This window comes from Dermacentor albipictus, chromosome 1 (assembly GCF_038994185.2).
Source record: "Dermacentor albipictus isolate Rhodes 1998 colony chromosome 1, USDA_Dalb.pri_finalv2, whole genome shotgun sequence".
Taxonomy (NCBI): Eukaryota; Metazoa; Arthropoda; class Arachnida; order Ixodida; family Ixodidae; genus Dermacentor; species Dermacentor albipictus.
The window spans coordinates 79,783,702-79,927,880 of record NC_091821.1 but is presented as its reverse complement, the minus strand read 5'-3'; the positions used below and the strand labels follow the sequence as shown (position 1 = coordinate 79,927,880).

At 45.7% G+C, this 144,179-nt stretch overlaps 1 protein-coding gene across 2 annotated transcripts; it reads left to right on the top strand.

The window, feature by feature from the left end:
• The first annotated feature begins 29,953 nt into the window (after positions 1-29,953).
• Positions 29,954-103,917, top strand: LOC135915096 (dopamine beta-hydroxylase-like). 2 transcript variants are annotated; one of them, XM_070532795.1, is made up of 14 exons: positions 29,954-30,072; positions 33,019-33,076; positions 33,620-33,784; positions 51,075-51,436; positions 66,676-66,822; positions 67,568-67,741; positions 74,505-74,591; positions 75,561-75,740; positions 76,539-76,808; positions 78,938-79,120; positions 79,691-79,750; positions 81,329-81,456; positions 88,362-88,515; positions 102,585-103,917. In XM_070532795.1, the coding sequence occupies exons 3-14, from the start codon at positions 33,721-33,723 to the stop codon at positions 102,687-102,689; spliced, it is 1,914 nt and encodes a 637-aa protein (XP_070388896.1). In that variant the 5' UTR covers positions 29,954-30,072; positions 33,019-33,076; positions 33,620-33,720; the 3' UTR covers positions 102,690-103,917. The 2 variants fall into 2 exon arrangements, with proteins under 2 accessions (XP_070388896.1, XP_065304164.1); XM_065448092.1 differs by lacking the exons at positions 29,954-30,072; positions 33,019-33,076; positions 33,620-33,784 and adding an exon at positions 43,139-43,792.
• The last annotated feature ends 40,262 nt before the right edge of the window (positions 103,918-144,179 follow it).

Genomic DNA, 144,179 nt, shown 5'->3' with positions numbered 1-144,179 from the left:
CGAACAGGTCTAACACTTGACGAACAGAGGCTGCTACACAGCTCTCCTCACAATTAAAGAGAACCAAGAAATCGTCGACATAGCGAAAGGCTTTTTTGATTTTTATATAGCGCGCTCCCGCATTAGCATGTTCCCTCGTTAGGTCAGCCGAGCACGTTCCCGCATTAGGTCAGCCGAGAATGTTCCCTCGTTAGGTCAGCCCAGCACTTCAGATAGCCGAGTACGTTCTCATAATAGGTCAGCTGAGCACGTTCCTGCATTAGATCAACCGAGCATGTTCCCGCGTTAGGTGAGCTCAGCACTTAAGATAGCCGAGTACGTTCTCATAATAGGTCAGCTGAGCACGTTCCTGCATTAGATCAACCGAGCATGTTCCCTCGTTAGGTGAGCTCAGCACTTAAGATAGCCGAATACGTTCCCTCGTTAGGTCAGCCGAGCACGTTCCTACGATGGGTAAGACCAGTACGTTCCCACGTTAGATTAACTGAGCACGTTCCCACAAAAAAATTAACCGAGCACATGCTTACAATAGGTTAGCCGAAGACTTTCCCACTTTAGGTTAGCAGATCGCGCAAACCAAGTTTCCTGCTCCGAGCATAAGGTTGCGATAAGCCCACTTAGGTTAGCCGCGGCCACTTGGAGTTGGTTGTGCTTGGCGCATGTTGCTGTGAGCTCAAAGTGCTTTAGGGGCCATTTTACAAGTCCTGGTGGGGCGCGTTTGCTTTTCTATTTTGTGGGGTTCATGGAAAATTTATATCTACCTATATAGACATCGCACTCAGGCTACAGCAAGAATCACTCTTTGCTATCTGTGAGCCAACAATACCTATTTCCTGGTTTAGGACAGATAAAATCTTTTCACGCAACACCTGTATCCCTACAGCTAAGAAGCAAACATAACTCTTAAGACGAATCACAATACACCGTTACCTAACTAGCAACACTTCGCAAATAAAATAGGCTCAATAATCAAATTTAGGCAAGTATTTTATGTGCTACTAAATGCAAGCTCCAACTTCAAGGTTCAAAGGCTCTAAACTGACAGCACTTCATCATCGTAAAACCGTAAATAAAATTTTTAGAGCGAGACAACAACGATACTCCAAAATAAACTTTCTTTGTCGTATTTTTATTTTACTTTACAGCAATATTTGTGCATTATTCGTTGGATATGTTGAGAAGTTCTATATTCAAATTATATATATTCGAAATTTCACATGTTCAATATTATTCATTGCATATATTCAGAACTTCTATTTACCTACTGCCTGCGAAACTTTGTCGTGTATTTTTTATCCCTCCCTCTGTACGATTCCTGGGGCTCTATAACATTAAACTATTCTAGTTTATTTTTATTATAATCTTCTGGCGTCAAACTTATGTAACCGCCGACGCAAACATCGCCCCACAACTTTGTTTGACCCACCCAATCAGACTCTCTTCTCGTTAATATGAGGTCACTTTCGTTCGTTTTCAAAGCGAATAGCATTGTCAATTACGATTGTTTTTCAAATCTAATTGGCTGAAAATATGCGGAGGGGCGAGCAGAACGCAAAAGTGGAGAGGGTTTCAATGTTGCCAAACTAGAACAGTGAAACAAGACGACCGGATGAAGGGGGCGGTGCCGGCGTCTAGGGTTGGCCCTCTTCACTTTCCTTGGTTTGTGGTTGCTGGTCGAAAATCACGGCGCTGTGCAAGGGAAGGTTAAAGACTGCGCGAAAAAGGATCGTCAACGCAGTAGAGCTGCCAGAGTAATGCTGTACAGGTTGCCAAAGGGGCTCGTAAACCTTATACTGCTAGGTAAGTAAAATTAAGAGCCATTCCACTCTGTGAAGGCGCAATTTAGCACATGCGAAGCTGTTTAGCACATGACACAGAGGCGACAGAATTTTTAACAAAGGTACGAGCATATGTATTGTCCTGATCGGTGGTAATCATGACGATAGGTACACACACACATTCTCGTGCCACCTATGTTACTAAATGCGTCCGTCACGTAAGATAATAAATGGCTCATACCCCCTTAAGCAATGGGTAATACCACAGGAAATAAAAAATATAACGAGGCCTTCTCCTTACGACGACAGAAGACAAATAAAATTCGATGCTCTGAGGATGAGCGGCAACAAAGCCAGCTGTAGAAGAAGACGACGATGCTCAAGTCATTGCTGATGACGATAGTTGATAATAATGATAATGATGACGATAATAATTACGCTAGTTTCCTCTTTCCAACGAATGGCTAATACCCCTTTAAGCAATGAGCAGCTGTGGAAAGAGACGACGACGACTAACGCTTGAGCACAAGGGCGTTCGAGCGGTTGCGCCGAGATGCCCCAACAGCAATAACCGTTGGACAAATAAAGTTTATTCCTATCCTATCGTATATAGTAATAAAACCGCGTGGAATCAGAAAGTAAGATACCTACAAGGTCCAGCACACTTTACTGTCGCACTGCCCAAGATTCGCTGCGCCTAAGCCAAATACGGGCGCAATTTGTGTCCGTGTTGACAAAGTGGTTTTTCTAAAGTTCTTTTTCGCAGACTAGAAAATCGTAGACGAGAGAGCAAGAAACGGTCTGTTTTCACCTTCATCGTAAACAGAGCAATATGTTAATAGCGCAAGACTCTCCTCGCATAAATAAAAATTTTAAATGGTACAAAACAGCAAACTAGAGGTTACAAGTTCTTGTTCTTATTTTCTAGTGAAGTATCGACCAACCAACTTCACCTTCTTCCTCGGAAAGGGTAAAGCCCCAACGTAATGACAAAGAAGATAATGAAGAAGACACGCGCTCGCATGGCAGCACGTCCACGCGGCGAACGTCCGAGCTCCGCTGACAGCTCATTGCGAGGTCGTCGACGCAAAGCCGCAAGAACCATGGCCCTACGCTCGGGAAGACGCCACAAGCAGAGTGGAAGCGTCGTTCACGCCGAACCTCCGCGTGTGGAAACCTATGTTCCGCCAAGGAAAGGACGAACCACCACCGCCCCGCTGTCTGCCGAAGACCAAGCGCGACATCCTGGACATCTACGCCCAGCCGGTCCTGTAAGTCATCATTGCTCTGGGCAAAAACGATGTCACTCGCATCCGCGCCCTTCTGCTAGGACCGTCCTGCACCCCTTACGATGGTGGCGTCTTCCGGTTCCTGCTCAAGCGTCCCACGGCCATTCCCACCAAATCCCCTCGCGTCAGGCTTATGACCACCGACGCCGAAACCTGAATGCGGACGGCGTGGTCTGCCTGAGCCTGCTGGGGACGTGGCCCGGACTGGTTCGGAAGTCGTCGGTGCACAGCACGTGGACGGTGCTCAGAGCCGTCCACTCGCTGATGACCGATAAACGTTTACACGACAAACCAGCGAGACACTCAGAGCCACCATGTGCGATGAGGACGAGGCCTGCCTGGACGCCTACTCCTGGTCAGAGCTGAGAAAAGTCCTTCTCCAGACCTTCCCGGAGCTCCGCGACTCGCATGTCTCAGGGTCTAGCTGAGGCGAACGGGCTGATGGCGCGACAGCAGTGCTGATACGAGCGGGTCATGAAGGCCACCGAAGGTGGCTTCTCTGACGGAAAGCCTGACTGTCTTGCCTTGTCTCGCCCGCCGCACTCGTGCGTTGAATAAATATGATAGTTTCGTATTCCTCACATCGACTTGTTCACTTAGTCCTGGCATAGTTATCAGAAATTTTCCCCTGTTTGATCATAAACTAATAATCTCTCTTCTAACGAAGGAAAATTAAACCTATCGGTCTATGCTGATCTTTAATATTTCCAAAGGATGAGATTTATATTTCTTGTCTTTACCTACCGCACTACTTTGACGCGGATAGTAGTTGTGCCTGTATTTCTACGCCTGTTTGAATATCGCCGTAGCCACTATGACATGTCCTGAAGTAGGCTTTCCCTTGAATCGTACACGTCGAACTCGAGAACAAAAAAAAATATGGGGTTTCACGCACCAAAACCACTTTCTCATAATGAGACACGCCGTAGTGGAGGACACCGGAAATTTCGACCAGCTGGGGGTTCTTTAACGTGCACCAAAATCTAAGAACCATAGGTGTTTGCGCATTTCGCCCCCATCGAAATGCGGCCGCCGTGGCTGGGATTCGATTTCGCGACCTCGTGCTCAGCAGCCTAACACCATGCGTTCGTGGTCGCAATAATAGCGACCACGAACGCGGCCACAATGTACTCAGAGACGGGAAACAGCAATCACACTACATTCTGTCAAATTGTTCTTGTTGACAGTAAGTGTGATAGTAAGGAAAATAATACCGGTACAGTGGGCAAGCCGACCACACGCGCTAAGTCCACGAAGCTCCCAGAACAGATCCAGGAGAAGCTCGTCCAGGCCGGGTGGACTTCTAGGTCAGTTGCCGTTGTCCAAATGCAGAATTCCGGACGCGTCTACTGCAAGTGCGCACATAGGAGTTCTAAAACATCAAACCCGTTTTCACCAATGATTTCGGCGCAGCATGGGATTTTGCTTTACGTCGAGAGTTTTCGCGCATCATAATGAAACATCAGTTTGCTTACTGATCAGTCGAAACAGAGTCAGTTGCATGCGTCAAATTACAAGTTGAGCAATGATCCTCGTGTTTTACAAGCTTTTGATTGAGTGAGAGTGTGACCAGCTCAGCGCCAGTACATTTCCCCCGAGTTGTCCTTCCTTCTAAAGCCTTCTATATTGACCAAGTATCCTTGTATGTTATTCTTCCTGGTGCTGTTTTTTTGTAAAAGCTTGCAAATTTCACCGTTTCAAGTCATTTCTCCTGACTAGCATAAAGACACCCCCATATTCGACGACTGCTGATTTAGCGTGAATATGGAGTTCTGCGTCCGAGCACCGCGACTATCGTTCTGACACCACTTCCAAGATGTACGTTTGTGTAACGGGAGGTGGAAAAGTTGGTATTCAACGCTCTATAGTACCTTTGGACTTCGTGTAACATACCTTAAAAAACGTTTCCTGTGTTAAACGAAGTGCAACGTTATAGTAGGCGGAACATGAATTTGTTTCGCTGCATACATCCGGGACGAATGTCTACAAAAGTCTGTACTAGAGGTAGCCCCGCTATTTCCATTCACTGGTCATACTCTGAGCACTCACCTGTTCTAAGCCGCTCTACTGCACAATTTTCCGCAGGATGGTTATATGTAAAAGCTAACTGTTGAAAATAAATAAATGATTAACTTATTACCACTTGACCAGATGGATGGACAGATGGATGGTATGAGCGGCCCCTGTGAAACGGGGTGATGGGTTGTGCAACCAAGCGCTTGTTCTTACTTTGCCTAATGCCCTGCCTATCATTTAAACACACACACGCATAAAGGATTCCCAGCCTCAAACTTTCTGTATAACTATTGGGACCTTCGTTTTTGTACCATTATTTGTGGTCTCCCTATTTCTCCACCACCAAACCTCCAATCGCCTTTCACGAATTTCTATTGCGGGCATGTTTACTTTCTATTCTAAAAAAAATACATTCCAATAAAATATGTTCCATCGTTTCCCAAGCGTTACCTCATCATGGGCATGGTTCTTTTTCTTTGGGGTGCTTCATGTTATATCTATGCGTTTTAAAACATCTTGATCTCTCTAGGAAAAGTAAAGAGCTTCCCTTTGAATTATCATGAATTGTTCCTTTACTGATATCGCTTTTACCTCTTTGTTAGAACGTTCACAAGCTCCGAAAAATTCCCAATTCCTGAATTTCGATGCCTCAAGCTCTGTAAGCTCTGGGCTCTTTATTAAAAAAAGGCGGAAAAGCTTCTAGTTCCCTGCTCTAATATTCAAACTACACTGCATTCGCTTAAATCGGTACCGTGCAGCAATGCGACGATTCAGACGTGTCTTGACACATGAACGGATGACACGCGGACACCCTACTCTTAGACATGAATACCAAGAAAAGACGGGATTTTTTTTTTCTATTTTCGTTGCACGGTGGGTGTGCGTCACATGAAACCCTACTACGCGGCTTTGCAAGCGTGGTTTCGTCTGCATGGAAGCACAAGTATGCCTTGTTGCGCGCTCGGCTACTCGCCGGAAAAATGTTGCCCCCACTCTCATCCGCTGTCCTTAGTGAGAGACTTAAAGCGCTTTTTTTTTTTTTACTGAGTCACCTGATTACCTGCCCTTTAATGGTGCAGACTGTTCTTTCTGCGGAATTTGCCTTCAATGGAAATAAAGGTTTCAAAAGGGGTTCTTTCTAAAAGAATATAGACGTTTCGCTTTTGTCACTGGCGTGAAATATGTTTTGAATGCATTCCGGGCAGAAATTTTACTTAGCTTTAAATTTCTTGACGTGCGGCGTATAAATAAGCGCGAACTTAAAGAAAAATAAATGGATAGTGGTGCGTTCTTGTCTAAATATTTTTCCCCTTTTTTTAATGAAGTACCACGCATTTCCTACCAAACTGCTCTTCAGGCAGCTCTGTAACATCTCTTTTATCCGCTTCCCGCATTTGAGTCCTTCGTGCACACATCTGCGCCACTGTCCAAGTGAGAGATAGAGAAATTCTAGTGAAAGCGAAAACCATGGTGATTAGCCGGAGGGGCATCTGGCTGCCTGAACGTTACTTTATTCGGAAAAGGGTATATGAATTCAGAAGTAAGGCACGTGAAAATAAGGCCGAGGAAGCGGGCGACAACCTTGTAATGAGTTGTGATCGAGTTGTCATCGAGCAGCAACGCGTTTAAATCCGTCCATGCAGATGTCGGCTTGGACAAGTGTCTCAAAATCATTTCTTTTCACAACGAGCCATCGTTCAGCCTCTTTCAGCTCCTTTGAATGCTTTATATCGGGTCACATAGATACAACACACTCGATGAGCGCGGACAATCGCTGTCAATACGCCGGTCTGAGCAAGCACGCCAAAAGCAGCGAGCAAAATGACCTTAGCGCGGTCTATCGCTTCAACGCAAAAGCGGCGAGAACATAATGCGCACAAAGGCATGAACCATCTCCAGAGCACTTTCAGGATACGATGCCTGTGGCAGCGCGCGGCCGTACAAAGTACGCACTTGGTGGAGCCGAAGCCACCCCCCTCTCCCTGCCGCCCAGCCTACTCGCTTGCCTACATGTATGGCGCGTGAGATTGAGCTGCGATCGTCAATTCCCTTAGCGCTCGGTTCGAAATTGCGCAGTTGCTGCCGGAGCACAACGCCTCCTCCCTCCCTCCCATCCCCCTGCGGCCTTTCGCGCGACAGAAAACGGCGCGTTTGATCTCTGCTTTCTTCGTTCGCACGCGAAAGAATTAGCCGCGATCGTCGGCTTCTCTCGCGTGCTTTACCTCGCACATACAGCATGCGACGCGTGGTGACTGTGATATCACACGTGTGCTCTATACGGAACATCACGACGACGGCGAGAAAAGCTGTTGGAGTGTCCATATAATTGAAATCGCAATAAAAATGAATGTAAAGTAGGAAAATAAATAATAAAACCGGCGAAGCGACTCGTATGCACCCGCGTTAAGTAAACGAAGTTCATCTCTACTGTGCAATAAGAACACTACGCCATACACACGCATATCATCTTTCAGCTAGTACTGAAATCAAACACCTAAACTACACAGAGTTCACATGAACCTACAAGTCAAATGAATGATATGGCTCTTTAGAAGGAACTGCTGTAGGGCTGTCCAAGCGCAATGGTTTGTAGCAGGGCATGACCATAAACTAATTATTGTTGTAATAAAATATTCACCCCGGTCCTGATATCATCGGCCTTCCTGTACACTATAACTGCTTTAACTGTGCTCTTCCGACATCTATAAAAAGTTTCGCGAACTGCACCTGTTCTTTCTCTCCCTCTCTTCTTATGCTTTTTTCCTTTCATCTCACAAGAACCACTTCTCTCCGCGTATACATTTCTGAGCCATTACAAAGAATCATTTCACCAAAGACCGGCTTATATCACAAAATATAATGCGCCGGATCGCTCCCAAAATCAAAGAACTAACTTTCTTGCGCAGAGGTGGTTTCTTTCCTATAAACATAATTGTCTTTCAACCAACTCTTCCGTTCGCAGCTGGCATACGTGTGATGTGAATCAATGGCACCGTCTTCTCTATGGTCGTCTTGTTACTTCGCATGGCATTGTGATGACCATGTCGTTAACTGCCTCTCTATAGACGAATTATTAAAAATATTCCTTTTCGGATCTTGCTTGTTATTTAGTAGTCAACAGGGGACGCTAGTGTAGTACGAATTTCATTCCTAATTCCGAGTAGGAATGTAATAGTCTTGATTACTCCGATTCTTACCCCCGTACTCTCATGCCACCTTCGAATCGAGGTTCTTCCTCCACTAAACCCATTTGAGCGCAACGCCAACCCTCAACTGAAGAAGACGCTATGATTGTCAAGAATTGCTGGTGTATGTCAATGAACCGCAGTGAACATTTCTGTCGTTAGCCGGGGCTGTCATTCACTTTCTTTCAATGTTCCTGTATATGCTCCTAAAATGACGTCAAATTTTCCACCCCACTGCAGAGAAACCTAATTCACAGAGGCGATGCCGACATTTAATTCCTTCAATGCCAGCAGCATCGCAATCCGCCGCTTCCGTAACATGCATGACATGAATGACATGGCTAGACTAACGGGCATTCACGACATGCATGCATGGCGTACATGACATGAATGGCATGGCATATATGTGATGGCATGACAAGCATGACATGACATGAATGCCATGTAGTGATATGAATGATGGATGTCCGCGAGCGCATACCTAGTGGATCAACCTAAGACATGTCATGAATACAGTGATTGAAAAAATGTAACAGTGTCGAGGGATCTGAATGAGCACGATCGTCTTCTTCAAGGTCACCTTGTTTGAAAAAATGTAACAGTGTCGAGTGATCTGAATGAGCGCGATCATCTTCTTCAAGGTCACCTTGTTTCTCCGCGTGATAATGTGATGATGCTGGCGTTAACTCTCTGTAGCAGAATTATTAAATATATTCCTTTTCATATCTTGCTTATTATTTGCTTATTATAGATCTTGCTTATACGCTTTTAAGTGTGTGAAGAGTAGATCATGAGCGCGTGAGAGGTGTCTTTACCGCATAGCTCTTAAACAAAATGGCGGATCTTTGAGCAACTCTGCTGCCTTTGGGATCGAACACAAGCACACTAATTTATTCAGTGAAGATGGAGTGTTGACTGGAGAGACATTCCAGAATACGAGGTTGCTCGCTTCTGATTCCACGCATATTTCTTTCTTGCCCCATTCAGCACTGTATGTACGTATATATACTTATATTCAGCAAAATCATATATTTTTCATCTCGAACCATCAGCTGAACTGTTCAAAATGTTGGTACTGCGTTATTCCAGACCGTTACTTAGGGCAATAGTCTTTTAAACACTCACTGCCATATTACCTTATCTACGCCGCGTAGCCTACCCACCGTGCCTATATCTTGCGTATTCTAACAATGGATCACAAGGAATCCATGTTAAAATGTGGAGCGCTGTGAAGACAAATTTTAATGACAGATGGAGAATTAAAAATGAGATTGTGGTTTGTTACGTGCCAAAGCCACGATCTGAGTATGAGGCACACCGGGGGGGGGGGGGGAGGAGGGGGAAGTAGGATGACAAAAGTGGAAATGTGGAAATGCCAAGATGTTTAGTTGCGTTAACTACGGAAAAATTGGGGGAGGGGGGGTGGAGCTGATTGATCCAAGTGGTTGTAAAAATACGACATAGCAAAGAATGTTTAAGCATGAGCAGTTCCTGACAATCCCCAGGAAATAATTTTTGCTGAAAACAGGAAGATAAGTTATGCTGTTTTCACGGTTAACACCAGAGCTAAAAATAATTGGCAAGAAGTACTGCGCAGAAAGTGAGTTGTATCAATATAGCTAAATTCTAACTAATTGCTTTCATTTTACATTGGTCTTCTTGTTCAACACGCCCAGCTTAGTACGAAGCCTCGGTTCCTAGGCGCGGCAGCTGCGTTCCGATGGAGAGTTAAGGCAAAAAGTACTGTGAACCGTCCTTCTGGTGCGAAGTTAGGAACACTAGGTGGCTAAAATAAATCCAGAACCCTCCCCTACGGTCTCTCGCATCGTCCACTTTTCAGCTTCTAGACGTAAACTCTACAATTGATTACAACCGAACACTTTCCACGCTGCTCTGCGCTGGAAGAACTCCACAGCGTTAAGCAAATTTATGGCATCAAGGATAACAGAAAAGATATTGTGTGAATGATCCGTTCATTTTGCGTTGACACGTACATATAGCAAGCACAAACGTAGTATACAGAGTGAAATTAAATTTCCTCCTTCTTGCATTGAAAGGTTGTAAGGTAAGTTAACAGAAGGTAAGGTAACAGAAGGCACATAAGGTCAATAAATATCCACAGTCACAGCAGACTGCTGAGAGGACATAACTTTCGTCTGACTCTGCGAATTTCATTTTACAAGCATCAGCTTACCATAAGCGTTCATTCTCGCCTATATTTAAGCCACAATTACAATTATTTCAATACGTTAAAAAAACTGACTTCATATCAGGGATTGCTTAGGTGGAAAAATACACTATCGGAACAAATTTGGCCTTAGATACATTTAGATGTACAGAGATAATGCAGGCAAAATTTATAAAAGCTTGACACACACGCGGGTTTCCTTCGTAAGAGCACTTATTTCGTCTCTCATGAATTGCTCCACGCCGTCGGCGTAACCATGCAGGGCTAGCTGTGTTTTTGCGACGTTTCAACGGTAACAATAATTTTTCGAGTTTCATGCAGAGCGGATGGTGTGCATGTCCTTCGACACAAAGCCCTTGCGCCAACCCGTCGCCGTAAAGTTTACACGAGCAGTCCGGCACGCGCCGAAAGTCGTGCCTCCACAGGGCTGGAAACTGACGAGGACCACGCGCTGAACCCCCGGCAGCATTATTATTTTGCTAAGGTATCGCCCGCGACTAGAGCCGCAGTGACCATGCGCGGCGCTGTGGTTGCCTATATGTCAGCCGAGCACCATAGGTCACTTGAGTACATTCTCACATTAGATTAGCTGAGCATATTCCCACATTATGACAGCCAAGCACGGTCCGACGTTAGATCAGCCGAGCATGTCCCCTCGTTAGGTGAGCCCAGCACTTAGGATAGCCGAGTACGTTCCCACAATAGGTCAGCCGAGCACGTTCCCACGTTAGGTCTGCCGAGCAAGTTCCTACGATGGGTAAGACAAGCACGTTCCCACGTTAGATTAACCGAGCACGTCCCCACAAAAAATTAACCGAGCACATGCTTACATTAGGTTAGCTGAAGACTTTTCCACATTAGGTTAGCAGATCGCGCAAACCAAGTTTCCTGCTCCGAGCATAACGTTGCGATAAGCCCACTTAGGTTAGCCGCGGCCACTTGGAGTTGGTTGTGCTTAGCGCATGTTGCTGTGAGCTCAAAGTGCTTTAGGGACCAGTTTACAAGTCCTGGTGGGGCGTGTTTGCTTTTCTATTTTGTGTGGTTCATGGAAAATTTATATCTACCTATATAGACATCGCACTCAGGCTACAGCAAGAATCACTCTTTGCTATCTGTGAGCCAACAATACCTATTTCCTGGTTTAGGACAGATAAAATCTTTTCACGCAACACCTGTATCCCTACAGCTAAGAAGCAAACATAACTCTTAAGACGAATCACAATACACCGTTACTTAACTAGCAACACTTCGCAAACAAAATAGGCTCAATAATCAAATTTAGGCAAGTATTTTGTGCTACTAAATGCAAGCTCCAACTTCAAGGCTCAAAGGCTCTAAACTGACAGCACTTCATCATCGTAAAACCATAAATGGAATTTTTAGAGCGAGACAACAACGATACTTCATAATAAGCTTTCTTTGTGGTATTTTTATTGTACTTTACAACAATACTTGTGCATTATTCGTTGCATATATTGAGAAGTTCTATATTCAAATTATATATATTCGAAATTTCACATGTTCAATATTATTCATTGCATATATTCAGAACTTCTATTTACCTACTGCCTGCGAAACTTTGTCGTGTATTTTTTATCCCTCCCTCTGTACGGTTCCTGGGGCTCTATAACGTTAAACTATTCTAGTTTATTTTTATTATAATCTTCTGGCGTCAAACTTATATAACCGCCAACGCAAACATCGCCCCACAACTTTGTTTGACCCACCCAATCAGACGCTCTTCTCGTTAATATGAGGTCACTTTCGTTCGTTTTCAAAGTGAATAGCATTGTCAATTACGATTGTTTTTTCAAATCTAATTGGCTGAAAATATGCGGAGGGGCGAGCAGAACGCAAAAGTGGAGAGGGTTTCAATGGGGCCAAACTAGAACAGTGAAAGAAGACAACCGGATGAAGAGGGCGGTGCCGGCGTCTAGGGTTGGCCCTCTTCACTGTCCTTAGTTTGTGATTGCTGGTCGAAAATCACGGCGGTGTGCAAGGGAAGGTTAAAGATTGCGCGAAAAAGGATCCTCAACGTAGTAGAGCTGCCAGAGTAATGCTGTACAGGTTGCCAAAGGGGCTCGTAAACCTTATACTGCTAGGTAAGTAAAATTACGAGCTATTCCACTTTGTGAAGGCGCAATTTAGCACATGCGAAGCTGTTTAGCACATGACACAGAGGCGACATAATTTTTAACAAAGGTACGAGCATATGTGAGGAGATTTTTTTCGAAATGAGCCAAATCCACAAACCGAAACTAGGTCAGATAAAACGGTAATGACAAGAAAAACCAGGCAACTTTCTCATAGAAAACCCGTTGCAACGAAATGGGTCAAATAACGCCAGGCGAGCGTGTTCGCAGATCGTATTTCGTATCGAAATTGAGCCAGATCCAGCTGTTGCACGGATCAAAATGATCCAAATCCATTTGCCCAATAGGAGAGCGCTTTTGGCGTGACGTCATGTAGCCATGGCAGCCTCCTGCCATGGCTAGGAGTTGGTTCCCGTCTGACAGCTCGGAGTGTTTCGTTCGTGTTTTCGCGAGTTCCTCGATTTTCTGATATTGTTGTTCATGGATTCGGATGGCAATGAAGAGATGGGCGAAAATCTATCCCTAGACGTCGACGACGAAGTGAAAAGAAGCCGCATCACCTTCGTAAAAGCAAGAATGCGCCGTTGCCAAAATGCAAAATGCAGTGCCCTGCTGCCAATGTTATTATAGCTTTTCTGTCAAGATTACATGATGCCATTCTCGAAAGCCAATTTTAATAAAGTTTTCATAGCAATACCGCCCAAACTCCAGTGTTTCAATTCAATACGAGCCAAATCTAATGTTCTCACCCTAATATTGGGCATATTTGCCGCATAATTTTTCATTACTTGTGGTCGTAAACTTGCCCTAGCTGACATGTAAAGCATATCATATAATAGCTTTGATAGCGTTGCATTTAGGTCCGGTAACAATTTTTTGCTTTTTTCTCAACTTCTGTTTACGTGGATTTGACCCATTTCGAAAAAAAACTCCTCGTGTATTGTCCTGATCGGTGGTAATCATGACGATAGGTACGCACACACATTCTCGTGCCACCTATGTTACTAAATGCGTCCGTCACGTAAGATAATAAATGGCTCATACCCCCTTAAGCAATGGGTAATACCACAAGAAATAAAAAATATAACGAGGCCTTCTCCTTACGACGACAGAAGACAAATAAAATTCGACGCTCTGATGATGAGCGGCAACAAAGCCAGCTGTAGAAGAAGACGACGATGCTCAAGTCATTGCAGATGACGATAGTTGATAATAATGATAATGATGACGCTAATAATTGCGCTAGTTTCCTCTTTCCAACGAATGGCTAATACCCCTTTAAGCAATGAGCAGCTGTGGAAGGAGACGACGACGACTAACGCTTGAGCACAAGGGCGTTCGAGCGGTTGCGCCGAGATGCCCCAACAGCAATAACCGTTGGACAAATAAAGTTTATTCCTATCCTATCGTATATAGTAATAAAACCGCGTGGAATCAGAAAGTAAGATACCTACAAGGTCCAGCACACTTTACTGTCGCACTGCCCAAGATTCGCTGCGCCTAAGCCAAATACGGGCGCAATTTGTGTCCGTGATGACAAAGTGGTTTTTCTAAAGTTCTTTTTCGCAGACTAGAAAATCGTAGACGAGAGAGCAAGAAACGGTCTGTTTTCATCTTCATCGTAAACAGAGCAATATGTTAATAGCGCAAGACTCTCCTCGCATAAATGAAAATTTTAAATGGTACAAAACAGCAAACTAGAGGTTACAAGTTCTTGTTCTTATTTTCTAGTGAAGTATCGACCAACCAACTTCACCTTCTTCCTCGGAAAGGGTAAAGCCCCAACGTAATGACAAAGAAGATAATGAAGAAGACACGCGCTCGCATGGCAGCACGTCCACGCGGCGAACGTCCGAGCTCCGCTGACAGCTCATTGCGAGGTCGTCGACGCAAAGCCGCAAGAACCATGGCCCTACGCTCGGGAAGACGCCGCAAGCAGAGTGGAAGCGTCGTTCACGCCGAACCTCCGCGTGTGGAAACCGACGTTCCGCGAAGGAAAGGACGAACCGCCACCGCCCCGCTGTCTGCCGAAGACCAAGCGCGACATCCTGGACATCTACGCCCAGCCGGTCCTGTAAGTCATCATTGCTCTGGGCAAAAACGATGTCACTCGCATCCGCGCCCTTCTGCTAGGACCGTCCTGCACCCCTTACGATGGTGGCGTCTTCCGGTTCCTGCTCAAGCGTCCCACGGCCATTCCCACCAAATCCCCTCGCGTCAGGCTTATGACCACCGACGCCGAAACCTGAATGCGGACGGCGTGGTCTGCCTGAGCCTGCTGGGGACGTGGCCCGGACTGGTTTGGAAGTCGTCGGTGCACAGCATGTGGACGGTGCTCAGAGCCGTCCAGTCGCTGATCACCGATAAACGTTTGCACGAAAAACTAGCGAGACACTCAGAGCCACCATGTGCGATGAGGACGAGGCCTGCCTGGACGCCTACTCCTCGTCAGAGCTGAAAAAAGTCCTTCTCGAGACCTTCCCGGAGCTCCGCGACTCGCATGTCTTAGGGTCTAGCTGGGGCGAACGGGCTGATGGCGCGACTCGTGCTGATACGAGCGTGTCATGAAGGCCACCGAAGGTGGCTTCTCTTACGGAAAGCCTGACTGTCTTGCCTTGTCTCGCAGGCCGCACTCGTGCGTTGAATAAATATGATAGTTTCGTATTCCTCACATCGACTTCTTCACTTGGTCCTGGCATAGTTATCAGAAATTTTCCCCTGTTCGATCATAAACTAATGATCTCTCTTCTCACGAAGGGAACTTATACCTATCGGCCTGTGCGGATCTTTAATATTCCAAAGGAGGACATATTTCTTGCCTTTACCTACACCACTACTTTGACGCGGATTGCAGTTGTGCCTGTATTTCTGCGCCTGTTTGAATATCGCCGTAGCCACTTTGACATGTGCTGAAGTACGCTTTCCCTTGAATCGGGCACGACGAACTCAACACACCGAGCTTGCTTCGGGCGTGTCATGGTTGAGAGGGAATTCGTCCTTTTGTGCAAGGAGATACCGAGGGTCTTGTTTACGGTTTACATTCCATAGCGTTGTTGAAATGCGCGAGGGCTTTGCAAAACCCTTCCTTAGTTAATTAGTTTCAGTGTCACCGGCGAGAGCGTCTTGCCCAATCTCTCTGCAGCACACTCAGCTTCAACTTTAAAAATTATTGTGTTTTACGTGCCAAAACCACTTTCTGATTATGAGACATGCCGTAGGGGGGAACTCCGGAAATTCCGACCACCTGGGATTCTTTAACGTGCACCTAAATCTAAGTACACGGGTGTTTTCGCCTTTCGCCCCCATCGAGATGCGGCCGCAGTGGCCCAGCTTCTACTTTGCCGGCATGCTGCCACTGTCATAGCGTCCTGGTTCGTCGCAGTCTGCGCCGTCGAAGCAGAAGTTCAAGAAGAGGACTGCGAAGAGCTTGGTGAGGGAAGCTCGCTTCAGAGAAGCCGCCCAAGCGCCCAAGCCTACAAAGGATCGGTGCTTCGTAGCTTCCAACGCATGCCGAGAAGAAGCGAGAGGGGATGGAGCATTCTCCTCACTCCATCCCCCTTGCCCCCTCAGGAACCCTCTCTAAGCATGGAGATTTGTCACGCCATCATAAGCGTGGGAACATGGGTCCTTGTCACTGAAAGGTATCTGTATAACGCAACAAAACAAGGTCGCAAGAAGAAACGAAGACGAAGATCGTCTTCCTCTTCGTTTCTTCTTGTGTGCTTGTTTCGTTGCGCTATGCAGATACCATTTAGTGATGACCGACCAACAAGTCCATATCGCTACCCTCGTCCTTATCACGTCTGCGAAGCGTGAAGATGGGTTGCTGATGCCTCTTAGCAGGCGTAATCGGTAAGCGTGGAGAAATATCACGCTTTGATTAAGCGTGTAAAAAAAACTTAAAACGCACACTTACAGAAAAGCGCGGATTTTTTTAGAGTATACTAAGTAAAATGTAGCCCACGAGATACGCAGCTATCTGCCCGGGGTGCGGTCAAAAGCCCACCTTTTATCACGATTCAAGTGAATGTCAACTTTTAACAGCAGTCCCCAAAATCATACATCCAAGTGCGGAGCAGTGGGACGCACTGCTGGTCAGTGACCACTGCGGTAACCAAATTGGTCTCGTGCAGCGATAACGTAGCAGGCAGCTCAGGCCTTTGGGGTTCAGGACAAAGGGCCCCACCCCTGTTGAACCCAGTGAAGAACGTCCAAGAACACTCTGACTACTACAAAAGGCCCTACAGAGACCAATAAATATTTTTTACAATGATGATGATGATTGCCCTGGTCGGTGATTTTTTTTAGCGTGCGAAAAAGAACTTTCGAAAAGCCATCATCACGGACCCAAATTTCACTCGTATTTTGCTTGGGCACCGTGAATCCTATACACAGCGATGGTAAAGTGTGCTAGACCTTGCAGGTATTTTCCCTTTCAGATTACACACGGTTTTATTGCTAAATCGACAACGTATACAGTTTGTTCGCTACTGAAATATTTTTAGGACTAATCTAAATATTCAAACTGATTACTCTGCGCTCCACCACTTTTCTTTCTTCATTTTAACCACCCTTCATTCAACTTCTGTTCTCACTTCCTTCTCCAATATTTATATTTGTTCTACCTGAACCTTGGTCCAACCCCTTCAAGTGGACAAGGGCCACTCATGCGAAGGACTAGCACGACTAATGAAATGGCGCAACTCACTTTGGTGGATCAGCCAGGGGCGCTGTAATGTAATGCTATTCCAAGCTGTTGCTATTGCATTTCTGAATCAGCCTTCCAGGTTTGGGCAAACATCCTTCGGCTACCACCGCCCCGCCTGTCTTTCACGCGTCGTCCCGAAAATAATGAAAGCTACCCATCTAATATGACGTGTGCACACTGATTATGCATGATTAGACCAAACAAAAGAAAAATAACTATTTCTGATTCCACACATTTTTCACCATCAGCACTCCGCTATAGGTCAAAAGCTTTCTGGCTGCGCCCACTTCGACTTTCTGTCACGCGACGTCACAAAGCCGCGAGAACTAGCTGTAGACTGCCCCGTTCCTAAACGAATAGAAGAATGTCTGACCACTGATCGCTCTGGCACTGACTACTCGAAGCTGCCGGGAAGAACGGATTTCCTTGCGTATAATGAACATTTTTACGTATGCAGTATAAGGTTTTCGAGCCACTTTCGAGCCTGCGCAGCATCACTGTTGCAGTTATTTTTGGTTGAGGATCCTTTCTCGCGGCATTTTTAACCTTCCCTTGCACGCCACCGTGATTTTCTGCCAGCAACCACAAACTAAGTTAGGGGAAGCGGGCCAACTCTAGACGCCGGCACCGCACTCCTCATCCAGTTATCTTACACTGCGCTAGTTTGGCCCTACTGAAACACTCTCCATTGCTTCGTTCTGCTCGCTTCGTCGCTCATTTTCATACCATTAGATGAAACAATCAAAATTTGCAATGCTATTCGCTTTGAAAGCAAACGAAAGCGAGCTTATATAAACGGGAAGAGCGTCTGATTTGGTCGTTCAAACTAAGTTGCGGGGTGATGTTTGCGTCGGCGGTTACGGAAGTTTGACGTCATAAAATTAGAATAAAAATAAACTGGAACAGTTTAATGTTATAGGGTCCCAGGAATCGTACAGTGGGAGGGGTAAAAGATACATTACAAAGTTTCGCAGGCAGTAGGTAAATAGAAATTCTCAGTGTATGCATTGAATAATTTTGAATATATACAGTTAGAATAAAGAAGTTTCGAATATATGCAATGAAAATGCACAAATATTACTGTAAAGCTAATGACGCTAACTGCGGTATCAGATTTTCTGGACGCCGCCACGAAGTTCAGGCCAGTGGGTCTGCAGGTCACGAGCCAGCGTCGGTTCTATTACGGTCGGCAGTAACCCACGCGATACCTGGACGGGGAACAAGAAAGGATTAGTGAGCTGCATCTGGACGCAGCTGCCGTGCCCGCTGTCAGAGTAGACGATCGGTGCCTTGGTTCGTGCGGCCAAATGTTGGTGCCACTGGCGATGCATTTCCTGGTTCCGACAGAGTACCGGCGACGACCACAACACCGTAGAAATTCTGATCAAATGATCCTAGATGCGGTGTCATGTTCCTGGACGCCGCCCCAAAGTTGAAAGGTTGAAACCAGCGCTTCTTCACGAGCTAGCGTCGCTCTTGTCAAGGTCGGCATCAGCCCAAGCTATAGCGTTTCCTACAATAATTACTAGAGGGAACTCTGGCGCTGCAATCGTTCAGCCACCATGGGAGTGATCGGGAGTAGATGGATTTGTCTTAACTTTGTGGATTAAGACTTTCTTGTGGCTTTGTTTGTTTCGCGCTATATGTCTTCATTGTCGTAAATTTCAGAGCAACACATATACTTTTCTAAGTGCAGAAGACGCTGCGAACACGCACAATCGCTAGTAATTGCAACGGTTCAGCTTGTCGAGGTGGCCAAATCGAAACGCGCCAAGCGCCTGAAGGCACTGGCTCGCCCGCAATAAATTTATAAGGGCGTTTTATGTCGCTTGTCGGTGCATACGTCCGGGGCGCAATGGTTTCAATATCGGGCTTCTGTGCTAGAGGTCCTGTGTCCGAATCCTGCCTTCGAACAATTTAATAATGTTTATTTAATTCTTTATTACATAGCACTTTGTCAAAAATGACGCGTTTACAAAGTCACAAAGCAGTTTGAAGCCAGAAGGACGGAGTTTAGGCAAATCCATGTGCTTCCCATTATTCCCACGCTGGGTTAACCGCTCTCATTGCAGCTCCTGTAGACACTATAGCGCCAGAATTCCCTCTAATAATTATTGTAGGAAACTCTATGACCCAAGCATTACCTGGACAAGGAACAAGAGATGGTTGGTGAACTGGATCTTGAGGCAGCTGTACCTTGACGCAATTGTGGTAACCTTGAAAATAGGTCGCCGAAGGGCCGAATATCGTAAGAACATTGAGACAAGCGAGAAGAACGACTAAACAAAGACAAAGGTTAAAAAATAACAAAGGAATGAAGGAGGGAAAATGAGCCGAAGGAATAAAACATCACGTAGTTTGTAGAATATTGCGACGTTGTATAGTGACGGGGAAGAACCTGACACAACTGCGAAGAATGTAAACTAATTCTTTATTTGGAGACCTTGTGTCCATGAAAGCAACTAATAAGTCTGTCAAGCGGGCAAGTATACTTACGGGGAGTGCACATGGGGACATTAAGTGCCACTTTAGGCTACGCTGTGCTGAACGGGAAAACAGAGAGCACTCGCAGTAAAAAAAAAATGGCGATAGACTAAGAGCGCGTTTTTTTGAAGATGTACATTGTTTGACGTTATATTATAAATAAAAACAAACTTAATCTGTTTTTTCTCAACAACAAAATGGAAAGATTTTTTTTCTTATAAGTAGCATGGTAGTCATGGTCTTATAGCAAGTAGCATGGTGAACTGAATGAAAATTGCGGCCCCGCGGTGCCACATCAAGCTCGCGACGCTGGTTGCGTACCCGATAAATTCGTTTCTTTATTGTGCTGTTTCTCTTCTCGCTAAACACAAATTGTTTTGTTAAAAGCGGTTCAACAACTAAAATGAACTTCTGTGTCTTTCGTTTATATATTGTATATTGTACCACTGAAACCGCTAGCGGCGGCTTCGCACTCGGCCAGCAAAGAGCTTTCCGTGAACGCACTCCGACCGGAGTTCATTCTTCTGCGAGTGACAATCCACTTGCGACGTTTAGATTTGGCAATGCGCACCTAAACCAAGTGACACTCTCCGTAAGTGCACTTGCCCGCTTGACAGGGGTTTTACACTCTAGCACAACGAAAGCGCCGGGTAGTCATCGATCATAGAAATCTGATCTACGGTTCAAGCACGTCGGCTATTTATATATGAGTCAACGTACGTTCAAGCGCAATCACTGGTGTTTGAGCACGTTCTACAACATACGCCAATATACGTGTCACGCATGCAATCTGATTACAGACAAGCTTCTTTTGCTGTAGAATTGGCCGCAACATTCGATAAAGTTACGATACATGGAGGCGCGTCTTGCGCTGAGCGATAACTTACATTTCTTAGCCAGTTATAAATGGTCACCTGAAAAAGATCAACAAGTATGCGTGTCAATATATGGCGTCCGCTGTTCATATTTTATGGCGGGCTACGATGTACGACGCGCGTCGTTTCATGCATTACTTGTTTTTATGTGTTCCGGAAGGATCTAAAATAAGGGACATCCTCTTTTCTAAGGCATCGTCAGCTGGTCGGCTTAGAGTGCTTCCAAAGTGCGCCGTGCGTTTACCTCGCCGAGGTAAGGCGCTGTCATTCTGCACACCAGGTCATTTTCCAACGCCCAACTCGGAGGTGCATTCACAATTTCATTGGAGCGTGCTCCAGATCCGCCGAGGAGCGGTCACTTGTTTGGGCCTGCTCGGGACAGCCCGAAGACTCTCAACGCGTGTTATCTGCCTGAAAGGAAATACCTTCGTGCCCTGTTGACTTCCGAAATACCGGCTGCTCCATTGCTAGCCGCTCGATGGCTTATAAGTGCATACTAATTGAAACCTGGAAGAATCAGTAAGAGCGCCACTGTTTAAGATCATGCGCGCGTCTTTGACGGCGTTTTCTTGAGGAAGTTGCCCTTTGGTGACCGTTTCCGGCACTTTCACCACTATGAAAATTCGAGGATAGTCCGAGGGTTCCTTCCGTTTTAGATCGACAGCGGCTTCGAATCTGACTGCCCACAGTCAGACCAGGTTCGACCAGCATAAGATACGAATAGTGATTCCCGATTCAAGATTGCGTGCTGCACTGAGACGATGCTAACATCTTGATTGTATCTATAGAAGCATTGACTGAGCTCAACGTTTTAGAATCGCAGACGCTACGTACGTTATTCGTGCACGTGGTTGGCTTTTATCAATATTTTTAAGACCTGCTAAGTGGATAAGAAGATGGTACAGATTACCCCTTTCTATTTTTGGGTGTGTCCAGTGTATGTGCTCAAAATTAGTTGCTTGCAGAAGTGCCACTAATTCTCTTGTTGCCGACGACGACGTGCGTCCTAGGCGACAAGGGTACGTCGCTTGTAAAGCTGGCATCACATAAGCTGCTTCCACACATTCCTCAATATCGACAGAACCGTCCGTGTAAAGTTAAATACAGTCCATATATTTTTCAAATTGTTGATGTAATGCCAGTTATTTTGCTGGTGATGTCGAAACGTCTCTTTGTGTTTGAAGGCACTCGGTTTGTTTTTTAAAACAAAGCTTTACTCTCCTCCTATTTTCTTCTTCTTTGTTATGCGCGTGTGTGACGCCGCATAGCATGCGTGCCATTCTCGTGCTCACGACTCATCAAGTTCGCTTACTTGAGCAGGCAAACGCTAAAAATATTTTACAGCAGTATTATAACACTTTACTAGCCCTAGTAAAAGTTTGCTCGTCTCCCATTGTTTCTTTTAACACGCTTCTTATTATTTGTTATACAGCCCATTACGGTTCTATTAGCACCACTATTATACTTTATCATGATTGTTACAAAATTAATCAGACGATCTTTCTTTGCCTGTAATCAGAGTACAACGACAAATTGATTTCAGCGCACTTGTTTTCTCTTTTTTTGGTCTCTATTTTTGTCTAAACATACTGTTTTTTATTGATTGCATAAACTCTTGTATATGGGAACTTTTTTACGAGCTCTGAGGTCCCACCCGACTCTATACACATGCGTATAAAGCGCTGCTGGCAGTAAAATTCTGAGCAGAACTGCTATTGGTCGGGGGGTTGGGGATCTGATGGCAGCTCCACGAATGTCAGCAACAGGTTCACGTCCGGTTGTCGGCTGAAGGAATGCGGAGAGGACCAGGGAATGTAAAGTGGATAAGACCGGAGACCGGCGGTACAGGGAAGTATTTGCAGTATAAAATTAGATTCGCACCGACGGCGTGTGCAGAAAACACAGTTGGTTTATTCAAAGGGGCACAAAAAGTTACAGAGAGGAAGACGGAGATAAGTATACAGCAGTCGCAGAAGCTACAGGCACGAGGACTGAGAGCGAAAAAAAGGAATCGACGGTGGGGACCACATGGCGAATCACGAAGAAAGTTCTCGTCATTCGCGAATCCCCCACGGGCTCTACACTTGCGCTCTCCCTTTTTCTAGCGCAACAAGAATACGCGCAAAGAAGTTCATAAGAAATGCGTAAAGAACACGACCCCGAAACACAGCTGGCTTGAGAAGATTTGAGGCGCAGATGGTGCTGTGCGGAAGCAGAATAACAATGCCGAGAAGGCCTGTCGTCTTCAGATGGCGTCTACAGATGCTGCTGCCCTCAGTTTGCCATCGGTGTGAACTGAAAAGTCTCAGATAACCTCGTTATTGTTCCTTGTTTCGTTTAAATGATTTGTTCTCGTTAGCTTTTCGGGGGCTGTTTTTTATTCGCGGAATATTACACTGAATTTTCGTCACCTGCCGTACACAGATTGTGCGTTTCGCTGTATATATTGTATAGATTGGCCTATCAGTTTTGTACTCTTAGCTGTTCGTCTCATCATTGTGTCAATTTTGTTCATACTTTTTAAATAATGCAATTTTGCAGTGTCCAAGGAATTCCTAACATCTCTTTATTGTTTATTTGCTTGCTTGCTTGCTTGCTTGCTTGCTTGCTTGCTTGCTTGCTTGCTTGCTTGCTTGCTTGCTTGCTTGCTTGCTTGCTTGCTTGCTTGCTTGCTTGCTTGCTTGCTTATTTGTTAACTTTCTGTAGCTTTTAAATCTCTTAATGCCAGTGCGTGATAACTTTTTTTTCCTGAAGAGCGAAATGTAGTAGCGGTAATCATGTTGCTTCAAACCTCTCAATCTAATACCACAAATAAACAGACTTAGCTAGCACTTTGAAACGATGATTTGAGTAAGCAACAATAAATGTAGGCTCAACGGTAAGACGCCTGGTGCGTATATTGCACGTTGTTCTCAGTAAATTGCAAGACACATGTTGTTGCGAGGCTTCCTTTTTTTCCACACAATAATCTTTCAGCCACCTGCATGAGCGAAGACATCGCCCTTCGATTGCTTGTTCTATCCGTGCGATGGCATTGGAAATTTTGCTGTCTTGGTCGCCCCCTTTTCCACGCATTTTGACTGTCATGCGAGGAGACAGAAATGGCCCGAAGTGCCAGAAAAGAAACACTTCAGCTTCGGAAACACTGTTCGCGTTTATACTGCGATGTTGCGCATTGTTTTCTAATGCCAACACCTCAGTGCATACGCATTCGTCTTGCCGTGTAGTCTCAATCATAGACAATTGTAGACGGTTGTGCGCTCCAGCCTCAATTCCAAATTCACGTCCTCAGAGTATACATTCGTTGTGGGGACGTTTGACGGCACCAATTCGAAATGCGAGCTCTGTGCTGTCTCGCACCAAGCTTCCATGAAAGTCACCCCTTATGGAAAATGCGAGGCTGCCTCGAACGCCAGAAGAGCCAAGTGCAATGCGCCCCCACTGTGTTAGGCTATCCCCGCCACGGCGGCCGCATGTCGATGGGGGCGAAATGCGAAAACACCCGTGGTACTTGGATTTAGGTGCACGTTAAAGAACCCCAGGTGGTCGAAATTTCAGGAGTCCCCCACAAGGGCGTGCCTCATAATCAGAAAGTGGTTTTGGCACGTAAAACCCTATAATTTTTTTTCTGTTAGGCTATTATGGCACGTTCGCCTGTTAAGTTGCACATAAGCGCCTTTATGCATAATTTGACTCGCTCTGCATGATTCTCTTTCATATATTGGCAGTAATAAAGACGATGAAAATTTCACACATCCACGGTGACATGGTGATCACAGGTGACTGACGTCAGTCTGGCGACCACAACGGCACGTGGCCTGCTTAAAGGACCACTAAAGGAAAATATTAAGTCGAGTTAGAGAACTCGTCTAGAAGTCTATTATCGTTTTCTGTGTGCAATGTATCACTTCCTTGCCTAGAACATGCTGCTAAAGGTTCCGCTGCTACTCCTATAACTGAAGCACCCGCGCCAAAACGAACGAGTTGACGAAATCTCCACGCGACCTCCTTCTATGCCGTTGCTATGTTTTTTTAGAAAGTTTTTGTTGTTTTGCTTGCGTGTTTCGCTGAAGCTATACACGCTTTGCGGCTGATTTTTTCCATGGGTTCAGGTTACCGGATGCGGTCACTTGAGTCTCGGTGGCCGAAGCGGGCGAAGGGGTGCTGACACCTCGGTGGTTCTATAGAAAGAGAAAGAGATAGGACTCACAATGGTGGCCTACAGCAGCCGCGCTTGCTGTGAATCAGCCAGTGCGGACGTCACATGGGGGGCACCACAGAACACAATAGGTGGCGCCACTCCGGTTCTCCATTTTAGTAATCTTCCGGCTCACAGATACTTGGTTTTCGTCACGAACGATGAATTTGTTATTATATGTATAAGCCTCATATTTCAATCTATCCCCACTTAATGTCTTCCTGTAGTGTACTTTCAAATTCCCTTCCCTCTTTACGGTTATACATTCACGGTTGTATAAGACATCACATAAACGCAATGGAAAGCGGAACTGTAATCCAAAAGTAAAGCGTACCTGCCCACAGGCACGTACCCAAGAGGAACCCAGGAGGACCCCCCCCTCCTCCCCCCCCCCGCCGAAATTAAGCGGCATACCATACTCCCTCCCCCCCCCCCATCCGCTCACGCCACCGCTCCTCACACGCATTCCCAAAGCGCCGACAAATCAATCATTGGGCGGTCAACATTTTGCTGCCTTTTACAGTGAAAGCAGTATATGACTAACTTCCGCAGTTTTTGCGGCGTCCATCACCAGAAAAAATTATCATGTGGGCCGATCCTGGTGATAGTGCAAAAAGCATCCAAGCTCAATGGCACATACTCCTGCGGGATCAGGAACATGTAACGCACCCTTTGCAATCTTCGGGAGTGGCCCACGTATGGAGAGTGCTTAACCGCTGCTTCACCTCCGCCGCGGATCGGGCCGGTATTGCACTATCTTCGAGATCGGCATACTTATGGGGAATGCTTAATGCCTATACTTTGCCGGGGGTCAGCCCGGCATTTCAGTAACATCGGGATCGGCCCACGTATGGGCAGCGCTTGACGCGTCCATCACCTCCGCCGGAGTCGGCCCGGTGTTGCACGATTTTCGGGATCGGCCCACGTATGGAGAGTGCTAACGCCTGCTTCACCTTTGCCGCGGGTTGGCCCGGCATAGCACCACCGTCGGGATCGGCCCATGCATGGGGAATGCTTAACGCCTGCTTCACCTCCACCGGGGGTCGGCCCGGTGTTGCGCTATCTTCAGGCCGACCCGCGGCAAAGGTGAAACACTTTGCTTTTCGTTTGAGAGCTCTGACTGTCGTCAGCTTTCGCTGCCATTCTATCTTCACAGAGTGGAATGGCTGTCAATCTTTTTACTCCTTTTGGATGGCGGCAGTCATCAACATCTCCTGGGGTGGGAAGACCAGTTTTTTCATCGATTCGGTGCCAGCGCGATTAACTCAAGATGAGTTCAGTTGTCCCCATTTATTGCAGCAGGCAGAGCGTAGTTTATTGTTTTAATTATAATATTTTATTTTATTTAGAATGCCCAACAATATTTTGATATCACCATCTATTCAACGATCACGTGCATCGCGGTTGCTTCATTAGTTCAACCTTCTTTGTTTATATTCATCCAGGGGCAGGAAAGGGATTCGGTTCGTAGTCAGCTGGTCTGTATGCTCGTGGAACGAGTTGTGGCCGGAGAAAACGCCAGTTGCATTTAAATTTGCCTTTTGCTTTATTATTTCCTCGAGTGACGGCTCGCCGCTACTCTGGCAGATCCTCGGAACCATATTACCGCGATATGGGTTAGAAAAGGTGGAAAATGAGATAATGCGAAACTGCGTCCATCATAAGACCCTGCAATAGCCGTCAAACCCCTTAGCAATATGACTGTCACTCGTTACCTCGTCTGGATTTTGCCTAATTGTACGGCACTTTTCGTGCAAAATTGGCCACTGGAAACAAGAGTCGCAAGGAGTTGAGAAAGCAAGCAATCTACTATGGGAGAGAGCCAAGGCAACAGCCAAACAGGAAGGTAAACCGAAAATTAACTAAATTAACCGTTGTTTGTGAAAATATTTTTCGATCAACATCCTTTTATTTAAAAAGGAAGTAGACAAAACGCCGCCGGAATCAGAGAATGATTCCCTGTGTTTTGAATGACGCTTCTACATTTATCAGTCGAGCCGCCTGACGTAGCCACTTCTCTGCTGTGATAATGTGGGTGTTTTTCTAACCTTCTACGGTGGGCGCAGTACGTTTAGAACCGCTGCGGCCTGTGCTCTACGCGGTTCTACGGGATTGGCGACCATGCATCGTTACGCAACTTCCCAAATAACAACAGGAGTCGGTTTTGGCACTTGGTAGAGCAGTAAATGAGGGATCCAAAACAACTGATTGTTCCGCAAATATATATTTCTCTATAATTATTCCAGAGCTAATTCAGAAAACGCTACTAGAAATATTTATTTTACACTTCCGCTTTTTTGCTTGTTTTTGGCAGTGTTCTTCCTGCGCATCTTTCATGCGCGAGTCCATTTGATGTGGTTTTTTTTTTGCCAAATAAAGGAAAGGTGTATCTCACAGGCGTACCTGTGAGATAGACGTTATTTCAATCCTCTTTTGCGGGTTTACGCGCCAGTATGGCAAGTTGTGGGCATTATTCACATTTGTACTAGTGAAGGTACCTCCCCCCTCATTTACCTGCACCTGGTTTAAAACCTGCGAAGCGCCAAACATCGGCATTGTGGTGTCTCTGGCAACCTCACGTGTGCCTCTCAGTTCTTCGGATTCGTAACAAGGCAGGCTTGTCACCTCTAGCGCCTTGAGCAGTTGTCTCTGCTCCTCCTAAACGAGTGCTAGTTTGACCGCATACAGATTACATTGACGGTTCCACCAATTCCAACAGCTATACCGGAGCACTGGTTGTTCCATCGGACAACCGTCTCTTTGCAGTTTAAATTCTCTCACATTACAACGTTGGCAGCAGCAGCAAAACTTGCGGCTCTTCAAGGTGCAATCAGTTACGTGCTCTGGCAGCCACCAAATCGTTGAGCCATTTCCTGCGGTTCGAAAGCAGCCTTACGAACTCTGGAGAAGTTTTCCCTGCGTCACGGGTTTCACGAGCAGCTAGGGTGTGAAATAAGCCATGCTCATCACCAAGCGCTCGAGGACATACACGACATTCAATTTCAGTGGTTGCCGAGCCACTGCAGAATTGTCAGCAACGACAGTGCAGATGAACACGAGCGCTCAGATCATCAAAAAACATGAGTGGTTGCCGATACCACTTGCGGAATGGACGCTGCGCGGAAAGTTCCAATCACTTGCTCACCCCATCACACTTCTACGATGGAATTCAGTGGGCTTCACCAACTCAACCTTGCACTCTCTCGACGATAACTTGCGAATTGGCCTGCCACCCGGACTCTCCCATCGTGAAACAACTTTAGTGGGTCACATGTGGTTGAACATCGCATTTACTAATGCCAATTCATTCCTAATGCACTCTAAACACAGTAACCTATAATGTAACTTTTGCGCGTGAGTAACTTATGAAGTACAGGTTACAAGTGGTTTGTTTCCTTGTTTCCTATATTTTTCGGTATTCTAAAGGTTGCAAAGTCCAAAATGCAAGCAATCTATAGGTTACCATCACAAATGATGCCATGTAACCTTTGCGCCGTAACATATGAGCAGCGCGGTAACTTATGTTTCTAAAAGCAAGGAGCTGCGCATGTGTAGAGAGGACGTTTGACGCTTGAAGTGTTCAAATATATTTATTTCAGAGGCAACGCGGGTGTGGTTTTGGCCACAGGATAAATGATATTATACTACAAACTCTTTGTGACAGTCTGCCGCACGAGCTCAGTACTGTCGTTTTATATGGCATTTACAAGCAGACTTGCGCGCGATTAAAAGTCTGACTTCTGCGTCGAAAGAAGCTGTGACATGCAATGCAATGGTAATATTTTGCGGCCCAATGTGCTACAGCACAGCTTGATTATTCGGTCCGTAAGTGAGCTGCAAAACGAGGTCCATGTGCTATTTATTCTAAGCCCGCTCTCACTGCTGGGCGTGATGACTTACCTCGCAAATAAATTTCATTTCTGCAGGAAGGAAAACTATCGCACAGGGCAGAGACACAGTTGATACACAAGACGACGAGAAAAACAAACGTCGTCCTGTGTTTTTCTATACTGTGTCTCCATCCTCTGCGCTGGTTTATATTCCTACAAACATGCACCAACTCGTCCAGCTCTCCACTCTCATTGACGTAAAATCGCAATTTATTCAAATAACAGGTAATATCCTGGCATGCTACAACACAGCCTTTGCATCTTCTTCGCCATATAAGCCGAAATGCGTTAAAAACCGTCGCAGTTCACGTTCTAAACGCACGGACGGAGAAGGGCAGCACCTGAGAGGGCGGCAGAAGACGTAACCGGATGTGCGAGGCCGAGTGCGCAACTCAATGGGCTGTTTTTTTTTTACATTTCGCCTGCCCTTCCAATATTTCAGTCGACGTAGCGAGTCGAAATTCAGGTAAAATGAGAACAGCAAGCACGCAAAAAACGGTTAACTGTAAGTAGAGCTGCTCAAAATATCGCACAACGGTCGCTCCGATACGCGGCAGACGCGCATGCGCAAAGAAACCACGGAAGTCTAGATGGCGGGAAGGCACCAGTGCGCACGCGCCGGCCCGCGCTGCTTCATACGCGTCGTTTGAACGGTTCAAACCACACCGCCGCTTTCTAGCGGCGTTTCTTCTCTGCTTTATTCACCATTTTAAAGCGACAGCTTTACTGGCCGTGAACTTGCGATTTCGCCGTGGCCGTGCTCCGAGGAGGCACATGACGTCACACCATGTTCCTCGTCGTTGCGCTCGCCTCCGCTGGTTTTGCCAGCTGCGCCGCATGCCTGATAACATGACGGAGGATTGAAAAGGAGAGCTCGCGTATGCGGCAACCACAATTGAGGCGGCAGTATGGACGGCGACAATTCTGATAAGCAGGATGAGGCCTGGAATTGACATCGGAACGCGATGAAGAGGAAACGAATAGCCCAGGAAACAGATGAACAGCGCGCCGAACGACTGGCTAAACGCCGCAACATAGCTAGCCAACCAGACTAACCTGGACTTGCAATCAAGATTAACCAAGGCCAACCATGCTATGCCTTAGCTTTCGCTACGTATATCCTGGCATAGCCGAGCTAAGCCACTGCCAATTTTGAAGTGTTTTGGTTTGTGTGTGCGCACGACAAAATCTATAACGGCGCTAAGCAGCAGTGACTTGTGGGGTGTACTGCACGGTAGCTGCAACGAACCTTTTGCGACTGTCGGCGGTACATCGTTGTCTCTTCGTCGGACGACTCAGCAGAGAACGGAATCCGTTGCGACTATTGCAACCGTGGTCCGGTTGCCCATGGCAGAATTACGGGCTTGGGTAAGTGTCCTTTGTTTCAGAGCCGCATTTAAGGCGTGCAAGGTCTTCGTCAGCTTAATTATTCTCAAATCGAGTCTATGCGTTGCTTTCAAAAGCGGGCTCCTTTGTAGAGCTCTTTTTGTTGGTGCATTTTGAACATAGATGAGGTTTACTCGGTTTATACGAGTGCATGACGACCTAGCTCGCGACACATTGGGCCGATATATCTGCTTATCTGTGATACACTTCTTTTAGCCAAGTACTGCCTCGGGTGCCTATAGTGTCGTCGCGTGCATTCTCTGAACAGTATCGTGGTAATCCACAGTTATTTATACATTTCCTCTTCACATGTGTGTGCACGTGGTGGTGGTGTGCGAGATTTCGTGTAGTAATAAATGCGCACGCTTGCACTGCACGACTGCGGTACTAGTGTTGTAAACCTGATTTCTATAACTCTGCGCGTAATTTCGTTACTTCTAAATTGGTTTGTGCGCCGGGTACGATTGAAAATATGTGTGACACTACAGAACCATCGTCCAAGCTTTATGCACCACGCAAGCAAACGTGCGTGACTGAGGCTTCTGTGTAACATATATAGACAGCGTGCGGCGAACATGGATAGCCTGACAGAATTTCTCGTTATGCCGTGAATAAATTCCATCGCGTGTTTTATTTTGTATTCTACCCAGGTGGTTCAGAAAAAGAGTGGAGTTGCCGCAGTGCCACATCAGAGTTCTCAGCTTGGCAGCTCGAAAGTTTAGTGGGTTCAGCACACCTGATAATGTCAACTTCTGTGGAAAAAAACACCTTGTACTTTCGTTAAACCGCTGTCCCTCACCTGCCGGTATTGCCTGATTGGTGATGTCTATGCTTTTTTATGTTCATCAATGCGCACGTTTTCAGTGTACGGCTACTGGATTCGTAATATTCGATCTATTTTATAGAACTCTGCACGTATGTTCGCACCTTGTGTATTGCTTTCTGTTCCGTAAGCTTTCAGGGCCACACTCCGGGAACGAGTAAAGATGTTCGTGTGGCTGTATACAATACCAAGTAGACATGGTCCATTCTTTATGCAAAACAAAAGCAAGACTGTTCGACTGAGGCGCCAGTGCCGCATGAACGGCATGACCACGGTGGAAAACGGAAGTTATGCGACGCTGTGCAAGGTGCGGGTGGTTAGTGCGAATTAACGCGTTTACGTCGTGGTGTACGTCACTGTTCCAGTTGGCATCACCAGCGAGTCCGAGGTTGAATCAGAGCGGCAGGAAAAGCTTCAAAATCTCTCAGGAATAAGTGCGTATTTCGGCTCCGGAGAAGCGAAAAAAAAAGCTATGAAAGGCTCAATATGAAATTTTGGTAACGACAAAAATTTGTTATATTGTCCTCAGCGTCCCTTTAAATGCCACGCTATTCCCACAGGGTGGCCGTGCCGTCGTAGCAGCTAACATCTGTTGTTGTTTTACTGTTGTTGTTTACATACATACATGTTTACACAGCTAACAACTGTTGTTGTTTTACATAGGGAATACTGTTGTAAAATGGGGTAGTTCTATATATGTAAAAAAATCGGGAGTTTGTATTGGTTCTAAAGTTGCGCCTGTTTTGAGTGACATTTACCTAAGTCGCGTTAATAGAAAACTACAAAACAATCTTAAGGAATTGGCCGTGCATGTGTTTAGATACGTAGACGACTATCTGGTGTTTTGTTCTCGCGATAACTATACCAAGAAAGCAACGGATATTTTAAAGGTTTTTAGGGAATGTGGTGGGGCCCTAGGTTTCACGCTAGAAATTATCCAGGGCAACAAATTACAATTTCTAGATCTGTGCTTAACGTTCCAGGATGAGCATGTCTGTTGGCATTATTCGCCTAGGGCCAAGAAGCCACTGCTAAAATTTTCTTCTTGCCATTCTAAACTTGTTAAACAGGGGATAGCTTATTCAACTCTTAGGTCTGCCATTACTAAATCATGTCCGCATAATATGCAACAAAGTTTTTCACAGCAGATAGAAAGGCTTGGAAAGGCTAGCTATCCCGTGCATCTATTATCACTAACCAGCGAAAAACATGTAAAATGGATTAAAAGCCCTAGTAAGAAACAAGAAAAACAGAAAAAAGATACAAAGTTTGCTGTAGTACCCTACGTACATAGATTATCCCATGGTTTAAGGAATGTGGCCAATAGATATGACGTCAGTACCGTTTTCTCGGCCCCACGAAAGTTGGCTAACATGTGCCCTTTGATAAATAGGAGACTTGAACAGGAAGGCAAAAAAAGAAAAGATGATTGCGGAGTTAAACATGTGTCCCCTTTAGTGCCTTGCAACACGGGCATAGTTTATCAGATTCCACTCGAATGTGGGAAAGCTTACATTGGACAGAGTGGTAGATGCATTAACATTAGACTAAAAGAACACAAACATTCACTAAACAACCCTAACGCATCACATTTAGCCGCACATTGTTTCGATTGTGGATGCAAACCTTTCTTTAAAGACACAAAAATTTTTTCTAGACATAGATGCCAAACCACGAGGGAAATTATCGAGGCTTTCCACATAAAAAGATTAGGAGACACTTGCGTCAGTCATGCTTCGTTGTCTCTGTTAGATTGCGAATTCCAGTACCTTCGCAATACGTGTACTAATCTGAAATAATTTTTGTTCTTTGACTTCCATACCCACTGACATGTTTAACTGATGCTTTTACTTTGTCATGTTCTGATGCTACGGTTTTTGCAATCACCTATATATATGTTCTTCGTTTCAATAAAAATTTAGTTGAGAGTTAGCGCTCGTCCTGTCTGCTCCTTTCTGTGTCCGTGTTTCACTTCGCGCTAGAAGCCAAAATCATGTTAACATCCTTCCACCGCAGCAGCGACCCTGGATAGCATGGCATAATTTCGCGCTTTGTAATGAAATTACCCCGTTTTTTACACTGTATTCTACCTTGGTCACTCATAGCAAAATACTGGAATGTGCGAAGTACCCCAGCAGAGCCCACAGCCTGGTTGCGCGAGAGGTTAGTGGTCTGAACACTAGTGCAAATTTTGTAAAACTTTTTTTTTTCTGAAACCTCTACTCCTTACTCGCCGATCACTTTGCACGTTTAGTAATGCAGGTTTTTTAGTGATTTCTGAACGCAAACGTACCATAGACACAGAATTTTGGTTTATAGAATGTTTTATTTGCTGTATTGATGTGTAGGACATTCGTACACATAGGTCACTATGTGGTATACAAGAACGATCGGTGCGTAACAAGTGAATTTTTGCCTCAGTATTTCTTGTTGGAAAACATTGTGAGTGCATGTCTATGTCTAAGTGTTAGAATAGCACAAAAACAGAGTCTTGTCTACTTCTCTACTGTAGGGAATGGCAGGTCACTGACATATAAAATTATTAACTGTGGAAAGAATACTCGCCACCAGGTCAACTGTCAGTGAAGTGACTGAAATTAAAATTTATATTGCTTTCAACCCTGTTGGCACGAGGGATATCAGAGGTTTGATTTTGCATTTAATGTTATTGACAACTTTCGCTACATCATACCTACTTTTTTCCAGCTCTGCATCGAAGTCGAACTCAGGTTTAAATGCAAGATTGGTGACCTGTAGGAAAAACTAAAAGCAGTGGCAGAAGCGTTTTCATGCAAAGAGCAACGTGAATGCACATTCACCGACATTGGCAAGCATATACAACGCCATTCAAAGCACGCTTTCATCAACAAGGTTTGTGGGATAACTTTGCATGTATCTATCAGTTGGTATGGCAACAAGCGCTTTGTCACAATTTAAAATTAATTTTCAGTGAATATATGAATGTTCTGAAAGTCGCGCAGCATTTTCTATGACTTTATTTGACACTGGAGAGCATTTTCGCCATAGTTTTTCGATGAATGTTTGCTCATGCCTCTAATGTGATCAGAATGCTCTGCCTAATGAGCTGCAAATCATGGCACCTCATGTGTATGTCTCCTGTGAACACTTGTGTTTATGCTGGAATTGCTGATGAAGTTATATGGATCACAAGTGGAAACATAGAGTGGGTCCTCATTTTCTGCCTGCTTATCTACTACATCAAAAACTTTGAGTACCCACCTGCATTCTGAGCGATGCTTGTGCTGCTCCAAAAGGTTGCCCTGCCGGACACAACAGCGCCTCCTGTACTGCTCACAAACCGCCTGAAGAATCTTCTCATACTCTTGAAAAAGAAGAACTTGTGTTAAGTTCAAGAAACGTGCTGAGACAGCCTACTTAGCCTACTAAGTATGTTCTCAACGGAAGGCTTCAGTCTTTTTCTGAACTTCAGTGTATTTGTTTTATTTGTTGCATTGCGTGTTGTCAAACTTAATACTATTCGAGTTATAAGTTGATCTCATGTTTTGTTGAGTTGATACGAGGTGTTAATTTTACTATGGTATTTAATGTGCAGGTATATATTGGTATACTCTAAGCGATTCTTGCTGTATTTCCTAAACTGATACTCTGGAAACTGCAGGCGCATGGACCTGATATCCATATAGGTTAGCACAATCGATTAAAATCATGGCCCTCTTCCATTTATATTGTATTGGGTTACAAGCTTTGGTCTTTGTGTTTTCTGTGCTTATAGAACCATCTTGAGCTTTCAATATGTGGCTGCTTTAATGCCTCGTCAGAAATGTGATAGGCTATAGTCATAGGCCGGTATTTTGTAGCGATGCCTTTTCCCATTCTATGCTCTTTCACGCTCTTCGCGCTTGGCCAGTGGTCAGAGCGACGGTCTGCCTACATTATCAACGGGATCGGACAGCCGTGTGTGGTGGATGATAGGAATAGCATAGAATAAGGCATAAGGCATCGCTACAAAATAGCGGCCATAGTCATGCAAGAAGTCATACAATAACAATCCCTGGATTACGCGAGAAACTTTGCAATTGCAGCGCAAGCTAAAGCGATTAAAGAAAAGAATAAAAAAATCAAGCTCAGCCTTTTTAGAGGCAAAAATTCATGAAGTTTCAGAGAAATTAAAACAGTGCATTTTGAAAGATAAAGAAAACTACTACAATAAGCAACTCCCGGCTTTTATAAAAACTGCACCTGAAAAGTTTTGGCGGTCAATTGCACCAGTTTCTCGTTCTACCGATGCATTTATTATAAATGGACAACATGTAAGTGACAATGTCGAGGTTTCAGCAGCATTTAATAACACCTTTAAGAAAGTTTTCATGAAAGATGACGGGCGTCTCCCACCCTTTAGCATGTCCCTTCCTTCCATGCCTGATGTTATAATTTCTGAAGAGGGTGTTTTTAATCTATTGTTAAAACTGGATATTAAGAAATCACCTGGACCAGATGAAATACCAAATGCCTTCCTTAAACAGTATGCAGAGTGGTGTTCAAAGTATTTGTGCGTCCTATTCACTCGATAATTGAAAGAAGGTGTTCTACCGTGTGATTCGAAAACTGCTAGAATTAAGCCTTTGCACAAAAGTGGAGAGAAGACGTGTATTGAAAATTATCGCCCTATTTCATTAACTTCAACAACGCGCAAATTATTGGAACACATCATTCATAAGCATCTAACTAATTTCCTCGACGAGCATAACCCGCCGTGGTTGCTCAGTGGCTATGGTGTTCGGCTGCTGAACACGAGGTCGCGGGATCGAATCCCGGCCACGGCGGCCGCATTTCGATGGGGGCGAAATGCGAAAACACCCGTGTGCTTAGATTTAGGTGCACTTTAAAGAACCCCAGGTGGTCAAAATTTCCGGAGTCCTCCTCCACTACGGCGTGCCTCATAATCAGAAAGTGGTTTTCGCACGTAAAACCTCAAATATTATTATTATTCGACGAGCATAATGTACTGACAGCTGTTCAACGCGGTTTCAGACGAGGGTATTCCACATGCACTCAGCTGGTCGAAACAATCCATGATTTTGCGACTGCAATCAACGAAGGAAAACAAACTGATGTTATCTTTATGGACTTTCGAAAAGCTTTCGATAAGGTTTCGCACAAGAAACTGCTTCATAAACTCAGTTTTATTATAACTAATAAACAGATATTAACATGGATACAATCGTACCTATCTGATCGCCGTCAGTTTGTCGAACTGCATAAAACTTGCTCCAATTATGTTCCTGTCGATTCTGGTGTTCCCCAGGGATCCATCCTCGGCCCCCTACTGTTTTTAATGTTTATTAATGATGTTGTTAAAAACCTGTCAGTACGTGTTAAGTTATATGCGGACGACTGCGTGCTGTATGAGAAAATAAGTTCGACTGATGATCAAATTAGGCTGAATAATGATTTTGCAAAAATAGTTTCTTGGTGTGAGAAGTGGCAAATGTCAATTAACTTTGATAAAACCGTATTTATGAGAATAACACTTAAAAAGATCCCTCTTCTATATTACTACACTGCTAATAATAATTTTCTTCATGAAGTCACAGAATATAAGTATCTAGGTCTATGGATCTGTGATAATCTTTCTTGGACCAGGCATGTCGACTATGTTTCAGCAAACGCTCTCCGAAAGCTTTATTTCTTACGACGCTCGCTTAAGCTAGCAACCCCTGGTACACGCCTCCTTGCCTACAACAGTATTATTAGACCAATCTTAGAATATGCAGTCATTATCTGGGACCCTTTTACAAAGGTAAACATAAATAAACTTGAAAGAATCCAAAAGAAAGCAGTAAGGTTTATATATAACACTTACGGGCGAGCATCAGTCAGTGACCTCCTTAAAAAAGTGGTTTACCTTCTATTCCTAACAGAAATCGCATATGTCGCTTAAAGTGTTTCTATGAATTAATAATAATTTCAAAGTTGACACCTCCAATATGCTTATCTATTCCTCGGGGTACCAAACTAGAAATCGCCATTCTCTTTCTATAACACCAATAAATCCGCGAGTTAATTGTTTTAAATATTTCTTTTTTCTAAAGACCATCACTGATTGGAATAACCTCACGGATGATGTTGTCAGACAGACATCATTACATTCATTTCAAGAGCATTTGAATTGATTGTTGTTAATTGACCTTGTCGCTGTATTCTCTTGTTGAATTTCTATGTGCAATTTTGTTCTCTTTGTGTCTGTAATTCTGTATCTTAACACAATGTTTCCCACCTGCTATGATCTTGTGTACAAGATCGCAGTATTCGTAAATTCAAATTCAAATTCACAATATGACATTGCCTCTTTTTATACCAGTTGTATGTTTACTGCGGCTTTCATAAAGAAGTCAAGCTGCCTTAGCACTTCATTTTAAAGTATGGCTTTTGATTTTGTGCATACTTCTGCTTTATAATAGCAGTGTATATTTTATTTATATTGTGAGGGGAGCAATCTGTCGTGGACTTTTTCGAAATTGAGATTTCATGAGACAATTTTGCTTTATTACACGGCGTATTTATCCTGGTTCTTCTTTTCGCACTGTAAACAGTGATATGAGATGAGCTCATACTTACAGTGCATTATATGCAGTACTTATTGTGATACATATTTGCTCTAGTACCTGTTCACTACGTAAGAATACTATTTTACAAATATAGTGCCTTGACCGCATATGCATCACCTATATAACGTAGGTTTTCTTTGATACAGCCTAGACTCAGGAAGTCAGACTACTTTGTGTAATAGTAAGGATCGTTGTGGGAGGTATGCGTTGGTATTGTGGTTAAGGTACACTGTGTATTTATGCCCATCCTCAGTGGTATTAAAGGCGGTGAGCATTTTTTAATATATTTGTCTGTCTTGTCTGTAGACTTTGCTTTTGATGGGTATTATTCATACACGTCAAATCGCAGTCCACGGGAGTTCCGTATTTTGTGACCCTGAACAAACACCAAGGTTATTTTTAATAAGAGATTTTACCATAAGCATTGCGCCGTCCAAAGCTTACACGTGTTCTAGCAAGTAACCTATGTTTTTCTGAAGGTTTTATACGTTCATAAAGGTTACATTCAAAAGAAAGCATGTAACCTGTATAAACAAAAAGTAACCTTTTCATTTGTAATCTATGCAAAGGTTAAAAATGTAAAGAGAACATTGTTGTAACTTTTATGTTAAAGGTGCATAAAAATGTGAAAATGCGCATCTTAGTAAAGGTTATTGCGTTTAGAGTGTAGGAATAGCCAACAGTGCGGCGCGCACTTTGTGCGGGTGCGACGAGATGATGCCACTGTCTATTCTTCGACGCTCAATGATGTTCTCTACACTACAGACTCAGCCAATTGGATAACAGACCGCTCTCGGTGAAAAAGAAGCCTATGCATTCTTGCATTTGCACAAGACCACAAAATCGTTTTTGCACTTGAAGGCGACTGGCCTGTTCAAACGCTTGTGACAGCGGACGCTCCCATGCGAATGTGTTCACAGCGACTAAATCTTTATTATCTTTCTTCTCTTTATACTTCCCCCTTTCCTCTCCCCAAGTGAAGGGTAGCCAACCGGGCACGTGCTCGGTTGACCTCCGTGCCTTTCGCTCTTCGTCTATCTCTCTCTACCCAGTAAGAAGCCAACGAAACTTAGCCAAGTCATCGGTAGATATGTTTACTGTTTAAATTCTTTCCTAAAGCTGACAACACCAATTGCCACGCGATTTTTTTTCCGAGTGGTTCGATCGCTGTCCGTATGGTTGCTTTCTCATTCTCCTTTTTAGTGCTTACAATGTCAGCTGCGGAAGCGCTGCAGTGACCTACGACAGTATGAACGGAGTACACGTACTAATCTCCACAGGATTTGCTATTGCAGTCGTTGCCGCTGTTTTCCCATCGGCCGTTCTACAGACCATCCATGCATTGTTCCGGTGCGGCTTTATCTCAGGACAGGAAGCCTTGCTGATCACGCCACGGCCCTTCCTTCCCGACAATCCCTGGCGACCCTATAGGCTGCCGAGGCAGTGGGCGACCTCGGGCATTATAAATCTTGGCGTTCTTCATATACTCGGTGCTCCACACGGGACCGAGGCTTCCTTGTCCCTGCATAAATCATTCAAACCCTGGACTATCACAACTATAGGATCGGTTGGCAAATAGGAGAAAGAACGGAAGCAGAGACCTTTAGGGGCTTGGTGGCAAGCTTCCCCTTTGCATCCTGCAGTCGCCGACATGCGCCTCTGCAAAGCTTCAAGCAGCGTTGCTGCATTCTCTAGTGAGCAGTTACACTTGTTAAACTAGTCCCATAAGAGTCCTTCGACAGTGTTGAGAGAGAGAGACAAATATAGAGACGAGGCAAGCGGAATTGTGAAACACTTGATTGCAACTAGGCTTAAACAGCGCTGCAATTTTAACCTTAGAAGCGGTTTTTCTCGAGGTCTCCCTCAGACTTCCATTTTACGGAAACTACTGTCATCGTCCAATATAGTGCAACACAGGACAGCATATCGAGGCGGCGCATGTGTATAGCCATTTCTACAAGTCTTGTGGATGTGCCGGTCGCCGACTCTGTTGTCTACGGAAATACGCAACGAAACAACAAACGCTGGCTAAAAATCCTCATCGCAACAAATATACGTCATTAAGATCACAATTCATTTAATAAAGCCAACCTTTGAGTCTATGCCTGCTTTCCTACGGTTTGGGGTTTGGGGCCTCTGCTTGGTCGGCCTTTCGACGAGAAGTGCAGCTTACGGAAGAGGATTAAAAACTGGGCGAGTTGGTATTTATTCATGGCTTGTGTCTACGTCTTCTTTCGTTTTCGTTTCTAGTGAGCATTTGCTTCCTTCGTTTTCGTTTCTAGTGAGCATTTGCTTATTTGCTATGAATGCAGTTTGCAGTTACACTATCTCCAAGGTGGGCCCGCTCTAGTCGACGCGCCGACCCTGCATACCGTGTTATACCAAAGGGGGTCAATCCCGGAAACAGTATAATTCGCGGTCAGGTGAGTCACGTGGTGGGAGTCTCTGCGTCTTACCGTCTTCACTGGCAGGTAGGTAATCGCTGTGGTGCAAAACGCTGCGCAGGATATGATCACCGGCAGGGCATTTATTTACCCGCTTCACGAAAGCTTCGCTTCTCAGATTCACACGCGGGGGTTGTATCTGCGTGATTTTTATTATCTAAGATGGCCCGTTGACGGCAAAAGGCACTTATGAACTAAAAGCTTCGTGAATTACGCTCCCTCCCCTCCCCCTCCGCCCTTTCATTGCTGAGCTTTTTTTTTTTTGACGTACAGTTCGAATTGAAAGTGAACCAGTCATAGTCCGCTTGCGCTAACTGGTCTGAAAACATTGTCACGCCTCATTGGCTCATAAGCTGATGGCGATCAAATAAATGTTGCAAAGATTCGGTCATACCATTGCATGTAAAACTTGGAACAATGAGGTATTTGCAGCACACAGAAGAGTTTTGTTGCCAAAAATAAATTGCACGCTCTAGCTCTGCCAAAAATTGAGAAGTTATGGGGAACGAACATTTGGGCATAACGCCTCGGGGTTGGTACACGTTCTCTCCAGTAATGTGCACTTGACTTGTATGCATCCAACGGAACGCCAAGATATTTTGTTGGTTCATAAGGATATTCAATGTTCGCGAACTGTGTCGGCTCAAACAGTCGCGAGCCAAACCACAGTCCCACACCTTTACCACAGTTCATTCGTGCACCAGAGATGGTGCCGAATCCCTCCATTCACATCCATTCCTATGACAGTCAGCTTTTTGAAACGCCCGCCACGTGCCACTTTCTCTTCTAATTTCATTGTGACAGCTCAAACTGCGCTGTCTCCGGGACCGACCTACTTTCCTGCGTACTTTCCGCGCAGCACGCTACGTGAAAATTGTGCGACGCTATACCGACTTTATGATCGCCCAAGTTCATAATGCTACAACATTTCTTCACTGGAGTACAAATGTCATCGTCCGTTTTAACATACACCACATCACATAGCCACACGTACTACGACTGCATAACACGTAGTCGTTGTTGACTTCACGATCTATGTCCCACTCGCTTACGCTCGTCGACTGCTTATGTAGAAACCAACACTTGCCATGTCGTAAGCTCGCGTCGAATGGCCGGCGTAAAAATTATGCAGTTGCCGCCATACGATGGTCTTCCACGCGGTCGTCATCTTGCTGCCGTCGTCACAGGCATATCTACGCTGGCGCCTTACACACACAAACAACTACTCAGTTTACGCAAACACGTTGTACCACCTGGTATCGCTTTGCGGAACCTCAAACAATGCTAGATAGGAAAGTAGTTTCAAAATGCTTCGCATGACATGATTTCCACAGTGAGTGGGATCGGTTCAATTTTGATATATGCATTATGCAAACATATACTCGCTTCTGTTCTGTTTCGATTAAAATAAGTGAACAGCAAGCAGCTGTTTTCTCAGTCGAAAAACGTGACATTTCAATTAGCACATCCATTTAGTAGAAAACCATTCCATTTATAAGCTGTCTTTTTTTTTACTATTCCATAAGGCAATCCCTCCTCAAAATGAAAAAAAAAATTCTTCTACCACTTTATTGATAAAGAAAGCTAAAAAAACGAGTCATAATTTTATCAGCGCTAACACGCTTATATAGCAAAAGCATCAGGAATATAGTATACAAATGATATAATCATTTCCAGCATTCTTATCACAAGAAAAGCCTTTCATCATTTGCGCATACATAGATAAGCCGCATTAAATTTCTTAATCTGGGTGTTACCAAGTGTTCATATTTCAAAGTGGTCAGCGCGCAACAAAGCATGAACTGAAGGAAGTATACAGGACGAGCGCCACATTTTCATTAAACTTTAATTTAAAATGGGTTGTTCAGCACAAAGTAAAGAAAACGAGGCAAGAAGAGATGAAAAGAACAGGATATAGAACGAAAGCAATGTAATTCGGATTCACGCACTACGCTACAATCATGCCTCGTCACAGGCAGCGAATGACGCAAGATATTGATTGGTGGGATTTGCCATCCTACAGCAAAAAGGTGGGCCACGTGACGCGCCGTTGTTGAGTTCAAGCGTTAACTTGGAGCACTTGGCTTTCTTTAAAGCACGTTTGAAGGCGGGTTATGTCTTGTGCATATGATTAGGCAATAATTTACCTCTAGCGCTCTACTGTGATTTGCATTTAACACCGACGGTTGCGTAGTCTTCCTGATGTGTCTTACTATTTAAAATGTGTTGTCTCTGGTTTGCTTGAATGCTTGCTTGCTTGTATGTTTGTATCTTTGCTTGCTTGCTTGCTTCTTTCTTTCTTTCTTTCTTTCTTTCTTTCTTTCTTTCTTTCTTTCTTTCTTTCTTTCTTTCTTTCTTTCTTTCTTTCCTTCTTTCTTTCTTTCTTTCTTTCCTTCTTTCTTTCTTTCTTTCTTTCTTTCTTTCTTTCTTCGCTTGGTTGCTTGCTTGCTTATTTTTCTGTTCTGTTTCTTCACTTACTAGCCTAATGGCAGTGCATTTCAACAAACTCTAGTTGAGGGTCAGCGCATGTCCAGGTAGCCTAATTTTTCGTCTGTCCGTGTGTTGTTGCCCTGTTGACCCTTTAAAAATAACACGTGCAAATTCACCTACCTTTCGAGGTTTACTGTAACAAAGTGTACTTGCCGAACAACGGGAGTCTACGACAGGAGTCTTCCGGGAGTCTACGACGAACAAAGTCTGTCTCATCCTCTGAGACAATGCTCCTTTCTACGCGACCTTTCACTCGGCAGCCGTGGCATGCGATGCAAAATTTCGAGGGCAAATATTCTGTGCCACCTCAGGCTTGCGGCAGGGAAATTTCCCGACGAGCACCGACGACATTTCGTCAACAAATTATCGCCGGTTTGCGTCATCACAGCACCAAACACCCCAGTTTTTCAACCGAATATGAACTCAATTTGTGTTTAGACTTAAAGAAACAAACTCCGTGGTCATTTCATGCTTCCAAAGCGGCGCCTTATAGTTTATCATGTCCGCTTCTTCTCTTCTACTGCAATATTGCAGCATTTTTCGTTATCTTCTTTTTCTTCTGGCGCCTTCATTTCGCTCCCGCGTGCCCTTAGAGTGTGGGACGACAAAGGAATTCAACCAGGCCTCATATGGGGGAACTACGTCGAGGCGGTTCATATTGCGCGCTGCAGGCGCATTCATAAGGTGCGGGAGGAATTGGAGGAAAACGGGAAGAGGGCAGCCTAGAATCAGACGGGGTCATTCATGTATGGGTTTATGAACTGCGTACGCCAGCTATAATCCTTTCATTCCATTGCCAGCTGTCTACAATTTTGCTTCTTTTTTCTTTTTTCTTTCTTTTTTTTAATTCTTTGTCGTTTACGCTAGTATGCCTTAGCCTCTGCGCCAGTAATGGGAAAGGGGGGTGGCTGCGCTGAATGGGGTGGCCAAGCCCAAACAAAGGGCAGATCCTCCTCCGATGTCACCGCTGTCCGGATTGGACCTTCCCCATTGGAACCGAGAAGCTTCGGGGCCCCGCCTCTGATCCTCGTTCATTGGCGTCTCGCGTGTCTTACGCTCCCAAAAAGGCCCGCGGTAGTGTTCTCCTCCCGCACTAATCGTGGCACTCCCTACAGCCTCCTGTACGGTTATACACGGCCTCCTGCAAACCGGCGCAGTGTATACATGTCCCCCCTTCCCCCACAAGCTTCCTCAACTCTGATCTGAGCAGTCAAAGCCGCAGTGCCGGCTGCGCGGCTGTGAGAGACAGCAGGCGATCAGCAGGCGATCAGCGATCAGACTAGAAGAGGCGCATCCAACGTCGACGTCACTAGAAAACTCCAAGACAAGTGTGAAGCGGAACTACGTCTTCCACGGTATGGCTATTTTTACAACACAACACTTTTTCTCACTTTACTATAGCTGTCGCACAGGCCCGCCACTGACGAAGATGGACGGATGAAATAACTTTACTGAAATGTCCTGCGAGCCACGGGATCCTGAAAATATTCACTGTTTTCATCCTGAAAATTCATTTTAAGTGGGTGCACCTCGCATACTCACTGATTACAGAGAAATTAGTGATAAACAGGATGGGAAAGGTAGTGAGGTTAACCGGGTGAAATTCTGGTTTGCTACCCTGCACTGGGGGAAGGGTAATGGTAAATGAAAGACGGAAAGACCAGGGCAAAGAGAAAAAGGAAAGAAATGAGAAAAAAATGTAGGGAAGGTCGTGAACGTCCATAATAATCAGTGTCTCCAATCGGCCACTCGACCGTAAAAATTTCAAGAGTGCCTTCACTGTCTTGTGGTGTGATGACTGTATAGGTTGGTGTTCCAGGGCTGTCTGTTCCGAAAACGGCTGGTCGTCAAGACACGCCAGCATGGTCGCGAGTGACTGCCTGTGTGCACTGTATCCGGGACAATGACAAAGAACGTGTTCGATAGTTTCCTCGTCGCCGCAGTGGTCACACGCAGCACTATCCTCCCATCCTATGCGGCAAGCAAACGACTTCGTCAATGCGACGCCCAGCCACAGTCGGTAAAGTACCGTTGTCTCGGGTCGGGATAGTCCAGGTGGAGGCTGAAGTTGCAGGCAGGGGTGCAGTCGATGTAGACGTGTGTGCTGGAAACTAGGTGTGTTCCACAACGATTGTAAGGCATCATATACAAAAGTTGCACTGCTGCATCTGTTCTTGATAGCGGGATTGGCTCCTGCAAGCCGTATTCGCGGGGAGATCTAGCAGTTTCATCGTCTTGTTCATTACCCTTTAGGCCACGGTGACTAGGGAGCCACTGAAATGTGACGGCGTGTCCTTGCTCGACGAGGCCATGAAGAGCTCTCGGATTTGTAGCAATAGTTGTTCGTAAGGTCCACGGGGTAAGGTGGAAAGCAAGCAATGTAGAGCTGCCTTAGAGTCGCTGAAAATGTCCCACTTTTGATGTGGTTCCTATCGAATTATGCATAATACGCTACGAAGAGCAGCAAGCTCCGCGGCTGTCGATGTAGTCTGATGCGATGTCTTGAACTTGAAGGCGGTGACTTTCGCAGGAAAAATTACTGTTACTGCGGATCCGTCCACGGTGGTTGAACCATCAGTGTATATATGGGTATGATCGTTGTATTGTTCCTACAGTAAGAGCAGCAAAAGCTGCTTGAGAGTCGACGATGAGAGTTTTGCCTTCGTTCGAATCCGTGGCACTGCCAGTCGAACCTGTGGCTGGGCCAAGCACCAAGGGGGAAGCAAAACTCTCGATGCAGCTGTGCAATCTGATGGCAGGTATACACGATACGGCAGTATCGTCTGACAACAACAAGCGCGTGGTCAGTCTTCTGGCAGTGAGGCGAGATAGTGGAGAGGGGCGCGAGCAAGATGCCTGACGTGAGCTCTGAGCGGTTCCATAACAATGTGAATATTGGCTGAGTAGTAATCCGCAATTGCAATGGTTTCGGATGTTGGTGTACACCGTGGCAGCTCTAAACAAACCCTAAGCACCTGGGCCTGAGCACTTTCCAGTCTACGGATGTTAGTTCTGCAGGTATTGGTTAGCACTGCCAAGCTGTACCTCAGATACCCGAGAAACAGCGTCCGGTACAGCTGCATCCTCACGTGTACTGAAGTACCCTAGGCTTTTCCTCCAAGAAACTTGAAAAGACAAGAGATGGCTATCAGGCGCTTTTTTAGGTAGCCCACGTGGGGACTCCAATTGATTGATTGATTGATTGATTGATTGATTGATTGACTGATTGATTGATTGATTGATTGATTGAGTGATTGATTGATTGATTGATTGATTGATTGATTGATTGATTGATTGATTGATTGATTGATTGATTGATTGATTGATTGATTGATTGATTGATTGATTGATTGATTGATTGAAAACATCTTTATTTGCTGAATATTCGTAGAACTCGTGGGTGGGCCGCCTAGTCCGGCAGCCCACGGGTTATTGCTGCTACGCTGGCCCTCCCCACCAGCCAGTGCTGACGGTCAGAATTATCGCTGAGCAGAATAGCCTCCCACTGCTCTTCTGAGGGAGTTGGAATGGGATCAACTATGGGATTAAATTGGCATGCGCACACCATGTGGTAGAGGTTAGCTACCTCTCCACAGTGTGGGCATTGCGGAGAGTATAGTGTAGGGTACCACTGGTGTAACTTAGCTGGCGTTGGGTATGTATTGGTTTGTAGTCTCCTAAGTGTGTTCTAACTTAATGAGGGATTTATGTGGTGTTGGGTACTCCTTCCTGGCTGTTCTCTATGGTGCGAGATTGTCAGCATACACTGCTAAAGCAGTTAGGTCGCAGCACCCTTCAAGGTCATCAGAGGGAGACGCCCGGTATAGAAGAGCTCGGGCAAGTCTGTGAGCAGCTTCGTTTCCTCCTGGTAGTTCCAGGTGACCGGGAAACCAGATGACTGAGGCTTGGCTGGGTGGATGCTTAATCAGCAATGACAACCCTGACCTGTGGATTGACCCATTATTGAAGTTGCGACAGGCGTTCTGGGAATCAGTGAGCATATCGGCGTTGGGGTTAGATGCTATGGCTAATGCAATACCCGCTTCCTCTGCGTGAGTGGTGTTGGATGTTTTCATAGAGGCGCAGTTCACCATCGATCCTGAAGGCGTTGAGACCACAATAGTCATCACTCCATTCTTTGGTCCTGCGGCGTCCACGTAAAGGGTGTTAGGTTGCTCGTCCCGTTTCTTCTACAGAGCTTCCCCTCTTGCTTTTCTCCTTTCGATGTTGTATGCAGAATGCATGTTCCGCGGAATGGGGCACACGTTGATGCGTCTCCTCACATCACGTGGTACGTTTTCCCTTTGGTCTATCGTATAGGACAGATTAATATGGATCTTTTCGAGCAGCTCTCTACCTGGTTTTGTGAGTGCGAGCCTATTGAGTTCTGAGAGGCATTGTGCTTCCCACATCTCTTTGAGGGTATTATGTATTCCTAGAGCCATGAGCTTTGCCGTTGGCGTGGAGTTTGGTAGCCCCAGTGCCGTCTTGTAGACTTCCTGATCAGTGTCTCCAACTTTTCTATTTCCGACCTGGAGAGGTTAAGGAATGCCGTCCCGTATATTATCCGAGAGATCACGAAAGCTTGCGCTAAGCGGATGGCCTCCCTTTCCTTCATGTCATGGTGCTTATTTCTGATACGATGTATCATCCGGAGGATTTGCTCGGAGGATGCTGTAAGCTTCTTCATAGTAGTGGTGTTCTGTCACCCCTGCGGGATATACAGCCCTAGGATCTTGATCTCTGTGCGAGCTAATTTGTCCATCGATGGATATGGCGTACGAAGACATTGGCTTCAGGCTCCAGTTTGACCAATGCACATTTATCTGGAGAAATCCTGAGGCCTTGTTCACTAAGGTACGTCGATATCAACGTCGCAGATTTTTGAAGCCTTGCACGCACTTGAGGACGCGTCACACCAGATGCACAGACGCAGACTTCATCGGCATAGATTGACAATTTCACCGTATTTCGTACACATTCTATGAGGCCAATGAGCACAAGGTTGAAGAGTGTTGAGCTCAACACACCACCTTGGCGATACTTCATGGTGCGTATAATGTTGAGTAGTTGGGCCGTCTTCGGGATTCACAAAGAGAGATCGCATATGTAAATAACTGCGTGTCCAACGATAGAGTCGACCGCCGATTATCTGTCGCCACGTTCCTCCACATCAAAGGAGTATATGACAATGTTCTGCATGAGGCTATATCAGAGACTCTAGAAATGGTTGGTCTCAACGGCTACAGTTCATGAATAGCAATAAGTGCTGTAAAGTAATTAACTATAAAGTTAATAAGTTAATTTTCGGTATTTAGTTGAACATGTGTTTCAATTTCTCGTGCAAGTAATGTTCGCCCCTTTGAATATACCAGCTCAAGGAATGGAATTATGCTATTGCTGCCACAGAAGATTTCTTAAATTCTGGAAAACATAAAAATGATTATCCGGTGTATACATACATATACACACGCTTTTCTGCGTTTTTCCATCCCCTCTCTACACCCACCACTGTGGCCAGCTTCCCACACTTCAGACTCATGCGCTTTTTTACACTTTAAAACTCATTATGCTAACGCATTAAAAAAGCTCATTCCATAATATAACAAAAAGCGTTTTGCGCGTGGTGAATCCCAACAGCGACTTCATAAACATGAAGTAGAGAAATAATTATATAATAGGTTAACCAACGCACAGGCAACTCCGCCGGGGTATCTCATCTGGTGCTGATTGCGAGGCCGTGGGTTCTGCTCCCGACCCATGAGGCACCGGTGAGAGCAGACCGCAAAAAAAAATTCACCTACGATTAGATACTCCCTAATGTGAAATTTGAGCACGGCTCTATACGTGTTTTTATTTCGCGATATATTGAGGCAAACAGTTTGAGAGACATGTAGCAGAGTCGGCGATCGTCGAAAATTTGATCTGCGGGTCAAGCTCGTCAGCTTTTACACATGACTCGTCGAAGGTTCCAGTGTAATCGCTGGTGTCGCGTGGCTTCCAGAAAGTGCTACACAATTCGCGTCGCGCGTACAGTCAGATTAAAAAACAATCGCTAACCATAGCAATCGGAACAAACTTGAACAAGACCAAACCAAGCAAACCAAACAAACGCGAGCGAGAGCTGACGCGAGCAGACGATAGTACGAAACGAGCGGTCCGGCTGAGACCAGTTTCCTGCACGCACGTCTCTGAAAGGGTCGCTCTCACTGGTCTCCGCCATTAGTGGCTCGCGTCCTTCATCTGCCGCTCCGCGTTCGCTCTTTCATCTTTCGCTGTGCTCGTTCGCTCGGTTACGCCACCGACGCTCACCGCAGGAACGGGGGCCTAAGATCTACGGTCTAAAACGTCCCCCTGTATCCCCGGTGCGTTGATTCCTGTCGTCATCATCATCATCAGCCTGTTTTATGTCCACTGCAGGACGAAGGCGATCTCCAATGACCCCTGTCCTGCGCCAGCCAATTCCAACTAGAGCCAGCGAATTTCCTAATTTCATTGCTGCACCTAGTCTTCTGCCGTCTTCCACTGCGTTTCCCTTCTCTTGATACCCATTCTGTAATCCTAATAGTCCAACGATTATCTAACCGGCGCATTACATGACCTGTCGAGCTCTATTTTTTTTTCTCTTGATGTCAACTAGAACATCGTCTATACCCGATTGCTCTCTGATTCAAACCGCTCTCTTTCTGTCTCTCAACGTTATGCCGAGCCATCTTCGTTCCATCGCTCTTTGCGCGGTCCTAAACGTGTTCTCAAGCTTCTTTGTCAGTCCCAAGTCTCTGCCCCATATGTCAGCACTGGTAAAATGCACTGATTGTACACCTACCTTTTCAATGATAATGGTAAGCTTGCAGTCAGGAGCTGACAATGTCTGCCGTATGCGATCCAACCCATTTTTATTCTTCTAGGAATTTCCTTCTCATGGTCAGAGTTTCGGGCGATTAATTGGCCTAGGTAAACGTACTCCTTCACCGACTCTAGAGGCTGATTGGCGATCCTGAATTCTTGCTCTCTTGCCCGGCTATTCATCATTATTTTTGTCTTCTGCATATTAATCATCAACCCCACTTTTACGCTCTCTCTGTTTAGGCCCTCTATCATTTGTTGCAACTCGTCTGCATTGTTGCTGAATAGAACAATCTCATCGACAAAGCGAAGGTTGCTGAGATATTCGCCTTAGATCCTTATTCCTAAGCCTTCCCAGTTTAGTAACTTGAATACTTCTTCCAAGCACGCAGTCAATAGCATTGGAGAGACTGTGTCTCCCGTTCTGACCCCTTTCTTTATAGGTATCTTCCTTCTTTTCTTGTGTAGAATTAAGGTAGCTGTAGAACCTCTGTATATATTTTCCAACGTATTTGCGTAAGCATTCTGTACTCTTTGATTGCGTAATGCCTCTATGACTGCTGGCATCTCTACTGAATCAAATGCTTTTTCGTAATCTATGAAAGCCATATAGAGAGGCATGTTGGACTCTAGGGATTACTCGATAACCTGATTGATGACATGGCTGTGATTCATTGTAGAGTGTCCCTTCCTGAAGCCAGTCTGTTCCCTTGGTTGACTAAAGTCCAGTGTTGCCCTTATTCTATTGGAGATTATTTTGGTGAATATTTTATATAATACTGCGAGTAAGCTAATGGGCCTATAATTTTTCAATTCTTTAACGTCTCCCTTTCCTGGATTAGTGGAATGTTTGCATTCTTCCAGTTTTCTGGGACCCTTGAAGTCGATAGACACATCGTATAACGAGCCGCCAGTTTTCCAAGCATTATGTCACTCCATCTTCAATTAAATCGACTGTTATTCCATCTTCTCCTGCTGTTCTTCCTCGTTTCATGTCTGGCAAGGCCCTTCTGGCCTCATCGCTAGTTATAGGAGGAGTTTCTGTATCCTGTTCATTACTGTTTCTAATAGAGGTATCCCGACTCCTCCAGGTACTGTACAGGTCAGTATAGAATTCTTCCGCTTCTTTTACTATATCTTCGAGATTGCTGAGGATATTACCCTGCTTATCTTTCAGTGCATACATCTTGATTTGTTCTATGTCAAGTTTCTTCTCACTGATTTCTGCGTCCAATTTTTACGGCTTCTTCAGTCTTTGTCACGTTATAGTTTCGATTATCACTTACTTTCTTCTTGTTGATCAGTTTTGACAGTTCCGCGAATTCTATCTGATCTCTTGAGTTCGACACTTTCATTCTTTGTCGTTTCTTGATAAGGTCATTTGTTATTTGGGAGAGCTTGCCTACTGGTTGCCTTGGTGCCTTGCCTCGCACTTCAACTGCTGCCTATGAAGACAGCCTAGCTTCTTGTACGCGTCAAGAAACCCGGCGCGCTCAATTAACCCGGAAGCCTCCCCAATGCTATTTGTCATTGTCCAGCTGCCAATAGGGTCATTTATTTTATTTATACACTACTGCGGACCTTGCACAGGTTTAAGCAGGGTGTGTAGAAAAGCATTTGGATAGACAAAAGATTCAATACACACAATGTCAACTTATCAAAATAATGGCGAAAGCTAATCCGTCTGGGTCACAAATGAAATTAAAATGGGAACCATGTCCTCGTCAGTCATTTAGAGAAGCTTTTTTGGCTGTGATGTCGACCACATTTGGTTTGTTTTCTTTATTATAGACCGCGCATCTAGGCGACCTACTTGCTGGAGGGGTCCAGCCGACGAGAAGATGTCGGCTGGGGTTCCGAGACGACCAGTTGGCCTCGCACTGTGGGCACTACCCCGCTGGATGGCGTGGCTGGTGGTCGCATGCGCGGTGGCGGCGGAAGCGACACGCTATTTCGACTTGGTGCTCGACCCAGAGTCCCAGTTCCGGCTCTACTGGACGGTCGACTACGAAGCCGAATTACTGACGGCGGAGCTGAAACTCGACCTGCCATCCGAAGACTGGTTCGCCATCGGCTTCTCTGATCGCGGAGACGTCTCTCTCGCTGACGTCTGCGTGCTCTGGGCCGACCCGCACGGACGACCCCACCTGGAGGTGAGCGTGGGTTCGAACGAGAGAGGCGCAAGGAAAAGGCGCATTTGTCTTTCATAACAGTTCTCTCCGCGTGGTCTTAGAGTGTTATGGTAGAACCTTTTGCACGTAGAAGCAGTGACACACCACAGGGGGGAAGGGGAGATTATTATAACTCTCTACTTTCTCCTGTCCCACCCCACTTTCCCAGAACTGACAACCGGGGTTAACCGAGTGAGAGGCAGCCACAGAACCTTCCATTTCTGTTTTCAGGTCAGCTTATAGGCACGGTCGTGTTTAAACCTTACTTAAAAGAGAAGGGGAGCATGCGTTATATTTTTATAGGCTGTATTTTCTCACGATACATTACGAAAACAAGAAAAAATGTTTGCAGTATTGCAGTGTGGTGAGGGCAACTCAATCGAAGGCCTTAAAAATAGAAGCGACGTTTCCACATTACCAGCAAAACAATTAGCGTTACATCACCTATTTGACAAGCACCAGGAATCCATTCACGCCTACACGGACAGTTCTGTAGTCAAAGAAAGTGCGACTGCAGCTTATGTTATACCATCCTTAGAGGTAGCTAGAGTACGCTTGTCGACTAGGACACACGTCGTCACCAACAATAGCGGAATTAGTGGCAATTCTCCAAGTCACTCATTTTATCAAAATATATGAGATACCAACAAAGTGGGTAATTTGCATGGACTCCTTATCGGCTTTCTCATGTCTTGAAAATATTGATGACAACCAACCACACGCACGAATAACATACGCAATACTGAACAGTTTAGCTCAGGCTAATCAAAGGAAACATGAAGGGATATTACATGTGGGTCGGCCATGCTGGTATAGCAGGCAACGAACTAGCGGACTCATTGGCAAAATCAGCGCATAAAGATGCAGAAATTGAACTCATCCCTTTATCACCAATGGACACAAAATGGATATTGAGAGTACTAAAGAAAGACTTGTGTATGTCAACATGGTTTAATGAAAACACTAAGGAATCGATACTTTACGAAGTAGACCCTCACCTCGAATACCAGCTGGATGTACAACTTTCTAAAAGTACCGAGACACTAATTCACCGACTGCGCCTTGGGACAGCATACACCAAACATTTTCTGCATCGAATCAAACGGGCTCCTTCCCCGGCTTGCTCCTGTGGCCACGACGATGAGGATGTTCGCCATCTACTCCTTGAATGCCCCATATACTAGATACAAATACAGCAGCTAGAACAAGAGGTATACTCCGTCGATCCTCACCGGCCTTTCTCACTCACAAAATTGCTAGGCCCATGGCCATCGAAAATAGCACAGCGAAAAGCACTGAATGCAATTGAACATTTTTATGAAGACACAGGCATCCTCAACAAATACTAGGTATTGCATTGAATAATCACACGATGTCACTAAAACATTCTTCTATTATTTGTAATTATTAGTGCTTGTATATTACGCGTTATACATTTTTTGTTGTTGTGCGTGAATTATTTTAACGCTGTAGTTCCTCATCTGTTTATATGCTCATCGTAGTCCACATCATGGCCGTTTGTGTGTGTTCGTGACTGTTTACGAACTCATTGTGGTGCAACTTGCATTTGACTTTGACACTGTGATGTTCATAGGCGTATAGGACTGTGCTGTGGCTTTCTCATCCTATGAAGTGATCTTTTTTATTTATTTTTTTTCATTTTGCTACATATTTTTTATATTGTTTCTGCTATGATAAAAGGAGTAGCCGTCACCATTATAAGGTGACTACGTCTCTTTCTTTTATTTTCATTTCAATAAAAAAAATGGCAAGTCAATTTTGCGAAAGCCCACAAGCTGGATGAAAGTTCATGAAAAGGAATGTTGTCACCCACCCGGCTGGCGCACGAAACCACATTCGTAGCTAGACAAAAGCGCAGGCATGAAGGCTCCGATTCGGCCCACAGGACAGCTTGGGCCAGGTACAATATTCAGGCAGGTATCATTACTACCTAGCATTTTCTGAATAGAGTTTATGTATGAACCGTTATAGGCGTACAAGTTAGAGCTCTTTTTCAACATTAGAAGAGCTCGGAAACCTACCTCCAAAGCCTGAAGGGCCTTTAATGTGCGCAAAGACGTGCACAGAGACGTTTCTCTATCGTCATGCTGTCGACATTTTGGACCAATTGGCAACGAAGCCACGGCGACTGGACTTCAAGTTACAGAGCAGCATGCAGCAATAAGTCAGGGTAGGCTCTTTATCGGGGTGGAGTCAAAAAAAGACGTTCCTCGTCCGCCGCCAAGGTCTGTGAGTGGGGGCGCTGGCTAACACTCCCAGGGTTCTACTAGTACACATAAATACCCAAAAAAGTGGATGGGGAAACGCCGCCGCGGTAGCTCAATTGGTAGAGCATCGCACGCGACATGCGACGGTTGTGGGTTCGGTTCCCACCTGCGGCAAGTTGTTTTTTCATCCACTTTAATTTCCATTAATTTATCATTACTTTATTTCATTTATTAAGCACATGCAATTTCCCCTGTGTTGTACTTGGTGTCAGTGTTTGTTGCCTTCTCATTATATGACTAATAATTATCGGGTCCCTCGGTTAACCCCCTTTCTTCTCGTTTATATATATATATATATATATATATATATATATATATCAGCGTTCTTGGCAACTGTACTGGTATTTTAATAAAGCCCAGGTTAGTTGAAAAACATAGCAGAATAATTTCGACGTTTCGACCGTGGACCTGACCCTGGCCTAAACGTCGAAATAAATCCGTTGTGCTTTTCAATGTTTACTTCATATATATATATATATATATATATATATATATATATATATATATATACACGTGTGTGTGTGTGTGTGTGTGTGTGAAGACGCGCATTTGGAAAAAAAGACGTTCACGCACACATGAATGATGAGGCGCAGGTTCCTGTCCATGTCCTCATCATTCCTGTTTGTGTGAACGTCAGCAACCAGCTAGTCAGTGCCTGCTATGTTTTTTTTTTTTTTTGTCCTTGTGCCATACTTATTCCCAAAAAATTGCTATAGCATCGTAATGTGAATGAGTTCGCAGTAAGTTTCAGATCTTAAAGTACGCCATATCCCATCAAAATTTAGAAGGCTGGCTAATGTCACGTGATTGCCAGCGTTGTCGGTTGTCAGGATATCGAAGAAGGGGAGGGTCGATAAACGCAGCCAGATAAAAATACCGTGTCGTGTATTTCCCGCGTCGTCAGACTTCGAGAGCAGTTTTGCAGGCCAAGTATTCACGCTTTCTGGATAGGCTGGCGCCACCGCGCGCATTTTCGCCGAAGCCGTGGAGCGGTGATGGGTACCTCGCTTAAGCAGGAGACACACGGTACGATTCGGCGTCCGATCCGACGTGCGGCGCCGTATGCTCCGGCATGCGGCATACGACGATTCGGGGCACACGGTGCGTACATCCGAAAAATCAAGCGGCGCGTGAGCTCCGCCCAGATACAGCCCCCCCAGCTTGACTTCATAGCCACGTCGAGAAACGCAATATAAACAAATCTGCACAACACTGCTTCGCTTTACGCTAACACTGTCAGTAAAATTGTGCCCCTGCGAGTGACGGAACACTTCACGATGGCGCGTTGTCCACTGACGGCTCCGCCAACAACCAGTGATAGGGCCGGTAGGCATAGCTAAGCGGACGCTGCGGCCGACGGCGCTGGCGATCCAACGCGAACTCGTCAAAGAGCGCTTATTTTTGCCAAAACAGTTAACACTGTACACTTAGGTCACCCGTAATTAAATACAATTGGTTTACTCGATGCAGTCTTTGCGAAAGGCAAACGTGCAAGCGAAGCGAGAAGCCTCGCTCAGACGGTCGGCGTGGGATGTCTGCCCGCGAAATGCTCTCGCGTCGCGGCTCCCGATCTCGCCAGTAGCTTGGTGCTAGTGTAATAGGCGCTGCTTTGCATAACAGGCGCACGTTCGAGATAATTTTACTGAACAGCTAACTATTTCGTGTCGGAAACAAACTGCAGCAGGCAAGGAAAAAAAAAAGACTGTGACAAACCGGCCAGCCAACGCCGCCTCCGTGGAGGGAACGTCGGAGAACGTCACATGCCAGCCGTGCTGTCATTGGCTGCGGTCAGACGACGGTGTGGTTGTCGGACGCGTCGGACGCGGCGGACGATGAAAATCTGCCCGGTTTGACGCACGCCGGATGTCCGATCCGGCGCTTCAGCACGGCAAAACACCTCGATTCCGGCTGCCGTTCCGGTGCGTCGGAAGCCGGATCGGACACCGAATCGCACCGTGTGTCTCCCGCTTTATGCGGTTTTCCGCAGATACAAGAAATCAATGCGAAAAGCCGAGTACGTAGAAACTAAAAATATTTTCTGGCCTGAACATCTCTGAGCTATTAATAAAGAAAAAATACACACAAAGAAAACACACACAACGCTGAATCAGTTAGCTATGCTGGACATTCATGCCTATAAAAGAATACGCAGATGCATCATAAAGAACTACACATACGTAACTTTAGACAAACCTTAAATATATGCAAATGCCACGTAGCTGGATAAAACAAAGGTAATGTTGTTTGCCGTCGTTTGGAGATACTCAAACTATATTTTTCATACCGCCTAGTTAGATAATTAGTCCTAACTAATCAATCAAGTTCTCAAATAGCATAATTAGATTAAAAGTGTTGATGAGAAAATTGTAGAGCAACATCAAGACTCCCGATACAGCTTTATGTTGCTCAGTACGTGCTACATAAAAGTGTTTTTCCCAGCGTGAAAGAAGCTCTCAGATGCACGCAAAATTGCCATGCGACAGGCCGCTAAAGGCACAAAGACCAGTAACTCACCCGCTTCTGGAAAACCACGTTTCCTTGATCCCTCCAGCGCCCCTATAACCCGCCATTATTATTATTATTATTATTATTATTATTATTATTATTATTATTATTATTATTATTATTATTATTATTATTATTATTATTATTATTATTATTATTGTTATTATTATTATTATTATTATTATTATTATTTATTGGCATCCTCTTTCAAATGGGGCGGTGATAAACAGTCACCTAACCTGCTTTAGTAAATCAGGTATACTATACATGCTTTTCATTCTAGCATTTTTGTGCGCATCTCCTTAATCTTGTTTCTCTTCCTCAAAACTTCTCCATCTACCTTATACCGCTACATATATGCCTGTAACGGATCCGGTCGTATCAGTCTCTTCCCTGCTTTTCTCCCACCAATACTCTAGATGTCTCTTGCTTATCTCGACTGCTGGCCGGTCGATGCTTCCATCCTCTTTAAATCCAAGCGCTTATGGAAGGTGTACGTTACCTATGGGTCTCGCTAGGTTAATACCATCGCATTGCTTTAGGATGTGGTGAGTGCACTCCGGAATTTCGGTGCAGCAGACAGATGCCTTAGCTTGTTGGGAATATTTGCTCCGGTACGTCTTTGTACTTAGGCAACCAGCTTTAGCCTCAAATACCGAAGCACTGCTGTTGGTGTTATCGTACAGATTTTCTCTTCTAACTTCTTTCTTCCCATATTTTCAAATCACCATGGTATTTTTTTGTTTCCATTCTTTGCATCCAATTCCCTGTCTGTTTCGAGCACTTTCTTTTTGGTGACTTCTGCCTGTCTATCTAAACTTTCAGTTACCCTGTAGTTGGTTGCCAACTTTCTTGACCTTTTCCTCTATTCGGTGTCCACGCTTTTGAGGTAGAGATACTTGTGCACTTTAACCATCACTCCAATTTGATTTATGTTCCTGAGTCTTTCCCTAAAACTAATTTTGCTCAGCGCTTCTCTGACTTCAAAAGAGGCCCAACCCACGTCACCGTGCTCTGCCTCATTTGGGGCTTTACTGTGGGCTCCCAAAGCCAACCGGCCTGTCGATTTCTGGTTAACTTCCAACCTCGACAAGATATGCGATTTTAAGCCCAGAATGGCATTTGCGAACGTTAGCTCTGCCACCATTACTTCTTTCCAAATTCCACCGAGCACCTCATATTTATTCTAACCCCAACGTTCTCTATGTTTCATTATTGCTGCATTCCGCTTCCCCCTTTTGTTTTCAGATCATGCTAATAAGTATTGGAGTAAGTATTTCCTTCGTTTACGCATACGCCGAGGTATTTATATTGCTTGACTATGGGTATGACTTTCCGGTGAGTTGATACCCCGTAATTACACGTCTCTTTATTAGACATCATAATTCTCGATTTCTCTGTGCTAAACTTAAGGCCTATATTTGTCGCTGCGTTGAAACACATATTCGCAAGTCGCTGTAACTCTTGCATTGTCCGCTAGTAGCGCTATGTCGTCCACATAGATCAGCCCTGGGACCTGCAGTTGCACGCTTTGCGCCATTAGGAATGTAAGATAAATTAAACCCTAATTCACTGCTTTCCAGTCGTATTTCTATGCCCTTAAAATAAAGCCTGAACAACAATGGAGACAGAGGACATCCTTGCTTCAGTCCTCCGTGAATTTCCATCACTTGATTGCATTTCCCGCCTTCCCATACAATTTTTAATCGGTTGTCTCTATATATCTCCCTCAGCAGCGCCACGAAATCGTCATCTACGCCTGTGGGCTTAGGAATCTTCCATAACAATTTCCTCTTCATGTTGTCATAGGCTCCCTTAATATCTGGATATGCTATCCATAAGGGTCTTTTATGAGCTACTGAAATTTCTATGCACTGAGTTAGTACAAAGATATTATCCTCGAAGCGCCTGTCTGGTCTGAATCCATTTTGCAGTTCCCCCAGTATATCATATTTCGCCGCCCATTTTAACAGTTGGAATTTTGTAGTTTTCATTGCGCTTCTATATGTCCCCGACGTTACTGTAACTGGTTTGTACGAGCTCGTCCTGTCCTTATCGCCTTTACCTTTGTAGATGAGGTTAATCTTGCTTTCCCGCCATCCAACCGGAATTTTTTTTTCGTTTTAATCACTTGTTCTGTGCCATTAATCGGCAGTGTCTTGCTCGTTGGACCCAGCTGTTTGTTTAGCTCTACTGGGATTTCATCGGATCCTGCGGCCATGTTATTAGGCACATACTCTTCTGCTTCTTTCAGGTAAAAGTTTTATACTCTAAATTTTTATCCCTCAGGCTTCTCTGTTGTTGCTGGATATGTTTGAGTCCGAACTACGCTTTCTTTCTTGCCGAAGTTATCCTTAATAACATTTCTGAGGTACCCCAGCACATCGTTGCCTTCGAAGATGCTACCGTCCTCATCCCTCATAGTCGTTTGCAAGCTTCTAGCTGGAGCTACAAGTGCTCTTACATGGTTCCAGAATCATTTTGGTAGGCCTTTGTCTCTTTTCCGAATGGTATGCACCAGACGTTCACTTGTACATTCAACTTTCTCTAAGATGAGCTCACACTTTTCATCTCACCGTACTTGCTCCACCGAAGAAGAACCTCTTCATAGCGTAATCCCTGCTTTTTGGCTTCTCGGTGATCCCTAGATGCCTTGCTTACGCTCTTCTATAGCTTGTTTTATTTCCTTGTCGCACCAACTGCGTCGTTTCCTCCAACTATTCTTATTCAATTCTGTACGTTTAGTCCAACCATTCTTTGGTCGCGTCTGTCTTATCTCTATGTTAAACCGCTGCGCGACCTATAGGTGATCGAAAGTGCGAATAAGTTCTTTAATTTCTTGTCAATTTTTGAGCACGCTCTCAGTAATTCGGCTGCGCTGCAGGAACGACTTGAGCGGCTAGTCTACACGATCTAGGGGCACCTGTGAAGGCGCTCGATAAAAACCTAATTCACCGGCAACCAACACGCACGTACGCACGCACGCACAGTCACTGCGCATCTCAGTGCCATTCAGGGTCTCCCATCACATTACTCCAGGCGCCCGCCCTTCAGAGCGTTAGAAATTGCGAATTTGGATTTTTTTCTGACGTGGTAGAAGTAAGTGGGGTGTACAAAAAAAAGAAGACAGGCCGCCAGCAACGAGGTAGTAAGGGCGACCGACAAGAGCGGGACGAGGCTGGACTGCGGGCGTACGAAAAAAATATATATAACCGGAGGCCATCGTCTCAGTTCTCATGAAAGGCCCCGGGAAACCTGTATATACAGCGGGAGCGGCCTGATCTCCTCTGACCTTTTCTATATCGACCTTCTTCGTGCCTCCGCGAGGTGTCAGGGGCGCCTCTTCGAGCTCAACGGCTGACCTGTGGACATGCCGACGTCTTTTGGCCGCATACATTCTTCACTTTCACTTTGCGACCTCGCGCGGTGCTCCTTTGTGCAAGCGCTGCGATGATTATGACAAGCTCGGAGAATGAGAAAGGGAGCTGGTGGGGGATGGGGAATATGACGGCGGCGACTGCTCCAAGAAGGTGGACCGGCCAATAAAAATGCCGTAATCTCTCTTCGATGAGAGCTGACGCAAATTATGCACGAACGTCGCAAGATTGCGCGAAATAAAAGAGAACGAATTCACGGGATACGACATAGGGAAGCGCCCCTGTAGCATTCAGCCGGCAGAAATTTTTGGCGGTCGGACAGAACTTAATAAGGCGCAGCCTGAGGACAAAAGAAAGTGCGGCCTTCTTTATTTTCATTTATATCCTGTTTCATTAGTTACACGATAGGCGTGTCTTTAGGAGTCTTTCCGCGAGTCGCTATGCGCTACCCCTAGACGTTCTACAAATTATAATTCCCAGCAGTGGACAGAAGTCAGTCGACGCGTGCAAGTAACGCGATACCTAACAAACTTACACTCGAGAAAGTGGTATTTGCTTCTTCCACTTCCCAACCGCTCGCGCATGTCTTCAGACCTAGAAACAGCGCCATTGTTTTACATTCCAGATGATTTTCAGTCCTCCATCTTTTTAGAAGTGCTCAACACAATCGAAGTTTCAAAGAACGAATTTCGCCACAACAGGAGTCTGAAACGCACTCTGGGCAGGAGTTTTGTCGCTTCTTCAGAGATACAACTCCATAGTAATTCACAAATTTGTAATGCCGTTCGTAGCTTAGAACCAAAACCAATGTATGTCAATGATGTTTCTGTGCTAGAGGAATTGCTGTGGGGATGACAGACACTGTGTGAGCAAATACTACGTGTCAATTTGGCGCAAGAAAAGATAATGCACGCCGATTTTAAGATTAGTTCATGGCCCCAGAGAGACTCGGCACGACACATGAGTTGTGTGCGCTCTTCGGCCATATACGGTGTCTCAGCCATCCTTTGGCAACATTTTACAAGTATGCTTGTGCTAATGTGGCGAATTGGTCAGTATCTGGCCAATGTGTCAGCATGACCTCCATCACGCTGTCAGACAAAGAGATGGCATACTTACGCATGCGCAGATGATAGCCCATGGCTTGGACAGCACTTATATATCCGCAATTCAAGATCATTCACAATAATGTTGTTGGAAGTTCAGCGCTCGTCCTTGTCTTCTCGTCTTCGTCCGTGGCTTTTTTGCGCTGCCGCCTTTTGAAATATGCTTGTTCTCTGTAAGGGGACTGTACTAAAGGTCCGTTCATGACTACTCAATGGCAAGTCGTACTGTTTCTTGTATTCTGCCTAACTGCAAAATTACTGCAGAATAATAATTCAACTATGCAAAACTTAGGCGAACTTTCAAGCGATAAAGTTGTCAAGCGTGCAAGGGAACGTCTGATTCCCAGAATGTTTTACTTATCCATTGCTCAATAATTTCTTCTGCGCCATGAAGACAGCCAGCGAAATACGGTGGAAAAAGCACGTAACTATATGTATGCACGTGTGCCAGCCGCAATCGCGGTGCTCTCAAACGTATCATGCATCAGTGAATAGCTATTTCAACATAGCGCGACGCTTCTAAGAAGGTGACAGGAAAACGGCAAAGGCATTTACTCTGAAATTCACGCCGGTAATGTGTCCCGCTTGTGTTGCTGAAAACACGCGCGGTGATTCATGGTAGCGATAAGCAACCTGAAGAACCAGAAATTATTTCAGCTCTCCTGATTGTGCATCGAGTTGTTGACAGATTTGTAACTTTTTTTTTCCTCCGATTTTTTTTTTTAGTACTAACATGCCAGATCGTACCCACATGAGTGCTGAAGGCAAAAAAATAAAAACTCGCAGGATGTATGAATTGAATGTGAAGAAGAGCAAAGGCGCGCAAGACGCGAATTCTTGTCAGAATCATGCCTAGGCGCATCACGTCAACGACTGATAACTTGGCATTTAACCAGAAAGCAGCCTTTGGGAGATTTTACAGCGAAGCTGTATACCTCTACCATCGAAGGAAATTTTCGTGTCGTTGTTGGCATGGTAAGCAAAAAACTCCCCATACGTGGGCCAATGCCGAAGATAGTGTTACAGGCCCGGCCCGTGGCGGAGGTGAAGCAGGCGTTAAGCACTCGTCATACGTGGGCCGATCCCGAAGTTGGTGCAATACCGGCCCGGCTCGCGGCGGAGGTGTAGTTCGCCATTAAGGGGCCCACATACACAGCTTCGCTGGTCATCCTTTTTCACAGAGTGGAAGGGCACCGAGTTTTTTCTTCTTCGCCTTCTTCACGGACTCATTTCAGGCTTCAACAGAATGGCAGTACTAGACCTATCCATAAAACCATTCCGCGGTAAAAATTATGTTTCAGCAACTCTATGTAAAGTCTCAGCAAACCCGAAACATCCGCACTATCCTACGCGAAAGCCTCCCCCACCCCGCTACTATTAGGTGACAGTTTCCCTCTCTCTTGCTGTCATTATTCAGATGTACGGCGGAGGAACTATAGTAGCGGCTCTTGGTAGAATACACATGTACGCTGCCTTGTCTACGTCATATTTCTATGACGATGCTTCTTTCTATTGTGAAGAGTGCTGAAGAAATTAGTAAAAAAAACGTGCTTTATTATCTCCTCCTATACTACATGACACTGGTATATACACTTACAACGTATTCGAACGATGGCGTTGGTTTGTCTGTGTCTCTGCCAACGATTTCCCCTGCTCCTGTCTCTCTGCACGCAATGCATCGATAGTTGCAGGAAGCACTTGTGGAATGCAGTAAGTCATAGCGAAAGTATAGAAGCAGTCACCAATCTGGTGAACGATGAAAGCCTTTCAAAGGGGCTTCTTCGTTGAGCCTCTGTTCACAGAATGCATGCCTTACAGTAAATATTCGCAGTCCAATGTTTTGATGTATGAGGAAGGTTGGGCATGGGCCTGCATATGCTGTGCATTGCTGAGAAGTGAGTGATTGAGCGATAACTGCCTGTGATATACGGTTGTGGGAACACGTGCAATGCAGTAAGTAATTGCGAAAGTATAGTAACATTCACCAATGCGGTGAACCCCGAGGGCATTTCAAGGTTGTTTCTTTTTTGCATAAAGCCTCCTATAGTAGGAAAGCATGCTTTACAGAAAATACTCACAGACCAATGTTTTCATGTGTGAGGAAGGTGTGCATAGGCGTGCATATGTGAGTGACCCAGTGAGTGATGACTGCCTGTAATATATGCTTGCGGCAACATGTGCAATGCAATAAGTAATTGCAACACTATGGGAACAGTCACCGATCCGGTGAACCACGAGGGAATTTCAAGGGGGCTTCTTTTACATAAGGCCTACTACAGTAGGAAAACACGCTTCACAGAAAACCCTCACGGCCCAATGCGTTACGAGAAAGGTTGGGCACGGGCGTGCGTGCGTGCGTGCGTGCGTGCGTGCGTGCGTGCGTGCGTGCGTGCGTGAGTGAGTGAGTGAGTGAGTGAGTGAGTGAGTGAGTGAGTGAGTGAGTGAGTGAGTGAGTGAGTGAGTGAGTGAGTGAGTGAGTGAGTGAGTGAGTGAGTGAGTGAGTGAGTGAGTGAGTGAGTGAGTGAGTGAGTGAGTGAGTGAGTGAGTGAGTGAGTGCCTGTGATAAACATTTGCGGGAACACGTGAAATGCAGTAAATAATTGCGAAAGTATAGGAAAACTCACCAATCCGGTGAACCACCAAGGTAGTTCAAGGGGGCTTTTTTGCACAAAGCCTCCGATAATAGGAAAGCAAGCTTTACAGAAAATGATCACCGTCAAACAGCCCAACAGACAACCACAAAGCCGCTCAAGCTTCTCGGTCTTGGAAAGTAACGATACCATCATCTGCACGCGCGCTTTCCTCCTCAATGCTGCATGGATTTCTCTCTCCCATGGGCTGGCGCACGGCACACTTCATCTGCCAGCGGCCGCCAAGTGCCGCAGAAGAGCCTACCCTCGCGCATGTTCTTTCGGCTGTTTAAAGAGTTATTGCGAAATTATCATCTCATTACGGGCGGTTTTTACGTTATTTAGGTGCCGAAAGATTGGTAAGAGGAGTACGTCTTTTTCAAAAAGGTTAAAAGATAAACTGCCAAAAGCGCTATAAAAATGTATGGCGAGGAGTCGTTCAGCAGCGTTCTCTTCCTGGCTGCTACATGCGGTCATCTGCGGCGAAGCGAAATACGGAGAACTATCCACGCATTCGTTATATGTTGGTGGTTATGGACGGTTTTTTTTTTATGGATGCCACGATATTGCATAGGCAGTGGCGCCACCTATGGGCAATCGGCATACTGACTTGGGCGCACGCTCCGTGTTGTATGCCAGGTATACGCTCGGCGGCACTTTGTAGTGGTTGTTTTCGCGCTCGCGTGGTCTGTTTAGTATGACGTGGCGTCTTCTACGTGGGTACGCTTTTGTGAGACGTAGAGAAGTCATTCATAGGCAGCATGGCCGGAATTTCTGCTGGCGTTGAAGTGGACGGAGCACCTAGCGCGATTTGTGCGCGCGCGTTTGAGCCTACAATCAGTCTCGAAGATTAGTTACGTATTTCTGAAAATTCGTTTCACGAATGTCACCTGAACGCGGCATTCTCAAGGTCCTTCTAAGCTGTGCTTTAGCAACAGTGAGAAATTGCGAAACATAAGATCATCGTAACAACGGGAGTACGGTTCGTCTGCGGCGCAAGTTGTGATGTTCACTTTGACAAGAGTTGAAATTGTTATCTGTAGATATATTGAGCGATTACCTCGTTTGTTGGACGAGATTTTCGCCCATGAATAAAATAGTTTTGGGCAATAGAAACAGCGTACCGTAAAGTGTGAATCCCGTACACTTGTCGAGTGGTCGAGCGACCAGCTGAGAACTGCACGATCGTCCGAAGCACTGGTATGAATGGTGGGTTACAGATCCGTTTGTGCTTTATAGCACGTGGTTCAAGCATTCGGCATGACCATGCGAGGTCTTATTGCTACGTCAGCCAGTGTGCTTTTCTTTAGAAATAAGGGAATGAAATCCGAGTTTCCTTTTTCGGTCATGTTCGTCCCGTTGTCTACGAGGCACTCACCCGTTTCACTGAAATTGTGTTTTCACAAATGGCTGTCGGATTATTTTTATACAGTCCCCATTGAAAATTACTGCTTTAAAAGGAAGGCAGTGCCGAAACACAAAACAAGTGTACCATGCTGGTTTACCAACCGCAATGCCATCGGCGTCGTACAGGAGGCTAACGTAGACTTAGCATAGTGATTTCAGTTCTACTAGACTTGAAATACGTGAGAACGATGCCGGTGGCTGACGCACATATTTGATAACGACTGGCGTTTAGATGTTTCGGGGTTGCATTGTGTGGGCCGTACACGAGCACTCTTCTGTTTTAGTTCCTACGCCAAGCGATGAAATAGTGAGAAAATTTCACAATTCATGCTGGCAATGCAGAGACGCCACTGCTGTTCGTTGAATAAAAACAGGTACGACCAAATAGTGCCCAACACGCACACACACCGTGGCTGATTATACGCGTTGCGTGTTAGCGCAGCCAAGAGAAATTTCCTCATACAGTATAGGGCGCTGCACCGAAAGGCTACCAAGTGGTTTTTCGACGACCTCGTATGAACTGTAATCTCATAAATTTCAATGGGAACGAGCTAGAACATCTGTAAATTGTTCCGCAGCACGCGACGGCAACTCATTCAAGCAGCGCCGTGCCGTCTCGCAATGGCCAGAGAGGAGGAAAGGCTCGCCGCGTTCCCTTTCCCCCTGACCTGATGAAACGGTCTATAAAAGAAGTAATTCAAAAAAGGAATGGAAGCAGGAATATACTTAACAGTATTCTGACAATGCATCAGCCTTAGTGCTCGCGAAGAGCACTAGCGCCAATCTCAGTGCGTGAGGCACAATCTGGGCATACGTGAAAGCCGAATTCTACTTGAGTTTATGCATGGGCTTGAAGTGTCGGAATAAAAAACTAGTGCAGTTCAAGCGGTGTGGCGATGTTACTTCTTCAGTTATGTTCTGTAGCTTGCCTGCGCCTGCTTTGACTGCCTCAAATAATTACTCTTTCCTGTACGCCCTATGATCCAAATACGCCTGTTCGCCGAAAGACGTTGCGACGAAGCCATGCCAAATACCACCGCAGCTGTGTTGCGTCTCACCAAAAGAACTACTTGCTTATGAAATAATTGATTAAACTACGGCGCTTGACAATAAATCAGCAATTTAGCATTATTTTGGTCTACATACAATAAACAATTTATTATACGCCATCTCTAGTTCTTGTGGTGTCATTTCTCACCAAAGTTTTAGAATTCAATTTAGAATGGAACTCAGCGAAATGGCCGTGCCACAATGGATGCGAAGTGCTAATAAATCGAAGTTAGTACAACAAATTCTTCAGCAAAAAAAAAAAAAGGTGCTTGGGATCGGCAGGCGATTCGCAAAAACTTGTTGCTCCCGGAAATTAAGCATTGCGTACAGTAAGAACACCATACATGAAAGCTTACGTCCTGTTTCGCAGAAGCTACAGACAAGTTTGAGTAAAGTTATATTTATTTTTCCACAAAGATTAAAGAGTAGCAGTCATTCACAACAATGTGGGCGCGAGAAGTAACAAATAACATAACGGCGTGAACAATCAACAGAATGAATATAAAGAATCCCTATGCGCAGGTTGGTCGGGAAAATATTCCCAACTGAAGAACAGAGACCAAGAGTCCGGTAAACCAAACGCATAAAAATATTAATACAACTTCGCCGTACAGGTATTAACAAAACAGAAAAACAACACTTTTCTCTTAGAAAATGGCGTGTTTCGAAGTGGCGAAATGCTTTCCTCCAGTATTGTGCAACCACTGTTTAGTACGTAGCAAGTCCTGTTCGTGCAAGCCGCCTGTGCTTATTTTCGCGGAAAGTGTAAAGGGAAGCGACTGTCACTACCAAAGATATTCCACCGCCAAGCGCATTTTCGTTTGGTCTCTCCACCTTGACTGTTCTCCTCCATTACAGGATGGCTGGACGGACGACGCTGGCTATGTCGCCGTCGACGAGCAAAACGACTGTGTACTGGGTAGCCTCAAGCGCAAGGGCTCCACGCTAAGGTTTCTATTTACTCGCAAGTTCGACACCTGCGACAGCCACGACTACGTCATTGAAGTAGGTAGACATCGAGACATTGTTTGCAGTAACACAACGGAAAACTTTTTTGAGAATGTCGTGTAGCTGTACAAAAAGAATCAAAAGTGCACAGAACAATATTATGTGCTAAATGTGATGGAAATTATGAGTTATATTGTACAATAGTGTAACATAGTGGAAATTACAAGCTATAGTGTACTCATGCACAGTGCAACTGTAGCATGGTGACGTATGTCAGCGAGCTCTGTAGATTCTGCAAGGGCGCGCCACCAGTACATTTAAAGCTCATAAAGGTGTTCAGCTTACATCTGCTTTCACTATCATTCAGAGAGCCTGAAAGAGGCTCTATAGTTGGAACTCGTTGTGTTTGTTTAGGCCACAAACAACATACCTAAACGTTCACGGTGTAAGCCGTAGCAAAAAACTGTTCCCATTTGGCCCTTGTCAACATGCAACCGCGTACGCTGTCAAAAATCTGCGTGCGCTTATCAAAATCCCTTCCTCATTAGTGCACATAACGGTACGCCGCTTCTCACCGCCCTTAGTTGCCATTCTGGACAGGCACTGAAAATTCGCCGCCACTGTGTTACTGCTTACATGTTTTATCGTCAGCAAGGTAACGAGGCATCATTATGGCAGCAGACCTTTCGTCGCGCGCCTGCAGAATCCAGCCTCTCGACTATACGGTGTCTCGTGCCGTGAAGTACGTCGTTCACGCGAGCCACTGTATACGACTCGTTCATTCGCGCGCACTGTGGCGCAGGACGGCACGGTGCACCTGGTCTACGCGACTGGCAAGGGGCCCCTGCGTCGCCTGGAGGGTTTGCGGCTCACCCGAGCCCAGCACGGTTTTCAGAGGGCACAGCTCCTCAAGGTCATGGAAGACCCGCCGCCCTTTCCGTCCGACACCAAGTTCGCCAATTTTCTGAATGACAAGGTATGTACCAACCCTTTGGGTTACCCAAGCAGTTTCTCTGTGATATTGCGGTTCCTCAAAAGCTCTCGCACTTGTCAGCGAGGAAAGACATTCGTAAAGATGGTTTCTAATCTACTATGCAAAAGCTATAAGAACAGATTATTGCTGTTTAATATTGTCACTGTTGCAGGATCATTGAACCACGGATATTTAACGGGCACGCAAAAAACATATAAATGTGCCGAGCCAATACAGGACGCCCAAGGAATGGGTGAATATTTACGTAAAATTGCGCACAATGTTCGCAAAAAAGGTTAACACATCGGGCACACACCGTGTAACTTTCACCAAGGCAACCATATGATATTTCTTCAGGACTAATGTAGCGAATGTCTTGCAATATTTTTCCTCTTGGTAGCTCACCAAATACAGGCTGTTCTCAAAGCCTGCAAGATAAATTCAGCTAATTTTTACATATATCTTCCAGTGACAAGGAGGGTTTAAAAAAACTAATAATTTGTATCGCGTTCTAACGAGCGCAGAGTCGGTTTTACATTATCTCTTCCCTCATAAGCATACCTGTTACTAAATGTAACAGAAACATCTGGTATAGAGTTGCGTTATACCGCTATAATATCGAAAGCTTAAGTAATTCATAACGGCCTCAAAGAAAGCACAATGACGCGCTATTTATTATTTTCATTTTTAATAAGTTACTTGCTAATTTTGCCGTAGATCACAAAAATGGAGTAGATGAGGTACTATTAATCTCAATGTCTACATAGAAACCAATTTATAACAGAACAGAATGCGTGTACTTACATGCCCAGTGTGTTGTTTGATAGCGGTTAAATAAGCAAAAAGATTGTAGCCGTCAATTTCTCTGCTATGGTTGTGTTGTGCAAGCAGTTTGCGATAGCCGATGCTATCGTACCACCTGAATTGTCGTGTATGATATTATAAGCATCTAAACTTACGCGCCAGGCATAACACGCTGAGCTATTCCTTATAGTAGAGAGAAGAGAAAGCGAGGGGAGTAAAGAAGGGGCAAGGAGGTCAACCAGGCGAGCGGCCTGTTTGCTGCCCTACATTGGTGGTAAGGGAAACTAGAATTGAAAGAGGAAAAGAGGGAGAGAGTAAACGCTGAGTGCACGTTGGAAGACGCACAGAGGCACTATAAGCGGTCTCCTAAACCGGTTCCACGAGAGGTTGCGGTCAATAATGACACCCAGAAAGCTATGCGTCTTAGCATAGGACACGGCTTGACCATTGATTGAAACGGGATACAATGACATCTGTTCGCGCGTAAAGCCAACCAATGCGATATTTTCGGTAGAGACATTGAGGCCTTGTTCCCGGTGATAAGACGCCATCGTGGTCGTCGCCCGCTGAAGCCTGGACCGCACCTGAGGGCGAGTCACCGCGAGGCCCAGATGCAAATGTCGTCAGTGTGTATTTAAACATGAACTGCACGTGATAAGTACTCAAGTCCTACCAGGACGAGGTTGAACAATACGGGCCTCAACGCCCCACCATGCGGCACACCACGGCAGGTGTAGTGTTCCGAAGTTGGGCCGTCTTCGGTCTGTAAGAAAAAAGTACCTCTCAGTCAAATAGTTGCGAATCCATTGATCCATCTGGCCACCAACTCCCGCAGCCTCAATTAAGTTCTTGAGTTCAGTATGGCCTTATACTGCTCCTTTGACATACAAGTATGGCCTCATACTGCTCCTTTTCAGTATATGCTTCATTTACATAAAGAAAAAGTGGTGCTGATAGGCGCTTGAGGTTTTTTCGTTCTTGGGCCCAGGTAACGAGGTCAATAACGTTGTCGATGGACGAGCACCATACACGAATGCCCGTCATGGCGTCTGGATAGATTTTGAATCGCTCGAGGGGCTATTCCAAGCTAGCAAGAATCATTCTTTCTATCACTTTTCCGACCCAGCTCGAAAGCACAGCCGGACGATATGATGATAAATCAAGCGGAGACTTTCCAGGTTTCAGAAAGGGGATCAATCGGCTCGATTTGCATTGCTTCGGAACGACGCCGCTATGCCACGACTCATTGTGGTACTTGAGCAGCCCACCACGTGCGTCATGTCCAAGGTGGTTTAGGGCAACGCGCGTGATGCCATCTGGTCCTGGTGACGAAGAACGCCTACAAGTCGCCAACGCAGCATCGAGCTCTTCAAGTGAAGATAGCACGTTCATTTCTGGCACATGTGCCTCAGGGACGTTACTCAGTGCTGAGTAAGTAGTGTTGACCACGGACCCAGCAACCGGCGCACGGAACTCTTGAGCCACTTCAAGCTGCAAGCGGTGTTCGTAGAAAGTCAGAGCAGCAAAGGGCTTCCTTTGGTGCGGACATGAACGAATAGCCCTAATTGTTCTCCATACGTACGAGAGCGATCTTCGGGGATCAAGCGACTGACAGAAAAATTTTTATCGCTTGTCTTCTAATTTATCCATACGACGCTGGACTTTCTTTTCTGTGCGTTGTGAAACCCTCAGATCTAGAACGGACTTCGTGCACCGATACCTTTTTTCCGCCTGTGGACATGCTGCATGCAGACTCTCCAGTTCTATATCGAAGTCTGTGCGCCTTGCTGACCTTGAATGCTTTCATTGCTTGCCTGATTGTATCTTTTATATTGTGTGAAAGTCCTTCCCGACATGCGTCATCCGTATGCTCCTCAAACCTTGACCAATCAACTGTACACGCGACAATAGAGGAGCCCTACTCAACTCCACTTATCTATCTTAATGTATGTTGGAATATGGTCGCGTCTGTGTGCCTCTATGTCCGTAAACCATTCGACGCTCGAGACAAAGGGCCATGACACCAAAGTCAAGTCCATGCAGCTACTATAAGTCGTGCCTGACAGAAATGTAGAGCTGCCATCATTCACACAGCACATATAATGGTGGGCAGCAAAAGAGGCAAGACTCCTCCCTCTGGAGTCAATTTTCGTGCTTCTCCATAGCTGGTGATGCGTGTTGATGTCACCTGTAATAATACAGGGGTAATTGGTCATTAGCAATATTGCTTTAGTCCTTCTGCCGTCAAAGTGGCCCGCTGGAGCTATGTAGACTCCAATAAGTGCAACTGACACAGTCTCCTTTTCGCAGGCAGACATATTGGTTGTCGTCATGAGGCTCTAGCACGTGAGCGACATGCGTAATATACGTGGGGATGTACATGAATACTTTTCCTGCGCACACCGCCTATGGACGAGATGAAAATTCGTAACCAGATAGTCTGAGTGATTTGACGTATTTGGTTCGCAAATTACCAGTATGGGGAAACTATTTGTAAAAACCAACTTGCGAAAGTCTGCTATACGGGTCCTGAGACCTGTGGCATTCTATTGCAAGATAGACACCTTTAACTTCAACGCAGAAGGGGACTATTGGTTGAGACATGGTGCTTATACGATGCTAGCAAGTACTGGAGTTAGTGCGTCCAGTATTTGTAGAACAGCTCTAGCTGCTGGTATTTGCAGCTTCTTCAGTATCATGCGGATTGTAATAGTTAGCGATCGCAGCATTACACTCACTTGCCTGTCCTGGTCGGACAAATCACCGACAGTAGATGCCGAGGTTTGTCCATCAAACGTTTGCTGTGATTCTGTTGGTGATTGCTGCCGTTTTGGTAAGGCCGGCCAAGCTTCGGCTGATGTAGTCTTTCCAGTGGCCTTGTCCTTCGTACCTTTTTGCACAGTGCCTGATCTGAGTGGCAGAGGAAGATGTGATGTTGCAGGAAGTGGCAAGCGTGTCCCAGAGGCAACAGCCTTTCTTGAAGAACGCCGGCGACGGGAACGTCGCCTCCTGATTTTAGCGGCGGATTCTCGATGAGGTGAATGATCTGTCACCATCTCTTTCAAGATGGTAATTTCCTTCTTAATATGTGGACAATTCTTCGATGAAGTCTCAAGCCTCCCGCTGCAGTTCGAACACTTCATTACAGTGGCGCCACATTTATCTGCAGCATGCCGGGGGCTCAGTGCAGCGGTGACATGCTGCCTGGTTTTTGCAGACGCTGCTCAGGTGTCCCAGTTTCATGCATTTGCGGCATCGATGAGGCTTCGGAATGAAAGGCCACACAGCATGTCTGAAGTGTCCCACCTTAACATGCGAAAGTAAATACTTACACTTGAATGCCATCTTCAGGCGGCGTGAACTGCATAGCCGAGTAACATCAACAATGATATCATCATTCGCTGGCTTGACAATAATCGGCAATTCGTTATTAAAGATGGCCACATCTGCGTCAGCTGTCGCTTCATACGCCGGTGACTAACTACATCAGGTCCCAGATGGATGTAGGAGCGCACCTGAATGCCATCAAAGTCTGTTACACTGCTTAGAGTGGTCAGAACACCCGCATGCTGGACATCAACCGCCAGTGGATTTTTTAGGGTGTTCACTGGAATGTCCGATATTTCGTTTGGCATCAGTGCTTCCAGTGACATCGACACAGATTGTCTGTTATGTAGCTTCATGTTGACGTTCAGGAAGCACGGCATAAATATGATGGTATTGTCGTCCGGCCTCTGTATCTGTCATACTATTTGCATGCTTGACGATGAAGACGTCGTGGTGTTCCTTCTCTTCGCTTTGCAGCTCTGCACGAGTTCGAAGTCGTCATCGAAGGATCCACATTGCTCAGGGAGTAGACATGGGTTTCCTCGCTGTTGCTGTCTCTCTGTTGACCGATCCACTTCCTGGAGGCGGCCGCCGCTGACGCCGCCATCGCCGGCAGGCGTCCGGGGTGCTTTACTTCCATCACCACCGAGCAAGAAGCGAAGACCAACGGATGCGCTTAGATTTTCACAGAAATAAATCAGAGCTAGAAAGAATAGCACTGTGTCAAAAGGCACTTTGTCGTCCGTACCAGATTTGAGCTGCATAAAACCAAAAGATGTGAAGCATCTGCCTTCGACAAAGATGTAAAGGCGTGCTAAACCCATCACCTCCGGACGCTCTGCAAACTGCCCTTCGGCCGTCTTCACTTACTCAGTGCATCCATAGCTATTGTCGGAAGGTCTGGTTCACATACCTGCTGCGCATTTAGCCTTCGTTCTTTAGTAATGACTTTGCGCGTTTATTAAAAATGGTGACTGTGTAGGCCAAGATATAAAATACTTCTTTCAACTAATATCGAAGTCGAGATCAGGATTCAATTTACCCTACCAGTTTCTGGTGTATAGATTCTTCGGGCTCGCAGTTCGTACCTCAATCCGTGGCTCCATGGGACGGGAAGTGGGTGTCAGTGCCTTTTTCAATGCAATAGCACTTATTCGGGTTATAACCACGGCTTTGTATCCATCCCCATGAGAGTTCTAAGCTGGGCTAGTAGGTGTAGGTTCAGAATGATGAACAGCACAGACAAAAGTGCATTTGGCCTGCTTGTAGCGCTTGTGTCGTTATCTGCGCTGTTCGTCATATCGTTTGTATCCATACTTTCTTTTGCGAAAAGTAAGGGTCCCTTTGCCGCCATTTCAGCCAGGGTCAAAAGAAATGCTTTTAGAGAACTGCCTTCAGAGAAATGCTTTTAGAGAACCGTGACGTGGCGGCCTCCAGGGGGTCGTCGTAGCTTAATTGGTAGAGCCTCGCATGCGTATAATACAGAGGATGTGGGTTTGACTCCCATCGGCGGCACGTTCTCCTTTCGCCCATGTCCATTTCCTCTTTCCGTATTGTTTCTACATTTCAATTAAAAACTGCAATAACTTACCCTATTTTTTCCGTGGCTTCATTGTGGTGATTTCGTACGGCTGTCGCTATGATTGTGTCTTAAGACGTCAATGTAAGCGCGGTCGCAAACCAGGTTTTATCAGATGTAAGGGACCATAATTAAACGTATTGAGCCTCGACTGGAAGCATCCCACGTGTTATTTAACTGTCCCTGCTCAGGTCAAGACATTAAAGGGAATTTCATAAATTCAGGATATTGCATAACATATACGGCCAGCGCAAAGAAAGAAGTGCTACTCAATGATGTCCTTATGATGCGAGACCCTGTGGCGGCACTGCCGTTGCCGCAACGAGCCTGCTTAAATAGTATGGTATCTTCTGTAGCGTCTACAGACTTGCTACAGTAGCAGGGGCAGGCCACGTTAAGCTACTGCGGCATCACCACAAGACCTCAAGCCCGACCATGTCGTGGTTGCAGTTGTCAAAAACTTTGTGGTTCTGGCGGTACTTCGCTGTCCACTGTGAGGCGTACAAATGGCTGACCGATGGCTTACCAAGATGGCAGAGAAGTAAAATTATTCACTAATAGTAAATCACCTAAGTAATCAGTCAGCATATTTAAAGAATTTTCGCAAGCACAAAGTGCGTGCGTGCGTGCGTGCGTGCGTAAAGTTTAGAATTTACATTTATTTTACGTAGTAAATGACAAAGCTTCAGTAAGTCATGCTATACAATTTTTTTGAAAAGTTTCTTTTTTATAGTTTATAGCCAGAACTCTAGAAAGAGAACTGAAATCCTTTATCCTCAGATAGATTCAACTAAAGACATGAACAGGTATTACTGTGGCACCTACAGAGTATGCAGTTTGTTGTTGAGTCTTCTCACCTATACATATTTGTGTAAGGATCTACATCTAGACAACAATGTGCTTGAATTATTTAGCTTGCTGCCATAAAACACAATAAAATATTGGGAGGCTGGAATAACATCGAGCCAGCTTCATGTACCTCGGGGTATTGAATTTAAACTTAGAATTTTGTGGCCCTAGATTTCTTTGACTAACGTGGTTTCTCTCCGATTGTAGGTAAAAGTTCCAGGCCAAGAAACAACGTATTGGTGCCGGCTGCTGAAGCTTCCAAGTGACTTCGGCTATAAGAAGCACATCGTGAAAGTAAGGCAAATATTCTTTCTTTCGAATGTTGTTTATGTTTTCCAAAAACTGTTCGTTTATTTAATATTAAAGAAGCAAAATTATGTTTCTTTACGGTGTTTCATACACAGACTGTCAGAGGTGGATCAAGGCCTTCTCTCTTTCCAGGTTTTGCTCATTCTCTCTCTTTGCTTTTGTGAAATTGTTTGAGTATCGACGACTGTTATGTCGACGCAAAAAAAGTGATTGCTTAAAATAAGCTGAACAACATACTTCTCTCTGTCTTCAAACCTATTCCTAAACAATTGAAATTAATTACGTTATGGCAAAACTCATTCTAGGTTTTAACTGCCTTTCTTTGTTAGTACCATTTCTTTTCATCCCATCGACAATGAACATCATCTTCCCACAAATTCGAAACTGGGTTAGGCGGGTCCGTACACACGTGTTCAATGCTTGAATGAGTAAAGAGCAAGGCGCAATAGACCAGAAGAAAAACACAAACGACGGGACCCGCGCCAGTCCCATCGTTTGTGTTTTTCTTCTTTCCTGGCCTATTGCGCCTTGCTCTTTACTCCTTCAAGCATGAACCAACTAGCCCAAGCAAGAGTTTTACTTGTACGTATTAAAGCGCCGCCACGACTAGCAAGTCTTAGATCTACTATGTAGGAATAAAGACAGTGCTCACAAGTGCATCTTTGTCAGCAACTGCCTGTCTCTCTTATTTGCCGCTATTTTGAAGAGTGCTCGTGACTTCTCGCTGAAGTATGCTCCCTCTAGTTAGCCATAAGCAAAGTAAAACTATACTCTATCGGACAGCACAAGAACTTTCGAAATTTGAGTTTGATATCTGACCAGTAGTTAGTTACTCCCGCATAAAATTGTTTCCAGCGATCTATTTCCTCCCAGAATGTAGGGCGACGGATAGACCTGTAGCAACTATGCATGATGCCTCTTATTTCGTCTCCGTCGGTATATCCACTGCCACAGTACGAAGCCAACATCCAAAAAGGAAGCGAGGCGCTGGTCCACCACATGGAGCTCTTCCACTGCGAGGCACCGGTTGACGAGATACTGCCGCCGTGGAATGGACCGTGCAACAGCCCCGACCGACCCGAGCCACTTGACCGCTGTAAGAGAGTCATCGCCGCATGGGCCATGGGGGCTCCGGTACGTGAGCCTTCTGCGCCAAAATTCGCGGTCGTAACGTAATATTTTCATTGTCCTTTGGTCCATTACAACGTTTAAAACAATGACGTTCACAGAGTGAAATGCCGCCAACTAAGGCTGCTATGTTAAATCGTGCAGATCCTATTCTGTTATTTGTTGAAAAGTGGCGTTTACAAATAACTCCAATATACCGGAATTGTTGAGGCAACTCGTACCCATAAATGCCATGGAAAAGATTCGCTGGCCTGATCTATTTTGTGTCTGTGGGTGTGTACGGGGGAGAGGGGGCGTGTTTATGTATGTGTATGTTCGTGTTCATGCGTGTGCGTGTATTCGTGTGCGTGTCTATGTCTGAGTGTTCGTGTGTATGTGTGCGTGTTCATGTCCGTGTGTGTATGTGTGCGTGTGATGCACGCACATGTGACATTGGCAACACTGTATGGAAGTTCTAATTCACGTGAAACGTGAATCACGTCAAACGCATGTCAACGGGTGCGTCAGCTCGTTATTTGCCGTTTCAGAACCCATTGCTGCGCTGAGAGCGATAAATTCCGCATTTATCAGGAGTGCCAGTTTGGATGTCTACGCAATAAACTTCTGTATACGAAAGTCACTGGCAAATCGAGAACGCTCAGCATCACAACGATCATGTGCTCTGGAAGCACTCCACGTATTTTGAGAACGTAAGCACGTCGGTAAACGTGGACGGTAAAACTCTGGTTTTCTGTCGTTCATCATTACCACGAGATTTGTAAGGCCTACTACGTGCCATGTTTGATGCCTGTGACCATTTCGCAGCCACTGGCGTACCCAGAGGAGGCCGGCCTTTCGACCGGTGGGAGCGACTACTCGCCCTACGTGATGCTCGAGGTTCACTACAACAACCCTGCGCAGCGCAACGACTACGTGGACAGCTCTGGTATCACGATCTACTACACTGGAGAGCTGCGTCCCTTCGACGTGGGCATCCTGGAGATCGGCCTCGAGTACACAGACAAGATGGCCATCCCACCCCAGAAGCAGGGATTCCACCTTACAGGCTACTGCATCTCGGAGTGCACGCGTGTGGTGCGCAGAGGCAACCTTATGCTTTTTCAACGGGGAACGAGAAGGAGTCTTCTGTTGCCTGCGCATGGGATAAAAGCGCTTGTTCTACCACTCTCCTTTCGACTTTCATATAGAACGACAGGGACACAGAAAGGAACATTAAGCAAACACAGAGGGCTGTGTATTTGTCTAATGTGTCTTTCTGTGTCACTGTGGTTCTGTCTGCGCAATAAGAAAGTAGAAGCTGCCATAGGAACAAGGGGGGGGGGGAGGGGGGGGGCTCATGTAGCTGCCCTCATCTCCTTTCTAGCTGGTGCTCACACGCACACGCAATAGTCCAGCAGTAATTAAGGCGACGCCCAGAGAGCTCTCTCATCTGTTTCAAAATAAAGTAGCACAATTACGAGGCGTGCACTGACGCTCGAGACTGAGCAGACGATGTTTTGTCGCGGAGGGATACGCTGCGCAGAAACATGCGCATCACTCGCATAAGTGGTTGACACAAGCGGTAGCTTTCACTCTAATGCCACGTAATTTAGTGCGTACGCACCATTCGCAGTCGATGCGACACGTCCCGCCCAGATTGCAAGATAACATCACAAAGAACAAGCGCTTTGTCCTTACGCTCTTTGCGGTGGCGCTTTATAAGCAGAGTAGAGCGTGTTACACCGATCATGGCACAACCATTCGCATGTTCTCAGCAAGATCCTAAGCAGGGTTGTGCGATGGTTAACGAGTCTGCACCACCTATACCTCTGCATTGGTTAACCAATGCATTGGTTAACTGCATTGATGGTTAACCTCTGCACCACCTGTACATAAACTCCTGCAGGTTGTGCAGAGGCGCGAGTACTACTTAAGCGGTAGGCTTATCATGGCACTGATCGCGAGTGTTACTGACAGTAAGCCAACCAAATTCCATGCCTTTCAGCACGTATAGGCAATCTGATGTTCTCTGAAAAAGGCGTGAATGGTGTGCCAACTATCACACGATCAATATGGCGTATCGCGCACAGAAGAAAGTCATATAATTTACGGTACTGGCGGACGAAATCTGCCGCGCAGCCACCACAGAAGAGGAACAGAGAACACAGAACATAACAAGCTCGATCGCCTCCTGCCAAATTATAACACTAATGCAGTTTCAGAAATTATTCACGCGGGTCGTTGATCCACGATATATTGCGTTTCCAGCGCAGCAAGTTGCAGCGGCCACAGTATCCTTTAATTTCTACAACCGGCTGACGAGAAATACTGCACAGAGAGTAAGCTGCTAAATTCAGAAGTATAAAGGTTGTTTGCGCGTGTTTACTGTCAGCCTGACCTAACAATTAAGTAATGAACAAACTAGCCCAGCTCCAAGTTCTGCTAATGCAGTATTCTATGGAGCGATACAACCCTTTTACGCAACTGCTCTCACTCAACGCGAAACTGTTCTGCAATGTGTGTTTGTTTCGAGATCAGCGTGTCAGCCGAAGTATGACGGGACCCTACTTGATCAGCCACGCTCGATGAGAGTCCGCAAACATTTCTTAATGGCACCAAAAGGAAAAAGAAGTGTTAATCTGTGTTGGTAAATTACCCGTTTATAATACCAAAAAAATAAGAAAAGCCACTCTTACCGCGAGAAGACGCTTGCTAAACAAGAATGAAAGACGGGCTAGTGCAGACCTTGAAGTTCCCGCACTAGCCCACCCTGGCGTCGTGAATTCTGACGGCGTCTTCTCGAGCTTAGTTTGTTAAAAACGGACTTCCACGTTGTTGTTGTTTTTTTTAATGAAAGCCGAAGACTGAACTTAGCCAACGTTTTAGAACTTTTACAAACCACGACGTCCCAAATAAAAAAGGATGCCTTGAAATTTGTGAGGTCACAGTAATTAACGTACCAGCGCAGAGATTTCGGCGCGAAATTCAACAGGTGAAACTTTTACCATCACTTTTTCTTTTAATAATCCACCTGTTGCCACGATATCAACAAAAATGGCGTTTTTAAATAATACTTTATAACTCAAAACTAACTTAGTGCTTCTTCTTTAGTATCCCGTTAGATACAGTGAATGCTGCGTGCAAGCATTTCTTAAACGCCTCATGCCGGGTACCGGTTCTGCTTGTGCCCATCTGTAACGCCCTCTGCGCGGGTTGGTCCGCAGGCTTTGCCCAACTCCGGCATCACACTGGTGGCCGCCCAGCTGCACACGCACTTAACCGGCGAGCGGGTCTGGGTCCGCCATGTTCGCGGAGGCACCGAACTGCCCGAGATGGCTCGTGACGACCACTTCAGCACGCACTTCCAGGAGATCAGGCTGCTCAAGAGGAGGCTACAGCTCATGCCGGTAAAAATAAGAGAGCATTTGACATCACTCACCGGCGATACACTTGTTGGTATGTTAAACCTTTCAGCACAAGTGCCCGATACGAGCAAAAATGAAGCAGAAAACCTAGAAAAGTGTCTCTTTATGGAGGTGTATTCCTTGCCAGATTTTAGGAGAAATTCCATGTGCTACTTTCTCACAAAGGCCCCTTTGCACGCTGTGGTACTAAACTAAAACTAATGTACTTTGTGACATTTCAGAAACGGATCTCTTGACTCTGTAATAGGGAAGCGTTTCAATGTGTCAGCGCTCTGGAGCTCGAACTTATACTGTTACAAGCGGCTGCGCCGACTAAGAGCGTCATTGAAGAAAGATACATTCTGCCGCAATCGCCGGTAAATAATCCAAGTTTTGGCGTTTGTCCAACGTGGTGCGTTCAAATCTCTATGCGTATTTTGCCTGGCTCGAACAAGCACGGATCACGAGTAGTAAGATACACCTGAGAGATATATCTTTAATTGAATATGCGGCTCTGACACTACGTTTCACATCCTGTATGAAGACGTGTTACCTTTTTTTTCTGCTACGCAGGGCGACGCCTTGGTTATCACATGCAGTTACAACACGGTTGACAGGGCAAACGTCACATTGGTAAGTTTCACGTGGGTGTAGTTGGCATGTGACGTGCTCATGACAAATATTGTTACGCGTGATGACTATGACATACATATGGAATATGTGTGACTACGTAACTTGAGCTGTTTGACAAAAGCTCATTGAATGTTTGAAGGACATCGCAAGGATTTCGACGCAAACCGATGCGACGTCACTGTCATCTGGGCCTGTGGCTTTCCTATGGCAACGCCGTGGGGTTAAAGCTTGCACAAGGGAGGCTTTCACAAAAAGAAAGGAAAGAAAAAACCTAATGCTGTAGCCATCCATGAACACAAGCGTTTCCGGCCAAAAAACAACTTAGCACATTCTGAAGTTAGCAAAATTCTCTTTCTGGGTAGTCGGATGCAAGACTTCGTATCATTAGAAGCTTAAGCAAAATGAATGGTTCCGACAGTCTAACATCTCTCTTCACAGATTTCACGTTTTTCATATAACAGTCGTTCGTTTAGCAAACTCTTCCACTGCATTGCTTGAAATACATCAACAAGAGCCGCTCGCAGCTGCCACCATGTCGCATCGTGGCGTCGTATACTGGGAAAATGCTATAAAAGTCACTGCTTCCCCGTATTAACCCATTTGGCCAATCTTAAGGAGCAGTTTCTTTTCTTTTTCTTATCTCCCTCGCTTAAAGCGGGAAAGTCGGAAGCTTGCGGCTCAAAGTTTAAACCAACGCTCTAGTACAGCTCCCTAAACCAATACCAAGGGCCGACGACATTTAGGCCACTTCCCTCCCTCCTTCGGTTTCCGTTCAGAAAAGAAGGTACTGAGAGGAGGGAGGGGTAAGTGGCTGGCGCTACAGTATTAATTTCCGTTACGGTTACACCTTCGTGCCATATGACCCTTTCCAGTGGGCGAACAGAAGCGCCCCAAACTGCTGCAAGAGAGCTTTCGCGAGAGTTCACGCCAATTTCCGCGGCGTCACTGAAGCTGGGACGAGGCCTCGTGTGAGAACTTTTCGAGTTGTTTCAATTCTTCTTGTTCATCCACTGGGAAGCGCCAATTATCACACCTAGTAAAATCCACTGCAGCCGCAGGAAACCGGATGTTCCGATCTGGTTAACCTGCCTGCATTTCCTTTAACTTTATCTATCTATCTATCTATCTATCTATCTATCTATCTATCTATCTATCTATCTATCTATCTATCTATCTATCTATCTATCTATCTATCTCTCTCTCTCTCTCTCTCTCTCTCTCTCTCTCTCTCTGCAAGCTCGGTAGCGTTCTGCAAACTTTAATTTCACTAAAATTTGCATATTGTCGCATCTTATTTCACGGAGACAAGAATACAAACACAGACACTCAGTGAATGGTGAACAGCGGGAACAACTTAGGGTTTGCTATACATAGGACACATTATGCTAGTATAATGCCTTGCGCTTTATGGCATTGAGAGCAACTCTAGACGCTGAATTCAAAGTGTTACAAAACCTGGTTAAACTCTACGGGCTACGACGCAGTGCCAATGCCATTAAATGCGTTTGAATTATTTCCTGCATGCACTTTTAGTTTTCTTCCATTGACGCTTGTTCTCTATCTGCGCTTGTTTCGCAGGGTGGCTTCGGTATTCGCGAGGAGATGTGTGTGTCGTACATCCACTACTTTCCCAAGACGAACTTGGAAGTCTGCAAGAGCTCAATAGAAACCAGCTTTCTACAGGCGTACTTCAAGTATATGAACCTGTGAGTATATGTCACACCTTATTTCTCGAGTATAGAGTATTGAAAGCGTACTCCTAGTTCTTATTGCGTGCTCTGTCGTGTCTGCTGTATTTATATGGTGCAGGCCTACGCATCTCTTTTTTAAAGCCTTAAATAACGAACGGGTCCTCTGTGAGGTGCGGTTCTCTCTTCACGCTCGCAAACAAACGCCCACGTGCAGCGCCATCCGCGAACTCGCTCATCCTGTCCTCTTCTGAATCACCATTCTCTTTCCCGAGGATCGAGATAATCAACAATGTTTTGTATGAGCTTCGCTTTCCTTAATGTTAAAAATAAAAAAAAACATGAAGTGACGAGGTACGACACTTTTCAATTTACGTTCAGCCTTCTCTCCGTTGCAGCCACACTTCGTCAACAAAACGGTGATAATGGACACTCCACAGTGCAAATATATTACTTTCCCTCTCGCGAAACCATGAGAGGATACAACACATGCTTCTTTCGAGATTTTCCCTACCAATGGAAGATTCCTCCACAGCAAATATGTTGTCACAAGGTAGCGATGATGCAAAGTAATGAACAATGGCAGAAACTATAGGAATGAGAAGAATCGAACTCTTTATTGGGCGAAGGTGAACTTGACCAATCAGAAGCAAAGCAACACTTGAGTCACAACGATAGCGGCGAGCATGGCCTGATGTCGCCTAATTGAATCGCACTCCTCGAGTGCGTCCACTATTCGTCATCGCATGCATTTCAGAGCAGCAGGCCATGCTCGCGTCTGATCGAGAACGTACTACATCGTGACATGTGCACAATTCGATTATGAGGCGCCCATCTCATTATCCAAGCGACGACGCTGGCGGAGTTTCCAATACAGCATGCGTGCGTGTTTCGAGAGAGCACTAACATGGTAGCATGGATACTCCGGAAAAAGCGAGCACCGGTCAAAAAGAGAAACAAGGACGGTGTGGCAACGCCTGTCCCTTAAAACGCATCGTCTCGACGCGCCAACTAGAACATAAATGCAGAAGCAGTAACTGTGAAATTGAAGAACAGAGCCAACAAGAAGCACAAGCAAAAAGTTCGAAGCCTCGTTAATATCAGTAGAACGCCTTGAGACGTACTATACCTGGACGACTTCACGCCGCGAGCGGCGACGCTGTAACTACGCTACACGGTCAGACCCGACTTCTCTTCACCACTTTTCCCGCTCGTTGCACCATCGTTCTAGGAGCCGAAGTAATGAAAGAGCAGCGTCTCAGTCTGTCCGCAGTGCTGAACTGGTGACCAAACCGAGACACTGTCGACGACCCCATAGTTCTGGTTGGGGCGCTATAAATCGTGGCATCGCTTTTTTGCTGTCTCTTCGTGCGAAATCAGGCGACCTTGCCAGCTTCCAAGCCGCCCTCAAAGAACTGGGCAACGCCGTCATTGCCGTCATCGTACGTGACATCAGGCAGGTTAGCGTCGAGCATTGTCGCAGCTTCTCTGCTGTAGACAGGCACGAACGGGATCATTTGTGTCGTTTCTCTTATTGCGCCCTGTTGTAGGCTAACGTCTGCGGAATGAAGGAGGGTGGCCCATCTCCTTCGTACGACATCGAGGCATAGGCTCGGCCACTCTAGAGGGAACAGACACCCTTGCACTCCGCGAAGCACCAGTGCAGCGGGCACGGTCACGCATCGAAGCGAACCCTGTTCACCCTGAGAGTGGACGGGTCTGAACGTGGCGAACATATCTATACCGGCAAGCGTTTTCTTCAAGCGCTCTGTGCAGTCATTCGTATTGGGATGGTATAGGTGGTCGCGCTGTCGTGACTCTTTGGATAAAACGCAATATTTCTTGCATCAGCTATGTCGTGAACGGCGCTCCCCAGTCCACGATGAGTCATCGGGAACGTCATGCATTTCTAATGGGCATCCATGGCCTTCATCTACGCAAATAAGGCAAGGCAGTCTGTCGCTGCCATGATCTACTAATTTCTGGATGTGGACATAGGAAGGGCCTCCATTCTAATTCCATTATCGCGCCTTCTACCCCTCGCAACCAGTGTCATCCGCCATGTTTTTTTTTCCTAACTGGCGTACGCAGAGCAGCAGAGCACACAACCTCGGAAACGTCCACGTCTGTTTCTACGTCACAGCAAAAAAAAAGATTAAGAAGATAGACCGGAAGAATCGCAACATTGTGCTACTAAGACCGAGGACCGACTTTTGTGCTATAGCGATGTTGACTAGCACAAAAACGTCAACGTAGTGCGCTGTTCTTGTCCAATCTTGTGACATCGTTTTCGGTGATATCCGAAATACATTGTCCGCCTAACCATGCTCTTTATGTCAACAGTGTCGGACCACATTAGGAAGAACATGACGGACGGAAACAGATCCCAGCCAAAAATACCGTGCCGACGAATAAGATGCGTCGACGGCACTTTAATGGTTTGTAATAGTTAGCTCCGTTTATATTTGTTTAAAGGCCTATACAGGAAGGTCACACACCCCGTGAACGAGGTGCCAACGTCGGGGCAAATTCCAAAACCACCTTATCAGCCTCCAAAAATTATCCCACGAAACCACGGGCAATTAATAAGAGGCCTTCTGGTGTGCCAGTGAACGCCGGTCGTGGTCCGAAGACCGAGTCAGAACCCAGAGTTGTCAAAACTCCACAAAATACATTCTTCAAATAAGGCAGTTACACGAACACATGCACACTTCTACTAGGCACATCACGATGCAATTCAGTTCGGTATTAAATGCAAAACTCTGGAAAATAATTGACGACAAGCACTAAATGTTCAACACGTACAGGACAGAATGAATAGGAGCACCAAGTGTCCACTCGTATTCACCCGTGTTGATTGTGAGCCAGACGTCTTCGGCGATGCTCGAGGCGAATCTCAAAGAAGGAACTTTTTCCGGTGATTCAGATGTTCGAGAAACTCGCCGGCCAGCTTGCCGGGTCATCCCCTTTTACTGCAGACGGTGGGTCTATGCGTCACATGTTTTCACCAGCGCGTTCTGATCCCCTTTGGATTCCAGCACGGCGTTTCTATCCCCTCCGCCAGCGTTTCTCGAACTTCCTGACGGAGTCGTGCTCCCATAGCATGGACAAAGCCTACGAATCCTCTAGACTATTCTCGTGTTTTCGGCCGCGGCCACAGACACCTTCGAGGAGGGTGGTGATTCATCCGTTGGCGTACGCTCGGACCGTCGCCGTCCCCTCTCGCTGCCGAGGTCTGAGGGGGTGTTTCAGGACGCGCCCTCTGTCTCTCCTATCCTTCGCGTATTTTGTTGAAGTTTCTAGTCGCCCTTGATCACGTCGGCTGTCTGTGGCGCATGCGCTCTCTCCCTTTGTCGAAACTGTCGCGGGGTCGACGTACTCATTTGCTGGCTTGGGCTTGGGCGATACGCGGCGCGCGCTTTGATTACGCGCACTTTTGTGACAAGAGTATTTAGTTCATCACATTTCTTAGAACGGCTATTTCGACTGGGCTCAGAAATCTAGGCGCTCGCATTGTCGCGATCATCTGTATTTAATGGTATGGGCAAGTTTTCACGTAGTGCGCACCATCAGCAGAGGGGCACAGCCAGTAATGTGTGTTGAATTCTTCGAAACGTACAGGAAAATGTGCGAATCCAAGGCCTCGTGCATTTGACACGTCATGGAAAGCTTGCAAGACTTCGTCCTCTGGTTCCAATGACACAATAAGAAAACATCTCTCCAATTAAGTAGCATCTAAACAGAAGCTAATTCAAGATAAAGACAACAGAATTTCTATAATGGCTTTTGTGAGGGATACGTGGCAGGCTTCAGTTCCGAATCTAATAGAAGCATGTTGTTTATGAGGCGAAATGAAGACGCTACATGCCGAAATTCTCCATGTGGTGAAGAAGCATTGCCTTCCGAGTATTCAATGAAACCACGAAAGCTCAGAGTAGGCGCGAAGCAAGAGCCAAGGCCCTGGGCAAGACTTACGGGTCCCTCCGGGAGGTGGCCTACACCGATGCAGCCGCATACCGTGGCAGAAGAGCCAAAGCCGTCGTGGTGACGACAGATCGATTTCCTCGTCAGCGCCACCATACCAGATGTAACAACACAGGAAGCAGCGGAACTAGCCGTTGCATTAACCCTCACACAGACTATGGCAACAGTCATTATAACTGATTCCCAAGAAATGTGCAGGAGCTTTACGTCGGGCTGGGTGGCACCAACGACTCAGCGCCTACTAACAGCTAAGCTGCCAGAAAGAAATGTTAAAATAGTGCGGACACTCGCTCATGCCTCCCTGTAGGGCAACGAACTCGCCCACTACGAAGCCCGAGAAATTATCTACCAGGCCCCGGAGGACACAGAAGAGCTCACTAGACTGACAACATACCAAGAAATCACTCAACACTACAGACTCAACCGCAGAACGCTCCCAGCCCCGAATTTACAGCTCACGAAGGCTCAAGAGACAAGACTCAGATTGTTGCAAACCAACACGCGTTCCCACACCCAAGGAGGTTTCATCTCATGTTCCCCACTCAATATGACGAACAATGTAAATACTGCGAACCGCTAGGAACCCTCCGGCACATTGTCATAGGTTGTAAGCAAATTCAGGACTTGCCTCCTTTACACCCTACGCCTCACTCCCAAGAGCAGTGGGATGCGCTGCTGTCCAGCTCCTGCCTCTCGGATCAGATCATGTTGGTTGAGAGGGTGGTCGCAACCAAGAGGGCACATGGATTCCCGTGAAATGGGAAGCACTCCTGCAAATCAAGCCATCCTTACGCTCATTAAAGGTGTTTTTCCCTCCCTCTCTCTCTCTGAGTCGGCGCGTTGATCCTCAGTGGACGTAGCAACTGCCGATCGGCCCGATAAAGGTTTCCTCTTCTTGCTCGCTTTTCGGCGGTGGGTCTAACGGGAGCCTTTCACAATCAGGGGGCTCCCGAGTGTTTTCTTCCGGACTTATAGGCTTTTTTTTCACGAGGGTGCACCGCCATCATGGGAAAGTGGCGCCACATAGCGTCTGGTCAGATTTGGCCGCCGTCCTGCAGTGTGCCGCCAGGTGAAGCCGCGCTTGGCACTGTACGAATAGCTGTTCACCGCGCGGCACTTGCACAATTTGTTGGCGCGATTTTATTTATTTATTAACAATTTTTACATGCGCTATCATACAAGGGTTTATTGACCAGTTTCTTGAACTGAATTCTGGGGCTTTACGTGCCAAAACCGCGATTTGATTTCGAGACACGGCGTAGTGGGGCACTCCGGATTAATTTCGATCACCAAGGGATCCTTAATCGGCCTTCAATGCACGGGACACGAGTGTTCTTTTTTTTTTCATTTCGCCCCTATCGAAATGCGGCCGCCGCGGCCAGGATTTGATACCGCGACCTCGTGCTTAGCAGCGCAACACCATAGTCGCTAAGCCACCGGGTCAGTTTCTTCCTCCTGTGCTAACATACTATATGTGACGCCTTTGGCGAAAAGGATCGTCTGCCGCCATGGTTCTGAGTGACGCTCTCTAACACTAATACAAACAGGCGGCCACGATAGCAGAGCAGCAGCTTCCAGGTTTGTTCTATGCGCATGACATTGTGTTGCTTGCCAAACGGCAAAGTGATATGCAACGCCTGGCTAACATCTGTGGACAGGAAGGTGAGAATTTAGGATTTAAGTTTAGCGTTAAAAAAAGTCCTCTCATGGTATTCAATGAAAACAGCGAACACTCAGTGTCAATGCAGGCCCAGGAAATACCTCGGGTAAAAAAATGCAAATACATCGGTGTAAGGATAAACGAGGGCAATAGATATGTGGAAACACAGGAAGAACAATTAGTAGCAAAAGGGAAGAGAAATGCGGCCATAGTGAAACCCAGACCACTATAAGGATGCAATAAGTACGAGATGCTCCGGAGGATGTAGAAAGATACAATGGTTCCATAACTCACATTTGGAAATGCGGTTGTTTGCTTGAAGTCAGAAGTACAAAGAGGACTCGATGGGAATCAAAGGTCAGTGGAACCCCTCGCATTGGGCGTTCACTGGAAGACTACAAATGAAGCTGTGCAAGGTGATATGGGCTGTACAAGTTTTGAAGTGAGGAAAGCTCAGAGTAAAATTGCTTTCAAAGAAGGACTGAAGAATATGAAAGTAATTTTTAAGTATTCCTACAAAGACCTGAAAAAGAAATCTAATTTTCTCGCGGTTGACGTACGCTACCTGCAGGGAGGTGCTCCAGGAGTCGCATCATGTGCAACGGTTAGGCTATAATACTGTCCCATTTCAGAGCCAACCAATGCATCTCACTTCCTTTCCAAAACATTTTATGCCCTTTGTCCTGAGTGTTGCTCCCCCTGCGTTATACCCAGAATCGCTCAGCCGGCTTGTCTCATGATTTGGCGGAGTACCCGCCGCAGTTTCTCAGTGGCTATGGTGTTGGGCTGCTGAGCACGAGGTCGCGGGATCGAATCTCAGCCACGGCGGCCGCATTTCGACGGGGGCGAAATGCGAAAACACCCGTGTACTTAGATTTAGTACACGTTAAGGAAGCCCAGGTGGTCAAAATTTCCGGAGTCCTCCACTACGGCGTGCCTCATAATCAGAAAGTGGTTTTGGCAAGTAAAACCCCATAATTAATTTTTTTTTAATTTGACGGAGTGGAATAGGGGGAAGACAATTGTACGCAGTTATGCAGGCGGTAATGGGATGCTTTCCTTTTCAGCTGCGAAATTCATGCATTCTTTCGCGGCTACTGCGGCCGATGAGTGATTTTTTTTGCGAGCTTCTCTTTTCTCTCAGTGGTTCCGTCGTTAGAAAATTAAAAAATGGCTCTGCGCGAATGCACCATCAGAGGCAACCACGTGAACAAAAGATATGCGTCTGTTTTTCGGATCGTTGTATGCCTACAACCTTGCATGACGTTGTTCTGCGCAGCTACCACGACGCACCAACGAGCGACCAGAAAGGCATCAGCGACAACTACAAATCGATCCCGTGGAACCGCCACAACGTGCTTCTGCTCGACCGGCTTTACCAGACGATGCCGCTCTCGATGCAGTGCAACAAGTCATCAGGGGACAGGTTTCCCGTAAGCCAACACGCCACTGGCTCGTATAGTCAGCGAGTGTCTGAACCACGTTTCTGTCTGCATTGTATATGCCTTAGTAGGAGCGACTACCACTGGCAGTAGGGGGTATTAGACATACACGGGGACCCATTGTTAGGGGCGGCCAGGCGTACAGTATAGCGCAATATACGTACAAAGAAGTTTGGATTTTGGTGTGCACCAAGCTGCTTGGGGACGCTGTTTATAAAATGTCCTAATACCGGAGTTTATGGGGGCGCCAAATAGAACTCGCTCAGATATAAGAGCATTTTCCAACCGCCCCTGACTGTGGCGCCAGTATGACGCGGTGTCTATGCTGTGACAAAGCATAAATCTGCAAGAGCCAAAATAATTGGACTAGCCGGAGCTCTTTATGCACGAAATTGCATGTCTTCGCCCCTCTTCCCTCAACCCCTGATACCTTTAGGCGACTGTATTGGCACCACCATTTACAAGTCATCATAGCCGGGCAGATGTCATTGAAGGAGGTATACTACCAGGGCTTGTGTTGTCGGTTCTCCTAACTGTCACACTTGTTCCGCCCAATCAAGTTTTACAAAATGCCGTTCATTGCAAGAAACATATTTTGCCAGCATTGTTTTGAGAAATTGCGATGTCTGATCGGACATGTATAGAAAACCAAATCTGTTTAGAATTTTAATTTCAAAAGAAAAAAAAAGCGGGGAGGGGGGTGGGGGGATCGAAACGGTCAACCAAGTGTCGACGCTAAAGGAGACTAGGTAGCCGTACAATTGACATAATTATGACAGGGAATGCGTGAGCGCGCGGCAAACACCGTGGTCGGCCGCATGTTGCGCCGTCCTGCGGCTAGATGCGAGAACAAAAGAAGAGGAGGACACCATTCCGTATTGTGCTTGCACCTCGAACCAATCGCCTTTTTACAGCGGAGCTCTATATGGCTAGGGTTCTATGCATTTCTGTTCTCCATGACTAAAAACTATCATCATCAATGACTCATACCCCTGTAAGCAAGCAAAAGATGCAATGGCTCATGGCCCCGTAAGGCAAAGGCTACAAGCACTCAGCAAAGGGAAGCAAACAGTTTTGAATTCTTTCTAATCCCGCATATAACATGAAGAACAGCATGTCGAAAACTGTCACCATCAATGGACCATAACCCCGTGAGCAATGGCTCGTACCCCCGTAAGCGAGCAAAAAAAAATGCAATGACTCATAGTCCGGAAAGGTTCATGGCTACTCATTTTGCGTGAATTAGCTGCGATTACATTACCCCTGTTGTCGTGGTAGGTGACTTCACTGTGGATGTGAAGTATACCGAAAATGGAGCGGTTTACGCGTTGCGTTCCGTGTTGCAGACATATCCCTTGCGATGCTACACCAATCCGGCCCAACCGACCACCCAGCGGCGTACGTGCATCGATTTGACAGTATCAAAGAATGTTGTTGCAGTTGCGAGTGAATAGAGTTTTAGCCCAGCGGGTTTACGGCCAACGGAGCCGAGCGGACGAGCGGAGACGTGACTGTGCATGCGCACAACGCTGAGGCGGCCAGCGGTTTTACGGAGCAGCGTTTACGCCCGCTGGAAAGCCCTCCCCGGCGGAGGGTATTGGCGGCGAGGAGTTACGGAGTCGCCATCTATCGGAAGCGCCTCGCTGGCGTAGTATGAGGGATCACGTGAGGCGCTCCTCATAGGTTTTGCTGTCAGCGCTCACTGAAAACACCACGCGCGAGCTCTCCCGGACGTTTCTGTAAGTACTTTTGAAACGAGAGAAGTTTTTACTGCCCAAATAATAATCTTGGGCAAACTGAAAGCACAGAATCGTTTACAGACGCGATCTCTTTACCGAATACGTACAGTGAACGCCACTGGGCGCAGTCGCCGCGATGGAGTCTCCCGAACCGGCTTCTTGCGTGAAAGGTAGGTAAACGCTGAGAGCAAACTATGTGAAATATGTTCTTGTAGTGTTTGTATAACTAAAGAGAGCGTAATAGAATGAAGCCTCAATGCAGCGATCGCACAAATTCGCAGCGACCGACTGCGCGTCTGCATGCTTGTCCGCGCTCTGTTTCGCTTTCGCCGCGTGCGCGTTTCCACACCGTGCCATGAGCTTTAGGCGGTAGAATATGAGCATTTGACAGTATACAAGCAACCATTGTTGCATGAGCGCGATCAGAGCTGTTCAAAAATAATTTTATTGTAGAGACGTCGCCGCCTACGGGGACTGTGATGTGCCGTCGCAACGATTCAATCTTTTTTTTTCTTCTAAATTCTTGGACGTTTCAATATTATTTCTCGAGTTGCGTTGCACTGTACGTTTATCGGTGTTCTCAGCGTGCGATTTTCCGCTGCTTCTTTTTCGTAATTCAGTGCTATAATTCATAACACAAACATGACCATATGTCATGCTTTTTTTTAATGTGCTTCTTACCGCTCCCTTTCCACTCCAGTGAACTTGCCAGTATCAATAGCATCGACAATTGTTCATAGACCAAACCGTCATGACATTAGTCGGGCAGCCGACTCGGGCGAGCGTCTCAGTGCGCGTTTTCCGAACATCGCAGACCCGGCGCCGTAGCAGAAATCTTCCTCGCGTCTGTGCTTGCTGCATACCCGAGTTATAGCCGATGACTGTTTGCCGGTTTTATGTTTCGCGAGCCAAGCTTCACGCAGCTTCTTGTCCTGCGGCTACGTGTGAGTAAGGCTGACATCGGGCTCCGTTTCGTACGTCCGGCATTGCGGCACCGACCAGTAGCTTACCATGTTGCGCTCCTTCAAAGGCAGCCACTACATATCGTAGTGCTTTCAAGCGTTGTAAAGGAGACACTCGAAGAGGGAAAATCTCGCCACTAAATGAGGACCGCAGCGTACGAGGGAATTTAAAAGTCTCGTTTTCAGCTCGCTTCGGCGCTCCCGAAGCAGCCGACGCGGCCGCTATGGCCCCATGATCCCTAATAGCACGTCACGCCGACGGTGGCGCCAGCTTTTCCAGTGGTGGAGCTCGAGGCCAATACGCAGCGGGCGAGCGTGCGTAAGCGCGCGCGGACGTGTATGGGAAATGCAAGATGGTAGCCGCGAACATGAACTCCGGCAGTTCGGCACCGACGACGGCGACTGCGGCGCTGACCCGTACATTTGTACTCAGTATATTATTAACAAATAATGTACTGAGAACATGTAATACATATTTATTCAACATCTCTTGCATTATAAAAACAAGCGTAATTCAAAATCATGTCTCAGTAACTCCTATTCTGCTCGAGGCGGGTGAGTGATCCGCCGGGCTAAAACTCTTTTTTCGCGCGCCGCTCCGCTGGCGCAACGGTGGAGACCGCGAGCGGAGCGAAACGTAAGCCCACTAGAATTCTCTAATGACCACCGATCAAGACACTCAATGAATGTACGTACCTTTCGTCACAATGGATATCCATCAAGACAATAAATGAGTTTGTATCTCTGTTCAAAACTGTGTGTCACCTCCGTGTCATGTGCTGAACAGCTTCGCTGGTCAACCACCTTCACAGAATGCAATGGCTCAGGATTTTTTTTTCCTTTTTCCTTCTTCACAAATAAAAAATAGTTCATTTAATGTGAAATGGATGCACTGTATTGTAGAGTGAGCAAGTACGCTAACATGACTCATGACTATCTTACCAGATTCTTCCATTGCCCGTCATTCACGTTCAGTATCACTACGGAAAGAAGGAAACGCGCAAGCAGAGGTGCAGGCAGAAGGAACGGTACCACTCTCTTCTTTTCTTTTCGCATGTCACCGCTGGGCTGTGCGGCATATTGACGACAAGGCTAGTTGCACCCGAAGCCGCTTTCCAGACACCACTGCCTCACGCTAGCCCTGCTTAGTCCAAGGAAATTCGCTCAATTTCCCGAAAGTGGTGCCGCACGGCAGCGATACCTAAAGATCTCTATATCTACGGCGGTGCACCTTTTACATGGATAATGTAGTTAATTTTCGACTATTGGGATTAATTAGGCCCGCACCAATAATTCTACCTATTCTGCAACTAATTCTCCATTCTTGTTGGCACCGCCTAAGGCGCTTTCCAGACAACTGCATCGCACGGGCCCTGCTTAGTCCAAGCGAACTCGCTCCATTTCCCAGGAGTTTGCCGGGGGGCGGCTTTGCCTCAACATATATATATCTACGGCGCTGCACTCTTTAAAGGAATATAGTCCAGTTTGGCTCATTTTCGACTATATTGGCGCTAATTTCGTCCGACCGGTTCATTTTACCTACTCTACGGCTAATTCTAATTTCCTGTGGGCACAGCCGAAGCTGCCTTCTATACACCATTGCATCACGCAAGCCCTGCTCAGTCCAAGCGAACTCGCTTCATTTCCCCAGAGTGCGTCGTGCTGCGGCTTTGCCTCAACATGTCTCTATCTACGGCGGTGCACCCTTTACAGGAACATAGTAAAATGTTAATTTTCGGCTGCATATATGCTAATTACACCCGCACAGTTATTGGCACTTTTTGTCTCCTTAACTCCTCCACTTTGATACCTTTTGCGACCCGCTGCGACGCCCTGGAGGTGCGAAAGCGCCGCTTTTCTTCTGGAAGCAGTTACAAAATACCGCGAGATCCCGGGTGCGCCAAGCATGTGTGAAGTCAGCTAAGACCGTGCCCTTTAGGCAGCAGAGGCACAAGAAATACATTAAACATCCTCAAAGAAGGAAGCACAGAGGCGTACACAAGTTTTTCCGTTGTCTGCAGGGTTAAGAAAAAATGAAGTATTAACTTTGCAAATCAACCTCATTCTGGGCGCTCCTTAAACAATTTTAGGAATGTCGAAAAAATAGGCAAAAAAGCCCCATCCTCCAATGACTCTTTGATTGCCGTAACTCAATTACTGCGAACCGCAATTGTGAGCTTCCGACTTCTCGGTACGTTTCGAGAACCCCACGTGGCCTTGAACAGAACACCCCGTGGTACTCCTGGAAAGCTTCGACATAAATGCACCATTATCTGAAGAATACCTGAAAAAACGCCTGGACGACGCTTATAAAATCACCCTCCTCACCCCAATCTGAAGAACGGAGCTTGCACGCAACAACCACCGATCAGAACATACAAAAAATATGTCTTTTTAGCGAGTCCTGCACGAGTCCTCTCCTGCAATGCGTTTAATGAGCTCGCATTTACTATTCGCACATTTTTTTTGTTTTCGTATTTGATTCCCAAAACCGGGAATCTCACTGAACGTTCTTGCAGAACAATGCATGCAACCGCTGGAGCGAAGGAAGAGCACGTCACAGTGCACGCGAACAACAACGTCGCAGGCATTATGTCACGATCACTGTTTGCGCGGGCCGGCCCTAAACCATGATCAGCTCGACATAAAACCGCCAGCAATCGTTGTCAGCGCCGACAGCAATGACTTCCTTTTTGTCTCTTTCTTACGCCGGGTTGCGCCATGCGTTAACTAAAGCTAAAGGGGTCCTGAACCGCCCTTCGGATTTGGTGAAACAACATAGTCTGCGAATAGCATATGCTTCTGTGAACATCTCAGTCAAATTTTGCAGTCGTGCGCGGCGAGTGCACAAGAGAGTATTTTCTCAAATGCTCTGTTTTCAATAGAAGCCTCCTCCTTACTCTTTTCGGGCGCTTTATTACAGCGAAGTTGTTAGCCACTAGTTGGTCAGGATTTCTCGCGGCGCTGAAAAAAAAACATATCTTCCTTCAGCGATTGAAGCGAAAAATTGAAAGTGAAACACACGTTTAGGACCAACACAGTCACTTCTTTATTTATTCCATTGACAAACGAGGTGACGATGCTGCTTCGTCCGTTTAGCTTCGGCCTTGCGTTTACGAAGATCGGCGTCTTCTTGCCGCTTTGCACGACGAGCCGCGTTGCTTTGGTCCCGTGCTTCTTCTTCCAAAGCGTACTTTTGCGGTCGACCACGTGGTTTCGCAGGTGCCGCTGTGGTAGATGATCATGGGTCCATTTTGCAACACGCAATGGAGACAAGCCAACGCGCACGTCCTTTGATATACCAGTGGCGAGCCCTTCCCGTGACGCCGCGAACCACTAATCGCGCCGCGCCACCTAGGCGCTCCTTCGTACCGCCGATATCTGTTGCTGGTGTGGAGTAGAGGTAACGCCTCTTGCTCTCACTGCAGAGCTTCCTCGAGGTGTCCAGGGTTCGAATCCACCTGCAGGCGAAGGCATTCCGAATATTCCTTTTAAATTTCTTACTTCATTATGCCTGAGGTACGCGACTCAGCGCGCTGTGGGCCGCTCCCACGTTGGGACAGTCAGGCCTTGCCCGACCGCCGCATCGTGGGCCCTCTGGACAGCCCATAGTTGCACCCCGGCATCAGGGCTCTTGATAGCGGAGAGCCACTTGTCTTCATTGATTTCCTCTGTGCCTCGTAACGAGGGGCAACGCCAGAGCATATGATCTAGGCTAGCGATGTCATTGCAATGCCTGCAAGAACTAGTGGCATAGGTGTCGGGATAAATTTTGTGGAATAAAGCCGGGCTGGGATATGAGCCTGTTCGCAGTAATCTGAGGGTCAATGCCTGCGCTCTATTTAACTTCTTGTGCGGAAGGGAAAACTCTCTCCTGCCGAGATAAAAGTGCTGCGCAATTTCGTTATATGTGGTCGGTTGATCTCTATTCTCCACCGCTGCGGGCCGGCGTTGGAGTTCTCCATGGTCGCGGAAAGTGAGACCTCGCGCCTTGGAGTGGGCCAGCTCGTTGAGGTTTGTGCGGCCTCCCGTGATGGATCCCATGTGAGCGGGGAACCACGTGAGAGTGTGGTTGGTGATGCTTTTGCCGTCGAGGATGCGACAGGCTTCCTTACACACGGCGCCAACGCTGAAGGCGCGGATGGCTGCCCTGGAGTCGCTGAAGATATTGGCATGTCCGTCATCCAGGAGGGCCAAGGCAATGGCCACATGCTCCGCCGCACGCGACGACGTGCTTCGTACCGAAGCCGCGTTAACGGTCGAACCCCTGTGGTTGATTGACACTACCGTGAAATTGTCGCTGTTGCCATACTGGGCCGCGTCAACGAAGCAGCTGCCGCCAGGGAGTTCTGTTGCGCGGCGTAGGAGCGCCACCGCTCTGGCTTTCCTTCTTTCTACGTTGCGCTGGGGATGCATATTGTGCGGGGCGGGCGATATGATGATGTTATCTTTCTGCTCTTTCGGTAGGCCTTGGTAGGCGTCTTCGACAGTGGCCGGGGGGACGCCCATCTCAGTTAGGAGTCGTCTGCCCGCCCTGGTGCCGGAGAGCCTGAGAATCTGTGCCCTTTCTTGTGGTTCTGCAATCTCTTCCAGGGTATTATGAATACCCAACTGCAGGAGTCGGTCGGTGCGTGTGTAGTTTGGTAGTCCGAGCGCGCTCTTGATCCCCCTCCTTATCATGGCATTTAGTTTGTCTCGCTCGGCCCTCTTCCAGACGTGCATGACCGCTACGTACGTAAAATGGCACAACAAGAAAGCGTGGACTAGACTTAACAGATTCTCTTCGCTCAGGCCTCTCCTTCTGTTAGCTACCCGCCTGATTAGACCAATGACGCTATCCGTCTTCTTTGCTAATTTGTGAATGGTGATGCTATTTGTGCCTGTCCCTTCGAGTGTCATTCCCAAGATTCGAATGGACGCGACTTTGGGAATGGGATCTCCGCTACTGGTGTAGAGATTAATGTCAATTTCAGTGGGGGGTTTCCAGTTCTGTGGCTTGCGGCCCTTTCTACTTGGGCTGTAGAGAAGGAGCTCCGATTTCTTTGGAGAGCACCGGAGTCCCGTGTTGGTTAAAAAGCACTCTGTAGTGTCGACAGCTTCCTGGAGAGCGGCTTCGACTTGTCCGTCACTGCCACCCCCGCACCAGACAGTGATGTCATCCGCGTAGATCGTGTGACCGATGCCCTGGACCTTGCCTAGATACCTTGAGAGGTCAACCATTGCGATGTTGAAGAGGAGTGGTGAGATGACTGATCCCTGGGGGGTGCCTCTTCTACTCAGCTCCATTTTGTCCGATTCCAAATCTCCAGCCTTGAGGATGGCGCATCGTTCGCTCAAGAAAGACCTGACGAAGGCATGGAAGGACGAGCCCAGGTCGAGCTTGGAGATGGCGTCGAGGACGAACTCGTGACGGATGTTATCAAAGGCCTTCTCCAGGTCCAAACCAAGGATGGCTCTCGTGTCCCGAGTGCAGCGTTCCAGGATTTGGATCTTGATAAGCTTCATGGCGTCCTGAGTGGAGAGGCCTGGCCTGAATCCTATCATGTTGTGAGGGAAAAGGTCGTTGGTCTCGATATACTCGGCAATTCTGTTATGGATGGCGTGCCATCCATAACAGGACCTTATTAAAGTTTCGCATCCATCCATCCATCCATTATGCCTGGATATGTCCACGTAACCACCTTTTATACATTATGACCTCTTTTTGTACTCTACATCAATCTCATATATATTACACCTACATTTTAGCATTCGTACCAATAAATGTACCACCACAGCCGGACACTGGCAAAACGCCCAATGAGCCAAGTAGTGCTTTCGCACTATTTTTTTGGTATCACGCATACGACATACAGCACAGCATTCGTTTCAATAAAGAACAAGCACAAAACAAGCATTAAAACCACATCATTGATGATAAGGCCCTCCTGATAACAATTCGAAGCACGTAGCGCTCACCGCATACGTTTCCCGGTAAAGATTACCGTTTCGCAAGCTGCCGCGGCGACAGCAACTTGCGACGTGGGGAGTGATGTCACTAGCCTTTTGTATACAAAATAACCAGCCTAGCTAATTTCATTGTGGTTGCATCACCGCTATGGGAAGGCAACGCATAGTTAGGCCTCCTGAGGAGCAGCATGAATACCAGGAGCGGCAAAGAGAAAAGAAACAGCAATACAACCAGCGACGGCGTGCTGCCAAAATTACCATTACTCTAAAGCAATAAAATAATGCATACCTCCATCAGCACTTGTTCGCGATTGTTTTCAACAGCTTTGCTAACATCCACTTTCGTAGTGCCTGGAGGGCGAGTCAATTTTTTTGTAATATAGCAGATTTACTTACGCGGTTAATGTTGACCAATAGCTGACATCAATCAAGAAGGGTGTTTGGATCGGTGCGCTTCCTACTACTGTTACTGTATATATTTATTGAAGCTGTTTAATAAACAGGCTGAAGTAAGCGAAAATCTGCTTTCAAATTTCGATGATCATTAGCTACTTCTCGAAGAAGCCGACTATCTTCTGCTCGCGCTCGCCGTGGCTGCCCGCGTAGGAATTAACCTTTGGCCGCCCTGCTTATCGGTGTCGTAGCCATCGGGTCTCACTAATTTCGACTAGTTTTGAACACTCAACTAACCTTGAACAACGCGAAACTTAAGGTCAGACCATACGCACGCTTGCCAGCATGCACTCATTCCTGGCCGCTTCTGGTTAGTCGCCTTGACAGACTTTGCTTCCTATTGAGCTATTGATAGCGCTTCAAAATGCCAAGTTGGATGTGGCTGCTGTCTGGCGGCCAAGCTGGTACAGAACATAGCCGGTCCACACCACGGAGCACGGCCACACTGGAGCATATGAGTGCGAGCGCGCACTCAAGCCCTGTCGGGCTCAAGGAAAACGCTGCGCATACGCACTACAGTTGCGTGTAGCTGCCGTCTGCTACGTAGCATACATACTGCGGCCGCCGTGGAGCGGCCCACTGCGTTTCGCTGAGGACAACCGCGTTTGGCGCGTCGTAAGCGCCAAAGTCTGAAGTGGTGGCGTCTACGTGAATATCCAAAATCAAATTTGAACTGCGGCCCACGGTGACGTTCAGTAGGCGGAGCGTTGTGGGCACCCTCAACGTCTCCTAGATGACACAATGCCGGTTCACTTCGATCTATGACGTCATGCACCCTTGCCCGACTACAGTGTAATATAATGGGGGGGGGGGGGGGCGGGCTTTCAAGTAAGCCGCGGTGTTATTGACGTAGATGTCTTCGCCACGCCGGGATTGGCAATGGAAATCTTGGGCCAAGTAGCCTACGTCATAAAGCAGAGTACACAGGCCTGTTATCTATTAGGGTTGGCACGCCCCGCTCGGCCGTAGGGTTGGCACTGCAAGTCACTAAAGAAGGAGCAGAAGCACCGCGCAGGGTACGTTTGATTGCCAATAACTCCGCTTCTGCTGAATTCATTGAAGTACTTTTTCCGGCCATGTTTTCCTGAAATAGTCTATTTTAACTTCCAATGCATTCCGCCACTCCGATAAGAAGTGGTTCAGAGCTCCTTTAAGTGATGAATTAACAAAAAGAAAACAATTGTCCCCTTTTTCTAGTTCATAACTTCCGCTCACAGTAAGATTTTCGAAGGCCGTGGGTACGCAATCAGTAAAATTTGGGAAGGTAGAGGTGTTTCTTAGAGCTGCAGGCAGCGTAATTTATCCGTAGATCTGAAAGTGAGACGTGTTTAGGCAAAAAGTGTCCCTGCCTGCTAGCACAGAGCTGAAAAGCGCAAAAAAAAAATTGTGCCACAAGTTGTAAACAAAAATTTATAAGTTCACACACTGTCTGAGAGAGGAGACTTCTCTGTAAAGCTGTTTTTAGGTCTTTGGAAAATCCGAGTAGCTTGGCAGCATTAAGCTTCAGCACTTCCAAGCATATCCACTATGTCGAAAAGATTGGACAAGTGCCTTCACAGTAAAGCATTTTGAAACTAAATAAGTGCTTTTTGTGACAAATGTAAATGCACCTTCCTTTGTACACATACAAGGTGGTCCTTTTCTTTTCTTGTTCCGTTCTTTTTTGTTCTTTATTTAGAGGGGGGGGGGGGGGGTCGTCACTTCTCAGTATGTTTCTTTTATGGAACTGGCTGCGAACGTTATGTGTAGGCGGTGTAGTCCATAACGCAAGACTTCCGCAATAATAATGCCTCCATATGGCGCGGCATTTTCTTTGCTTTCGGTAAAACTTTTCTTTAACGAATAATAAATAAATTGTACGTACGGATAACAACGCAATATTATTAGGTATATGAACGCCTAGTTTCTCTACACCTTATTTTTGTGGTCTTTCCTACGCCAACAACATTATTAACCTAATAGTCTCGTTCGCCAATGAATTACATTTGGCGATCCAAGCCTGCTCCTTGCGCTAGACTTTCACTTTCCACTCTGAGCCATCATTATCCGGAACGCTCAACGTTCGTCGGCGTGTGGTAGATAGACACGCTTTATCGACAAGCCAGTAACCTTTCCGAAGGTCTTCATATTACATCCAGTCTGATAGCATAAACATACATAGATAGCTTATATACCAGTCAAATTGTTTCTCGAATTCGACTTAGGAGGAAGCATTAGCTCGGGGGCTCCTATATAAATACGTGGAAACGACGAAATCGTTTTATTCGGCAACCACTGCACCAAATGTGATGACGTTTGCTGATTGTAAAAGAAAAACTTAAAATCATGTGAATGTTGCACAGAAAATTTTTATTTATGCCAGCGATTTTTATAAGCATTGTTGCAAATCACAAATTTTCGGAAAATAAACTATCAATTTACAGTTTTGTAACTGCCCAATGAAAAATTATATTGGATTTCTGTAAACTGCATCTAATGGTGCATCTAAAATGGACAACCATGATGTATCGCCACACCGCTTTAAATTATTCTACTAATTTGTGAGTAGGGCTTACTTTTCAACAAATTCACGTAAGCTGTAAATTTATAAAACGAACTTATCTGCTTCAGATCGCCTCACCGGTGTAGTTTACATAACTGCGATTTCCATTTTTATGTAAAGTTACGCATTTGTAAGCATTGTGCTCAAATTTGTTTGTTCGTTTTTATTTTTTTTTTAAGTATGTACAATTTTTGTAAAATGATCCAAGGCCTAAATAAACATTCTGCTTCCTACAGTCACCAGAATTTACCTTATCTCTTAAGTGCAACAAATATCCTTCAAATCTGTCAAGAGCTTGCTTCATAAAAGCATTTATTCGTTTTACACGTACTTGAATAGGCGCAACTGAGTTGACTTAGAGCTTCCATTTAGGTCTTCCGTTACGTCTCTGCGTTGCCTACTTCATTGCGTAGTTGACAATCACGCGAGTTTGAGTCCGGGTATGCAGAAATAACAAAAAACAAATCGAAATGGAAGGCGGGAAAATAATAATGGTACATCTGTGATAATTTCCATCGACAAAGCGTCACATCATTAAAACCGTACCCCGCAGCACAAACAGAGAATAATGCATTCTAAAGGGAATTATGACTTGTCTATTATTAAAACGTTAAAATAAACAGTTCAAGCCATAAATTACACAGGCAATCGGAAAAACAGACATATATAAAACTGCACTGATTCACTAATGAGCAGTTTAAACGCGAGTGCTTACACTTGTTAACGTGCACAAACTGTCTCATGTTTCATTGCACAGATGATAAAAAGGTTATGTAACCTTCAAATATAATCAATTGTCATTGCGCCTCAATTATCATCGCAATAGCAGCGGTGCAACGTGGATAGTGAAGAGCACTCGCACGATAAAATGTAAAAATCTCCATGTCACCATATTTTAGGAACAGTGCCTCCTTCGACGCAGGAGCTAATGCACGCTTAAACAAGTATGCAGGATACACATTTAAATTTCCCTGACCAAGGTAGCCAACCTCGCGTTAGTAGCCATGAAGAAAAGAAAACGTGTTTTGTTTTGTTTTTTCTCGCCATGCTCGCAGCGTCACCCATTCTGAGCTTCATATGATTGTGATAATGAAGATCACGATGTTCATAAAGTCCCAAACAATGGTTGTTTGTCGGCTCAAAGTAATATTAAATAAACAAGGCCCGTTATCACGAATTTTTTTTTTCGATTTGTAGGTGCTATGAGCCATTGGCCGGACGCTTCCTCCAATTATATGTCTGTCGTAACCATTAGCTGGCATTAAACTCGCATGAAGATTTCTAGTGTAAGTACTTTTTTTGTGAATACGGTCCCCGATCATGCTGAGGGCCATGAAATAGCGAGGATGGCAGGGTACCACGGGGTCACAGCATAAGCCTGCGCGCTGTCGCCGCCTTTCCACTTTCATTCCACCGTCGGGGTGATATTGCGAACACTGTCAAATACAAACACTTTGCCAGCCCTGACTGGCTATAGCTCTCCCCTTGCTCTCCGTCAGCTCTCCCCTTGATTGGCTAAAATAATGGTCGAATTCGACAAAATGGCGGAATTCAACTTTACGCAGAATGGTCCGGAATACTACTTCTGATGGGTCGAACAAGATGCGTGAAAAAGCACACTTCCAGAATTTCGCGGGCACCCCTCTACCGGACGCTGACTCTGTGCAAGGCAGTCGCCACCAGGATAAGCTCGTTATTTGCCAGGCGGTGACAGTGTGGTCTGCCGCTTAGCGCGAGGAGTCAGTTTCAATTTCCCGTTGGGGACGCCGTGTTTAGGCGGATGAGTGGAAGTGCAAAATGTCAAAACACGTGCCGTTAGCCTACGTTTTTGAGCACGCATACGAGCTCCAAATTGACCAATGTAGCCTAGAATACCGCATTACAACGGCCTGGCTCGTTGACCACAAGGGCCCAGATCACAGTGCGTGATTATACCGAAACATTAACGAATACCCTCGTGACGTCTGCCCAGTGCATCAGCGCCTAGTCCAGTGCCTGGTGCACCAGTGTGCCTTGTAACCACACATATTCTTTGCATTCCACGCGAATGCATAGCTACCACAGCTTGTGGAATAAAAGAGTGATAGCTAGCCCCTGACGTCGGCTCCGGTCGTACCACATGAGATAGCGCTAATGGAGCTACGTACCAGATCTACGCTTGAACAATTAGGGGCTCAGTAGTGGCAGCCTCCAGATTGGGGTTCTTTAACGTGCATCGAAATATCAGCGCATGGACGCTTTCTTTTTCAATCTACGCCATCGGAATTCGGACGCGCCAATCGGGCATCGAATGCACGACGTTATTCTGTGCAGCAAAGTTGAGCCGCCGATGGGGGGTACGTCAAAAAAAAAAATGCGCAGTACTGTGAGCAGCCATTGTGTAGTGTGTGTCCTATAACCGAACCACGCTCGCAGGGCAGCTGGGAAGGGATGCCGGTGACCGAGATCCTGTACCCGCTGCCTCCGCCAGCCAGGAACTGCCCGGAGGGTGAAGGGCTCCCGCAGCCCGGTCACGAGTAGGGGGACTGCAGCCGCCGTGTCGCCAGGACCAGTGGCCGCAGCTACGTCAAGCCAGCCATGGGCAGCGGCGAGACCGCTTGTGCCACTGCGGCCTAGGCTGCCGCTGTCCCGAGTCGGAGGCGGTGTCCCGCAGTGACGTTTTTTCGCCAATGGCTCGGAACGACAGAGAGCTTCGCTGTCGATCCGCACCATTGCGCTACTCAAGAAGTTCGTAAATTCTCGGCACTCAATTCGCGTAAACAGCACGACCCGCATCCGTCTAATGTTCTGAAGCCTGCGCTAATATCGGCGCACTTCGTGCGGCGCCAGCCATGCCTGCGCGCAGAACACATATTCTCAGGCACGAAGGTTTGCATTCCAGGAAGTGAGTGTGCCGCACTACACGTGTATAACTGTCATAGGCAGACAGGCACCCTCTGATGATGTTTCAGTTCTTTGCCCGCCGTTCATTGGCACGATGCCAAAGAGGAGTTGTCTGTTGGCACTGCGGATGCGCTGCTAAGGTCGGAAGTATTGATGACGGAGCGTTGTATGCTCTCCCACATATGAAAGGATGACAGAATAATGTGCGAAGGTTTAATTAACCATATCAAAATATTCCTTATTTTGTCGCACTTAAAAAAGTCGAAGCGGCTATCACTCCAACTTACTTTGGAAACAAAACAACAACAAAAAAAGGGGGGGAGAGAGAAATTGAGACGAAGATCCAACAGTGCGCAAAATTTTCATGAGCAAGACCTTTGTAGTCGTTTAACAGAGTAATCATAAATATCCAGCTAGGGCACACATAGGTAACGAAGATTTACGAAGAAAGGCGCAGAAGTAATATTGTGTCCGTTAATGTTATTTTTAAAACAATGAGGTTAGCGCAAAGTATTAGGGAAAAAACTATTTAAGCAGTATCTCGTTTCTTTGTTGTTGTTTTTATCGGACTTGAAAACCGACCATCGATATCTAGAAACCTAAACTAGGCCTAAAGGGTGCCGCTCTCGTAAACGCAAGGAACAAATGAACGTAGTGAACACTACTGAAGAGACGTTTGATTAATTACAATAACAAAGTAAATATCGTTGCGTACACGTCTTCGCGGCCTCTGTTACTTATGTTTTCTTGTGTTCTACAAATTAGGGAAAAAATAACTCAGGAACCCCGTGATTATTTGGTTACCTTAACTCACCAATGGAGAGCAATGGTCTCGCACTGGCAATAAATATGCAGGCTTTATGAACATGATCACCTGCCCGTTCTTGAAAGCCCTACAACTCTGCAATCCTGCAGAAACGAACATTAACGAGTTTAGCCCGAAAGAAACACGATCACAAAGAGGGGGTGAACATAAAGACAGGAGAGCACTCATCTTGTCTTTAAGTCCCCCTCTCTGCGATGGTGTTTTTGGCGCTAAATTCATTGATTTTAGGCATGCCCCAATCAGCCCAACAGAGAGTTATACTTCTGCAGAAATTTGGCAGAGATCCTTCTCAAGATTACAAAGACGTCTGCAATCCTCAAACGGTTTCAAACAACTCTGAGCGGGGAAATTTGTTACGCAAGTTGTCAAACTAATATGCGATTAACAGGCTGCCACAACATTTTTTTTAAGGGGTGCCTAGGTAGTGAAGCTGCAGACAAGCTCGTGTACGGCCTCTGCGGTTTCTCGCTCACCCTGGCTTCTCTTTAGAACCTGTTTCTTCCGGCGCTGTTTGTTCGCCTGACGAAGATAACTTGAGGCTACGTCAGAACTGTACACCATGTCGGAAAACTTGTTCTTTCTTTTCTTTTCATATAGTGCTAGAAATAGCGTCTACTCGCGCTCTTCGTCTGCCCGCTATTGCCGCTGAGCTACGAGATCCTCCGAAGTTGAGGCTGTGCCGTGATAGACCCTGGCTTGCGTTTCCGTCTTGAGAGCCTCTCCCGGCTAATGAAACCGTACAGTGACACACCATGATGGCGCACCGCGACGCCACTGAAACAGTGTGCGCCCAAAAGTGACGAACCCGCCGCGGCAGACGTAAAAGAAGCGACTTCTGTTGTAGACCAACCACTTGGCACCTCCCGCCCTGCTGTCGTCACGGCTGCCCCTGCTGGCGTTACCGTGGATGGAAACAAGAATTCGAAAGGACTCCGGGAGAGCGCTTGTCTTTTCTGTCCCTTATTTATTTATTTATTATTTCCTCTACTTTTCTGCGTCTTCGCGTCGCGTACCTGGCTGATATATTGGTGGCATTCTGTACAGACACGTGTGCTTGTTTCAAAAATGAAATGGGATTTAGAGGCTGAGCCTTTCGATTTCCTCGACATGCAACGAAGGCCTAAGATATTTAGAAATACTTGAGAAGAGCAGTGAGCGGAGCAATGAAGGAACCTATACGAGCGGGGGGAAGGGGGGGGCAACCACGTTCAGCCCATTTTCTTGTAACCGCGGCCCCCTTTTCGAGCTTCTGCGAATTATGTTCCTTTTTTTCTTCTTCACGCAGAATCTTGGTTTGAGCTAGTTGGTCCGTCACACTTCAGAAAATTAACGGCGCCAGAAAGACGCCCTGAAAGTGCACACACTACAGGATGGGCGCCCGTTCCGTCATATGTGCTCTTTGGGCGCGCGTCTTTTCTGCGCTGTCACTTTCCTGTGGTACCTTTTTACTGTCGTTTTAGCACATCACGCATCTGCCTACGAGCTACTGCCAATTTCTACTGCTCCCTACCTCACACCCACCATGCCGGAGCCCCTTGCCTCCTTTCTGCTACTGCAACTCATTCTGCGTAGACTGGAGAACTCTCCTGGCTCCGAACGGCGTGCCTCTGACGCCACGAACCTGGGCGCAACCGCACCGAAGGCGACTGTTGCAAGCAAGCCAACGAACTGACACGCTTTGTCTATATCCTTGCTCATACTCGCTGTTCTCCGCGAAACCTGTAAAAAGGGCGGGGGGGGGGGGGGGGGGGGGTCTTTAAGGGGCCCTCCAGCAATACACGGTAGCGGAACAACCAAAGAACGCCGAAACAATGCCATTGATGCTCACTGCTAAGAGGTAACATTACGTATCTAAGATTATTCTTTGTGTCGCAAGGTTAATAGCTTAGAAGCATACATATCAGCAACAAAAAAATCTATAGGGTCTGAAACTAAGTCTAAATGTTGTATCTGTTTACCGCTTTAAACGGGTTTTCAACCAGCCTCTAAATCAATCTTTTTCTGCTTATTACAGGATGATCTTTGTTTTGTTTTGTTCTTTTGCTTTGCTTTTGCAACGCTGAAGAAAAAGACGCCGAGCAATCCTGCTCCTCACTTACAGTTGCAGAAACTTGACGTGGTAGCTTCCTTTCCTCGTGCGTGTGTGTATGCGTGAGTGGTTGCTGGCAAAAGGTCCTCGCAGGCCAGCGCACCATGTGGATGAGCGCAGTGCGACGTCACGCGAGGATCACGTACCCCCTTACTGTCGTAAGCCAAGTATTTGTTCGTAGGCCACTGTTCTTAGGTCCCCAAGTAGTTGGTCAAAAATGAAACGCAGTCACTGCTACATGCGGTCGCTCGCACCTTATGCATTACCGCGTCATGTGACTCTCACGGGAAACAATAACGAGCCAGCAGTTGTATCACGTGCATGAACTGCGCTATTCGATTGATCAGTTGTTTAGAAACCAAGTGCCGCTGGTCGCCTGAAGCTTCGATCGCGCTTCACTTTTTTGTCCATACTACGTGTAGTGTAGGTTCGCGGTTGTGTTTTTTGTGTCTCTCGCCTTTACGGCGCACAATTCGCAAGTGAAGGGAAGGGTTAAGTAAAAAGCCCTAGTGTAAAACTTGAGACCTTTCCTGAAGTGCGGGTACAGCCTGCATCAAAGCTGGAAAACGGTGGACCAAACAAATGTGTGCCCGGCCGTCTCTGTACGTTTGTCCTTACCCCGAGTCCTGATTTACGAACAGTGTAATGTAAGAGTTTAAGTGGAGTCCATGGTAGTTGAAGTTTGCTAAGGGTTTCGTGGTAGCACGTGCTAGTGAAAATGGAGTGGCGAGAATCTGCTAAGTGCGTACGCGTCTCTTCAATGAATTAAAGGAACAATGCAGGCAAACATTGAATTGATACAGAATGTTACGCTTTAAAGAAAGACTTCACGTTCGCTTTATGCGAAGGCATGACTTAGCAGCAGCGAAATCTACTGGAGTGGCCTCACAGTGTTCTTCCGAAATTTGAATAGCCCACGAAAAGTGGGGTCACATATACTCCAAAATACGCCAACGACCACGGAGGCCATACTTTGCCTGGCGTAAGTGCGTGCTTTTGTAGTCGCAAGGTCGTATATAGAGGGCACCGCAGATCGACGCGCTGGTGGATGAAGCGAAAAGTTAGCATCAGTGTGTTCTTCTGTGAAAAAAATACAAACAATAAAATTGGCTACACCATCATTTTTCTTCGAGTTGAAATGCAACATAGCTTTTTATAGCTTGACTTTAAATGTATTCAATAATGAACTCGATGCGTTGTCACGGAAATTGCTGTTTTCAAGCTTTAGGGAAAGTTTTTTCTACAAACAACATCTGGACACCCTGTAACGCTAACCTATGAATTCGACTTAATTTACGTGTGAAGCCAAGTCCGCCGAATTGCGCACATTTTTAAAAAAGCAGCGTGTGAATTGGTGTCACATATTTAAAACACAGTAGGCATGAAAGTACGCATTCCTCCGTGAAGGAAGCAGAACTAAAGCGCGACTAAAGCGGCATCGTGAAAGCCCCATGTCGATAATGCTGCCACATTGCCAACATGTGGCAATTTACCGCAGACTGCGGATTTGAAAAGTTGTCTGTGTTAAATATATAATAGAGAGTTTTAGAATAGGGGCCCCAAATGTTTTGTGGCCCCAAAGAAATAGCGTCGAAGCCACTGCGCATGCGCGAGATGCAAACTGCGTTTGGGTTTTGCGTTGGGAACGCTATTTCACCGATTTAGCAAGCCAAAATAGCGGCCCCAAAAGCTTTGCGTCAGCAAAATGGCGGCAACCATCAAAGCGACGGCTCTAACCTAGCACCAAACTGGGTTCGATTCGTGGTAACACGTGAAGTTCGCATGTTAGGAGAAGTGATCTGCGGTTATCGCTTTCTCTAAACTAGCGTGTGTTATGAAGACTGATTCATTAGACGCCGCTGATTCCGAATTCGATTGTAGATTTCATGGCTCGTAGGCCTAACACGGCTAAGCTTGGCTGGTGAAGGCACGTAAAGTTGCTTTGCTCACAACTAAGCTTTTGCTGATTACAGAATAACCTCTAAATTGTAATTAAATGCGAATACACGCAAGTCAATATTACTATTCGTATCATAAAATGGTATACTCTATTTAGGTATTTCTAATAGCTTTTCTTTGACGCCGTAGTGACGCTGCCAGCGCAAGATGCTATCTGCAAACGCAAAGCCCTATTCTAAATCTCTTCACTCCTGCGTGCCCCAACGCTAACACCCGCAAAGCTCTTTGGGGCCCCAAACTATTGGGGCTCCAATTCTAAGACTCTCTAATGTTATCGTGAGTATATTAGCATATTTACTTACTGTTGGTTCTTTATATGCTTGTACAAGTCAGCGCCCTCATGTCATCGCCAGAACGGTAGTTTGACGATAAATATTGCGCGTGTTTTTGCGACGACCTGCTCAAATAAAAAATAAAATAGGGGATACGAGATAAAATGTCAGTGTTTTGCTGATGGACATCAGAATTTCCCTGCGATAATCACCAATACGATTATTATTAAGACTCACCATCTAGTTTTTGATTAATGACTTAAGAGATCAAGAGAGAGAAGTTAATACAGAGAAGACCGAGAGGTATGCCTGAACTGGTATGGTCTGGCCTGCTACAGGGGAAGGGGGAAATGGGACAAAAAGCGTGATGAACTATGATAATGAGGAAAACAATAGAAGGGATGTGTCATTGCACTAATCGCCTAGCATACTGGTCTCCCTAAAGCGCAGAGTCTAGAGCAGCGTTTCCGCAAGTATCTTATAGCAGGCCTCGTAGCTGCTTTTGCTGCCGTGCGGTCACCCCAGAGATCCGATTGATCGAGGGCCAGCCACTGTGCAGTGAGCAAGGGCCCAGAATGGCAACTTCTGATAAGATTCACCTTCCTATGCTTGCCAGCGCAGATGTCAGCACCTGTCGCTGTTGCAAGTAGGCAGAGTAGTCGAAAAAGATTTCTACAGCTCCTCCGGCACGTAGCACTACACAGTTGGGGCTGCTCGCACAGCCGATGAGAAGTGCGTAGTGTCAAGGCAACATCATGGCCAATTAGTTGAAGCAAGTTTGCTTGGCTCCGCTTGATGGGAGGCGGAAAGTCCAGTTAGGGTCCGGTTGCGGCTCGCACCTATAACGATGGTCCGGTTGGGCCCAATAATGTATTGCGCAATGTCGCATGAGCGAAGTAAGCAGAAAGTTTGCATCCGTTCGTGAATATAGGATGTGTACTTCGGTGGTTCGAGCTGCTCTTGATTCAGCATAGGCTAGCTTGTAGCCGGCAAAGCCACAGTGACCAGGTAATCATTGGAACATAACAGAGTGACTGTTTTGCTGCGCAGTGCGGCGTAACTTTACTATGTCTAGGTCCAAGTTATAATACTGTTATAATACAGTCTGTATATATCCCACCAACGCGCCCAAACTTCTTCCCTGCTATAATACTGGCGTCTCTCACACAAAAAAAAATTATTTGCAATGATGATTTGGCATCATTGAGCTCCGTCCACTTTCCGGGTGTCTGAGAGGAGACAAAACTAGCAGCTTCCCTTATGGCAACTATATTTCTGCAGCGGTTGAGGTCCATCCTGTGGTCTTATTTGAACTGACGGGATGTGTCTTGTGGAATCACAAAGGCTGCTGCTTAGCTGCTTCAAGCAATGGATTCATTAGCGTATACGTGTAGAGAGCCGCCATATATATAGCTCGAACAAGTGGCTCAAGGTAACAAGACTGAGGCCAGCGGAGGGGGCCCGCAACTTTCTAACAAACCTGGGTTTTTGAAGTGGTACTAATTCTATACACAATGTCCGCAGAGGTGTCTCCTATGTGTCCTTAATGTCGAAGCCTGATAATACTATCCCGATAAGATGTGAAAACTTTTGAGTATTAGGCACAGTCTGGGTGGGTCACCCAGTGAAGTATGAAAGGCTGTGCATGTCGAGTCACTAGTCGAAGGTGAACACGAAGAGGCTCTCAAGACGTCTAAACTTCGATAAGGTACGTCCATGACTCCTCCATTGTTAATTAAATTAATTAAATTATATTAGTTTTACGGGCCAAAACCACGATCTGATTGTGAGGCACACCGTAATGGAGGACTCCGGATTAGTTTTGACCAGCTGGGGTTCTTCAACGTGCGCCTAAATCTAAGTACACGGGTGTTTTCGCATTTCGCCCCCTTCTAAATACGGCCGCCGTGGCCGGGATTCAATACCGCGGCCTCGTGCTTAGTAGTGAAACACCAAAGCCACTAAGCAACCACGGTGGGCGACCTCTATTGTCCCGCGGGTCTATGTACAAAGTGGCAGTCTGAGGCTTATTCACAGCGCTTGAGCCGAAAGATTCTCAAGTGTAAGAAAGCAAATCTAGCGCGTTCTCGAAAACACAGGTATGATTTAACGCACATATCCCAAAAACAGCGATTAGTATATTTGGGGACTTCATTCAGAGGAGTCCGATTTCAATCCAACCACGACACCGAGACCTTGTATGAAATCGAACATTTGGTTCATAGCACATTGACATTCTTTGACCAAGATAGGTTACGGTCAATGACGGCACCTATACAACCTTGATGCGGGACAAAAAGGACCGCTGCTCCGTCGGCGAGGATGGGGTACCGCCTTATTTACTACCTTGCAAGTGATATTAAAGGGCATGTTACCATTGCAGTGTTGAAGTCAGCCACTATAGTAAAAATTTAACTACTGCTAGAAAGAAGTACTCAAAATCTTCAGCAAAATGCATTGTTGCCACAGTTTCTGCACTGTGGTGAAATGCGTGCGGAAAACTATTAACTGGGGCAGCAATGCATCTTAAGGCACATTGTATAAGTCAGTATTGGCCTCGAGCTCCACCACTGGAAAGGCTGGCGCCACCGTCGGCATGACGTGCTAGGAGGGATCACGTGGACATAGCGGCCGCGTCGACTGCTTCGGGCGCGCCGAAGCGAGCTGAAAACGAGTTTAAATTCCCTCGTACGCTGCGGTTTTCATTTAGTGGCGAAATTTACCCGCTTCGAGTGTCTCCTTTACAACGCTTGAAAGCACTACAATAGGTAGTGGCTGCTTTTGAAGGCGCGCGACATGGTAGGCTACTGCTCGGTGCCGCAGGGCCGGACGCACGTAACGGAGGTCGGTGTCAGCCTTATTCACACGTACCCGCAGGACAAGAAGCTGCGTGAAGCTTGGCTCGCGAAACATAAAACCGGCAAACAGTCATCGGCTACAACTCGGGTATGCAGCAAGCACAGACGCGAGGAAGATTTCTGCTACGGCGCCCGGTCTGCGATGTTCCGAAAACGCGCACTGAGACGCTCGCCCGAATCCGCTGCCCGACTAATGTCATGACGGTTTGGTCTATGAACTTGTCGATACTATAGATACTGGCAAGTTCAGTGGAGTGGAAAGGCAGCGGTAAGAAGCACATTTAAAGAAAGCATGGCATATGGTCATGTTTATGTTATGAATTAATGCACTGGATTACAAAAAAGGAGCAGCGGGAAATTGCACGCCGAGAACGCCGATAAACATACAGTGCGACGCAACTCGAGAAATAGTATCGAAAGGTCAAAGAATTTAGAAGAAAAAAAAAGATTTAATCGTCGCGACGGCACATCACAGTCCCCGTAGGCGTCGAAGTCTCTACAATGAAATTATTTTTGAACAGCTCTGATAGCGCCCACGGAACAATAGTTGCTTGTATACTGTCAAATGCTCATATTCCGCGGCCTAAAGCTCATGGCACGGTGCGAAAACGCCCACGCGGAGAAAGCGAAACAGTGCGCGGACAAGCATGCAGACGCGCAGTCGGTCGCTGCGAATCTGCGCGATCGCTGCATTGAGGCTTCGTTCTGTTACGCACCATTTAGTTATACAAACACTATAAGAACATATTTCACATGGTTCGCTCTCAGCGTTTACCTACCTTTCACGCAAGAAGCCGGTTCGGGAGACTCCATCGCCGCGACCGCGCGCAATGGCGTTCACTGTACGTATTCGGTAAAGAGATAGCGTCTGTAAATGATTGTGTTCTTTCAGTTTGCCCAAGATTATTATTTAGACAGTAAGAAACTTCTCTCGTTTCGAAAGTACTTACAGAAATGTCCGGGAGAGCTCGCGCGTGGTGTTTTCAGTGAGCGCTGACAGCAAGACCTATGAGGAGCGCGCCACGTGATCCCTCATACTACGCCAGCGAGGCGCTTCCGATAGAGGGCGACTCCGTAACTCCTCGCCGCCAATTTCTCGAAACTGGTGCTACGGACAAAGGTTCTTTCGAAAGGTTGTGTGCTTTGATTCTGGCTCATCTCAATCCTGCAATTAAAAAATGCCCTCTAAAGTCATTATTTAAATGTTAGTTACTATAAATTGTTAATTGAATAGTAATTGACTATTATCACATAAATGTTAATGTCCGCCATTGCTATAAAGTTTAGTCATGAAATATTTTCATCTTATCTCGCATCCCCTATTTTTAGGATTCTGATACAGTTACCCCAAAAACACGCCGTGTAGAGCATGAGAACCTATTATGTAGACAGTGGGTTCAGTGACTGCAAAAAGAATGTGGCACCACGAACACCATATGCCGCGAACATATTTGGCTCACATCTGTATGTCGTGTATTTACATAGTGCTGCGGTTCCACGCCTTGACGTATGGGCATCCTCTTTAAACGCTTAATAGTTGTTTCCTCCGATAACGTCTGTGCTATATATATATATATATGTATATATATTTATATATATATATATATATATATATATATATATATATATATATATATATATATATATATATATATATATATATATATGAGCCAAATCATGGAATTACTCTCATCGTTTTGCTTTTATACAGCTAGCTCGTGGTATTCCTATAGGCTATAATTGTAACGACTGAAACTCAAGAGACGAGTGCCAGATTGACTTCACTTCACGCTGTTCGTATGAGATTGTAATAAACGTTCACATGTTACCACCAAATCTGTCGTTGCGGTGCTTCATTTGCATTTGACTGTGCGTGACGAAGACAGGAGCATGAAAAATCATGCGGCTCCAGTGAGTCTTTAATGTCCTAAAGTAAATTACCGCGAACAACAGTTACGAGCCATCGACACTTGAATACGTTTATAGAATCCCACCTGGCACCCGACGAGCCCTTCGGCAACAGTGGAAGAACTCCACTGCAAGCGGAAGACTTGTGACTGATGGGATTGAACATCCCAAAGTGACATCTGGGGCTGTTGCATTCACGGCATGGACGGGCGTCTAAGCAGCGTGGACGAAACATGATTTCGGCATTGCGACCGTAGAAAAAAAAAATTGGCGGAAATTGCTTAGCATGTTCGTCTGAACTGAATGGAGGCATTTACACCTAAACAGGTGGATTCAATTCTAAGCCGGTATACTGTAAGGATTTCTTTCGCCTCGATTCTATTCTTACAATGCACCGTTCAGGGTTCGCCGATCCCGGTGATAACATGGGCGAAACGCCGCTCGTACCACTGACGAAGAATGAAACAAAGTAATTGCTGTAAAACCATTGCATTATAGCAGCCCTAGTGTAGGTAAAATAGGTTCTCAGATAGGATTTTACATTGCTATCAGCTTGGTGGTTCACAACTTTTCCTATGGAACGCCTGCACCGTATCCTTGAACCGGTATCAACGTATCTTCTCGCACGTTTGGTAACCCGCTTTTAAAAACTATTGGGGCTATTGGCAGCGGGATCGAGCACAGCTGCCGCCTGGCGGGCACTGGCTGAACCATGGAAAGGGTGGATTGCACCGCGCATAGTCCGCTAGGCACTACGTGTTTGCACGAACGTGTATGGCGTGAATATACATAAAAACTGCTTTTGCCTTGGCTGTAGCTCACTCGTAAAAGCTGGTTTCATTTCTCTTTTTTTTCTTTTTTCTTGACAGTGTACAGAGGCATTTAGCATTGCGCTGTTCTCTTTGCTCCGTGATAAGATCAGTGATTGCCCCTGTCGAGCACATGATGTGGGATTGGCGCACCCTCCACTCGCCACAATCACGGCAATTTTATTATCGCTTCGTGCTTCGAAAACATCACAAAAAGCACTTCACCTTGTTTTTAAATAAAAGAAGCGGTAGCACTGAGACGTGAATAGCACACTTTAGTGACTTTTCACTATGTGTCGATCACTCTGCGATATCTGTGATACCACGAAATGGTGTAGCATGAACGTCACTCAGCCATAAAAAAAAGGATCGTGAGCATGCACTCATACACAACCTATTACGATAAGTGCATTGGGATAATTGCGACACTTGTATGACTCTCGCTTAGTGGGTATGCGGCAGAGGTGTTCGTTCCTTTAATATGTGGTTCTGATGCCACTACGGTTAATGCATTTTACCTTGCAATCAGAACGTGTGCTTTAAATTTGTACTTTAACTGACACAAAATGAAAGCTAAAATAGGCTATTATACGAGGATGATGTGTGACAAGGCAGTCTCTACACGTAGGATATCATAGCAAAGAATAGAAAGGCGTCTATTACTGTTTCCTCTTGCTCTTCATTGTGGCTTTGGTAGCTCGACGTAAGACAGTGGTAATTAAATTATAAGCTGAAATGAAACAACCTAACCATTTTATCTTGTCAAATAATTAGTTTTGCTGTATCGCAGTCGTGCGTGTAACAGCGCAAGGGCGATAAAAATATTCTCGTATGAAGCAATCTGACGACCCACCTAACGTAATGTCACTCACGGTGAGCTAGCTTGCTCGAATGAACTCATTAACTGTTTGCATTTCACAGCTAATTAAAAAGAAAGGATGAATGCGTACAATTGGTGATGTAGAGGGTTCGTTAACTTGCTGCTTTACCTTCGTTGTACAGGAACGCATAGCTTTTTTAAACCTGTGCAAGATTCGCAGAGAATGCGGTAATTATTAACTTGCTCAACCATATGAACAGAGTAGGCATTACGCAAGCAATACTTACTAATGCGTAAGCATTCTTTCGCTCGGCTGTTACTTCGATTTTGCTTACTTGCGTTTCCTAGCTTATGCATGTCTACCGAGCATTTTCCGCTGACAAAGAAATGAAATCCGTGTACCGAACGGTGTGGAAATGAGTTGCAAGGAAGCTGCATAGCGCATTCAAAGCGATCGTATCAACCGAGCCATTACGCCTTCACAACCTGTTTCATCGCAGCTGTCTTTCTTTTTATTTTATTTTATTTTCTTGTTCTCCTTTTTTGTTACGACCCTGACGCGGCGACGGCGATGTCACCAGATTTTTAACGCCACCAATTTATTATTATTATTATTATTATTATTATTATTATTATTATTATTATTATTATTATTATTATTATTATTATTATTATTATTATTATTATTATATCAGTTTATATCAAGTTTATATCAATGCTAAGAAAAGCAAAATCATGTGCTTTCGTAGTCCAATAAAAACTCAAAAAATGAACTTGCCAATGTTTCTGCATAATGAACATTGTATTTCATGTAAATGTACTGCTATAGAATATGTGGGGACATTCAAATACCTGGGTATAACGTTCAACAGCGGCATGTCTTGGCAACATCACATGGCGTTTTTGTGTGGGAAACTACGTAGTGTTGCATATTTACTTTTCAACATAAAGGGTTTAGTACCTCTACCAGTCAAGAAAATGATAGTGCATGCACTAGCGTACAGTGTGCTGAGGTATGGGATAACGATCTTTGCCTTTTGTACAGAGCACTGGAAAAATCGGATTGATAAACTACTAAAAAATATATTAAGAAATGTAGCTTACGGTACTACACTTAACGACAATAATATTTTTCAGGAATTAGGATTTTGCACATCGGAGGGTTTATTTACCAGAACTGTTATTATGCGGCATAATTGGAGCGATGAATTCAAAGAGGCATACGATACACCTCGTTTGTTAAGAAATAAAAAACGTTTTAAGGTACCCTATTCCACTACTAAGTATGGTGAAGTGAGAAGAAGTGTATACATCCCAAAAATATTTAACGATTTGGCCGATGAATTCTTCTTGGCAACTTCGAAAAAACAGTTGAGGAAATTATTGATGAAACGTTGAAATTTACTCCTGATCATTACTTAAGTTGTTGATGTGTTTCTCTTTATTTACTATGTCATTGTCTGTTAACGGGTAATACTACCAAACATTCTTCTCAAAGTTGAAAAAAACGTGTTATTATGTATATGTCTACCTTTTCACTTTTTATGTAAATATATAACCACATCGCTGTACCGACTCTGCCGGGCCTAGTCGCACAAGTCCTCGTAGACTTAGACAGGCCCGTTTCTTTGTATTGTGTTTGGATGTGTGTCAATAAATATTATTATTATTATTATTATTATTATTATTATTATTATTATTATTATTATTATTATTATTATTATTATTATTATTATGTACAAATCAGTTACTCTTTTTTATACTCAGCAGCCCTACAGTAGGCTTTTCTTGCGAGGAACCCGTGTGGGTTTCCTCAGTAGCAATTGCTATACGAACGGTTGGATGTCTAATTTTCCCTTTATTAATTACTTCTCTCCACCTTGCGGGTTTCCGCAGAACTATTTCGTCAGTAGGCTTTTCTGCACATACACGCATAATGAGAACTAAGCTTTTTAGGCGGGCTCAAGAGAACGGTTTTCTGGTTTTCTCTCTGACTTTTTATTCCTTTATTATTTTTTGCGGGGTGTTAATTGTTTCTTAACGCTTATAAAGCTACATATCACCTACATTTACACTAGTATACCAAGTAAACGTCTTAACTTCGCAAATGACGCATTTTTGTGCAGATACAAGGCATTGCCCTTTTCGCGTGACAGCCAGATTTTGCTGGGATACTCGCCGAAGAATGCGAACGCGTTAAAAGCTCCAACAAAGTACCGAAACAGTGACTGTGTGGCTGAGGGATACTGCCCCGTTGAATTACAGTCTGTGCTTCTTTCAAGTAAATGTAAGCCTTCATTCTGCACGTTTCATGAAAAAAAAAATGTGGCATTAGAGGGCAACATACGGTAATTTCACTGCAGTCAGCGCGTTTAATTGCCAGAATATAGGGACATGTCGTTCAGAGCGGCACGCCGCCGTGTAAATTTCTGTGCACGCCGTCGACCGTCTATCCGCACTCGGGGATGTTGTTGCCAACTGTAGTTTGACCTTGCGACGAATAGACACAGTTTGTAGGACACGGTGTTTGATCGGCAGGCAAAGTTAAATCTGGCTTAATTGTATTAGTTGAGAAAGCTGATCAAACCTTAGTGAATTCAGTGACCAGTTTAGGCGTCTTAAAAAAACTTAATAAAATAAATGGAAGATTAATAAAAGAACAATAAAGGATAAAATGAAATATTAAAAATTAATGTCGTGAGTGAACTATACTGTTTCAGCAGTTCCATGCAGCATTGTGGAAGCTACAGGCTTCTTCGACCAATCAAGGGGAATGAGCTTTTATAGTCGCCAGTACTTTTAGAATATATATAGCTCGTTGTACCTGTGTATTTTTGCTTGTGTGTTCCTAGTTTATGCTCATTTGCTACTTTTACCGCTCTTGCTATAGATTAAATAATTGATAGATAAATAAACAGAATATAAATAAATAAATAAAGTTCACGCAACTCAAATTAAAATGATTCGTTACCACTCACGACATTGCCAAAGCCTTGTATAAATCAACTTCGAAGTTATCGATATAATGGAATTATCCTCAGCCAAGCTGCAGCACGTAACTTCTCTCAAAGACACACAAGACACGACAACCGCACAAACAAATGGACAAGTGACGCGACATCGGCGGCACGAGCATGCGGTGGAAGAGCTCGTAGCACCAACTGCGATTTTGGAGCTTTCTATATTAACCTCACAAGAACACAAGTATGGCCGTTCGTTAAACTTCGACGACAAACGCGAAATATTTTCGCTACGTGCCTCTGTCCACAGTTCATAAAAAAATTTATCTTTTTCTATATCATCTCCTACAAGCGCATGCATCCAAAGAGGACAGCAGGAGGTGCCCTCAGAAAGCGTACCGTACCGGGCGAATCGTTCACGACATAGGCAACGCACACGAAGCGCGCCGACGCATTATGCGCGTAGTTGCAACGAAAAATGAGGCCGGCAAGGCGTTTTATTCATGAGGGAAGGATGCTGTTAACAACGTGGGTACAGCGCGCGCTTTTCTGCCGAGCTATAAACAAAGACCAGACGCGTCTATAGTGTTGCGCTGCTAAGCTCGAGGTCGCGGGATCAAATCCCGGCCGCGGCGGCCGCATTTCGATGGGGGCGAAATGCAAAAAACTGCCGTATCCCGTACAATGGGGCCAAGGAAAACATCCCCTGGCGGTCAAAATGAATCCGGAGACCCCCGCTACGGCATGCCTAATAACCAGATAGTGGTTTTGGCACATCTAACCCCATAATCAATTTCAATAAACAAAGAACTCAAAAGCGCACGGCGTCACGTGACAGCGCTGGTCCAATAGAAAGGGAGGGGTGCGCAGTGGAGACGCGGGGAAGGAAGAAAGGCGAAAAGCCGTCAATGGGAGCGGAAAATTTGAAAAGATGGCATTACTTTTGTTCCCTGAGGGACTTTATTTCGACACTCGCTCGCAGTGGTCAGTTACTCTTGCTCACGACTGTACAAAGTACAGCGGACAAAGCTAATGTAAGCTGGAAACATAAAAGACCATGGAGATTTACGAGAATGAAAAGATAGAAGTTAAAAAGAAACATGTTTGCTAAAACAAAGGGCAGTGTCTTTCTCTTTGCGGCCTGAGCTGGTCTCCTAAAGAGAAAAACATAAAGATGCAAATATTCGCAACAGGATGAGGCATGTGCTTGCTGCAACAAAAAATCTGGAGAATGGTCAGCATATCGTAATGGAATGCGAAGTTATTCACCAAGCGAGACTCGTAGGAAACGTACATCTTCTAGAAGTGATGGGATTCAAAGTGGATGGAAGCTTTAACCGGTCAGTAGTCAAGCAACAGACGTTGAGAATATTGGTGGAGGAGAAGCAGGGAAGAGATTGATATGACTGGATCCATCACAGGCGTATGCTACAGCTCGGTAAATATTTGTCACCGCCCTGTTTCCACTGAGATGCCAATAAATTATCATGATCAACACCGTACCAACCGTGTGGCCTTCAGGCCGTTAGTCTCCCGTTAGAGACGCCCGGCGTAGGTGCCAGTATGGGTACGTGCGCCGCTCTACAATCCCAAAATATACCCCGTAACTTTCTCCGGCGCTTAGCGCAATCGAAGCCCCGTCACAAAGGTTCCTCAAGGACAGCAACCCGACGCTTTAGCAGGCTGCGCCACAAATGCACTGGGCACGTGTCGCTTTTAATGAACATCTTTTGTGCAAACGCTTTAGCGAGAGATCAACCGACCACATACAATGAAATTACGCTGCGCTTTTATCTCAGCAGAGACGTTTCCCTACCTCACAAGAAGTTAAATAGAGCGCAGGCATTGAGCCTCAGATTATTGCGAACAGGCTCGTATCCATGCCCGGCTTTATTCCACAAGATTTATCCCGACACTTATGCCAGTAGTTCTTGCAGGCACTGCAACGACTTCGCTAGCCTAGACCATATGCTCTGGCGTTGCCCCTCGTTGCGAGGCACGGACCCAATCAATGAGGACAAGTGGCTCTCCGCTATCAAGAGCCCTGATGCCGGGGCACGACTACGGTCTGTCCAGAGGGCCCACGATGCGGCGGTCGGGCATGGCCCGACTGTCCCAACGTGATAGCGGCCCGCAGCGCGCTAAGTCGCGTCCATCCATCCGTCCGTCCATTTAGCGAGCTGCGCCATGAAGGTACTGGGCGTGTGCGGCTCTTCAGTGAGCCTCTCGCCAACTTGGGTCACTGTATGGGGCAGGAGATGTGTGGCGAGCGAAAGAACACTTCTCAGCGATCGAACGCACCGGCGCGCCACGCTTCTTGTCTCTGAGAACACGCGAAGACTTCTCGTCAGCGCCACTAGAAGGCGCAGCCTGTCCAGAAATAAACGCTAAAGGAGCCTGGCTGCCGCATGATAAGTTTCTCAGAGTTCGCGCGCACCGGTGCAGCACACATTTCGGCGTCCACGCACAGGATTGGTGGCGGCGGCGCTAGATGGCGCCGAGTGTTCTTAGGGAAGCGGAGCTTCGCTGCAGTCCATGCCTCATACATAGCTCGTTTCGACGGAGGCAATACATTATGTCGTCATACTTACTCAATGCTAAACGCATTACCGCCAACATTCGTTGTTTAGAGTGTTACGACTTTGCACCGCTGCACCACTATTACGCCTTTGTGGTCCCGTAGCGCTCGTCACCCGTTTTGTGACAGAGCGTTGGTAGCCAAGACTCCGAGCCAGGCGTCGATGAGAATAACGAAAGGGATTTTATACATTATATACAGGTCATTGTACAGGACAAGATCGGATCGGCACTGGGGCCGAGAGCTCACACAAACGCGACTGTTCCCGCACGGCGACGTCCGGCGAAAACGCGTGACACATCTCACCCCAGTCGGGAGCGACACTGTCTCCCGGTGGGTCGGCGGATCCGGTTTTTCAGGCACGCGTCGCGGCTTTTATAATCCCCGAGGAACCATTGTCACTCAAACGGCCCAATACAAAGTCAGCACACGACGGTCGTCCGAGGGGTCCAACCAGCGACCGCGCTGGCCACCCGGTTCAAAGTTCGCGCGCGCGGTGACCTCCAGGCAAAAGGAGGTGCGGCGCCGGGCTGTCTGGCACTGGCCGACACGTCTGAACACGTTGCCTGCCGATGCTTCTCCCGCAGGACACCGCTGCCTCACGGCTCAGCATCTTGACTTGTGAAGGGAGAATTTGGGCGCTCGCAGGATAAATTCTGCATCTTGCAGATTCGGAATCCGGGCTTGCGGTAATGGCACAACAGCATCCCCGCCCTCAGATAAGGCGCCGGGAAGACGAGCTGCCTCCACGTGGCTCGGATGCCAGGCGCGCACGTTCGTCAGGCTCGTCCAAGTTCACGTCCAGTATCGGGACGCCAGGTAACTTCACGTGCCCAGGTCCGACTCGCCAGGACAGGAGCTCTGCTCACCGCGTTGTCGCCAAGGCACCTCGACCAGCTCCGCTCGGGTCGTTCCTAAGCCCTTGCTTCTCGCCACTGGTCCCGGTTGGTCGTTCTGCAGCTTGCAAAACCGACCGGCAAAAGGCAACACCTAACAGGAACAACTGCCCTCTGTCTCCCGTCAAACACCAGACAAGGCCATAATCCAAATCAACCTAACTAACTTGCTATCCCTCTTTTTGCTCCCGCTGCAACAAGAGGCAGGTGTACGATCTAGTACACAATGCTCAAACAACCAGTTTTCAAATTAACAACACACAAAATATCACGAACAATTAATAACCAGCAATAATAACGTCAAATAGAATGGTCCCCTTGAAATCGCTTGGACGGAAAACATACTACTGAGGAAGCAAATGAGGTCATTCATTTTTCCCGGCGATATTTTCGCGGAATCCGAAGCTGCTTATATTTGCGACCCTGCTTATCCGTGTAGCGGCGGTACAATAAGCCAGATTCCTTGCCAAATGAAACCCTCTTTTTTTTCACTCCCCGTTTGACGCTCTTCCTCAGATCGGCTAGTGAACAATCTTCCTGTTGCTCGCGAATCCGAGTTTCCCTTTCAACTGCAGCCTGCTCCTGCCAGCTGGCGGAAACCGGAGCGAGTGTGGAGCCCGCGTCGCCTAATTGCGGCGTCGCGTCTATATCGCGGCTAGCACTGCACGCGTCACTCCCACTCACTTCCAGGACCCGCTCGTCTAGGCCAGCCTTCGAGCTCTGCCTCTCCCGTGACTGCTCGCCACTCAAGTTACCCTGATCAGTCCGTGTGCCGCACCGCCTTTCGCTCACCGACGCAAAGTCAAGTTCCCTCGACAGCGGGCGCGCTTTGGATCGCGTGAGCGCCATGTACGCCACGTCGGCAAAGAATGATTTGCCCTGATCCTTCAGCAGCTGCTCCGAGTTATTTGAGAAGGGGTAGGAAAAGTGCTCCGGGAGGGCGGCAGACACAACGGCTTCTGTGTTAAGTTTCCCAAACTCTCCTTCAATGATAACCGTTGCGATCGGTAAACAGACACTCTCTTCCTCGGCCACTTGCCGTATCCTAGCACACTCTCCCGTAAAATCACTCGAGGAAACGAAAGACGGGTGAACAACGTCCATAGTTGCTGCAGAGTCCCGAAGTGCACGGCACTTCATACCGTTTACCTTAATTTCCTGCACATAGGGCTCCAATAGACGTATGTTTTTGTGAGTTTCCTGTATTGTTGCAAAAGCAATTCTCCCTGGGCAGCTTGCAGCGATGTGCCCTTGCTTTTTGCAATTGTAGCAGGTTAACGGTTTCCGTTTTTCAAAAGAACGCGTCGTATCATTTCGCTGTTTCGGACCATCGTCATCATTCTGAGATGCATTCTGTCCTTCCCTTACAGTTTCTTTGGGAAGGGACTCGTCTTCCCGAAACTCGCGACGCGTGATTTGCTTCCGTTCGTCGGGCTTCCCGTAAAACCCATCTCTTCTATCAGCTTTTTCTACGCGCACTGCCTTGCTGTGCAAGCTGCGGCGGGTGTAATACTCTTCCGCTAACTCTGCTGCCTTGTTTAGCTTAACCTCCTTTAGCCTATCTTGCAGCCAGAGCCTGACATCCTCATCAATGCAACGGTAGAACTGCTCCAACGCGATGCATTCGACGATTTTGTCGCGGTCGTCGTAAACCTCTTCGCCCTTCAGCCATTCCACCAGGTCGGCTTTTAGACGAAACGCGAAGTCAACATTCGACTCCTTGCCCTTTTTTGCATACCGGAACCTCTGCCGGAAAGCTTCGGGCGACAATTTGTACTTCCGCAGTAGCGCTTCCTTCACATCACTGTAGCTCTCAAACGCCTCTTTCGATAAGCAAGTTATTACGTCTGATGCCTCCCCAGGAAGCAAGGCTAACAGATTCTGTGCCCAGAGGGATCGCTCAATGCTATTCCGTTCACACACGTGCTCAAATTTCACGAGGTATTTGGCCATATCCTCTCCGACGACAAATGTGGAAGTTGATCGCGTATTCTTGGAACGTTAGAAGTGAGACTAGGCGCCGGCGATCTATTTCGGGTTTCCAACTCTTTCATTTTAAGCTCGTGCTCGCGACGTTCCTTTACTTTCCTTTCCTCCTCGCAACGTTCCTTCTCCTCCCTTTCCCGACGTTCATTGATATCCGCCCAGGCCTCTGCGGCTTCCTCAGCCGTTACGTCCCCAGTCCTCATGACCTCAAGGATCGCATTCTTTCTTTTAGTTGAGCCCAACTCAATGCCCAACTCCTCACAAATTTGGAGAAGTTCCTTGACCTTGTACTTCTCCATCGTTCACACTGTCCACCTGCTGTTTACCCTTTTTGAATATACCTGCCGTATGCTACTATAACACTACTAGTAAGACATATGCAAGTATTTCACACACTGCCCTGTTTACCCCCTCAGCATCCCCTGGTTTTCAAAACACTCTTACTAGGCTTGAAACACACAAGGTTATCACAATGCAACACCAAATCCTTCCCTAAGCTACTATAACCTGTGTCAGAGAAAGTCTGGTGTTGGAGGTAAACTTCAGGCACTCACCGCGCCGAGGTAGCTGATGCCGGTCAATCCCGTAGCTGCCATCCACTGTTACGGGCTTTGCGCCGCTGCACCACTATTACGACTTTGTGGTCCCGTAGCGCTCGTCACCCGTTTTGTGACAGAGCGTTGGTAGCGAAGACTCCGAGCCAGGCGTCGATGAGAATAACGAAAGGGATTTTATACATTATATACAGGTCATTGTACAGGACAAGATCGGATCGGCACTGGGGCCGAGAGCTCACACAAACGCGACTGTTCCCGCACGGCGACGTCCGGCGAAAACGCGTGACACATCTCACCCCAGTCGGGAGCGACACTGTCTCCCGGTGGGTCGGCGGATCCGGTTTTTCAGGCACGCGTCGCGGCTTTTATAATCCCCGAGGAACCATTGTCACTCAAACGGCCCAATACAAAGTCAGCACACGACGGTCGTCCGAGGGGTCCAACCAGCGACCGCGCTGGCCACCCGGTTCAAAGTTCGCGCGCGCGGTGACCTCCAGGCAAAAGGAGGTGCGGCGCCGGGCTGTCTGGCACTGGCCGACACGTCTGAACACGTTGCCTGCCGATGCTTCTCCCGCAGGACACCGCTGCCTGACGGCTCAGCATCTTGACTTGTGAAGGGAGAATTTGGGCGCTCGCAGGATAAATTCTGCATCTTGTAGATTCGGAATCCGGGCTTGTGGTAATGGCACAACAAGAGGTAATTGATAGTGACGCAGCTAAAATAAGCTTTCACTTTAAAATTGTCCTTCTGTGCATTAAAGAGACAGACAACCGCTGAGAACATGAATCGAGATAACCCCGCTAATGAAAAGATTGCCCATCGTAGCGGCTAAAACGAGCCATGTTTTTTCTCATTAAACGTGGGTTCATATTTTTAATTCATCACTAAAAGGTCCCGAAAAAGGACCTTTGGCGCCCCGCGCCGCAAAAACATGAAGCTGCATAAGAGGTCCACCACGTGACCTTCTATTAGTGCGCGCGGTTCCTGGTCTTTTTGTTGCTATTGAAACGCAGTGTAGTTTTCGTTATAAGTTTTTTTCTGCCTTACAATGTGCAGATAAGCCTTCGTTTGTAGTGAGCGAAAAATTGGCACTGAATTGGCTTGGCTCGTCTATCGACTGAACAACGACGGCGGGGACCCGCCAGCCGTGACGTCGGCGTGTACTTGGGGAAAAACGCGCTACGAACATAAGAAATGTCTTTACAAGAACGCCAACTTTTGCACCAGCTTTTCATTTTCAAAAATGGTTGAAAAGGTCAAAATGTAGGTGGTTAACCAGAGTCACATTCTCTCCTGTGAAAGCAGAACGATGGGCGGCTCTCACAATTTGTGAGGCGGACTATCGACATCGCTCTCTCTTCTCAGCGTTGCTGGAGGAGGGACACTTACTTTTTTAGAGACTGCTCAGATAGAAAATTACTTTTTACTAAATATCCACGCGCTCTTAGAAGTAACCGCTGCAGATGTAAGCACTACCGAGGGTGTGCTTTGAGCTGTGCCGTAAAAACCTACGTCCTTAAAAGTCCGTTGTCAGTCCCTTTAGACCTTCTTTGTGATGTCAAGCTACATTCAGTGTACGGTCAATTGTATGTGACCGTGGACCTCCGCTATTTTTATCTATTGGCCTGGCCGTTTTCCGGTTACTGTCTTTTAGCATATATGATCAAATTGCAGCCGGCCTGCTCATGTGAGTGGTATTGTCTCCGTCAGGATCGTCAGTGCGTGCACAGAACCATTCAGTAGTCTGGTTAAAGGAAGGATGCGCGAAATAAAGACGACCTAAGAAAACACTATCACGGCGAGCTGTTCCGTCAGATCGTGTTATATCGCGCTTCTTTTTCTGAGACCATCTCACTCGAGCGAGATGGTCTTAGCCCAGCTTTGCTACTGCTTTTTTACAGCTTTGCTGCGCCTCATTTAATCATCACCTGCATTCTTTTTAATAAGACAAGTGGCATCACTGCGCGGAAGAGTGTCTCTTGAAGTTTCTCAACAACAGCCAGTGCCGCCGTGCCTGCTACATACATACCTGTACGCTTCCCTGACGCAGTTAAAACGATTAAGACACAGCATCAACCCTGCTACTCCGTGATGCAGGGTCACTATGACAACAAAATTAAAAATAACAAAAAGAAATTAATGCAGTAAGTTTGGTCAAACGTTACTAAGCGTGATAAGCGGACCTACCTCGCAAGATAAAATAAATCGTCGTCCTGAAGTCAGCTTCACCTCAGTAAATGTTTGTTACGCGGTGCAGTTTACTCAACAGAATTGCAGTGAATCATGTCATAGGGACACTAAAGCGAAACAATAAATCAGTTTAGACTACTGAAGCATTGTTTGAGAACTTTGCAGGCAGTCATTTAAAAAAAATAGTTTGATTTTTAGATGAAAAATTGAAGGTCCAAGTATCATTATTTGAATTTCGCGCCAAAACCCCAGCTCCTGTACGTCAGCGTTAAGTCAGGGATTCCAAAGTATGTTTTCGCATTTGGGCCGCGTTGGCTGAGTAAAGGTTCCCGAAACTTGCCATGTTTAATATTTGGTTTCTTTAGAGCACAATGTAGTCAATCTGTACCGCTATATATAATTAGTGGGCCCTAGAAGATGCCATCAACATCCAAGACGTCACAGCCCCCAGGTGCGGAAACTTAAGTAGGCGTCGCCACCCGCATTTCGTTCTTGCGCTTTTTCTGGCTTACCAAACGTCTTATCGTTGTAAGAGTGATGTTTTTGGCGTTGTAGAACGGTAATTTACCGATGCAGAAGAAGTAATTTTTCACTTTAGTGTCCCTTTAAAAGGGAATAGGGGCCACTCTCACGGGTCATATGTAATATGTGTTCCTTAATCAGGTACGCGCGCACCAACTGTCTCCTGTTACATTACGCGCGCCGAGGCGCCTAATAAGTGTACTGGCAGACCTTCAGAGCTCTTTCGCACGTGGCTGTGACGCTTTGAACCGTTGTTTTGTCGAACTCGTAAGCCAATGTTTATACGGTCATCGACCGCACGGTACAGATAATGGGGGCGTAACGGCTGTCCATTTGATATATTGCATAGCCCGCCCGGACTTCTTTCATTCTTTCTTTCTTTCTTTCTTTCTTTCTTTCTTTCTTTCTTTCTTTCTTTATTTGCGCTGTGCACAATCACGTTCCTATTGGACGAATTATCTGATGCAATGAAATGCGATTTCCTATTTTAGGAAAAGATGGTTTCCTTAGTCGTGGATGAAATGTCGCTAAAGCACGCTGGGACATAGGAAAAAAATGGCAGACAGGATGCATGGACTAATTGAAATGGGAGGTCTGGAGAAGGAACCCGGAATTGAAAATGAACTGGCCACACACCGTCTCGCTTTTGTGTTTGTCGGGCTGTCGACGCACTACACGTAAGATGATCATTACTTTTACCAGCACAATTCCAAAGGCTTCTATTGCGACGAAAAGGTCGCCATGATATAAGACAACATTTCAACTTCTTTCAACAATATAAGTTTCGCAAAGAACTACCTGAACATTTAGCGTACAATAGTGATTTAACGAATTATTCTGCGCATTTATATTTTTCAGCCTCCCGGTCGGATATTACTTCACGCAGTCTATAAAAGGGGATCGATTGCACCGACTAGCACTCCAAGTCATGAGGTCCATTGAAGAAGCAGGTTTTCAAGTTCTGCGACTTGTAGCCGACAACCACGCATCTAAATGCAAGATGTTTGCCATATTCGGAAGTGGTCAAATAATTTCAGTCATGCCGTAAGTTGTCCGGTGTACTTGCTTGGAGTTCACGTTTCAGTACAACGTATGTCTGGGAGATTTGTAAATATAAGTCAGCGCACACTGATGCTCAGTTTGTACTATAGAAAACTTATTCAGACTAGCCGTAGTTCATTTATATAGAGCCCTCATGTATCGTATGTTGTACGAGCGCAAGTATATAATTAGGAAATTAATGTTTTTGTCAATACTGCCGTTTGGAATACGCGCAGCGCTTATCGCATGACTTTAGAAATAAACCAAGATCTACACACCTGACTTTCAGGCTGCGTGTACAAATTAGTGAACTGAAAAATTTAACAGCTAGACTGTGGGAGCAGAACCATCTCGTGATGAAAAGAGTTTCTCCTTAGATATTGCTAACTAAAGTACACGCATCATCGGCAAGGCTTTCAAATTCGTTTCTTAGAAGTAACATTACAAACAAAATGATATGTGTGCGTGTGTGTGTGTGTGTGTGTTGTGTGTGTGTGTGTGTGTGCGTGTGTGTGTGTGTGTGTGTGTGTGTGTGTGTGTGTGTGTGTGTGTGTGTGTGTGTGTGTGTGTGTGTGTGTGTGTGTGTGTGTGTGTGTGTGTGTGTGTGTGTGTGTGTGTGTGTGTGTGTGTGTGTGTGTGTGTGTGTGTGTTGGGTACGTATTGCCAAGCCTCTTTTCTTATTTAATTGCAGACACCCTTTGGACACCAATCGGAAGTTGTTCCTCGCTTTCGACTACTGTCATATCCTCAAAAACCTCCGCAACCAGTTGATATATAAAAGAGCTGCTTTTGCTAGCGGGAGACATTGAAAGCAATCCAGACCCTGATCTAGCGCAAATCGTAAAGCAATTGAAGGAAGTTGCAGTCGATATCAAGGAAATTAAAGAAGGACGGCTTGCCAGAATAGATAAAAAGCTAGATGCTCTGTCATGCCTGGAGTCGACGATAACCTCATGCGTAAGCCAAATACAACACATTCATGAGAGTGCAAGGAAAATGAAAAAAATTAATGGACTACTTGGAAAATCAGAGTAGACGGTCAAACCTAATAGTATACGGCCTGACGGAAACAGAAGGCGAAAACAGTGAAAAGCTAGAACAAACTGTAAATAAGACCATTATCCAGGACACGCTTGGCTTGCAGCCTATTGCCATAGAGCGAATTCATTGTCTCGGTAAACCAGTGCATAACAAAACAAGACCAGTACTCTTTAGGCTTCTGGATTCTAGACATAAATCTATAATATTAAAAAAGGGGCGCAAGCTAAAAAACACAGGTTTGTTTATCGGGGAAGACTTCTGTACAAGAACTCGAGAAATCAGGAAACTGCTGTGGAATAGCGCCAAGGAAAACCGAGAAAACCATGACAGGGTTTCTTTGTCATTAGACAAGCTTTACATTAATGACCAAGATTTCGCTTGGGACGAGGACAAGGGGGAGAGAGTTTTACTTTTAAAAAAACGTAGGAGCAAAGCGTTCAATCACGCGAAGCCAAGCGCAGTCAAAGAACTAACGTTACTGAATGTAAACACGAGAAGCATTTTAAATAAGACTGACGCGCTTGAAAATCTACTCTTTGGACATAATCCTGACATAGTAGCGATAACTGAAACGCTGCATCCCTCGGCTGTCTTAAATCACGAATTTGTGCCTCCCGATTACTCCGCCATTCGAAAAGACAGACATACACGTGGTGGTGGCGTGGCACTGCTAATAAAGAAATCCCTCCCATACGAACCGTTGCCCAATGTGAGGGATTCTGAGGCCGTGTTCTGCAGAATCAACTGGAACAACACTGCCATAATTGTAGGCTGCGCTTCCCGAAGTCCTGACTCGGACGAAAGCTTCATAAAGAACATACATGAGTTTCTGCAGTGCCACGCTCACAGCCTAAGAATTATCATTATGGGGGACTTTAGCCTTCCAGCAGTTAACTGGAAAAAAATGCAATACTCATCACGTATTTCAGAAGCGCTAATTGATTTAATGCTCCACTTCAACCTACAACAAGTAGTTGATCAACCAACACGCTCACATGGTACTGCAAGTAATATACTCGATCTAATACTACTCTCTGATCACTTCTTTGTAAACAAAATACATACTAGTATTGTTGAAGGCATATCCGACCACGATATCCCAATATGTCACCTACCTCTGTCGTTTAGCATACAAGAAAGGTCTTTAGAAAACACCGCTATCCACATTGCGAAGTCGGATGACGCCAATGTTTTGACGTACATGGCACATGAATTCACGCATTTTGCGGAAATGGCTTGCAATCATTCGGCAGACGCAAATTCCCTCTGGATTAAGTTTAAGACAGTAATACATGACTGCATTGAACAATTTATACCGTTAAAAACAAGAAAATCGCGGAAATACAACCCATGGGTAACGCGTGAGGTAATTCATGCCAAACGAAAAGTGAAAAGGTTACGTCGGTCTTTGAAGAAGACTAAAAATCAATCACTCCAGACATCAAAGTTGATTACCGCCAAGGCAGAACTTAAAATCAGACTAAGCCACTTCAGAAAAGAATATTTTAATACTATCCTGCCTAACTTCGTAAAAGGTAATCCACACAGATTTTGGAATCACTTCCGTGCACGCAAAGTAGTCACGCCAGAACGGCCCCACGATGAAAAAGTTTCTCAAGCTAATGCATACAACAAGTACTTCCAATCGGTATTTACTGCAGATAACGGGTTTGTCCGCCCAATAATTCCTACAGGTTTCACCATCGACTCACTAAACATAACTGACTCAGGAATCTTTAACCTCCTACTCGGATTAGACACGAAAAAATCTAGTGGCCCTGACGACGTCCCGAACGAATTCTTAAACCGATACGCAGAATGGTGCAGCAGGTATCTTGGCATTATCTATCGCATATCACTTTCAACCGGACGTGTGCCAGATGACTGGAAAAAAGCAAAGATAATACCAATCCATAAATCAGGTGACACAAACTCTCCTTCCAACTACAGACCGATATCACTGACTAGTACATCATGCAAGGTACTAGAGCATATAATTTTAAAACACCTAACAACATATTTTGAACAGAATGGCATACTAACAGCCAATCAGCATGGATTTCGGCACGGGATGTCAACAGTAACACAGTTGACTGAAGTTATACATGACCTAGCACAGACTATTGACAACCAGGGTCAAACAGATATAATATTTCTAGATTTTAGCAAAGCATTCGACTGTAAGTGTCACAGCAAGCTAATTGCAAAATTGGAGTCAGTTATTGGAAATGGAAGCATTACAGCCTGGACTAAGGATTTTTTATCACAACGTTCACAGTTCGTTTTCCCTAATGAAGCATCATCTGATACAGTTCCTGTCACATCTGGCGTTCCTCATGGCTTGGTCTTGGGGCCCTTACTATTTTTAATTTACATCAATGATATCGTGAATAACATAGCATGCAGCATAAAGCTTTTTTGCTGATGATTACATTATATATAAAGAAATAAGTTATGAAGATCACCTTACTTCGAATAGATGTCTTAACGAGATAAATGCCTGGTGTGAACAATGGCAAATGTCTATTAACATCAAGAAATCAGTAACAATGGTAGTAACAACAAAGAAGATTAAGTCAGAATACACCTACTTTCTCAATGGTACACCCCTAACTAATGTTCAGCAACACAAGTATCTAGGACTGACTCTAGCATCTGACTTGAAGTGGAACAAGCACATTGCCAACATCACTTCAGCAGCCACCCGTAAGCTTTTCTTCCTTAAAAGGTCCCTGAAATCTGCTCCCAATCATATCAAACTGCTATGCTATAAAACCTTTGTGCGGCCAGTACTAGAATACGCCAACACGGTTTGGTTTCCTCACACAAAGACAAACATAGCCGAAGTGGAAAGAGTTCAAAGGAAAGCAATACGGTTTATTCACAACAAGTACAAATACAAAACCACTGACTCGCCCACAGAACTTCTGGCTTCCTCCGGAATGGACACACTGGTAAACAGAGCAAAGCAAGCTCGGCTAAAATTCATACACAACCTGTTGCACAACCGCTTTAACATAAATTCTTCAAAATACCTCACTTTCTCTACGTCCCGTATTTCACGCCATAAGCATAATAAAATGTTAGTGTAGTACCCTTGTAAAAGGGACACATTTAGATACTCTTTTTTCCCTACTGCTGTTAGAGAGTGCAACCACCTCGACTCAGCAATAGCCGACATAGACTCGCCTTCAATTTTTAGTAACGTGATAGAAAATAGTAAGGAATAACTGCTAGAAATATTTTAGTCTTATGCAAATTTGTTTTTTACATTGTTTAGATCTATCTCTTATGTTATGTTATGTTAGATTGCATTAAGCTATACACTGTTAGTTTGTAAATGGTTGTGTTGCATTTATATTTCACAAGATTGTATTGAATGACAATTTATTGTATTTACATCTGTTTTATCGTTATAGTTGACTTCACTAATTATATGCATGAAACGATGTCCTTCTTTGTTTGCATTTTGTATTTTTCCAGACTGTACTGTGTAGCTACATGTAGCCTATCTAGTTTATTGTACTTGGTATACACATGTTCTATGAAAAATGCTGTACCAATGCTTACATTGTAACAATATGCCCACCTGCTGTGGTTTCGATAAAGAGACAGGCCGTATTGAAAATAAATAAATAAATATCCACCAATAGTGTGCTGTGCAACGGCGGACAGTACTACAGCCCGAAATATTTAAGAATGCTACTGGACATAATAGAAAGACAACCTTCATTCAACCTTGTGCGGAACCTGACGCGGAAACATGTGTACCCGACAAATTTCGAGAAAATGAGCGTCAAGAGGGCCCAAGACGTGTTCGCCCCTCAGGCATGTATAACTAAACCTGAAAGGTATTTAGTGACATCATGAAGATGCCACCTCTCTTATTTCCGTGCATCCAATGCGTGACGCACACTTCCGTGACAAATTAACCTATAGACAAAATATTATATGAGCTTTAGGTCCAACTTTTCTTTTTTCCAGGAAAAAAAAATCTTGCAGGATTATTTCGAATTCACGAATTCCCGCAATTCCTTGGTTTACCTTACGTATAAGGCGTCTATGTGGACATCTGCGTATATATTTAAATGCATGAAGAAATGCGTTCATGTTAGCTTGGAAATTAGTTGCCATTATTGCGGTATGACTTTAGCGCAATACATATTTCGACTGCGCCTGAAACAAGCCTGTCATTTTCTGTTAAAATTGATAGCGCTAGTTTCCAAAGAGAGAAGGTGCGGCACGTGCCGGCTTATATTTCTTTCGATATTGATATGCATAAAGCTGCTGGAATCCTAGGGCAGAATATTTCCACGGAACATTTATAGTACTTGCTGAGCAGGCTAAATATTCCCGCTCGGTATATCCGCAGGTACCGTAGCTATAATGTAGCAATTAAGCATATTTAAAGAGAAGAAATATGAAACTTCGTGTACATTCCCTATGAATAGGTTCATTGGGATCTCAAATAAACATCGAGTACATTTGTGCGCTTTAGTAATTTGTGTTAATCACAAAACCAACTTTACATAGATCACATCTATGACAAATATGTCGGTATAACATTACACCTGAGCACACTTTCGAAGATAACTGTCAATTGCATGCGATGCGCCATTCTTAACTTGGAGTAACTTGACTTCCTCATATTGCTTCTATCACAAAACTGTCCTAGCTGTGCGCTGGCTGGTCGCGCTGGCTCATTTAAAGTGGCCATACCGTGACAAAACGCCTCGTCAAATTGATAACCACCGATGACGTTTAGTTCTTTGTCAGTATTTCTGAGCGCGCCTTTACTGTGGAGAGCAATTGTGAGGCCACATCAGCGGGATTTTTTTTTCCTTGGCCGTCTTTTCTGAGCACAAACAATATATTTGATTGACCATATCTTGCTCCAGATAACTTAAATTCATTTTACTCATGTGTTCTAAACACCGATTTTGCCGTAAATTCCGTCATTAAAATTATTTCATAATTGATGTAAGTTTAGTTGATCAGGAGGGCATAACACAAGATTGAAGCTCCTTCAGGTTGTTCAAAAAACCTACGTTGGTTTTAGCGTCATAGACAGTTGCGATTTTTTTAACAAAGAGAGGAGAGATGAGGGGGGGGGGGGCATTTATTATACCGACAGGTCTTTTCGCCGGTGTGTGTACGATTCCGCTGACATGCTACACTGCATAAGAATGGGAAGGGGATTAACGATTGTAGAGGAGATGAAAAAGAAAAAGAATAATGATATTTGTGCCTGTTAGTTTGCCGCCCTGTACATCTATATTCCATTGCATTGAGGGGTTGTCAACTTATTGTAGCGTTTATGTAGGCGTTTTGCGACTTTGATCAGAATATCGGGAGAGCGAAGAGTACCATCCATAATTCACACGATGCTCTTCGACAGCGAAACTTCCAGAAGAACTAAGCGCAAAGGTGGGGAAAGCGCATGGTTGAGGACACTAGGGAAAATATCCTGGCCAATAGTCGGCCGCGCGATATTCATGGATTTCCGCACTTTGATGTTTACTCTTCCGATCACTGCCTCCAAATTCTTGAACGAAGAAGGAAACCTCCATATACCTACTCTTTGATTTTAGCAAAAGCATGATTTTAAAGCCAAGCTTTATATCAGGGTTCTCCCGGACGTTCCTGTATGTGGCTAGTGGGTGGCGCTGCTTTCTCTCCGACTAGATTATACTTAAAGAAAATGAATTATGTCTCGCAGCACATCAGCCCGCGATGCACGAACCATTAGGCTACAATCGCACGTATACTTCCGTACGTATACGCGTACTACGCTTCGATATGACCGCTGTGTGCGTCGCGTTGTGCAGCACGTGTCAGCGAGAGCACATGCACTCGTGTCAGTTTCCTTTATGCAAGTAAGGAGAAACGAAACGGAAAAATTGATAGCATTCGATTAACCGCTTCAAATAGATTCCAAGGTATGCGGCGTGTCTGCATACCTTGGAATCTGTTTTTCTGCTGGAATCTATTTTAATTTTTTCTTTCGTAGAACCCGTATGGGTTTCCTTTGTAGCTGCTGCTACGAATGGGTGGATGCCTGAGTTTTCCTTAATTAATTCTCTCCACCTTGCGGGTTTCCGCAGAACTATTACGTCATAACTTTTCCACTCCCTTTATTCGCTCTAGGTTACAGCTGCGCTGTGGTACCTTCAGTAATATGACAGAAGATTTGCGATAACAGGATTCGAAGACAGTCTGCCAACAATCCAGTACATGGAGACGGTATTCAGATGTTTCACTATCAGGAGCGTAGCCAGGGGGAGGGGGAGGCTTATGGGGCTTCAGCCACCCCCCCCCCTCCAATTTTTTTTCGTGCTGTCCATGCACCGCCGACCAAAGCAGCCCCCGGCGCCGGAAATCATTTTGGATTTTGTCTAGAACGTCTTTTTCAGGCTCGAAAAGCCATTTCGCGGCAAAAATTGCGAACTCGGGCTGTATTTCGCGGCCACGCCCATGCACCGGGAGTCACTTAACACAAGCAGCCCCATCCGAGCACAAAGTTTCAAGGACGTTTTGATGGCGAACGGGTATCGCCGCGGCATCTCGCGGAGGCCGCGGAATCTACACTCTATCATGGAATCTATGGAGCGCGTGGATGTCAATTCTGAAACTTTATAGGTATAAAGTTCTCATAAACGTTTCATGTGAAAGGTGCATTGACATTTCCAAACGTGTGCTTTAGATTTTCAGTTACGGAACTTTGTAAGTTTAATGTTCCCGTAAATATTTGACGTCAAAGGTTCATTAACTTTTCCAAAGTCGTACATCAGGCCATACAAAGAGACAAGCCAAATCAACACGCTATCAGACAAGTTGCCAAAGCCAGCAGTGAGGCCCGATGAGACGAATCGTTGTGGTGGTTCATTCGTGCCGCCATGCCACATAAACAAATGTCAACATTTTTTTTCACCTGCGCCAAAGCATCCAGTGAAGACACTAAAGCCAGCCAAGGTAACTACGTTCTTATTTATTTTTTCTACTTTGACTTTTAATCGCGAAGACGCATTGAGCCTCTTCCTCTCTCTCTCTCTCTCTCTCTCTCTCCCCTCTTTTTTTTTTGTGTGTGTTCTCGCTCTCCTACCCGCGGGCTGCCAGAGCCAGCCAGAGCGCCATGCGCTTTTCTCGTGTCGCCCCGACCACCGCGTGGCGCACTCCGGTGCGCGTTCGATTTTCTCTGGGCGAGTGCACTTTCGCCTGGCAGAGTTTTGGACGCTTTCTAGCTAGCAGACGAGAAAAAGAAACAATGGTCGCTCGCCGCCATCACTGTGGGAACTTGACGGATTGCACCGCGTTCGCTTGAGCGCAACCTCTCGAGAAAGTCTTGTCTCGCCGGTGTAGGATACCGAGCAGTATGCGCATGGTTCTTGGTGGACCAAGCGTCTCGTGTTTCCTTCGATATTCCTTTAATAGCCACATTAGTTGCCCAAAATAGGCATTCGATTGTGAACAACATACTTTCCTTCGCGTTTTTTTTTTCTTCATTTCGGTGCCCCCATCCCACAAAAGGAGAGAAAAACGTTGTTGCAGCGCAGCGAATTGTCGCATGGTGAAAGTTCGATTTTGTTACTTCTTTTGCGGAAAGTAATGGACCATGGGACGCTTCAGCCGCCGGATACTCTTATATTATTGCGCAATTATATGGACACTCTAGGCGCATTCCTGCCGTCGCCATCGCACTCATGTTCCGCATAATGTCCGAGGGTGATAACATCGTGACCGCGCGCCGCATGCTGTATGTGCGAGTGAAAGCGTGTGGGGGGTGGGGGGAATGGGTGAGCCAATGATGGGGGCTCAGTCTTGTGTGCGCAAGGGAGAAAAGTGAGGAGCAAGCGCGCCGCCTTCCGTCGCGCGCGATACATCGGGGGGAGTGGATGGAATGGGGGAGGGATCTAGGATTCTGTGAATCTGTGATTGCGCAACATGTTTATTTGCCTTGTTTGCCCCATTATATACCGTGACTTTTTCTTAGATACGTAGATTTATTGGAGACTTATACGTACGCTTAGATACCTTGTTGTGAGGTTTTGTGCATACGTGCAGTGAACTTTGTTGCCAGTGGCACTTTTTTGCCCTTTATCAAGCTGTATCTTCGCATTCATATATTCCATTGTATCTTCACATTTCTAATGTACGAGGGCGAGTCAAATGAAAGTGAGCCTACCCACCCTGCGCAATTATGGTTCTGTTCATTATCTGGAAGGCCTGCGCGTATCACGCAGGCATCTCGCATTTTAAAAAGTGACACGCAGGTTCTTTAATGCGCTCATACACTGAGTAGAACATGGTTGCGCGACATAATGGACGCTCCAGAAGTTGAGCAGTGTGGTGCCGTGAGGTTTTTGACAGCTGAAGGTGTTTCCCAAAAAGCAATTAGTCACCGTATGGCTGCCGTGTACATTGAACATTGCATTTCATTGGCCACTGTGAAAAGTTAGAACAAACGGTTCAAAGAAGGACGTGAAAGTTGCAAAGACGATCCCAGACCAGACCAAAGCCATCGTGCGACCACCGCTAACAAAATTGCAAAGGTTGATGAGCTGATGACACAAGAACGGAGGATAAGCATCGATGAACTTGCAGAGCATGTGAACATCAGTCACGGTTCGGTTCACCGTCACCGTTCATGCCATAATTCATGAACATCTCGGTTATCGGCTCTTGTGTGTGCAATGGATGCCCAAGATTTTGAACCACCGCCAGAATACGGAGAAGTTCGGCCTTTACTCATCTGATCCGGTATCACAATAAGGGTGACGATTTCTTGTCTGCAATTGTGATCGGAGACGAACCATCATGCCACTACTACGAGCCTGAAACTTGGCGGCAAAGCTTACAAAGGAAACATTCAAATTCATCACCCCCAGAGAAAGCAAAGGCCGTCATTTCCGCCGGAAAGGTGTTATTGACTTTTATTTTTTGATTGTCAGGGGCCATTACTGATAGAATTTGCTAAATCTTGAGAGACTATCAATTGTTTTCGATATTGTGAAACGCCGGATCGGCTGCGTGTCGCAATCAAGAACAAACAACGTGAAAATTTCACGAATGGGGTCATCTTGTTCCACGACAATGCCCGTCCCCACGTCGCCGATGTGATTAATACAAAACTGGCAAAGTTCAAGCGGGAAAGCTGCAACATCCGCCATACAGCTCAGACCTGTCGCCTTGCGACTTACACATTTTGGGGCAACCGAAAAAACAGCTCAAGGGAACCAGATTCGTCTCGGACGATGACGTGAAAGTCAGTTGCAGACGTTTTGAAGCAACGACCCAAGGAGCTTTATGAGACGGGAATTACGCGACTCGTTAGTCAACGGGACAAATGTCTAAATGCTCATGGAGGCTACTTTTACCCCGTTTGTCATATATTCGCATTGGCTCACTTTCATTTCACTCGCCCTCGTATATTCTGCAGAACTCCTGCTTTTTATACGTGCTCTTTGTTGCGACTCTAATTTCAGTGCAATTACTCACGATACACGACCGATGACAGCTGCTCCTGCGTAATACATTAGAACAAATGACAGCGTCATTGAGATTTTTCACAGGCCGTTGCATACGTACATGAATGTAAACACGGTTCTTGAATGACAAAGTTTCATTAACATATTTGTCCTCAACTTGTTCATTTCATGGCCTTTACATTTTTCATATCAGCAGCATGCACTGCTTTGCTGGTTTCGAACTGATGTAGTTCTAAAGTTCGTGTGATATTTTCTTTACTTACTAAATAGACAAAAACATGGAAGCATTGACATCAGTTATGTTGGGCACAATTTTTGGCACATACGAGTATAATATTTTATGAAAAAAATACATATTATGCTTGTATTGACAGTGCGTAGCGTTCAAGTATTCGTTTGCAGGATCTTTGGCAATGGCAAAGCAGTTATTATTCATGTATTTGATTCCTAGGCAAATCGTTTAAGAGGAAGCTTTAGCTCGGGCCCAACTCCGACGCGGCCTATTCAGATACATGTAAAACGCGGAAACGCTTTTCTTAGATAACTTCCGAGTCTCTTTTAATGAAATTTGTTGCATATGAGAGCGTAAGTTAAATTCTAGTGTCTGTTGGAAGCAGAATTTCGATTTAGGGCCCGAACATTGTTTAAAATATTTTGAAAAATTCGAAACTTTAAAAAAAATAGAAGCAGGAACTTTACAAATAGCTCTGCATCAAGAACACATATCGCGGTTCTGTAAACGGCATCCATTACACCATTCAAAGCGGACAAATTCGATATGTCTAGTTGTATATTATGTGAATCGGTTATGTTATGTACAAGGGTTCTGCAAAAGCCGTATTTCCATAATACTTAATTTTTGAGACTCATGTTTAACATAAATTTTGTCCGCTGTAGATGTACTATTATGTGCAATTCACAGAATTGTGATATCAATTTTCATTGCTGATTTACAGAGTTGTAAACTTTATTGTTACGTTTTCTGAAAATGTTCGATTTTGCCACTCTTCAATAAAATATTGACGACCTAAATCGAAAATGCGAAACAAACAATCACTAGAATTTAAGTTTTTCTTTTAAATGCAACAAACCTCATCAAATTTGGTGAAATGGTTGCCGAGAAAAACGAATTCTCCTTCTACATGTATTTAGATAGGAGCATCCGACCTAATGTTTCCTCTTAAGAGGAGGCCGAGCTGTATTGTGAGCCGCCCCCCCCCCCCCCCCTCCGAACGATATTTCTGGCTACGCCACTGTTCACTACACACAACATCAGAAGTACCACATTTCACATTGTAAGCCGGGACCCAAACAGGATGCCGTTCAGCTCTCCAGATGATGACAGGTATCATTATATACCTCCACAGTCTTTCTAACTAAATGCTATTGCTTTTTTTACAGTACTATGTCATTTCAGGTTGCTGTGGCTGGAAAAAGAACTTTTGCCCTTCTTCGCATCGTGGAAGGCCGCAGCACCCCCAAGAGGGCATTCAAATCTCTTGAAACACACAAAGCTTTGCAGGTCACCGCAATGTCCACAGGCCGGTGCACACAATTCCTCCTCCGTTCGGGTTTCCTTTATGTGTTGACTTCAAAATTCTCCAGCGACCCTGTCGAGACACTTTTTTCTACCATTCGGCAACTAAATGGGTCGAACGACCTGACAGACGCCCGTGCAGCACTTTCACCTCTGCAAAAAGTTATGGTGATGGGCATCTTTCACTCATCACCAAGCGGCAGCACAGAGAAGGCAATGTGTCCTCTTGTATCTCACCTCGCCCTTTCAACCTCGTGGCCCACAGAGGAAACGAATTCAACAGCACTACAAGAGTCACGGGCCGTTCAAGAGCTATCAGCCGAGGCTTCATTGGTGATGCCTGCTCCTACAATGGGACAAGCGATGCGGCCATATTTGGCGGCTCTACGGGTTTACTGTGGTGGGTTTTTTGTCGCAAATTAATTGCAATGTAATCAGTTCAATTGGCCGCAATTGTGCGTGGTGCGGAGCTACTTGCCCTGTAGTGTGTGAATGGAGAAGAGCGTCAATTATTGCACGCTCATATGTAAATGACAAGTACCAATAGACAGAAATAAAAAATAGAAATATCCAGAAATAAAAAAGGAGGCCTTCGCCAGCCGCGACTATGGTTCCCTAATGACTAACGACGTATTCTAGCGCGATGGCACAATCACAAGAAATACCCACAGACACACCTCACAGGCGCTACTGCGCCTTTGACGTGCGCCTATGTGCCTTCGCGCTAGATTATGTCGTTCAGCAAACACCAACTAGCCCAACAACGAGTCCTTCCCAATGACCTTCTATTCTGTTCCATCAAGATCTACATCTTGCGATCCGGTCGATGTATACTGATTATAGCGATATGCCCTTGAACTATTCGGTCGTGCGAGCCCTACAATAACTCAACACTTCCAAACAATTACACAAATTTAAATTCACGAACAATGAGGCTGCGCGACATATATACCGTGTATACCAGCTAATGCAATAGCTGTTAATATAAAACAAGAGACAAAAAACACGGTGCAAGGTACAGTTATAAAATCCACGGTGTGTTCGTTCGGCGTCACACGTCACATGCACGACCGAACACCGTGGGTCGTCAGACATTATATATATATATATATATATATATATATATATATATATATATATATATATATATATATATATATATATATATATATATATATATATATATATATATTGTTACACACAAGGTGTTTAATGTGTGTGAAGTGATTTTTGGAAAGGAAACGGAAGAGATGAGTGCAGCGCCGTAACTGTCTCTCACAGGAGGACACCTCAACAGCACTGCACGGGGAAGGGGGAATGGGAAGAAAAGGATGAAGGAGAGAAAGACAGGACGAAAGTGGCAAGGGGCAAAAAAAGAATGTGAGTGCGGGGCTCAGAGCCGCGCTCTCAAGTGCGTCGCATTGCAGTAGTCTAGCAGTGCCGAAAGAGCGTGCTTCACGATGGACGAGTGGGCTGCAGGGAATAGCAGCGCGGTCGCCGTATCGTAAGTCAGTCCCAGTCGCCGATAGACTGTACACAAGTCCGTGCGCTCCACATCGAAGGCAGGGCAGCGAAGTAACAAGTGGTCGAGCGTCTCCAAATCGGCGCAGTTGCTGCACGCGGGGTCGCCAATTCCCTGCAGCCTGTGTGTTCTAGCAGCCGTCCTGTAGCAGCCGACGCGCAGGCGAAGCAAGAAAGAGCGGTCCGCCCGGGAGAAGCCCACGCGGGGGAGGAGCCGAAGTGACGCACCCGCGGCGACGCGCTGGTCCGGGTGCTGCGCACGGAGCGTTCGCAGAATGGTTGCTTTGGCCACGTCGAAGCCGCTGACCGAGGTAGCCAGGGGGAAGCGCAGGGAGTGAGCCTGCTTTGCGAGAGCGTCCGCGGCTTCGTTCCCTTGCAGGCCGATGTGCGCTGGAACCCATTGCAACGCCAAATCGCAGCCCTGGCTGACGAGATGGCGGAGCTTTGAGCCGACGCGCTGCACCAACGGAGGTCCAAGGTTTTCCTTCGCCAGCATACACAGCGCCGCGCGGCATGGTATGGTATGGTATGGTATTCCTTGAGCGATGGCGCACACCCACTGTGGGGGATTGGCCAAGATTTGGATGAAATTAGGCTATCTTTATTAAAAAACTGTAAATGGTAAAGCTAACTGGAGGAAAAGAACAAAAATAAAATGTTTAATAATTCAAGACAACCTCTTCGTAGCAATTATAAAATCCTCCACGGTTGAGCAAATATCCCTGTGGCACTGTCCAAGAGAGGAGGCTCCTAGAGAAAGGATATTTATAATTGAAAAGCTCAAACCAAGCTGTGTAAATCTTGATTCTAGATTTTTTCTTAAAGAAGTGAAACGGCGGCAGAATATGAAAAAATGATCGATTGTTTCATCTTCTCCACAGACTGGGCACAGAGGGGAGGGCACCAGACCAGCCCTGTGACGATAAAAGTTTAATTTTGGTATTCGACAACGTAATTGGGTAAAGATGACTTCAGTTTTTCTTGTGTGAAAGGAATTTTTAGGCCAAGGGAATAGGAGGTGTCGATACTCGGAAAAATTTGCTACAGCTGGGTTCAAAAAGTCTTGAGTAATTGTATATCTCCTGAATCTAGTAGTCGTCAGGTAAGCTATTGTAGGAAGTAATGGTAATACAGGGCCACTGAGGGCCGCTCTCGCGAGACTGTCAGCCATTTCATTCATGACTAATCCTTTATGTCCAGGCACCCAAAGCAATCTAATTAAATTTATGTGGGCAGGTACTAGAAAATGAAATGTACGTAAAAGGTTAGTGACACCATTTGCTGTTAGCGAGGAACATAAGGATAAAGAATCTGTTATAATTACTACCGCCGATGTTGACAAATTTAGTTTGCGTAAGGCTAGGACTACAGCTAGAAATTCAGCCAAAAATACGGAATAAAAGTCCGGAATCCTGATTGCAAATGACCAGTTTAGAGCGGGAGAGAAAATGCCAATTCCAGATTTTTCTTCACACTGTGAGGCGTCTGTCGCAATGACCGTACTTATAGATAAACCCAATAAATGGTCCTGTAATAAGCCGTTTAATATATTATAAGGAAGATGTTTTGCATTATTTGGGTAGATGTCATCATATATAATTTTTAGGTTCTCTCGCACATCACAAATAGGCGATACCTCCCAAAGACGTACATTTAAGGGGTTTATCAATGTTTGTACGAAGACCACCTGTGGTGTATGAAAACGATGCCAGTGTACTCCGAAGAAAAGTGCAGGCTGGGAAATGAATATGTATTTCAATCTTCTAATAGGGGAGTCATACAATTTCAAGACTGTTTGCACCGTCAGTAACCGAAATCTACACAATATTGAGGGCAACCTGACTTCTTGGTGTAATATGTTATTGGCAACATATTTCGGTAATCCACAACACAGTCGTAGGGCTTCCCGCTCAAGTAGAACAAGGGGACGTAATTTATAAGCTGGGGCACCAGAAAATAAAACACATCCAAATTCTAAAATGGGCCGCACATACATTTTGTATATCATTAAAAGTGGATCTCTCCGCATTCCGGACCGACTATTGCACAGCTTACGTAGCATACCAACTGCTCGTACTCCTTTTTTAACGATATGGTCGATATGGCCGAGCCAGTTGAGGGAACCGTCATATACTACACCTAAGTATTTCACCGACTCCACTTGAGGTATAGTCTCGAGGCGATAAGATATCGATATATTAACGGGATTATTAAGAGGAAAAACCAATATCGAGGATTTTCTAACGTTAAGTGAAAGGCGAATTTTGTTTAACCAGGTTTCTATGGCGTTGAGGTAGTTTTGTAGTCGATAATATAGAGAGTGAATATCACTGTCTGATGCGAAGAAAGCAATGTCATCCGCGTATACGTATGTTTGTACATCTTGATGAAGAGGAATGGAACACATCAGAATATTAAATAGTAATGGTGAAGTGACAGCTCCTTGAGGAACACCTCGTGATTGATTATATATACTAGAGGAAACGCCTCTCAGACTGCAGTAAAATGTTCTTCCATTTAAAAACTCACCAATCCAGTTTGAAAAATAATTTGGAATGTCTAGATTTCGCAATATATCTAATAAAATTAAGTGTTCTACACTGTCGTAGGCTTTGGAAATGTCTAATGTCACAAGAGCACCTATTTGCCTCTGTCGTCGTGCTAATTTTATTCTACTTTCTAGGTCCACGTGAGCATGCCAAATTGAACATGATGGTCGGAATCCAATTTGGCAGGGGCTAAGCAAGTCCTTGTTCTGTATAAATTTAATCATGCGGGCATATAGAATTCTTTCAATTAATTTAACCAAATTTGAAGTTAGCGCAATTGGCCTAATGTTATCTATTGTATATCCTTCCCCATGATTTTTAAGAATAGGGATGATTTTAGCAATTTTCCACGCAGACGGAATCCATGAGAAGCGAATTGAGTAATTTACAATAGCCAAAAGGTCATCAGGAGCTTCCTTAAATAAAATTCTGATCATAGTAGATGTTACCCCATCCACACCGGGAGCTGAATCTGGAAGTCGCTCCACGATTTCAGCCAATTCTAACATAGAGATTTCTGTAAAATCATCTGATGCCCTTCGTAAGCGAGAACCACTTGGTAAGACAGAAGAAAATCTAATTTCTAATCCCTTCGCGATTTCTTCTAGTGATTGTTTCATTTCATCGCTACTTAAGATTATAGAGTCAATATTAATTTGGCGCGGAAGAATTTTCCTACCGCGGAGAAAACGGAACAATGCACGCCTATTTTTATTGTTAGA

Excerpts from the sequence above, each read along its gene's own strand:
- LOC135915096 (XM_070532795.1), top strand. The coding sequence starts at position 33,721 with ATGCACATTCACCGACATTGGCAAGCATATACAACGCCATTCAAAGCA. Across the intron at positions 51,437-66,675 it reads ACGGACGACCCCACCTGGAG|GATGGCTGGACGGACGACGC; the intron begins GTGAGCGTGGGT and ends CCTCCATTACAG. Across the intron at positions 66,823-67,567 it reads GCCACGACTACGTCATTGAA|GACGGCACGGTGCACCTGGT; the intron begins GTAGGTAGACAT and ends ACTGTGGCGCAG.